Source organism: Pseudophryne corroboree, unplaced genomic scaffold (genome assembly GCF_028390025.1).
Source record: "Pseudophryne corroboree isolate aPseCor3 unplaced genomic scaffold, aPseCor3.hap2 scaffold_271, whole genome shotgun sequence".
Taxonomy (NCBI): Eukaryota; Metazoa; Chordata; class Amphibia; order Anura; family Myobatrachidae; genus Pseudophryne; species Pseudophryne corroboree.
Genome location: NW_026969372.1, coordinates 293,390 through 429,829, shown reverse-complemented (window position 1 = coordinate 429,829; position 136,440 = coordinate 293,390). Strand labels below are relative to the sequence as shown.

At 43.4% G+C, this 136,440-nt stretch overlaps 66 non-coding genes and 4 pseudogenes across 66 annotated transcripts in view; 23 read left to right on the top strand and 47 right to left on the bottom strand.

Moving 5' to 3' along the window:
• The window catches only part of LOC135013384 (U1 spliceosomal RNA), a 164-nt gene extending 117 nt beyond the window's left edge, over window positions 1–47 (top strand). The window contains exon 1 of the small nuclear RNA XR_010212062.1: window positions 1–47. This exon is cut by the window's left edge and continues 117 nt beyond it. This is a non-coding gene — a small nuclear RNA (U1 spliceosomal RNA).
• Window positions 48–199: 152 nt separating this feature from the next.
• On the top strand, window positions 200–362 carry LOC135013455 (U1 spliceosomal RNA). Its single transcript, XR_010212127.1, has one exon. It is a non-coding gene; the product is annotated as a U1 spliceosomal RNA (small nuclear RNA).
• A 674-nt stretch (window positions 363–1,036) lies between these two features.
• Window positions 1,037–1,200, top strand: LOC135013419 (U1 spliceosomal RNA). Its single transcript, XR_010212094.1, has one exon. It is a non-coding gene; the product is annotated as a U1 spliceosomal RNA (small nuclear RNA).
• A 152-nt stretch (window positions 1,201–1,352) lies between these two features.
• Window positions 1,353–1,515, top strand: LOC135013583 (U1 spliceosomal RNA). The gene has a single exon (XR_010212245.1). It is a non-coding gene; the product is annotated as a U1 spliceosomal RNA (small nuclear RNA).
• Window positions 1,516–15,687: 14,172 nt separating this feature from the next.
• LOC135013452 (U1 spliceosomal RNA) lies at window positions 15,688–15,851 on the bottom strand. Its single transcript, XR_010212124.1, has one exon. It is a non-coding gene; the product is annotated as a U1 spliceosomal RNA (small nuclear RNA).
• A 151-nt stretch (window positions 15,852–16,002) lies between these two features.
• Window positions 16,003–16,166, bottom strand: LOC135013359 (U1 spliceosomal RNA). The gene has a single exon (XR_010212038.1). It is a non-coding gene; the product is annotated as a U1 spliceosomal RNA (small nuclear RNA).
• Window positions 16,167–25,973: 9,807 nt separating this feature from the next.
• LOC135013591 (U1 spliceosomal RNA) lies at window positions 25,974–26,136 on the bottom strand. The gene has a single exon (XR_010212252.1). It is a non-coding gene; the product is annotated as a U1 spliceosomal RNA (small nuclear RNA).
• Window positions 26,137–26,288: 152 nt separating this feature from the next.
• On the bottom strand, window positions 26,289–26,452 carry LOC135013335 (U1 spliceosomal RNA). Its single transcript, XR_010212014.1, has one exon. It is a non-coding gene; the product is annotated as a U1 spliceosomal RNA (small nuclear RNA).
• A 13,225-nt stretch (window positions 26,453–39,677) lies between these two features.
• Window positions 39,678–39,841, bottom strand: LOC135013494 (U1 spliceosomal RNA). Its single transcript, XR_010212167.1, has one exon. It is a non-coding gene; the product is annotated as a U1 spliceosomal RNA (small nuclear RNA).
• A 151-nt stretch (window positions 39,842–39,992) lies between these two features.
• LOC135013358 (U1 spliceosomal RNA) lies at window positions 39,993–40,156 on the bottom strand. Its single transcript, XR_010212037.1, has one exon. It is a non-coding gene; the product is annotated as a U1 spliceosomal RNA (small nuclear RNA).
• A 674-nt stretch (window positions 40,157–40,830) lies between these two features.
• On the bottom strand, window positions 40,831–40,993 carry LOC135013488 (U1 spliceosomal RNA). Its single transcript, XR_010212161.1, has one exon. It is a non-coding gene; the product is annotated as a U1 spliceosomal RNA (small nuclear RNA).
• Window positions 40,994–41,145: 152 nt separating this feature from the next.
• LOC135013425 (U1 spliceosomal RNA) lies at window positions 41,146–41,309 on the bottom strand. The gene has a single exon (XR_010212100.1). It is a non-coding gene; the product is annotated as a U1 spliceosomal RNA (small nuclear RNA).
• Window positions 41,310–49,666: 8,357 nt separating this feature from the next.
• Window positions 49,667–49,830, bottom strand: LOC135013451 (U1 spliceosomal RNA). Its single transcript, XR_010212122.1, has one exon. It is a non-coding gene; the product is annotated as a U1 spliceosomal RNA (small nuclear RNA).
• A 150-nt stretch (window positions 49,831–49,980) lies between these two features.
• Window positions 49,981–50,144, bottom strand: LOC135013368 (U1 spliceosomal RNA). Its single transcript, XR_010212047.1, has one exon. It is a non-coding gene; the product is annotated as a U1 spliceosomal RNA (small nuclear RNA).
• Window positions 50,145–50,818: 674 nt separating this feature from the next.
• LOC135013566 (U1 spliceosomal RNA) lies at window positions 50,819–50,981 on the bottom strand. Its single transcript, XR_010212231.1, has one exon. It is a non-coding gene; the product is annotated as a U1 spliceosomal RNA (small nuclear RNA).
• A 152-nt stretch (window positions 50,982–51,133) lies between these two features.
• LOC135013334 (U1 spliceosomal RNA) lies at window positions 51,134–51,297 on the bottom strand. The gene has a single exon (XR_010212013.1). It is a non-coding gene; the product is annotated as a U1 spliceosomal RNA (small nuclear RNA).
• Window positions 51,298–80,911: 29,614 nt separating this feature from the next.
• On the top strand, window positions 80,912–81,075 carry LOC135013330 (U1 spliceosomal RNA). The gene has a single exon (XR_010212009.1). It is a non-coding gene; the product is annotated as a U1 spliceosomal RNA (small nuclear RNA).
• A 152-nt stretch (window positions 81,076–81,227) lies between these two features.
• Window positions 81,228–81,369, top strand: LOC135013444 (U1 spliceosomal RNA; annotated as a pseudogene).
• Window positions 81,370–82,061: 692 nt separating this feature from the next.
• LOC135013393 (U1 spliceosomal RNA) lies at window positions 82,062–82,225 on the top strand. The gene has a single exon (XR_010212070.1). It is a non-coding gene; the product is annotated as a U1 spliceosomal RNA (small nuclear RNA).
• Window positions 82,226–82,377: 152 nt separating this feature from the next.
• Window positions 82,378–82,540, top strand: LOC135013589 (U1 spliceosomal RNA). The gene has a single exon (XR_010212250.1). It is a non-coding gene; the product is annotated as a U1 spliceosomal RNA (small nuclear RNA).
• Window positions 82,541–83,214: 674 nt separating this feature from the next.
• Window positions 83,215–83,378, top strand: LOC135013667 (U1 spliceosomal RNA). The gene has a single exon (XR_010212318.1). It is a non-coding gene; the product is annotated as a U1 spliceosomal RNA (small nuclear RNA).
• Window positions 83,379–84,350: 972 nt separating this feature from the next.
• LOC135013664 (U1 spliceosomal RNA) lies at window positions 84,351–84,514 on the top strand. Its single transcript, XR_010212315.1, has one exon. It is a non-coding gene; the product is annotated as a U1 spliceosomal RNA (small nuclear RNA).
• Window positions 84,515–84,666: 152 nt separating this feature from the next.
• On the top strand, window positions 84,667–84,829 carry LOC135013538 (U1 spliceosomal RNA). Its single transcript, XR_010212208.1, has one exon. It is a non-coding gene; the product is annotated as a U1 spliceosomal RNA (small nuclear RNA).
• A 670-nt stretch (window positions 84,830–85,499) lies between these two features.
• Window positions 85,500–85,664, top strand: LOC135013458 (U1 spliceosomal RNA). Its single transcript, XR_010212130.1, has one exon. It is a non-coding gene; the product is annotated as a U1 spliceosomal RNA (small nuclear RNA).
• Window positions 85,665–85,816: 152 nt separating this feature from the next.
• On the top strand, window positions 85,817–85,979 carry LOC135013476 (U1 spliceosomal RNA). Its single transcript, XR_010212149.1, has one exon. It is a non-coding gene; the product is annotated as a U1 spliceosomal RNA (small nuclear RNA).
• Window positions 85,980–86,653: 674 nt separating this feature from the next.
• Window positions 86,654–86,815, top strand: LOC135013671 (U1 spliceosomal RNA). The gene has a single exon (XR_010212322.1). It is a non-coding gene; the product is annotated as a U1 spliceosomal RNA (small nuclear RNA).
• A 153-nt stretch (window positions 86,816–86,968) lies between these two features.
• LOC135013521 (U1 spliceosomal RNA) lies at window positions 86,969–87,131 on the top strand. The gene has a single exon (XR_010212191.1). It is a non-coding gene; the product is annotated as a U1 spliceosomal RNA (small nuclear RNA).
• A 674-nt stretch (window positions 87,132–87,805) lies between these two features.
• Window positions 87,806–87,969, top strand: LOC135013402 (U1 spliceosomal RNA). The gene has a single exon (XR_010212078.1). It is a non-coding gene; the product is annotated as a U1 spliceosomal RNA (small nuclear RNA).
• Window positions 87,970–88,121: 152 nt separating this feature from the next.
• On the top strand, window positions 88,122–88,284 carry LOC135013520 (U1 spliceosomal RNA). Its single transcript, XR_010212190.1, has one exon. It is a non-coding gene; the product is annotated as a U1 spliceosomal RNA (small nuclear RNA).
• A 674-nt stretch (window positions 88,285–88,958) lies between these two features.
• LOC135013400 (U1 spliceosomal RNA) lies at window positions 88,959–89,122 on the top strand. Its single transcript, XR_010212076.1, has one exon. It is a non-coding gene; the product is annotated as a U1 spliceosomal RNA (small nuclear RNA).
• A 152-nt stretch (window positions 89,123–89,274) lies between these two features.
• On the top strand, window positions 89,275–89,437 carry LOC135013519 (U1 spliceosomal RNA). The gene has a single exon (XR_010212189.1). It is a non-coding gene; the product is annotated as a U1 spliceosomal RNA (small nuclear RNA).
• A 674-nt stretch (window positions 89,438–90,111) lies between these two features.
• Window positions 90,112–90,275, top strand: LOC135013422 (U1 spliceosomal RNA). Its single transcript, XR_010212097.1, has one exon. It is a non-coding gene; the product is annotated as a U1 spliceosomal RNA (small nuclear RNA).
• A 152-nt stretch (window positions 90,276–90,427) lies between these two features.
• LOC135013526 (U1 spliceosomal RNA) lies at window positions 90,428–90,589 on the top strand. Its single transcript, XR_010212196.1, has one exon. It is a non-coding gene; the product is annotated as a U1 spliceosomal RNA (small nuclear RNA).
• Window positions 90,590–91,263: 674 nt separating this feature from the next.
• Window positions 91,264–91,427, top strand: LOC135013406 (U1 spliceosomal RNA). The gene has a single exon (XR_010212081.1). It is a non-coding gene; the product is annotated as a U1 spliceosomal RNA (small nuclear RNA).
• Window positions 91,428–91,579: 152 nt separating this feature from the next.
• LOC135013518 (U1 spliceosomal RNA) lies at window positions 91,580–91,742 on the top strand. The gene has a single exon (XR_010212188.1). It is a non-coding gene; the product is annotated as a U1 spliceosomal RNA (small nuclear RNA).
• An 828-nt stretch (window positions 91,743–92,570) lies between these two features.
• LOC135013502 (U1 spliceosomal RNA) lies at window positions 92,571–92,733 on the bottom strand. The gene has a single exon (XR_010212176.1). It is a non-coding gene; the product is annotated as a U1 spliceosomal RNA (small nuclear RNA).
• Window positions 92,734–92,885: 152 nt separating this feature from the next.
• LOC135013410 (U1 spliceosomal RNA) lies at window positions 92,886–93,049 on the bottom strand. Its single transcript, XR_010212086.1, has one exon. It is a non-coding gene; the product is annotated as a U1 spliceosomal RNA (small nuclear RNA).
• Window positions 93,050–93,723: 674 nt separating this feature from the next.
• LOC135013527 (U1 spliceosomal RNA) lies at window positions 93,724–93,886 on the bottom strand. Its single transcript, XR_010212197.1, has one exon. It is a non-coding gene; the product is annotated as a U1 spliceosomal RNA (small nuclear RNA).
• A 152-nt stretch (window positions 93,887–94,038) lies between these two features.
• Window positions 94,039–94,202, bottom strand: LOC135013354 (U1 spliceosomal RNA). Its single transcript, XR_010212033.1, has one exon. It is a non-coding gene; the product is annotated as a U1 spliceosomal RNA (small nuclear RNA).
• Window positions 94,203–94,887: 685 nt separating this feature from the next.
• LOC135013599 (U1 spliceosomal RNA) lies at window positions 94,888–95,039 on the bottom strand (annotated as a pseudogene).
• Window positions 95,040–95,191: 152 nt separating this feature from the next.
• Window positions 95,192–95,355, bottom strand: LOC135013428 (U1 spliceosomal RNA). The gene has a single exon (XR_010212103.1). It is a non-coding gene; the product is annotated as a U1 spliceosomal RNA (small nuclear RNA).
• Window positions 95,356–96,029: 674 nt separating this feature from the next.
• On the bottom strand, window positions 96,030–96,192 carry LOC135013469 (U1 spliceosomal RNA). Its single transcript, XR_010212142.1, has one exon. It is a non-coding gene; the product is annotated as a U1 spliceosomal RNA (small nuclear RNA).
• A 152-nt stretch (window positions 96,193–96,344) lies between these two features.
• LOC135013563 (U1 spliceosomal RNA) lies at window positions 96,345–96,508 on the bottom strand. The gene has a single exon (XR_010212228.1). It is a non-coding gene; the product is annotated as a U1 spliceosomal RNA (small nuclear RNA).
• Window positions 96,509–97,182: 674 nt separating this feature from the next.
• Window positions 97,183–97,345, bottom strand: LOC135013496 (U1 spliceosomal RNA). Its single transcript, XR_010212169.1, has one exon. It is a non-coding gene; the product is annotated as a U1 spliceosomal RNA (small nuclear RNA).
• Window positions 97,346–97,497: 152 nt separating this feature from the next.
• LOC135013670 (U1 spliceosomal RNA) lies at window positions 97,498–97,661 on the bottom strand. The gene has a single exon (XR_010212321.1). It is a non-coding gene; the product is annotated as a U1 spliceosomal RNA (small nuclear RNA).
• Window positions 97,662–98,335: 674 nt separating this feature from the next.
• Window positions 98,336–98,498, bottom strand: LOC135013516 (U1 spliceosomal RNA). Its single transcript, XR_010212186.1, has one exon. It is a non-coding gene; the product is annotated as a U1 spliceosomal RNA (small nuclear RNA).
• A 152-nt stretch (window positions 98,499–98,650) lies between these two features.
• LOC135013409 (U1 spliceosomal RNA) lies at window positions 98,651–98,814 on the bottom strand. Its single transcript, XR_010212084.1, has one exon. It is a non-coding gene; the product is annotated as a U1 spliceosomal RNA (small nuclear RNA).
• A 674-nt stretch (window positions 98,815–99,488) lies between these two features.
• Window positions 99,489–99,651, bottom strand: LOC135013484 (U1 spliceosomal RNA). The gene has a single exon (XR_010212157.1). It is a non-coding gene; the product is annotated as a U1 spliceosomal RNA (small nuclear RNA).
• A 152-nt stretch (window positions 99,652–99,803) lies between these two features.
• Window positions 99,804–99,967, bottom strand: LOC135013352 (U1 spliceosomal RNA). Its single transcript, XR_010212031.1, has one exon. It is a non-coding gene; the product is annotated as a U1 spliceosomal RNA (small nuclear RNA).
• A 685-nt stretch (window positions 99,968–100,652) lies between these two features.
• Window positions 100,653–100,804, bottom strand: LOC135013598 (U1 spliceosomal RNA; annotated as a pseudogene).
• Window positions 100,805–100,956: 152 nt separating this feature from the next.
• Window positions 100,957–101,120, bottom strand: LOC135013427 (U1 spliceosomal RNA). The gene has a single exon (XR_010212102.1). It is a non-coding gene; the product is annotated as a U1 spliceosomal RNA (small nuclear RNA).
• Window positions 101,121–101,794: 674 nt separating this feature from the next.
• On the bottom strand, window positions 101,795–101,957 carry LOC135013468 (U1 spliceosomal RNA). Its single transcript, XR_010212141.1, has one exon. It is a non-coding gene; the product is annotated as a U1 spliceosomal RNA (small nuclear RNA).
• Window positions 101,958–102,109: 152 nt separating this feature from the next.
• On the bottom strand, window positions 102,110–102,273 carry LOC135013551 (U1 spliceosomal RNA). The gene has a single exon (XR_010212219.1). It is a non-coding gene; the product is annotated as a U1 spliceosomal RNA (small nuclear RNA).
• Window positions 102,274–102,947: 674 nt separating this feature from the next.
• LOC135013495 (U1 spliceosomal RNA) lies at window positions 102,948–103,110 on the bottom strand. The gene has a single exon (XR_010212168.1). It is a non-coding gene; the product is annotated as a U1 spliceosomal RNA (small nuclear RNA).
• A 152-nt stretch (window positions 103,111–103,262) lies between these two features.
• Window positions 103,263–103,426, bottom strand: LOC135013669 (U1 spliceosomal RNA). Its single transcript, XR_010212320.1, has one exon. It is a non-coding gene; the product is annotated as a U1 spliceosomal RNA (small nuclear RNA).
• Window positions 103,427–104,100: 674 nt separating this feature from the next.
• Window positions 104,101–104,263, bottom strand: LOC135013446 (U1 spliceosomal RNA). The gene has a single exon (XR_010212117.1). It is a non-coding gene; the product is annotated as a U1 spliceosomal RNA (small nuclear RNA).
• Window positions 104,264–104,415: 152 nt separating this feature from the next.
• Window positions 104,416–104,579, bottom strand: LOC135013539 (U1 spliceosomal RNA). The gene has a single exon (XR_010212209.1). It is a non-coding gene; the product is annotated as a U1 spliceosomal RNA (small nuclear RNA).
• Window positions 104,580–107,298: 2,719 nt separating this feature from the next.
• LOC135013413 (U1 spliceosomal RNA) lies at window positions 107,299–107,462 on the bottom strand. The gene has a single exon (XR_010212089.1). It is a non-coding gene; the product is annotated as a U1 spliceosomal RNA (small nuclear RNA).
• A 691-nt stretch (window positions 107,463–108,153) lies between these two features.
• LOC135013546 (U1 spliceosomal RNA) lies at window positions 108,154–108,295 on the bottom strand (annotated as a pseudogene).
• Window positions 108,296–108,447: 152 nt separating this feature from the next.
• LOC135013656 (U1 spliceosomal RNA) lies at window positions 108,448–108,611 on the bottom strand. The gene has a single exon (XR_010212307.1). It is a non-coding gene; the product is annotated as a U1 spliceosomal RNA (small nuclear RNA).
• A 614-nt stretch (window positions 108,612–109,225) lies between these two features.
• On the bottom strand, window positions 109,226–109,388 carry LOC135013535 (U1 spliceosomal RNA). The gene has a single exon (XR_010212205.1). It is a non-coding gene; the product is annotated as a U1 spliceosomal RNA (small nuclear RNA).
• Window positions 109,389–109,540: 152 nt separating this feature from the next.
• LOC135013424 (U1 spliceosomal RNA) lies at window positions 109,541–109,704 on the bottom strand. Its single transcript, XR_010212099.1, has one exon. It is a non-coding gene; the product is annotated as a U1 spliceosomal RNA (small nuclear RNA).
• A 670-nt stretch (window positions 109,705–110,374) lies between these two features.
• On the bottom strand, window positions 110,375–110,537 carry LOC135013533 (U1 spliceosomal RNA). The gene has a single exon (XR_010212203.1). It is a non-coding gene; the product is annotated as a U1 spliceosomal RNA (small nuclear RNA).
• A 152-nt stretch (window positions 110,538–110,689) lies between these two features.
• Window positions 110,690–110,853, bottom strand: LOC135013440 (U1 spliceosomal RNA). The gene has a single exon (XR_010212115.1). It is a non-coding gene; the product is annotated as a U1 spliceosomal RNA (small nuclear RNA).
• A 671-nt stretch (window positions 110,854–111,524) lies between these two features.
• LOC135013561 (U1 spliceosomal RNA) lies at window positions 111,525–111,687 on the bottom strand. The gene has a single exon (XR_010212226.1). It is a non-coding gene; the product is annotated as a U1 spliceosomal RNA (small nuclear RNA).
• A 152-nt stretch (window positions 111,688–111,839) lies between these two features.
• On the bottom strand, window positions 111,840–112,003 carry LOC135013658 (U1 spliceosomal RNA). The gene has a single exon (XR_010212309.1). It is a non-coding gene; the product is annotated as a U1 spliceosomal RNA (small nuclear RNA).
• Window positions 112,004–112,674: 671 nt separating this feature from the next.
• On the bottom strand, window positions 112,675–112,837 carry LOC135013536 (U1 spliceosomal RNA). The gene has a single exon (XR_010212206.1). It is a non-coding gene; the product is annotated as a U1 spliceosomal RNA (small nuclear RNA).
• Window positions 112,838–115,370: 2,533 nt separating this feature from the next.
• On the bottom strand, window positions 115,371–115,534 carry LOC135013418 (U1 spliceosomal RNA). The gene has a single exon (XR_010212093.1). It is a non-coding gene; the product is annotated as a U1 spliceosomal RNA (small nuclear RNA).
• A 674-nt stretch (window positions 115,535–116,208) lies between these two features.
• Window positions 116,209–116,371, bottom strand: LOC135013454 (U1 spliceosomal RNA). The gene has a single exon (XR_010212126.1). It is a non-coding gene; the product is annotated as a U1 spliceosomal RNA (small nuclear RNA).
• Window positions 116,372–116,523: 152 nt separating this feature from the next.
• On the bottom strand, window positions 116,524–116,687 carry LOC135013383 (U1 spliceosomal RNA). Its single transcript, XR_010212061.1, has one exon. It is a non-coding gene; the product is annotated as a U1 spliceosomal RNA (small nuclear RNA).
• Window positions 116,688–136,440: the final 19,753 nt, after the last annotated feature.

Here is a 136,440-nt window from a genome sequence, read left to right as displayed (position 1 = left end):
ACTGCATTATTTGTGGTAGTGGTGGACTGTGTTTGTGCTTTCCTCTGGTCAGCTCTGGTAAAAGTCAGATTTCTTTGTCTCAGATCTTCCTCTAGCCTTGTTCTTCTTTCGAGAGTTCCTTTGTGCTGCCTCAGTTGGATCTCCTTCACTTGACAGGGGGGTGCCCGAGCAGCGACCCTCCCCAGCTCTAGCCCAACTCCTACTTACCTGCCAGGTGAGATACTATGATCATGAAGGTGCTTCTCCCAGGGCAAGGCTCACCCATTGCACTCTGGGTGTGCTGCCCCTGCAATTTCCCCAAATGTGGGAAACTTGACTGCATAATTTGTGTTTCCCCTGGTCGGCTCTCGTATAATTCAGATCTCTTTGTCTCAGGTCTCTCTCCAGCCTAGTTTGCTGTCTGTTTCCACTTCTATTTTCTTGAGCCCCTCCCTTCTATACCCTTGTGCACTATCCTGACTTCTCCTCCCGTCTGCTTACTTTGTGCCTTCCAATGCACAATGCAAACTACAGGTAGTGCTGCAGGGCCCACACCCTTTTACTTGCCTTACAGAGCAGCTCTGGAGCTGTTACAGTGCCCAGCTGCTGCAAGAAATCAGCTTGAATGCTTCATGGGATGGGGCATGGCCAACATGAGCCCCACACCAAAGGAGGGTGGGGGTGTTTAATGCGATCTAGGGGTCATCCAAGCAGCGCAAAAGGCCGCCATGCCCTGCACGCCCCTTTTCTCTTTTCATATGCAGATGAGGGTTGAAGCCAACTTTGACCCACTGCTTGGATAACATCGCCATATGCAAATCCATCTGCTGCAGGCCTTCCCCCAGGAATGCTTGCACTAGTTGTTGCATTTGGTTTGTTGTTTGGGGGTGCTTCAGTATTAGGCAGCCTTCTGCCCTCCCATGTTCATCTGAAAATATGTGTTCTCCCTGCAGTTGTTGTCCCCAGATGAGAGTTCCCTTGTGCTGCCTCAGTTGAATTTCCTTTACTTGACAGAGATGTGCCTGAGCAGCGGCCCTCCCCAGCCCTATCCCAAATCATACTTATTTTGCATAGGAGACACCATGGTCATGAAGATTGTTCACCCAGGGTGAGGTTCATTCATTGCATTCTGGGTATGCTGACCCCTGTGATTTCCCCAAATGTGGGAAACTCGCCTGCATTATTTGTGGTAGTGGGGGACTGTGTTTGTGTTTTCCGCTGGTCAGCTCTGGTAAAAGTCAGATTTCTTTGTCTCAGATCTTCCTCTAGCCTTGTTCTTCTTTCGAGAGTTCCATTGTGCTGCCTCAGTTGGATCTCCTTCACTTGACAGGGGGGTGCCCGAGCAGCGACCCTCCCCAGCTCTAGCCCAACTCCTATTTACCTGCCAGGTGAGATACTATGATCTTGAAGGTGCTTCTCCCAGGGCAAGGCTCACCCATTGCACTCTGGCTGTGCTGCCCCTGCGATTTCCCCAAATGTGGGAAACTTGACTGCATAATTTGTGTTTCCCCTGGTCGGCTCTCGTATAATTCAGATCTCTTTGTCTCAGGTCTCTCTCCAGCCTAGTTTGCTGTCTGTTTCCACTTCTCTATTCTTGAGCCGCTCCCTTCTATGCCCTTGCGCACTATCCTGACTTCTCCCGTCTGCTTACTTTGTGCCTTCCAACGCACAATGCGAACTACAGGTAGTGCTGCAGGGCCCACACCCTTTTATTTGCCTTACAGAGCAGCTCTGGAGCTGTTACAGTGCCCAGCTGCTGCAAGAAATCAGCTTGAATGCTTCAGGGGCTGGGGCATAGTCAACATGAGCCCCACACCGAAGGAGGGTGGAGGTGTTTAATGCGAACTAGGGGTCATCCAAGCGCCGCAAAATGCCGCCATGCCCTGCATAACCCTTTTCTCTTTTCATATGCAGATGAGGGTTCCAGCCAACTTTGGCCCACTGCTTGGATGACATCACCGTATGCAAATTCGTCTCCTGCAGACCTTCCCCCAGGAATGCTTGTACTAGTTATTGCATATGGTTTGATATTTGATGGTGCTTCAGTATTAGGCAGCCTTCCGCCCTCCCATGTTCATCTGAAAAGATGTGGTCTCCCTGCAGTTGTTGTCCCCAGACGAGAGTTCCCTTGTGCTTCCTCAGTTGAATCTCCTTAACTTGACGGGGGAGGGGCTGCCCGAGCAGCCACCCTCCCCAGCCCTATCCCAACTCATACTTATTTTGCATATGAGATCTCTATATCATGAAGATTGTTCTCACAGGGTGAGGTTCATCCATTATATTTTAAAATAGGAAGGTTCAAATTACATATTTGAATTGCATCTATGTGCTGGATTCAAATGTCCCCCCCCTTCCTTTCTCAATTGTGCCCATCAGCAGCTATTCTAAGGTTGCTGCCAATGGGTGTGACACATTAATTTCTTCTGTGGGGTACACTGGACTCCACAAGGATTCACATTGGGGTGTAGAGTAGGATCTTGATCTGAGGCACCAACCGGCTCAAAGCTTTTGACTGTTCCCAATATGCTCAGCGCATTCTCCTCTATAACCCCGCTTCCATGAACAGGGAGCTCAGTTTGTAGTTGTTGCCTTCAGTAGCAGGCCACTTAACAGGGGCCTGCCTCAAGCAGCCTATTCTTAGCTATTAATTTTGACAAGAAAAGAAGAACTTTTTTTATGAGAATCTACAAGGGCTGCAGCAGGCTAGGTCTAATAGACATCTTTACTGCAGCTTCATCACTCCCAGCGGCACTGTATACTCCCGTGCCCTGGTTGCTGGGTCACTGCAGCGGAGGCTCCGGTTTCTTCCTAAGGTCAGTCACACACAATGTAACACCCCGGTATAACAAGTGTGTAAACTATGTGGAACAGGTCAGGGATACCTTGATGGACTATTCCTCCTTCAGCAGCAGCTCTTCTCTATTCCTGGCAGAGAGGCAAGGTTTCCCCAGACACAAAGAAAGGCAGGCAGGGCTTTGTATGAAAGAATAAATGGTTTACCACATAACTCAGAAAAGGAACTGATTACAGTAGGGAAGGGAAAGATTTGATTCAAGCAACTTAAACACAGACACCATATACACTTTAAGTCATTACACAAATGGTAATATAACTAAATCTGAGATTAATACTATGTTGCTTAGTAATAGAAATCAACTTATGCAGACAATATTTAAGTCCCAGATAACATTGGTGTCACTGCAGGGAGTCTCTATGTGCACGTTGGGGCCCGGTTATGTTGTTACATAGTTATATGCAGCTATTGTCTCCTTTAGCTGTGAACAAAATATTGTAGCTCTGTGTAGTAAAGATGATTGTTTAAAACAAACTGGAGCTGCTTCCCATGTAAATCGCTGCATAGGTATAGTAAATATAGGATAATGTCCTTTGCAGTGGAGTAGGTTTCAGTATAAATATGGATTTATCTCACCCAGTCAATAGATGTTTCTGAGGCAGTTTCCCCTCAGATGTAGGCCAGTCAGCATTGGTATAAAGGCTTTATACTCTCCTGTCTCTGACACTTGCTGTGCACTCTCTTGGCTGAGAGTGTCATGGCGTTCTTACTTGTTAATTGCTGCACTTCCACTGCTGTATTTTGCACTACTGCTTACTCTCTCATGCAATTTTCAGCTTATTTGTCTCCCCTCTCTCAGCTGCTCATCTCTGCGTAATGGCGTCGCCAGCTCTTTCCTCACCATGGCTCCAACTGACTTCTCAAACTGCTGTTCAATTTTCTTTTAAATAAACTTTATTTAAAATGGCACAGGCAACTACACTGTTGTCAAAAATGTCCTTGTTGTTATGGGATATCACACGTGCCCCCCCCCCAAAACATGCGTGTCCTCACGCATTTTGGTTTTATCCCTATATAAACTTCTCACTATATCCAGTCACATTCATTAGTGAACACAGATTATGTCTGAAACATTAACATTTATCAACATTTTTAACATCAGTATCTGATAGGTATAATTCCTTTTGTGCTATAGTACATTAACACATGCTCCTGGAGCAATCGGTTGAAATCTGGACAGTATATGGTCTTGAAAAGTTTGTCTAGGAAACCTCAACCCCCCTGCCATGGATGAGTATTGAACTCTTTCTAAACTGTCTTTGGGACATGCTGTACAAAACTGCAGCTGACTATGGTGGTTTTCTGTTTTGCAAGCCCTAGTCTTCTTGCCTCCTTGTCGGTGACAAACCACCTTAGTCTGCTGTAAATACATTTTATGAGCCTCTTCCATTCCATCTTGGGATTCAGTATCACAGCTGGTTTGGGACAATGGATTCTGGAGAGAAAGAGGCAGCAAGGTTCTTCTTACAGAACAGGTTGGACAGTTTCGGCACCATCTCTTGATGTCTTCCCTCATTTCAACCCAAAAGAACTTTTTCCAGATGCTTGTTTCCATCCTTTTGCACCCAGGGTGACCTGACTTGTCGTGATATTCTTCAAGCACATAACAAGCACTTTGTCTTGGAATTACAAGTTGACTGATCCTATAATGAGTATTAGGATCCACACTACATCGAACCAACTGTCCTTTCTCTTCAAACAGCCTTTCTCGCTGTCTCAACAACTTCAGGAGTTCTGGCGAGGATTCTTGCCTTTGTCGCTTGGTCAGGTATTTCCCAATCTTCAGTAAGGCTTTGAGGTGTCTTATCATCTGACTTTTATCTTGCAGGTGGTCAAAACTGGTTCCTTGAATAGGTTGCTCACAGTTTCTAGAACTGGATGCTATATTATTCATGCCTAACATTGAAGCATTCTTTCGGATAATCTGGACACTGGAGATGGGCATTTCTATCATTATTTGGCTAGCCTTATTTTTTTCATGTTCCTCTCTTACAGATAATTCTGTTATCATTCTTCCCTTTTGTTTGGCTATCCCAGGTTGAAGGCCTTGTTTCTCCTGGAGCTTGTCAGTTTGAAACTCTCCTTGGAGTGCTGCTACGAGCTCCTCACAGCAGTTCCGCAACACATTCATGCCCACTATCACTGGAGGCAATCCATCATCTTGGGCAGTGGTGATGATGAAGCCTTGCTGTGGTAGCACTGTTCGTCCGATTTGAATTTCAGCTTCCCAGTATCCTTTGCAAGGGATGCAGTGCCCATTGCTTGCAATCGGGTTTATCAATGTGGAAGTTGACGGAAACATCTGTTCCTCAGTCCAATGCTGCTCAAACTGTGTTGCTTGTATTGTGGTCACTTGTGATCCAGTGTCTAAGAGAGCGGGCATTGAGACTCCATTGATGCAAACTTGAACCACCGGGCATTGGCTAACATAACGGGTTAACCACATGAATTTGGAGTTTAAATGATCTGGCTGCTCAAATTCTCTCTTAATTTGTCCGCTTCCTTCACAGCTTTGAAAAATGGGTCGCCTTTGGGAGGCAAAGTGGCTGGAAAAAAGTGTCTCCCTGTTTCTATGTAGGTCCCATTGGGAACTGTTCAGTGGTCTCCTCTCCTGGCACCATTCCATTTCTTCATGGAGCAGTGCCTGCTGTCTCTTCAGAATCTGCAGGTCTCTGCGCATCTCTGTCACACCACGTGTCAGTTCAGCCAGCAGACTTCGTAACTCACTAGAAGAGTCAAATATGCATGTCTTTGAACATGGCACTGTCACTCCTTTTACTGTAGGTGGGTAAGTAGCTCCTTTAAAACTTGACTCCTGGGCATCAGAATTCTCTTGATACCGTGGCATCTCTGGAATAGACTCTTGTGGAACAGCCCCTGAAGTAAGACTGGAGCCTAGAACTTTAATCGCAGCCTCTTTAAAATCCAGGAATGTGCTTCCAGGCTTCTGCAATCTCAATAGTCGCAGCTGAGTTTTTACAAATTCGCCCCTTGCAACTTCAGTGAACTGGTCCAATAACATTTTCTCTTTGTCATGCACTTCCTCAGGGTCTGCTTGCTGAACATCTCTGAGTGCTTCCTGAAAGCTGAGGGCATAGCCCGTGAGTGACTCTCCTGGTTGTTGCTTTCGAGCAAAGAAGTGCATTTTAAGTTCTGACACTGTCCTTGTGTCAAATGTGGTAGCAAGCCTGTTGAGGATCTGGTCCACAGTCTTCTTCTCTTCAGTAGGCCAGGAAGTAACCTCTCTAAGTGCAAGCCCTTTCAACTGTCCCATCAAGATCTCCACCTTTTGCTGCTCTTTCAGCGGGTACAGACGAAACAAAGACTGCAGTAGTATCCTCATCAGTTTATTTTTGTCAATTACCATTTTAATAATCGGGTAAAGAAAATTAAGTGGATTTTTGAAAGAAAACAATACTGTCAATATACTATTAAAACAAATTAAAATGGTAAAAGTTATTGTACTTTAAGTAAAAATAAAAGAGCAAAAATATCAATCCCAGTTTTGGATTACTTTAATTAACAAAAAAAAATGCATATAGCAGAGGATAGTTTCAATCTGCCTACCTCTGGGCTATGGACCCAGCATGCTTCCATTACAGTACTCTGCTGCACATGTAATTGCAAGAGATCCTGAAGCACTCACTCATCATGGGAAAGTACCAATGTGTTTCTTCATTGGTTGATGGAAGAAACATCTTACAAAAACTCTCCAGATTATTGACTATTTAAAGTTTTTCTTGGAAACGTTCTAGATGAATGCTTATCAGCCTTTGTCAGTATGTACTTTTGCAAAGTGTCGCTGTGGCGCAATCAGTTAGTGTGTAAGGCTATTAACCAAAAGGTTGGTGGTTCAATCCCACCCAGGGACGTAATTGACCTTGTTATCAGATTTTGGTGATCTTTAAGTAGACAAGTCAAAATTTCAAAAACCCCTCTTATGGTGTAGGGTACCTGGCCTTCTCTGATGTAATCAGAGTTAGATTTGATTCAGTGATTTTATAAAAACAGCTAGGAAGCACAATTTAGCAGTGGTTTGCAGAGAAAAAGAAATATGCTGGCAAAAAAATCCAATTGAGTGATTAAACAGCTCTTAATTTTCTGGCTTTACTTTTATGCTAACAAATTTGTTCTCTGAAAAGTTTCCACAAAGCCAAATATCTGATTAACATCTTTGTAGGGATGGTTTTTCACCTATTACTAAATTAAACTTGCTTCATTGGAAAGGCAGCAAGATGCATCCTCATTTCAATATCTACTGAAATAATACAGGTTGACACCAGGAAACATTAACGCCACTGCATCCTTGCTGCTTTCTCATGTGGACGTCTGTTTAATGTGAAAACAAGGTGATATCTAATTAGCACACAGGTAAGGAATTAAGAAAATCTTTATTTAAGGGTGAAGATGTTTCTCACAAAATCGTTGCCCCAATGCATCATTGAAATTCAAGCTGGAAAGATGATTTTAATATATCACTTGTACATTTTGTATTGCTCTTCTGGTGACAATGTAGTTTGTTTTTGTCAATTACCATTTTAATAATAGGGTAAAGAAAATTAAGTGGATTTTTGAAAGAAAACAATACTGTCAATATACTATTAAAACAAATTAAAATGGTAAAAGTTATTGTACTTTAAGTAAAAATAAATGCTAAAATATCAATCCCAGTTTTGGATTACTTTAATGAACAAAAAAAAATGCATATAGCAAAGGATAGTTTCAATCTGCCTACCTCTGGGTTATGGACCCAGCATGCTTCCATTACAGTACTCTGCTGCACATGTAAGTGCAAGAGATCCTGAAGCACTCACTCATCATGCGAAAGTACCAATGTGTTTCTTCATTGGTTGCTGGAAGAAACATCTTACAAAAACTCTCCAGATTATTGACTTTTTAAAGTTTTTCTAGGAAACGTTCTAGATGAATGCTTATTAGTCTTTGTCAGTATTTACTTTTTGCAAAGTGTCTCTGTGGCGCAATCGGTTAGTGTGTTCAGCTATTAATCAAAAGGTTGGTGGTTCAATCCCACCCAGGGACGTGATTGACCTTGTGATCAGATTTTGGTGATATTTAAGTAGACAAGTCAAAATTGCAAACACCCTCTTATGGTGTAGGGTACCTGGCCTTCTCTGATGTAATCAGAGTTAGATTTGATTAAGTGATTTTATAAAAAAACAGCTAGGAAGCACAATTTAGCAGTGAGTTGCAGAGAAAAAGAAAAATGCTGGCAGAAAAATCCAATTGAGTGATTAAACAGCTCTTCATTTTCTGGCTTTATTTTTATGATAACAAATTTGTTCTCTGAAAAGTGTCCACAAAGCCAAGTATCTGATTAACATCTTTGTAGGGATGGTTTTTCACCTATTACTAAATTAAACTTGCTTCATTGGAAAGGCAGCAAGATGCATCCTCATTTCAATATCTACGGAAATAATACAGGTTGACACCATGAAACATTAACGCCACTGCATCTTTGCTGTTTTCTCATGTGGAAGTCTGTTTAATGTGAAAACAAGGTGATATCTAATTAGCACACAGGTAAGGAATTAAGAAAATCTTTATTTAAGGGTGAAGATGTTTCTCACAAAATCGTTGCCCCAATGCATCATTGAAATCCAAGCTGGAAAGATGATTTTAATATATTACTTGAACATTTTATATTGCTCTTCTGGTGATAATGTAGTTTGTTTTTGTCAATTACCATTTTAATAATCGGGTAAAGAAAATTAAGTGGATTTTTGAAAGAAAACAATATTGTCAATATACTATTAAAACAAATTAAAATGGTAAAAGTTATTGTACTTTAAGTAAAAATAAAAGAGCAAAAATATCAATCCCAGTTTTGGATTACTTTAATTAACAAAAAAAAAATGCATATAGCAGAGGATAGTTTCAATCTGCCTACCTCTGGGTTATGGACCCAGCATGCTTCCATTACAGTACTCTGCTGCACATGTAAGTGCAAGAGATCCTGAAGCACTCACTCATCATGGGAAAGTACCAATGTGTTTCTTCATTGGTTGATGGAAGAAACATCTTACAAAAACTCTCCACATTATTGACTTTTTAAAATGTTTCTAGGAATCGTTCTAGATGAATGCTTATTAGCCTTTGTCAGTATTGACTTTCGCAAAGTGTTGCTGTGGTGCAATCAGTTACTGTGTAAGGCTATTAACCAAAAGGTTGGTGGTTCAATCCCACCCAGGGACGTAATTGACCTCGTTATCAGATTTTGGTGATCTTTATGTAGACAAGTCAAAATTTCGAAAACCCCTGTTATGGTGTAGGGTACCTGGCCTTCTCTGATGTAATCAGAGTTAGATTTGATTCAGTGATTTTATAAAAACAGCTAGGAAGCACAATTTAGCAGTGGGTTGCAGAGAAAAAGAAATATGCTGGCAAAAAAATCCAATTGAGTGATTAAATAGCTCTTCATTTTCTGGCTTTATTTTTATGCTAACAAATTTGTTCTCTGAAAAGTGTCCACAAAGCCAAGTATCTGATTAACATCTTTGTAGGGATGGTTTTTCACCTATTACTAAATTAAACTTGCTTCATTGGAAAGGCAACAAGATGCATCCTCATTTCAATATCTACTGAAATAATACAGGTTGACACCAGGAAACATTAACGCCACTGCATCCTTGCTGCTTTCTCATGTGGAAGTCTGTTTAATGTGAAAACAAGGTGATATCTAATTAGCACACAGGTAAGGAATTAAGAAAATCTTTATTTAAGGGTGAAGATGTTTCTCACAAAATCGTTGCCCCAATGCATCATTTAAATTCAAGCTGGAAAGATGATTTTAATATATCATTTGTACATTTTGTATTGCTCTTCTGGTGACAATGTAGTTTGTTTTTGTCAATTACCATTTTAATAATCGGGTAAAGAAAATTAATTGGATTTTTGAAAGAAAACAATACTGTCAATATACTATTAAAACAAATTAAAATGGTAAAAGTTATTGTACTTTCAGTAAAAATAAAAGAGCAAAAATATCAATCCCAGTTTTAGATTACTTTAATTAACAAAAAAAATGCATATAGCAGAGGATAGTTTCAATCTGCCTACCTCTGGGTTATGGACCCAGCATGCTTCCATTACAGTACTCTGCTGCACATGTAAGTGCAAGAGATCCTGAAGCACTCACTCATCATGGGAAAGTACCAATGTGTTTCTTCATTGGTTGATGGAAGAAACATCTTACAAAAACTCTCCACATTATTGACTTTTTAAAATGTTTCTAGGAATCGTTCTAGATGAATGCTTATTAGCCTTTGTCAGTATGGACTTTCGCAAAGTGTTGCTGTGGCGCAATCAGTTACTGTGTAAGGCTATTAACCAAAAGGTTGGTGGTTCAATCCCACCCAGGGATGTAATTGACCTTGTTATCAGATTTTGGTGATCTTTATGTAGACAAGTCAAAATTTCAAACCCCCTCTTATGGTGTAGGGTACCTGGCCTTCTCTGATGTAATCAGAGTTAGATTTGATTAAGTGATTTTATAAAAACAGCTAGGAAGCACAATTTAGCAGTGGGTTGCTGAGAAAAAGAAATATGCTGGCAAAAAAATCCAATTGAGTGATTAAACAGCTCTTCATTTTCTGGCTTTATTTTTATGCTAACAAATTTGTTCTCTGAAAAGTGTCCACAAAGCCAAGTTTCTGATTAACACCTTTGTAGGGATGGTTTTTCACCTATTACTAAATTAAACTTGCTTCATTGGAAAGGCAGCAAGATGCATCCTCATTTGAATATCTACTGAAATAATACAGGTTGACACCAGGAAACATTAACGCCACTGCATCCTTGCTGCTTTCTCATGTGGAAGTCTGTTTAATGTGAAAACAAGGTGATATCTAATTAGCACACAGGTAAGGAATTAAGAAAATCTTTATTTAAGGGTGAAGATGTTTCTCACAAAATCGTTGCCCCAATGCATCATTGAAATTCAAGCTGGAAAGATGATTTTAATATATCACTTGTACATTTTGTATTGCTCTTCTGGTGACAATGTAGTTTGTTTTTGTCAATTACCATTTTAATAATCGGGTAAAGAAAATTAAGTGGATTTTTGAAAGAAAACAATACTGTCAATATACTATTAAAACAAATGAAAATGGTAAAAGTTATTGTACTTTAAGTAAAAATAAAAGAGCAAAAATATCAATCCCAGTTTTGGATTACTTTAATTAACAAAAAAAAACGCATATAGCAGAGGATAGTTTCAATCTGCCTACCTCTGGGCTATGGACCCAGCATGCTTCCATTACAGTACTCTGCTGCACATGTAATTGCAAGAGATCCTGAAGTACTCACTCATCATGGGAAAGTACCAATGTGTTTCTTCATTGGTTGATGGAAGAAACATCTTACAAAAACTCTCCAGATTATTGACTATTTAAAGTTTTTCTAGGAAACGTTCTAGATGAATGCTTATTAGCCTTTGTCAGTATGTACTTTTGCAAAGTGTCGCTGTGGCGCAATCAGTTAGTGTGTACGGCTATTAACCAAAAGGTTGGTGGTTCAATCCCACCCAGGGATGTAATTGACCTTGTTATCAGATTTTGGTGATCTTTAAGTAGACAAGTCAAAATTTCAAAAACCCCTGTTATGGTGTAGGGTACCTGGCCTTCTCTGATGTAATCAGAGTTAGATTTGATTCAGTGATTTTATAAAAACAGCTAGGAAGCACAATTTAGCAGCGGTTTGCAGAGAAAAAGAAATATGCTGGCAAAAAAATCCAATTGAGTGATTAAACAGCTCTTCATTTTCTGGCTTTATTTTTATGCTAACAAATTTGTTCTCTGAAAAGTGTCCACAAAGCCAAGTATCTGATTAACATCTTTGTAGGGATGGTTTTTCACCTATTGCTAAATTAAACTTGCTTTATTGGAAAGGCAGCAAGATGCATCCTCATTTCAATATCTACGGAAATAATACAGGTTGACACCAGGAAACATTAACGCCACTGCATCCTTGCTGCTTTCTCATGTGGAAGTCTGTTTAATGTGAAAACAAGGTGATATCTAATTAGCACACAGGTAAGGAATTAAGAAAATCTTTATTTAAGGGTGAAGATGTTTCTCACAAAATCGTTGCCCCAATGCATCATTGAAATTCAAGCTGGAAAGATGATTTTAATATATCACTTGTACATTTTGTATTGCTCTTCTGGTGACAATGTAGTTTGTTTTTGTCAATTACCATTTTAATAATAGGGTAAAGAAAATTAAGTGGATTTTTGAAAGAAAACAATACTGTCAATATACTATTAAAACAAATTAAAATGGTAAAAGTTATTGTACTTTAAGTAAAAATAAAAGAGCAAAAATATCAATCCCAGTTTTGGATTACTTTAATTAACAAAAAAAAAAATGCATATAGCAGAGGATAGTTTCAATCTGCCTACCTCTGGGTTAAGGGGCCCAGCATGCTTCCATTGCAGTACTCTGCTGCACATGTAAGTGCAAGAGATTCTGAAGCACTCACTCATCATGGGAAAGTACCAATGTGTTTCTTTATTGGTTGATGGAAGAAACATCTTACAAAAACTCTCCAGATTATTGACTTTTTAAAGTTTTCTAGGAAACGTTCTAGATGAATGCTTATTAGCCTTTGTCATTATGGACTTTTGCAAAGTGTCTCTGTGGTGCAATCGGTTAGTGTGTTTGGTTATTAACCAAAGGGTTGGTGGTTCAATCCCACCCAGGGATGTTATTGACCTTGTCATCAGATTTTGGTGATCTTTAAATAGACAAGTCAAAATTTCAAACCCCCTCTTATGGTGTAGGGTACCTGGCCTACTCTGATGTAATCAGAGTTAGATTTGATTAAGTGATTTTATCAAAAAACAGCTAGGAAGCACAATTTAGCAGTGGTTTGCAGAGAAAATGAAATATGCTGGCAGAAAAATCCAATTGAGTGATTAAACAGCTCTTCATTTTCTGGCTTTATTTTTATGCTAACTAATTTATTCTCTGAAAAGTGTCCACAAAGCCAAGTATCGGATTAACATCTTTGTAGGGATGGTTTTTCACCTATTACTAAATTAAACTTGCTTCATTGGAAAGGCAGCAAGATGCATCCTCATTTCAATATCTACTGAAATAATACAGGTTGACACCAGGAAACATTAACGCCACTGCATCCTTGCTGCTTTCTCATGTGGAAGTCTGTTTAATGTGAAAACAAGGTGATATCTAATTAGCACACAGGTAAGGAATTAAGAAAATCTTTATTTAAGGGTAAGATGTTTCTCACAAAATCGTTGCCCCAATGCATCATTGAAATTCAAGCTGGAAAGATGATTTTAATATATCACTTGTACATTTTGTATTGCTCTTCTGGTGACAATGTAGTTTGTTTTTGTCAATTACCATTTTAATAATCGGGTAAAGAAAATTAAGTGGATTTTTGAAAGAAAACAATACTGTCTATATACTATTAAAACAAATTAAAAAGGTAAAAGTTATTGTACTTTAAGTAAAATAAAAAGAGCAAAAATATCAATCCCAGTTTTGGATTACTTTAATTAACAAAAAAAAAATGCATATAGCAGAGGATAATTTCAATCTGCCTACCTCTGGGTTATGGACCCAGCATGCTTCCATTACAGTACTCTGCTGCACATGTAAGTGCAAGAGATCCTGAAGCACTCACTCATCATGGGAAAGTACCAATGTGTTTCTTCATTGGTTGATGGAAGAAACATCTTACAAAAACTCTCCAGATTATTGACTATTTAAAGTTTTTCTAGGAAACGTTCTAGATGAATGCTTATTAGCCTTTGTCAGTATGTACTTTCACAAAGTGTCGCTGTAGCGCAATCAGTTAGTGTGTACGGCTATTAACCAAAAAGTTGGTGGTTCAATCCCACCCATGGACGTAATTGACCTTGTGATCAGATTTTGGTGATATTTAAGTAGACAAGTCAAAATTTCAAACCCTCTCTTATAGTGTAGGGTACCTGGCCTACTCTGATGTAATCAGTTAGATTTGATTAAGTGATTTTATAAAAAAAACAGCTAGGAAGCACAATTTAGCAGTGGGTTGCAGAGAAAAAGAAATATGCTGGCAGAAAAATCCAATTGAGTGATTAAACAGCTCTTCATTTTCTGGCTTTATTTTTATGCTAACAAATTTGTTCTCTGAAAAGAGTCCACAAAGCCAAGTATCTGATTAACACCTTTGTAGGGATGGTTTTTCACCTATTACTAAATTAAACATGCTTCATTGGAAAGGCAGCAAGATGCATCCTCATTTCAATATCTACTGAAATAATACAGGTTGACACCAGGAAACATTAACGCCACTGCATCCTTGCTGCTTTCTCATGTGGAAGTCTGTTTAATGTGAAAACAAGGTGATATCTAATTAGCACACAGGTAAGGAATTAAGAAAATCTTTATTTAAGGGTGAAGAGGTTTCTCACAAAATCGTTGCCCCAATGCATCATTGAAATTCAAGCTGGAAAGATGATTTTAATATATCACTTGTACATTTTGTATTGCTCTTCTGGTGACAATGTAGTTTGTTTTTGTCAATTACCATTTGAATAATAGGGTAAAGAAAATTAAGTGGATTTTTGAAAGAAAACAATACTGTCAATATACTATTAAAACAAATTAAAATAATAAAAGTTATTGTACTTTAAGTAAAAATAAAAGAGCAAAAATATCAATCCCAGTTTTGGATTACTTTAATTAACAAAAAAAAAATGCATATAGCAGAGGATAGTTTCAATCTGCCTACCTCTGGGTTATGGGCCCAGCATGCTTCCATTGCAGTACTCTGCTGCACATGTAAGTGCAAGAGATCCTGAAGCACTCACTCATCATGGGAAAGTACCAATGTGTTTCTTCATTGGTTGATGGAAGAAACATCTTACAAAAACTCTCCAGATTATTGACTTTTTAAAGTTTTTCTAGGAAACGTTCTAGATGAATGCTTATTAGCCTTTGTCAGTATATGCTTTTGCAATGTGTCTCTGTGGCGCAATCAGTTAGCGTGTTCGGTTATTAACCAAAAGGTTGGTGGTTCAATCCTACCCAGGGACGTAATTTACCTTGTTATCAGATTTTGGTGATCTTTAAGTAGACAAGTCAAAATTTCAAACCCCCTCTTATGGTGTAGGGTACCTGGCCTTCTCTGATGTAATCAGAGTTAGATTTGATTAAGTGATTTTATAAAAGAACAGCTAGGAAGCACAACTTAGCAGTGGGTTGCAGAGAAAAAGAAATACGCTTGCAGAAAAATCCAATTGAGTGATTAAACAGCTCTTCATTTTCTGGCTTTATTTTTATGCTAACAAATTTGTTCTCTGAAAAGTGTCCACAAAGCCAAGTATCTGATTAACACCTTTGTAGGGATGGTTTTTCACCTATTACTAAATTAAACTTGCTTCATTGGAAAGGCAGCAAGTGATGTCATCCAAGCAGTGGGTCAAAGTTGGCTTCATCCCTCGTCTGCTTATGAAAAGAGAAAAGGGATATGCAGGGCATGGCGGCCTTTTGCGACGCTTGGATGACCCCTAGTTCGCAATAAACACCCCCACCCTCCTTCGGTGTGGGGCTCATGTTGGCCATGCCCCAGCCCCTAAAGCATTCAAGCTGATTTCTTGCAGCAGCTGGGTACTGTAACAGCTCCAGAGCTGCTCTGTAAGGCAAGTAAAAGGGTGTGGGCCCTGCAGCACTACCTGTAGTTTGCATTGTGCATTGGAAGGCACAAAGTAAGCAGACGGGAGGAGAAGTCAGGATAGTGCACAAGGTTATAGAAGGGATGGGCTCAAGAAAAGAGAAGTGGAAACAGACAGCATACTAGGCTGGAGAGAGACCTGAGACAAAGAGATCTGAATTATACGAGAGCCGTCCAGGGGAAACACAAATTATGCAGTCAAGTTTCCCACATTTGGGGAAATCGCAAGGGGCAGCACACCCAGAGTGCAATGGGTGAGCCTTGCCCTGGGAGAAGCACCTTCATGATCATAGTATCTCACCTGGCAGGTTAGTAGGAGTTGGGCTAGAGCTGGGGAGGGTCGCTGCTCGGGCACTACCTTTCAAGTGAAGGAGATCCAACTGAGGCAGCACAAGGGAACTCTCAAAAGAAGAACAAGGCTAGAGGAAGATCTGAGACAAAGAAATCTGACTTTTACCAGAGCTGACCAGAGGAAAGCACAAACACAGTCCACCACTACCACAAATAATGCAGTCGAGTTTCCCACATTTGGGGAAATCACAGGGGTCAGCATACCCAGAATGCAATGAATGAACCTCACCCTGGGAGAACAATCTTCATGACAATAGTATCTCCTATGCAAAATAAGTATGATTTGGGATAGATGATACTGGATGTGTACACAACCGCCCACACACCAACCTTTTGTGGACAGAAGTATACACTCTCCGGCGCCAGTACCCGCTGGATCAAGGAGATTTTAGACAATGGCGGAGACTGCTGCTCCTGATACAGGGATAATTGCAATCCCTATATTGAACAAAAAAACACAAAAACTACCCACACAGGTGTGACCCTCTGTAGGAAATCAGTAGCGCTGTCCCCACCATTTATCGGAGATAATCAATAAATAATTAAAAAATGGCTAATTACTATTAAATTTTAAAACATATAAATCATATTTTATTAACATATATTGCTGCAGCAAAATTGACATACATAAAAATGCATATTGTGTATAGTGGATGCCTTTAATGTAAATGCTCCACATACACAAATGTATATACTTAATTACGTTTATTCTCTGAGGCTTGGATTTTAATAAGCTGACTTCAAAATGTCCACATAGATTAATGATAGACCAATGAGCTCGGCATTTACGGACACTGCTTGCATGAGTATGTCCTTAATTAATTAATGTCCCGAAAAAGATGTGTGCACACATATATCACTTTGAATGGATAGTTACCATGGGCGATAAGTTTTTCATTCACCTCTTTAGAACAGTCTGTTTAGGACCGTCCCAATTGGAAAGACTCCCTCTGCTGGTGCTTGTCCATTTACTGCAGAATATCTGGAGACAATATCCACGGGAATCCGTCCACAGTGCTCCGGCTCCCTCTGCTGGTGGCTAACCGCAATTGCAGGTGGACTGGCTGTTTTGTCGTAGCCAGAAGCCGGTGATCGTGTAAAACAAGCAGGAGGTGATAGTCACTGCCAGTAGGTCCTTCGAAAACGCGTTTCTCCGCCTTCCCAGTGCGTTCAGCGGCTTCCTCAGTTCGAATGACCATCATCCCAATGAACACTTTATATAGCCCCACTTATTTGAAATTCCCGCGGCCATTCGCGCATGCGCACTCAAACGTGCGTTCCAAGCCTCAGTCTCATTACAAACTTTAAATAGACTCCAGCGGCCATTTTAGCTGGTTAAAACACACGATCCAAGCCTCATTATCACACCCGGAAGTTGCATCCATCGTTCTTATTAACAATATTAGAATCAAGCCTCGTTTTAAAACATAATTATCTACAACTTCATATTCAATTATACTGAACTCTAATGCAATTTGCTCAACAAGATTACGTCACTTAGTTTAATCATAATTAATTTATCATGATTACAAGTAATCCATGTCTTATTTGACAACATCAGTACAAATATGACCGTATTTAAGAACAATATTAATACTAGTCAACACATCCTATTTTATTAGCACAGGTGATAAATATATTAAATATACTGCTCAACAGTATCATTACTCGGAAATAAAAGGGGACTAATTTTGATTATAATTTGTACTTTATAATTTATAATTTAGATCCCCACACGCCATCTTGTGGTTCAAATACATAATTACACCCCTTCGTATTGTTATACATAATCCTGTTATCTCCATCTCCTTAATCCAGCATCATAAGGAACCATATCCTATCCCACCCCCCCATATATTATATGTCAAGAATGATATTTATAAAAATCAAATATTTATATTATAAATATTAAACATTTGAACTTAGATTTTATTTAACTCAACCGTATCATTCAGACCCTGCGGGATCAAGGTTTTTAGGCTAAAGATCCAGAAAGCCTCTTTCTTACATAACCTTTTATACCTATCACCTCCTCTACTGGTTACCGCCACTTGTTCAATTGCCATGATTTGTAGATTATCACTTTTCCCTCCATTGCATTCCAAAATATGGCGGTATAGGTAGGTGTTTCCTACTTTTTTATCTATCTGTCTTTTATGCTCCATGAACCTAACGTGAAGTGCCCGAGTGGTGCGCCCCACGTACTGTGCTCCACAACCACACTGTAAGACGTAGATAACATACATGGATCTACAATTCAGAAAACTTTTTATATTGAATTTCTCTCCCGATACAGATGAGACAAATTGTGTGGTTTTCTTTTTTGTGTGTTTGCATGTTGTACAGTTTAGTCTACCACACTTATGGAACCCTAATGGCGGTTTGGGTATCCATGTATCTATTTGTCCCCCTTGGGCATCTGGAGCCATGGATTTTTCCCCAGGTCTCCTAAAAAAACTTGGAGCTAGTGCGGACTTCAGACTATCTGACTTCCGAAATATTACCTGTTCACTAAGGACTACATTGGAGTTCAACATCTCATCCAACTTGAGAATAGAAAAGTTCTTCTTAATTATCCTCTTGATCTTGTATGCACTAGTATTATACTTAGTTACAAACATTGTTGTCCTATCCGTCATTTTGTTATTTTTCTTTCTAGTATTTTTGCTGGTGGTATCCAATAAATGGTCTCTTTCCATATTTTCCACCTCCTTCCAAGCCTGGTCAAGAACAGATATTGGATACCCCTGCGTAAGAAACGCCCCATAGAGAGATTCCATTTGTTCTCTTGCTCCTTCTTTGGTGGAACAATTCCTTTTTATCCGAAGGAACTGGCCCTTCGGTATATTATCCTTCCATCGTTGTAAATGACTACTTTTGTAATGTAAATATCGGTTTTGATCTACCTCCTTAACAAAAGTATTTGTTATAATGATGTCATTTTCGATCTTAAGTGCTATATCCAAAAAAGTGACCTGTGTGGGGTGGCAGTACCCCGTAAACTTCAAACCATAATTATTGCAATTCAAACTGGCAACAAATTCTTCTGCTGATTCAGTGCTCCCCTCCCAAATGAAAAATAAATCATCAATGAAACGGCCATAAAGAACCAGGCTCGCCCCGAGATCACTGGTCCACACATGTTGTTCCTCGAACCGCCCCATAAACAGGTTGGCGAAACTCGGAGCGAACCTGGTTCCCATGGCCGTCCCCCTAGTCTGTAAATAATATCGTTTATCAAAAATAAAATAATTATGTTCGAGTATAAATCTAATACTCTCCAAAATCAACCACCGCAATTCTTCCCCTATATTAGGGTCTCTTAACAGATAAAATGCCACTGCCTCAATCCCCAACTGGTGCTCAATGTTAGAATATAATGATTCTACATCACATGTGATAAAACAATAAGTTGACTGCCATTTAATATTTTTAATTAAATTTAAAAAAATGTGTAGTGTCCTTAATGTGTGATTTTAATTTGACAACATAACCCTGTAAAAAACTGTCTATAAAAAAAGATAAATTGCTGGTCAATGAATCTACCCCCGCAATAATGGGTCTTCCCGGGGGGTTAATTAAAGTTTTATGTACTTTTGGAAGACAATAATACGTGGGAATTACCGGATTATCAGAAAACAAAAAACATTGAGTTTCTCTGGATATAGCACCTAAATCCACTGCCCTATTTAGCAAGATTTTTAATTCCTTTTGAAACTGTGCGGTGGGATTGTGGGTCAGTCTTGAATACAGGTGGACGTTGTTTAATTGTCTATTGGCCTCCGCCAAGTACATCACTGTATCCATTACCACAATCCCACCGCCTTTATCAGCTTGTTTAATAGTCAAGGAGGGATCCCCCCTCAAGATTTTAAGTGCTGATCGTTCCTTAGTACTCAAATTATCCTTTAACGATTGTTTCTCTGATTTTTGGCACATCTCCCTAAATTGTTCTAATGTTGACTTATAGAAGCTCTCAATATAGGGCCCTCTATAAGTCAGCGGGTAAAACTCAGACTTATTTTTAAATCTGTTTGTCCCATTACCATCAAATATTTTAGTATAGTCCTCCTTATTCGACTCATTCGTTGATTCATCTGCCAAGGATTCTAATATATCAACCATTAATTGGTCATCCTGATCCAATATAATGGGATTACCTTCAATACCTTTTTTCTTCATATTTTTCATCGCGAAATATCGCTTTCTACTTAGCGTTCTGATATATCTATTAAGATCAACGAATAGATCGAATAAGTTGGGTTTTTGGGCGGGAGCAAAGTTTAAGCCCTTTTCAAGCAATCTCAGTTGATCTGGACCCAACTTTTTTGAGGACAAATTAAAAACCCCTTTTCCCTTCACTTTAATTTCATGTTTTTTACTTGACCTACTCTTTCTTCCTCTCTTTCCTCTGGCTCTTGTTCTCTTTGCCTTTTTCCGGACCACCCTGTTCCTTCGTACTTTCTTTGTGGACGGTTTTGGAATCTGTGGCTGTCCTCCAAAAAATTATTTGTGCCACCATGGGTGTTCGACTGTTGCCTATTCTTCCCTCCCATATCTACCCAATCATCCCTTCCAGAGTCTCTTCTACTCCACTTGGAATATGGGGCTGGGGATTTGACACTATTTTGTTGGAATAAATTATCATGCCTATTCCTATAGGTATTTGGTTCCCAATTCCCCTCATCCTGATTCCTAAAACTCCTGGAATCTCTCCGATCAATTGGGGTTCTTGGTCCCCTGTAATGACCTAATCTATGTTCAAGATTTTGTCTGGGTCCTAATTCCCTTTTAGAGGGTTTTTGGTCATAGATGTTGTCCCTCCTTCTATTGTAAGTGTGAACCTCTCCCTTTTGATAGTCTAATTTATCCCGATTTAGTTTGTTGTTTTTTCTGAAGACTAAGGTTTTTTCAAAATCCTCCACCTTACGATTTACTCTCAGATCTCTTTCATTGAATCCTTTGTCTTCAGAAAAAGATTTCAACAAATCCTGGGTCTTTTCAATTTCCTTCTGTATCACACTAACTTTGTCTTCCCTAAATCTGACAAGCAATTTCATAAGGTTTATGGAACAATTATCTAGTAATTTATTCCATTCCTCTGAAAACTGCTTGTCCTCTTTAAACGTAGAGGTCTTTAAAATCCTCAATCCCCTGGGTATCAAACCTTGATCTAAATATTTCTGTAAGGACACCTGGTCCCACCAGTGCCTTGTTTCCTCTATACATAGATTTTCTAGTCTATTGAATAAACCATGCATATCCTCCAAATTCTCATCCCTCTCCATAATTTGTATATCTTCCCCCCCTCTTAAATACACATTGCGTCTTTCCAATCGTTCAGCTATGCACTTAAGCGCTGCCATATCAATGGTTCCCCAAGTTACCTGCTGCCCGAGATGCAATTACCTAAGACAATCAAATCAAAGAATAAATGATACTGGATGTGTACACAACCGCCCACACACCAACCTTGTGTGGACAGAAGTATACACTCTCCGGCGCCAGTACCCGCTGGATCAAGGAGATTTTAGACAATGGCGGAGACTGCTGCTCCTGATACAGGGATAATTGCAATCCCTATATTGAACAAAAAAACACAAAAACTACCCACACAGGTGTGACCCTCTGTAGGAAATCAGTAGCGCTGTCCCCACCATTTATCGGAGATAATCAATAAATAATTAAAAAATGGCTAATTACTATTAAATTTTAAAACATATAAATCATATTTTATTAACATATATTGCTGCAGCAAAATTGACATACATAAAAATGCATATTGTGTATAGTGGATGCCTTTAATGTAAATGCTCCACATACACAAATGTATATACTTAATTACGTTTATTCTCTGAGGCTTGGATTTTAATAAGCTGACTTCAAAATGTCCACATAGATTAATGATAGACCAATGAGCTCGGCATTTACGGACACTGCTTGCATGAGTATGTCCTTAATTAATTAATGTCCCGAAAAAGATGTGTGCACACATATATCACTTTGAATGGATAGTTACCATGGGCGATAAGTTTTTCATTCACCTCTTTAGAACAGTCTGTTTAGGACCGTCCCAATTGGAAAGACTCCCTCTGCTGGTGCTTGTCCATTTACTGCAGAATATCTGGAGACAATATCCACGGGAATCCGTCCACAGTGCTCCGGCTCCCTCTGCTGGTGGCTAACCGCAATTGCAGGTGGACTGGCTGTTTTGTCGTAGCCAGAAGCCGGTGATCGTGTAAAACAAGCAGGAGGTGATAGTCACTGCCAGTAGGTCCTTCGAAAACACGTTTCTCCGCCTTCCCAGTGCGTTCAGCGGCTTCCTCAGTTCGAATGACCATCATCCCAATGAACACTTTATATAGCCCCACTTATTTGAAATTCCCGCGGCCATTCGCGCATGCGCACTCAAACGTGCGTTCCAAGCCTCAGTCTCATTACAAACTTTAAATAGACTCCAGCGGCCATTTTAGCTGGTTAAAACACACGATCCAAGCCTCATTATCACACCCGGAAGTTGCATCCATCGTTCTTATTAACAATATCAGAATCAAGCCTCGTTTTAAAACATAATTATCTACAACTTCATATTCAATTATACTGAACTCTAATGCAATTTGCTCAACAAGATTACGTCACTTAGTTTAATCATAATTAATTTATCATGATTACAAGTAATCCATGTCTTATTTGACAACATCAGTACAAATATGACCGTATTTAAGAACAATATTAATACTTGTCAACACATCCTATTTTATTAGCACAGGTGATAAATATATTAAATATACTGCTCAACAGTATCATTACTCGGAAATAAAAGGGGACTAATTTTGATTATAATTTGTACTTTATAATTTATAATTTAGATCCCCACACGCCATCTTGTGGTTCAAATACATAATTACACCCCTTCGTATTGTTATACATAATCCTGTTATCTCCATCTCCTTAATCCAGCATCATAAGGAACCATATCCTATCCCACCCCCCCATATATTATATGTCAAGAATGATATTTATAAAAATCAAATATTTATATTATAAATATTAAACATTTGAACTTAGATTTTATTTAACTCAACCGTATCATTCAGACCCTGCGGGATCAAGGTTTTTAGGCTAAAGATCCAGAAAGCCTCTTTCTTACATAACCTTTTATACCTATCACCTCCTCTACTGGTTACCGCCACTTGTTCAATTGCCATGATTTGTAGATTATCACTTTTCCCTCCATTGCATTCCAAAATATGGCGGTATAGGTAGGTGTTTCCTACTTTTTTATCTATCTGTCTTTTATGCTCCATGAACCTAACGTGAAGTGCCCGAGTGGTGCGCCCCACGTACTGTGCTCCACAACCACACTGTAAGACGTAGATAACATACATGGATCTACAATTCAGAAAACTTTTTATATTGAATTTCTCTCCCGATACAGATGAGACAAATTGTGTGGTTTTCTTTTTTGTGTGTTTGCATGTTGTACAGTTTAGTCTACCACACTTATGGAACCCTAATGGCGGTTTGGGTATCCATGTATCTATTTGTCCCCCTTGGGCATCTGGAGCCATGGATTTTTCCCCAGGTCTCCTAAAAAAACTTGGAGCTAGTGCGGACTTCAGACTATCTGACTTCCGAAATATTACCTGTTCACTAAGGACTACATTGGAGTTCAACATCTCATCCAACTTGAGAATAGAAAAGTTCTTCTTAATTATCCTCTTGATCTTGTATGCACTAGTATTATACTTAGTTACAAACATTGTTGTCCTATCCGTCATTTTGTTATTTTTCTTTCTAGTATTTTTGCTGGTGGTATCCAATAAATGGTCTCTTTCCATATTTTCCACCTCCTTCCAAGCCTGGTCAAGAACAGATATTGGATACCCCTGCGTAAGAAACGCCCCATAGAGAGATTCCATTTGTTCTCTTGCTCCTTCTTTGGTGGAACAATTCCTTTTTATCCGAAGGAACTGGCCCTTCGGTATATTATCCTTCCATCGTTGTAAATGACTACTTTTGTAATGTAAATATCGGTTTTGATCTACCTCCTTAACAAAAGTATTTGTTATAATGATGTCATTTTCGATCTTAATGTAATTATGTATTTGAACCACAAGATGGCGTGTGGGGATCTAAATTATAAATTATAAAGTACAAATTATAATCAAAATTAGTCCCCTTTTATTTCCGAGTAATGATACTGTTGAGCAGTATATTTAATATATTTATCACCTGTGCTAATAAAATAGGATGTGTTGACTAGTATTAATATTGTTCTTAAATACGGTCATATTTGTACTGATGTTGTCAAATAAGACATGGATTACTTGTAATCATGATAAATTAATTATGATTAAACTAAGTGACGTAATCTTGTTGAGCAAATTGCATTAGAGTTCAGTATAATTGAATATGAAGTTGTAGATAATTATGTTTTAAAACGAGGCTTGATTCTGATATTGTTAATAAGAACGATGGATGCAACTTCCGGGTGTGATAATGAGGCTTGGATCGTGTGTTTTAACCAGCTAAAATGGCCGCTGGAGTCTATTTAAAGTTTGTAATGAGACTGAGGCTTGGAACGCACGTTTGAGTGCGCATGCGCGAATGGCCGCGGGAATTTCAAATAAGTGGGGCTATATAAAGTGTTCATTGGGATGATGGTCATTCGAACTGAGGAAGCCGCTGAACGCACTGGGAAGGCGGAGAAACGCGTTTTCGAAGGACCTACTGGCAGTGACTATCACCTCCTGCTTGTTTTACACGATCACCGGCTTCTGGCTACGACAAAACAGCCAGTCCACCTGCAATTGCGGTTAGCCACCAGCAGAGGGAGCCGGAGCACTGTGGACGGATTCCCGTGGATATTGTCTCCAGATATTCTGCAGTAAATGGACAAGCACCAGCAGAGGGAGTCTTTCCAATTGGGACGGTCCTAAACAGACTGTTCTAAAGAGGTGAATGAAAAACTTATCGCCCATGGTAACTATCCATTCAAAGTGATATATGTGTGCACACATCTTTTTCGGGACATTAATTAATTAAGGACATACTCATGCAAGCAGTGTCCGTAAATGCCGAGCTCATTGGTCTATCATTAATCTATGTGGACATTTTGAAGTCAGCTTATTAAAATCCAAGCCTCAGAGAATAAACGTAATTAAGTATATACATTTGTGTATGTGGAGCATTTACATTAAAGGCATCCACTATACACAATATGCATTTTTATGTATGTCAATTTTGCTGCAGCAATATATGTTAATAAAATATGATTTATATGTTTTAAAATTTAATAGTAATTAGCCATTTTTTAATTATTTATTGATTATCTCCGATAAATGGTGGGGACAGCGCTACTGATTTCCTACAGAGGGTCACACCTGTGTGGGTAGTTTTTGTGTTTTTTTGATTTGGGATAGGGCTGGGGAGGGCCGCTGCTCAGGCACATCTCTGTCAAGTAAAGGAGATTCAACTGAGGCAGCACAAGGGAACTCTCATCTGGGGACAACAACTGCAGGGAGAACACATATTTTCAGATGAACATGGGGTGGCAGAAGGCTGCCTAATACTGAAGCACCCCCAAACAACAAACCAAATGCAACAACTAGTGCAAGCATTCCTGGGGGATGGCCTGCAGCAGATGGATTTGAATATGGTGATGTCATCCAAGCAGTGGGTCAAAGTTGGCTTCAACCCTCGTCTGCATATGAAAAGAGAAAAGGAGCGTGCAGGGCATGGAGGCCTTTTGTGGTGCTTGGATGACCCCTAGTTCGCATTAAGCACCCCCACCCTCCTTCGGTGTGGGGCTCATGTTGGCCATTCCCCAGCCCCTGAAGCATTCAAGCTGATTTCTTGCAGCAGCTGGGCACTGTAACAGCTCCAGAGCTGCTCTGTAAAGCAAGTAAAAGGGTGTGGGCCCTGCAGCACTACCCGTAGTTTGCATTGTGCATTGGGAGGCATAAAGTAAGCAGACGGGAGGAGAAGTCAGGATAGTGCACAAGGGTATAGAAGGGAGGGGCTCAAGAAAAAAGAAGTAGAACCAGACAGCAAACTAGGCTGGAGAGAGACCTGAGACAAAGAGATCTGAATTACATGAGAGCCGACCAGGGAAAACTCAAATTATGCAGTCAAGTTTCCCACATTTGGGGAAATCGCAGGGGCAGCACACCCAGAGTGCAATGGGTGAGCCTTGCCCTGGGAGAAGCAACTTCATGATCATAGTATCTCACCTGGCAACTAAGTAGGAGTTGGGCTAGAGCTGGGGAGGGTCGCTGCTCGGGCACCCCCCTGTCAAGTGAAGGAGATCCAACTGAGGCAGCACAAGGGAACTCTCGAAAGAAGAACAAGGCTAGAGGAAGATCTGAGACAAAGAAATCTGACTTTTACCAGAGCTGACCAGAGGAAAGCACAAACACAGTCCCCCACTACCACAAATAATGCAGTCGAGTTTCCCACATTTGGGGAAATCACAGGGGTCAGCATACCCAGAATGCAATGAATGAACCTAACCCTGGGAGAACAATCTTCATGACCATGGTATCTCCTATGCAAAATAAGTATGATTTGGGATAGGGCTGGGGAGGGCCGTTGCTCAGGCACATCTCTGTCAAGTAAGTTGCATTTGATTTGTTGTTTGGGGGTGCTTCAGTATTAGGCAGCCTTCTGCCCTACCATGTTCATCTGAAAATATGTGTTCTCCCTGCAGTTGTTGTCCCCAGATGAGAGTTCCCTTGTGCTGCCTCAGTTGAATCTCCTTTTGGAGAAGACCTCAATAAGATTGTAGCTGATCTGGCTACTGCTAAAACAGCTTGCCTACCTAGTATGACTCCTACCACGCAGAAGGCTAAAAGTACTTTTCTTGGCCCTTTCATCCTCCAGGTAAAGCGTACCCAAGGTCAGGCATACCCAAAGCAAGCTCATGTTTCCAGACCTGCCAAGCCCAGACTGAAGCAATCCTGGGCTGCCCATCAGCCTGCTTCCAAAACGGACAAGCCTGCCGCATGACGGTGCAGGCCTCCCTCTGGGGGATCCCAGGGTGGGGGGCCCGACTTCTAGGTTTGGCAAAGAAAGGTATAATTCTAAGCTAGAGAATTCTGTTTGGAGCTCACCTTGTACTTTGTGAAGAAATAATCAGCATTGTGGCTGAGCAGATACATGTAGTGTGTGGCTGCAAACTGCATGGATCTGCTGCGTTGTAATGCTGATTCTTTTTTTTTGCAAAGTACCAATAGCTTCATATAATGTTCACAATTTTTATGCAGGATCAAATAGCTCAATAGGTAGGGTGTTTGATTAGAATTCAACAGGTTATAGGTTTGAATCCTGGGTATGGTAGTTTGAGATGTGTTATTTAATAAAGTATGTTGTTCTGACTGCCGGCATCCTATCACCTGGGATATCATACTAAATAAATGGAGTTGATCAAATTTATTTTTTTTTAACTAGGGACAATTTCCAGATACTTCTCTTTATAACTGAGATTGCCCCCTGGAACTTCACATCAGTTGACAACTATGCATGAGTGGGCAGTGCTTGCCCTGGATCTGTCCACCCATTTATGTGCCGCCATAAAATAAAGCATGACTAACAGTTATCCTGGGCGTACACTACACAATTATCTGTCAGGCTATCTATCCAGTCTGGATGGATGGAATGAAAATCTGGTAATGTATAGGAGCAAATGTCAATTAACCATTTGCTCCCAAACACTAGAAAAGTGGTCAAAAATGGTCATTACACAAATTGGTTAAACCCAAAATTTAACCAATTTGTTTAGGGGACCATTTTTGTCCATTTTTTAGTGTTTGAGAGTAAATCGTTGATGGTCATTTGCTCACATAGATAACCGGATTTCTATTCCAACCAGCCAGTGTTGGAGAGATGGTCTGCCAGATTACATAATGCATACCAGAGCCATAACTAGACTTTTTGGTGCCCTGTGACAGAGAATTATATGCCCTCCCCCCCATTTTTGCAATATGGACAAAAGGCGCATGCCTTGTGGGGAAGGGGCATAACAAGATTGATCTCAGAGAAAGCACATGAGATATGAAGATATATCTAGTATACTTGACACTCAATGGTTTGTGGTATTGCAGGGGTGCCCTCCTTAAATGCATATACAGTCACACATGGCATGTTTGTGTAAATGGCATATCAGCAGTCAGCACTAACTGGTGACATGCCATTTGTACAAGTAAGCCATGTGTGACTAATATATAAACATACTTTATTAAATAACACCTCAAACTATCATACCCAGGATTCAAACCTATAACCTGTTAAAATCTAATCAAACACCCTACCCATTGAGCTACTTGATCCTGCATCTATTCTAACCTCCAAAAACAGATTCAGTTGCATTTTCCAGCGTGTTTTGTTTGCGCCTTTGCAAATGTCTTACATCGACAAACTTATTTAGTACTATTTTGCAAATAGGGTTACATTGTCGCAACATTGTGTTCCCTAATTGCTTGATTTTTTAAATGCAAAAATTGATAAAGACACCTGATAATTGCTCTGTGGAGTCTTCTTTTGTGTCTACTTCTTATCTACATTTAATTCCCTACCTATAATCAAGGCATTTTTAAATGCTGGGTGCTGCCAGAACGTGAGGCCTACCTAGTCTTTAGATCTGAATTTGAATGTACTTGTGAACTAACTTAATTTCCTACTTCTAAACTCATTCCTAAATTCACTACTTACATTAATCCTGTAGTTGGGCATTTTGAGCCTTCAATTGTGGGCATTGTTTTGTGTCCAGACCAGCAGCTGGTGGTGTGCATTTGCTGGAAAGGCATCGAAGACCTCCGATATGCTGCATCTCCTGATGTGTGTCTGCCTCAAGTGGCAGTCAGCAAATGCATGCTAGACACCCCAGCATGCCCTGCCTCAGTTTTAGCATACCTTAATAGCAAAACTGTGGCAGGGCATGCTGGGATGTGTAGTTTCACAGCAGCTGGAGGGCCACAGGATGAAGACCCATGTGCTAGAACCAAACCGCAGGTACATTGAATGCTAGCAAGCTGAACGTTTAAATCCTTTTTGTTCCGCAGCATTCCAATGTGGAAGATTCCATGGAACCAGAGATTATTCCATTGAGAAGGACATGCTGCCTGGATGACTGCACTGTGCAAATTAAATCACGGAGCCAGTTGGCTTGTGGGTGGCTCTGGTTACTGGGTGGTTAGGTGGGCGGTGTGTCGGAGGTGGAGCACATGCAAATGAAGGTGTATCATCCAGCTAGTGAGAGAGAAAACTCATGCAGGAGTGTGCCTGCTTGTCAGTGAGTTATGCACCTTGCCAGACGTCAAATCTACATGGAGCAACTGGAGGGGACAAGAGCAGGTTTGGAAAATATAGACAGAAGAGCATATATGCTGGCGCATTCTCCATGATTGTGTCAGCTTATGTTTTGGTGCACTGCACTTTCCTCCACTAAGTTTTAGCCATTTTGTTTAAACGCAAGTGTAGTTGCTTCTCGCTCTTTTGGCTGTGATATTGTATTGTGGTTGAAGAGTCTGCTGGAGGGATTGTTTTCTTCATTGGCGAGAGACTGAAGATATTCCAGGATGGAAGGCTTGGGAACACTATCCGTTTTTCAGTTGTGGAAGAGTTGAAAGACCGGATTGGACTACATTCTATAGTAAAGGGTATCTTTGTATTTATTAATCCTCCGTTTATATGTGTCTGTCTTTCAATAAAGCTTTGGGCTTGTGATTCCGTCACCCTCTTACACTCCACACCCATAGCCTTATTAACTATTGTATTGTTTAAATGTATAGTGCAGTTCATGATTTATAGTGTAGGCTGACCTGTGCTGTAGTTCTTGAACTGTACTATACCGACAGCATTTGTATTGTGTTTTGGCTGTGCTGCAACACAGTACTTATGTGTGTAATGTTTATGTATGTTTTATGGCTTCTTTATGTCAATAAAGACTGCTTTTTCAATCCAATATCTGAAAACAATCAATGTTTATCTTTGATGGCAATAGAAGTGGTATGATATTTGCTGCTTTTGAAAGGCAATATCTGATATGTCCCCTATCTGGGAACCATATATTAAATGGCTTTTCAGAAAAGGGAGATGGGAGAAGAGCTTTCAGTACTTGTAGGACCGATGCACATTTCCTATTCTAGCCTCCAAACACAGATTCAGTTGCATTTTCCAGCGTGTTTTGGATGCGCCTTTGCAAATGTCTTACATCGACAAACTTATTTAGTACTATTTTGCAAATAGGGTTACATTGTTGCAACATTGTGTTCCCTAATTGCTTGATTTTTTAAATGCAACAATTGATAAAAACACCTGATAACTGCTCTGCGGAGTCTTATTTTGTGTCTTCTTCTTATCTACATTTAATTCCGTACCTCTAATCAAGGCATTTTTAAATGCTGGCGGCTGCCAGGACGTGAGGCCTACCTAGACTTTAGATCTGAATTTGAATGTACTTGTGAACTAACTTAATTTCCTACTTCTAAATTCATTCCTAAATTCACTACTTACATGAATCCTGTAGTTGGGCATTTTGGGACTTCGATTGTGGGCATTGTTTTGTGTCCAGACCAGCAGCAGGTGGTGTGCATTTGCTGGAAAGGCATCGAAGACCTCCGATATGCTGCATCTCCTGATGTGTGTCTCCCTCAAGTGGCTGTCAGCAAATGCCTGCTAGACACCCCATTCCAAGCTGATTGTGACATCACGGAACATGCATCATAGAACAGGCATGCTAAAACATGGGTCTTCAACCTGCGACCCTCCAACTGCTGTGGAACTACACATCCCAGCATGCCCTGCCTTAGTTTTAGCATACCTTATAGCAAAACTGTGGCAGGGCATGCTGGGATGTGTAGTTTCACAGCAGCTGGAGGGCCACAGGATGAAGACCCATGTGCTAGAGCCAAGCCGCAGGTACATTGAATGCTAGCAAGCTGAATATTTAAATCCTTTTTGTTCCGCAGCATTCCAATGCGGAAGATTCCATGGAACCAGAGATCCTTCCATTGAGAAGGACATGCTGCCTGGATGACTACACTGTGCAAATTAAATCACGGAGCCAGTTGGTTTGTGGGTGGCTCTGGTGACTGGGTGGTTGGGTGGGTGGTGTGTCGGAGGTGGAGCACATGCAAATGATTGTGTATCATCCAGCTAGTGAGAGTGAAAACTCATGCAGGAGTGTGCCTGCTTGTCAGTGGGTTATGCACCTTGCCAGACGTTAAATCTACATAGAGCAGCTGGAGGGGACAAGAGCAGGTTTGCAAAATATAGATAGAAGAGCATATATGCTGGCGCATTCTCCATGATTGTGTCAGCTTATGTTTTGGTGCACTGCACTTTCCTCCACTAAGTTTTAGCCATTTTTGTTAAGCTCAAGTGTAGTTGCTTCTCGGCCTTTTGGCTGTGATCTTGTATTGTGGTTGAAGGGTCTGCTGGAGGGAGGGATTGCTTTCTTCATTGGCGAAAGACCAAAGATATTCCAGGATGGAAGGCTTGGGAACACTATCCGTTTTTCAATTGTGGAAGAGTTGAAAGACCGGATTGAACTACATTCTATAGTAAAGGATGTCTTTCTATGTATTAATCCTCCCCTTATATGTGTCAGTCTTTCAATAAAGCTTCGGGCTTGTGATTCCCTCACCCTCTTACACTCCACACCCATAGCCTTATTAACTGTTGTATTATTGTACAGTTTAAATGTATAGTGCAGTTCATGATTTATAGTGTAGGCTGGCCTGTGCTGTAGTTCTTGAACTGTACTATACCGTCAGCATTTCTATTGTGTTTTGGCTGTGCCGCAACGCGGGTACTTATGTGTGTAATGTTTATGTATGTTTTTTTGCTTCTTTATGTGCATCGGTCCTACAAGTACTGAAAGCTCTTCTCCCATCTCCCTTTTCTGAAAAGCCATTTAATATATGGTTCCCAGATAGGGGACATATCAGATATTGGATTTCAAAAGCATCAAATATCATACCACTTTTATTGCCATCAAAGATAAACATTGATTGTTTTCAGATATTGGCTTGAAAAAGCAGTCTTTATTGACATAAAAAAAAACATACATAAACATTGCACACATAAATACAGTGTTGCAGCACAGCCAAAACACAATACAAATGCTGACGGTATAGTACAGTTCAAGAACTACAGCACAGGCCAGTCTACACTATAAATCATGAACTGCACTATACATTTAAACTATACAATAATACAACAGTTAATAAGGCTATGGGTGTGGAGTGTAAGAGGGTGAGGGATTCACAAAACCGAAGCTTTATTGTAACACAGACACATATAAGGGGAGGGTCAATAAATAGAAAGATATCCTTTACTATAGAATGTAGTCCAATCCGACCTCTGTGCTCTTCCACAACTGAAAAACAGATAGTGTTCCCAAGCCTTCCATCCTGGAATATCTTTGGTCTTTCGCCAATGAAGAAAACAATCCCTCCCTCCAGCAGACCCTTCAACCACGATACAAGATCACAGCCAAAAGGCCGAGAAGAAACTACACTTGAGCTTAACAAAAATGGCTAAAACTTAGTGGAGGAAAGTGCAGTGCACCAAAACATAAGCTGACACAATCATGGAGAATGCGCCAGCATATATGCTCTTCTATCTATATTTTGCAAACCTGCTCTTGTCCCCTCCAGCTGCTCTATGTAGATTTAACGTCTGGCAAGGTGCATAACCCACTGACAAGCAGGCACACTCCTGCATGAGTTTTCTCTCTCACTAGCTGGATGATACACAATCATTTGCATGCGCTCCACTTCCGACACACCACCCACCCAACCACCCAGTCACCAGAGCCACCCACAAGCCAACTGGCTCCGTGATTTAATTTGCACAGTGTAGTCATCCAGGCAGCATGTCCTTCTCAATGGAAGGATCTCTGGTTCCATGGAATCTTCCGCATTGGAATGCTGCGGAACAAAAAGGATTTAAATATTCAGCTTGCTAGCATTCAATGTACCTGCGGCTTGGCTCTAGCACATGGGTCTTCATCCTGTGGCCCTCCAGCTGCTGTGAAACTACACATCCCAGCATGCCCTGCCACAGTTTTGCTATTAAGGTATGCTAAAACTGAGGCAGGGCATGCTGGGATGTATAGTTCCACAGCAGCTGGAGGGTCGCAGGTTGAAGACCCATGTTTTAGCATGCCTGTTCTATGATGCATGTTCCATGATGTCACAATCAGCTTGGAATGGGGTGTCTAGCAGGCATTTGCTGACAGCCACTTGAGGGAGACACACATCAGGAGATGCAGCATATCGGAGGTCTTCGATGCCTTTCCAGCAAATGCACACCACCTGCTGCTGGTCTGGACACAAAACAATGCCCACAATCGAAGTCCCAAAATGCCCAACTACAGGATTCATGTAAGTAGTGAATTTAGGAATGAATTTAGAAGTAGGAAATTAAGTTAGTTCACAAGTACATTCAAATTCAGATCTAAAGACTAAACACAAAACACAAAATAAGACTCCACAGAGCAATTATCAGGTGTCTTTATCAATTGTTGCATTTAAAAAATCAAGCAATTAGGGAACACAATGTTGCGACAATGTAACCCTATTTGCAAAATAGTACTAAATAAGTTTGTCGATGTAAGACATTTGCAAAGGCGCAAACAAAACACGCTGGAAAATGCAACTGAATCTGTTTTTGGAGGTTAGAAAAGATGTAGGATCAAGTAGCTCCATGGGTAGGGTGTTTGATTAAAATTCAACAGGTTATAGGTTTGAATCCTGGGTATGATAGTTTGAGGTGTTATTTAATAAAGCATGTTTATATATTAGTCACACATGGCTTACTTGTACAAATGGCATGTCACCAGTTAGTGCTGACTGCTGATATGCCATTTGCACTAAAACAAATGAAAATGGTAAAAGTTATTGTACTTTAAGTAAAAATAAAAGAGCAAAAATATCAATCCCAGTTTTGGATTACTTGAATTAACAAAAAAAAACGCATATAGCAGAGGATAGTTTCAATCTGCTTACCTCTGGGCTATGGACCCAGCATGCTTCCATTACAGTACTCTGCTGCACATGTAATTGCAAGAGATCCTGAAGCACTCACTCATCATGGGAAAGTACCAATGTGTTTCTTCATTGGTTGATGGAAGAAACATCTTACAAAAACTCTCCAGATTATTGACTATTTAAAGTTTTTCTAGTAAACGTTCTAGATGAATGCTTATTAGCCTTTGTCAGTATGTACTTTTGCAAAGTGTCGCTGTGGCGCAATCAGTTAGTGTGTATGGCTATTAACCAAAAGGTTGGTGGTTCAATCCCACCCAGGGATGTAATTGACCTTGTTATCAGATTTTGGTGATCTTTAAGTAGACAAGTCAAAATTTCAAAAACCCCTGTTATGGTGTAGGGTACCTGGCCTTCTCTGATGTAATCAGAGTTAGATTTGATTCAGTGATTTTATAAAAACAGCTAGGAAGCACAATTTAGCAGTGGTTTGCAGAGAAAAAGAAATATGCTGGCAAAAAAATCCAATTGAGTGATTAAACAGCTCTTCATTTTCTGGCTTTATTTTTATGCTAACAAATTTGTTCTCTGAAAAGTGTCCACAAAGCCAAGTATCTGATTAACATCTTTGTAGGGATGGTTTTTCACCTATTACTAAATTAAACTTGCTTCATTGGAAAGGCAGCAAGATGCATCCTCATTTCAATATCTACTGAAATAATACAGGTTGACACCAGGAAACATTAACGCCACTGCATCCTTGCTGCTTTCTCATGTGGAAGTCTGTTTAATGTGAAAACAAGGTGATATCTAATTAGCACACAGGTAAGGAATTAAGAAAATCTTTATTTAAGGGTGAAGATGTTTCTCACAAAATCGTTGCCCCAATGCATCATTGAAATTCAAGCTGGAAAGATGATTTTAATATATCACTTGTACATTTTGTATTGCTCTTCTGGTGACAATGTAGTTTGTTTTTGTCAATTACCATTTTAATAATAGGGTAAAGAAAATTAAGTGGATTTTTGAAAGAAAACAATACTGTCAATATACTATTAAAACAAATTAAAATGGTAAAAGTTATTGTACTTTAAGTAAAAATAAAAGAGCAAAAATATCAATCCCAGTTTTGGATTACTTTAATTATCAAAAAAAAATGCATATAGCAGAGGATAGTTTCAATCTGCCTACCTCTGGGTTAAGGGGCCCAGCATGCTTCAATTGCAGTACTCTGCTGCACATGTAAGTGCAAGAGATCCTGAAGCACTCACTCATCATGGGAAAGTACCAATGCGTTTCTTCATTGGTTGATGGAAGAAACATCTTACAAAACTCTCCAGATTATTGACTTTTTAAAGTTTTCTAGGAAACGTTCTAGATGAATGCTTATTAGCCTTTGTCAGTATGTACTTTTGCAAAGTGTCTCTGTGGTGCAATCGGTTAGTGTGTTTGGTTATTAACCAAAGGGTTGGTGGTTCAATCCCACCCAGGGATGTTATTGACCTTGTCATCAGATTTTGGTGATCTTTAAGTAGACAAGTCAAAATTTCAAACCCCCTCTTATGGTGTAGGGTACCTGGCCTACTCTGATGTAATCAGAGTTAGATTTGATTAAGTGATTTTATCAAAAAACAGCTAGGAAGCACAATTTAGCAGTGGGTTGCAGAGAAAATGAAATATGCTGGCAGAAAAATCCAATTGAGTGATTAAACAGCTCTTCATTTTCTGGCTTTATTTTTATGCTAACTAATTTGTTCTCTGAAAAGTGTCCACAAAGCCAAGTATCGGATTAACATCTTTGTAGGGATGGTTTTTCACCTATTACTAAATTAAACTTGCTTCATTGGAAAGGCAGCAAGATGCATCCTCATTTCAATATCTACTGAAATAATACAGGTTGACACCAGGAAACATTAACGCCACTGCATCCTTGCTGCTTTCTCATGTGGAAGTCTGTTTAATGTGAAAACAAGGTGATATCTAATTAGCACACAGGTAAGGAATTAAGAAAATCTTTATTTAAGGGTAAGATGTTTCTCACAAAATCGTTGCCCCAATGCATCATTGAAATTCAAGCTGGAAAGATGATTTTAATATATCACTTGTACATTTTGTATTGCTCTTCTGGTGACAATGTAGTTTGTTTTTGTCAATTACCATTTTAATAATCGGGTAAAGAAAATTAAGTGGATTTTTGAAAGAAAACAATACTGTCTATATACTATTAAAACAAATTAAAAAGGTAAAAGTTATTGTACTTTAAGTAAAATAAAAAGAGCAAAAATATCAATCCCAGTTTTGGATTACTTTAATTAACAAAAAAAAATGCATATAGCAGAGGATAATTTCAATCTGCCTACCTCTGGGTTATGGACCCAGCATGCTTCCATTACAGTACTCTGCTGCACATGTAAGTGCAAGAGATCCTGAAGCACTCACTCATCATGGGAAAGTACCAATGTGTTTCTTCATTGGTTGATGGAAGAAACATCTTACAAAAACTCTCCAGATTATTGACTATTTAAAGTTTTTCTAGGAAACGTTCTAGATGAATGCTTATTAGCCTTTGTCAGTATGTACTTTTGCAAAGTGTCGCTGTAGCGCAATCAGTTAGTGTGTACGGCTATTAACCAAAAAGTTGGTGGTTCAATCCCACCCAGGGACGTAATTGACCTTGTGATCAGATTTTGGTGATATTTAAGTAGACAAGTCAAAATTTCAAACCCTCTCTTATGGTGTAGGGTACCTGGCCTACTCTGATGTAATCAGAGTTAGATTTGATTAAGTGATTTTATAAAAAAAACAGCTAGGAAGCACAATTTAGCAGTGGGTTGCAGAGAAAAAGAAATATGCTGGCAGAAAAATCCAATTGAGTGATTAAACAGCTCTTCATTTTCTGACTTTATTTTTATGCTAACAAATTTGTTCTCTGAAAAGAGTCCACAAAGACAAGTATCTGATTAACACCTTTGTAGGGATGGTTTTTCACCTATTACTAAATTAAAAATGCTTCATTGGAAAGGCAGCAAGATGCATCCTCATTTCAAGATCTACTGAAATAATACAGGTTGACACCAGGAAACATTAACGCCACTGCATCCTTGCTGCTTTCTCATGTGGAAGTCTGTTTAATGTGAAAACAAGGTGATATCTAATTAGCACACAGGTAAGGAATTAAGAAATTCTTTATTTAATGGTAAGATGTTTCTCACAAAATCGTTGCCCCAATGCATCATTGAAATTCAAGCTGGAAAGATGATTTTAATATATCACTTGTACATTTTGTATTGCTCTTCTGGTGACAATGTAGTTTGTTTTTGTCAATTACCATTTTAATAATCGGGTAAAGAAAATTAAGTGGATTTTTGAAAGAAAACAATACTGTCTATATACTATTAAAACAAATTAAAAAGGTAAAAGTTATTGTACTTTAAGTAAAATAAAAAGAGCAAAAATATCAATCCCAGTTTTGGATTACTTTAATTAACAAAAAAAAATGCATATAGCAGAGGATAATTTCAATCTGCCTACCTCTGGGCTATGGACCCAGCATGCTTCCATTACAGTACTCTGCTGCACATGTAAGTGCAAGAGATCCTGAAGCACTCACTCATCATGGGAAAGTACCAATGTGTTTCTTCATTGGTTGATGGAAGAGACATCTTACAAAAACTCTCCAGATTATTGACTATTTAAAGTTTTTCTAGGAAACGTTCTAGATGAATGCTTATTAGCCTTTGTCAGTATGTACTTTTGCAAAGTGTCGCTGTAGCGCAATCAGTTAGTGTGTACGGCTATTAACCAAAAAGTTGGTGGTTCAATCCCACCCAGGGACGTAATTGATCTTGTGATCAGATTTTGGTGATATTTAAGTAGACAAGTCAAAATTTCAAACCCTCTCTTATGGTGTAGGGTACCTGGCCTACTCTGATGTAATCAGAGTTAGATTTGATTAAGTGATTTTATAAAAAAAAACAGCTAGGAAGCACAATTTAGCAGTGGGTTGCAGAGAAAAAGAAATATGCTGGCAGAAAAATCCAATTGAGTGATTAAACAGCTCTTCATTTTCTGGCTTTATTTTTATGCTAACAAATTTGTTCTCTGAAAAGAGTCCACAAAGCCAAGTATCTGATTAACACCTTTGTAGGGATGGTTTTTCACCTATTACTAAATTAAACATGCTTCATTGGAAAGGCAGCAAGATGCATCCTCATTTCAATATCTACTGAAATAATACAGGTTGACACCAGGAAACATTAACGCCACTGCATCCTTGCTGCTTTCTCATGTGGAAGTCTGTTTAATGTGAAAACAAGGTGATATCTAATTAGCACACAGGTAAGGAATTAAGAAAATCTTTATTTAAGGGTGAAGAGGTTTCTCACAAAATCGTTGCCCCAATGCATCATTGAAATTCAAGCTGGAAAGATGATTTTAATATATCACTTGTACATTTTGTATTGCTCTTCTGGTGACAATGTAGTTTGTTTTTGTCAATTACCATTTGAATAATAGGGTAAAGAAAATTAAGTGGATTTTTGAAAGAAAACAATACTGTCAATATACTATTAAAACAAATTAAAATAATAAAAGTTATTGTACTTTAAGTAAAAATAAAAGAGCAAAAATATCAATCCCAGTTTTGGATTACTTTAATTAACAAAAAAAAATGCATATAGCAGAGGATAGTTTCAATCTGCCTACCTCTGGGTTATGGGCCCAGCATGCTTCCATTGCAGTACTCTGCTGCACATGTAAGTGCAAGAGATCCTGAAGCACTCACTCATCATGGGAAAGTACCAATGTGTTTCTTCATTGGTTGATGGAAGAAACATCTTACAAAAACTCTCCAGATTATTGACTTTTTAAAGTTTTTCTAGGAAACGTTCTAGATGAATGCTTATTAGCCTTTGTCAGTATATACTTTTGCAATGTGTCTCTGTGGCGCAATCAGTTAGCGTGTTCGGTTATTAACCAAAAGGTTGGTGGTTCAATCCTACCCAGGGACGTAATTTACCTTGTTATCAGATTTTGGTGATCTTTAAGTAGACAAGTCAAAATTTCAAACCCCCTCTTATGGTGTAGGGTACCTGGCCTTCTCTGATGTAATCAGAGTTAGATTTGATTAAGTGATTTTATAAAAGAACAGCTAGGAAGCACAACTTAGCAGTGGGTTGCAGAGAAAAAGAAATACGCTTGCAGAAAAATCCAATTGAGTGATTAAACAGCTCTTCATTTTCTGGCTTTATTTTTATGCTAACAAATTTGTTCTCTGAAAAGTGTCCACAAAGCCAAGTATCTGATTAACACCTTTGTAGGGATGGTTTTTCACCTATTACTAAATTAAACTTGCTTCATTGGAAAGGCAGCAAGTGATGTCATCCAAGCAGTGGGTCAAAGTTGGCTTCAACCCTCGTCTGCTTATGAAAAGAGAAAAGGGATATGCAGGGCATGGCGGCCTTTTGCGACGCTTGGATGACCCCTAGTTCGCATTAAACACCCCCACCCTCCTTCGGTGTGGGGCTCATGTTGGCCATGCCCCAGCCCCTGAAGCATTCAAGCTGATTTCTTGCAGCAGCTGGGTACTGTAACAGCTCCAGAGCTGCTCTGTAAGGCAAGTAAAAGGGTGTGGGCCCTGCAGCACTACCTGTAGTTTGCATTGTGCATTGGAAGGCACAAAGTAAGCAGACGGGAGGAGAAGTCAGGATAGTTCACAAGGTTATAGAAGGGAGGGGCTCAAGAAAAGAGAAGTGGAAACAGACAGCATACTAGGCTGGAGAGAGACCTGAGACAAAGAGATCTGAATTATACGAGAGCCGTCCAGGGGAAACACAAATTATGCAGTCAAGTTTCCCACATTTGGGGAAATCGCAAGGGACAGCACTCCCAGAGTGCAATGGGTGAGCCTTGCCCTGGGAGAAGCACCTTCATGATCATAGTATCTCACCTGGCAGGTTAGTAGGAGTTGGGCTAGAGCTGGGGAGGGTCGCTGCTCGGGCACTACCTTTCAAGTGAAGGAGATCCAACTGAGGCAGCACAAGGGAACTCTCAAAAGAAGAACAAGGCTAGAGGAAGATCTGAGACAAAGAAATCTGACTTTTACCAGAGCTGACCAGAGGAAAGCACAAACACAGTCCACCACTACCACAAATAATGCAGTCGAGTTTCCCACATTTGGGGAAATCACAGGGGTCAGCATACCCAGAATGCAATGAATGAACCTCACCCTGGGAGAACAATCTTCATGACAATAGTATCTCCTATGCAAAATAAGTATGATTTGGGATAGGGCTGGGGAGGGCCGCTGCTCAGGCACATCTCTGTCAAGTAAAGGAGATTCAACTGAGGCAGCACAAGGGAACTCTCATCTGGGGACAACAACTGCAGGGAGAACACATATTTTCAGATGAACATGGGGTGGCAGAAGGCTGCCTAATACTGAAGCACCCCCAAACAACAAACCAAATGCAACAACTAGTGCAAGCATTCCTGGGGGATGGCCTGCAGCAGATGGATTTGAATATGGTGATGTCATCCAAGCAGTGGGTCAAAGTTGGCTTCAACCCTCGTCTGCATATGAAAAGAGAAAAGGAGCGTGCAGGGCATGGAGGCCTTTTGTGGTGCTTGGATGACCCCTAGTTCGCATAAAGCACCCCCACCCTCCTTCGGTGTGGGGCTCATGTTGGCCATTCCCCAGCCCCTGAAGCATTCAAGCTGATTTCTTGCTGCAGCTGGGCACTGTAACAGCTCCAGAGCTGCTCTGTAAAGCAAGTAAAAGGGTGTGGGCCCTGCAGCACTACCCGTAGTTTGCATTGTGCATTGGGAGGCACAAAGTAAGCAGACGGGAGGAGAAGTCAGGATAGTGCACAAGGGTATAGAAGGGAGGGGCTCAAGAAAAAAGAAGTGGAACCAGACAGCAAACTAGGCTGGAGAGAGACCTGAGACAAAGAGATCTGAATTACATGAGAGCTGACCAGGGAAAACTCAAATTATGCAGTCAAGTTTCCCACATTTGGGGAAATCGCAGGGGCAGCACACCCAGAGTGCAATGGGTGAGCCTTGCCCTGGGAGAAGCACCTTCATGATCATAGTATCTCACCTGGCAGGTAAGTAGGAGTTGGGCTAGAGCTGGGGAGGGTCGCTGCTCGGGCACCCCCCTGTCAAGTGAAGGAGATCCAACTGAGGCAGCACAAGGGAACTCTCGAAAGAAGAACAAGGCTAGAGGAAGATCTGAAACAAAGAAATCTGACTTTTACCAGAGCTGACCAGAGGAAAGCACAAACACAGTCCCCCACTACCACAAATAATGCAGTCGAGTTTCCCACATTTGGGGAAATCACAGGGGTCAGCATACCCAGAATGCAATGAATGAACCTCACCCTGGGAGAACAATCTTCATGACCATGGTATCTCCTATGCAAAATAAGTATGATTTGGGATAGGGCTGGGGAGGGCCGTTGCTCAGGCACATCTCTGTCAAGTAAGTTGCATTTGATTTGTTGTTTGGGGGTGCTTCAGTATTAGGCAGCCTTCTGCCCTACCATGTTCATCTGAAAATATGTGTTCTCCCTGCAGTTGTTGTCCCCAGATGAGAGTTCCCTTGTGCTGCCTCAGTTGAATCTCCTTTTGGAGAAGACCTCAATAAGATTGTAGCTGATCTGGCTACTGCTAAAACAGCTTGCCTACCTAGTATGACTCCTACCACGCAGAAGGCTAAAAGTACTTTTCTTGGCCCTTTCATCCTCCAGGTAAAGCGTACCCAAGGTCAGGCATAACCAAAGCAAGCTCATGTTTCCAGACCTGCCAAGCCCAGACTGAAGCAATCCTGGGCTGCCCATCAGCCTGCTTCCAAAACGGACAAGCCTGCCGCATGACGGTGCAGGCCTCCCTCTGGGGGATCCCAGGGTGGGGGGCCCGACTTCTAGGTTTGGCAAAGAAAGGTATAATTCTAAGCTAGAGAATTCTGTTTGGAGCTCACCTTGTACTTTGTGAAGAAATAATCAGCATTGTGGCTGAGCAGATACATGTAGTGTGTGGCTGCAAACTGCATGGATCTGCTGCGTTGTAATGCTGATTCTTTTTTTTTGCAAAGTACCAATAGCTTCATATAATGTTCACAATTTTTATGCAGGATCAAATAGCTCAATAGGTAGGGTGTTTGATTAGAATTCAACAGGTTATAGGTTTGAATCCTGGGTATGGTAGTTTGAGATGTGTTATTTAATAAAGTATGTTGTTCTGACTGCCGGCATCCTATCACCTGGGATATCATACTAAATAAATGGAGTTGATAAAAAATTTTTTTTTTTTTTTAACTAGGGACAATTTCCAGATACTTCTCTTTATAACTGAGATTGCCCCCTGGAACTTCACATCAGTTGACAACTATGCATGAGTGGGCAGTGCTTGCCCTGGATCTGTCCACCCATTTATGTGCCGCCATAAAATAAAGCATGACTAACAGTTATCCTGGGCGTACACTACACAATTATCTGTCAGGCTATCTATCCAGTCTGGATGGATGGAATGAAAATCTGGTAATGTATAGGAGCAAATGTCAATTAACCATTTGCTCCCAAACACTAGAAAAGTGGTCAAAAATGGTCATTACACAAATTGGTTAAACCCAAAATTTAACCAATTTGTTTAGGGGACCATTTTTGTCCATTTTTTAGTGTTTGAGAGTAAATCGTTGATGGTCATTTGCTCACATAGATAACCGGATTTCTATTCCAACCAGCCAGTGTTGGAGAGATGGTCTGCCAGATTACATAATGCATACCAGAGCCATAACTAGACTTTTTGGTGCCCTGTGACAGAGAATTATATGCCCTCCCCCCCCATTTTTGCAATATGGACAAAAGGCGCATGCCTTGTGGGGAAGGGGCATAACAAGATTGGTCTCAGAGAAAGCACATGAGATATGAAGATATATCTAGTATACTTGACACTCAATGGTTTGTGGTATTGCAGGGGTGCCCTCCTTAAATGCATATACAGTCACACATGGCATGTTTGTGTAAATGGCATATCAGCAGTCAGCACTAACTGGTGACATGCCATTTGTACAAGTAAGCCATGTGTGACTAATATATAAACATACTTTATTAAATAACACCTCAAACTATCATACCCAGGATTCAAACCTATAACCTGTTAAATTCTAATCAAACACCCTACCCATTGAGCTACTTGATCCTGCATCTATTCTAACCTCCAATAACAGATTCAGTTGCATTTTCCAGCGTGTTTTGTTTGCGCCTTTGCAAATGTCTTACATCGACAAACTAATTTAGTACTATTTTGCAAATAGGGTTACATTGTCGCAACATTGTGTTCCCTAATTGCTTGATTTTTTAAATGCAAAAATTGATAAAGACACCTGATAATTGCTCTGTGGAGTCTTCTTTTGTGTCTACTTCTTATCTACATTTAATTCCCTACCTATAATCAAGGCATTTTTAAATGCTGGGTGCTGCCAGGACGTGAGGCCTACCTAGTCTTTAGATCTGAATTTGAATGTACTTGTGAACTAACTTAATTTCCTACTTCTAAATTCATTCCTAAATTCACTACTTACATTAATCCTGTAGTTGGGCATTTTGAGCCTTCAATTGTGGGCATTGTTTTGTGTCCAGACCAGCAGCTGGTGGTGTGCATTTGCTGGAAAGGCATCGAAGACCTCCGATATGCTGCATCTCCTGATGTGTGTCTGCCTCAAGTGGCTGTCAGCATATGCATGCTAGACACCCCATTCCAAGCTGATTGTGACATCACGGAACATGCATCATAGAACAGGCATGCTAGAACATGGGTCTTCAACCTGCGACCCTCCAGCTGCTGTGGAACTACATATCCCAGCATGCCCTGCCTCAGTTTTAGCATACCTTAATAGCAAAACTGTGGCAGGGCATGCTGGGATGTGTAGTTTCACAGCAGCTGGAGGGCCACAGGATGAAGACCCATGTGCTAGAACCAAACCGCAGGTACATTGAATGCTAGCAAGCTGAATGTTTAAATCCTTTTTGTTCCGCAGCATTCCAATGCGGAAGATTCCATGGAACCAGAGATTATTCCATTGAGAAGGACATGCTGCCTGGATGACTGCACTGTGCAAATTAAATCACGGAGCCAGTTGGCTTGTGGGTGGCTCTGGTGACTGGGTGGTTGGGTGGGCGGTGTGTCGGAGGTGGAGCACATGCAAATGAATGTGTATCATCCAGCTAGTGAGAGAGAAAACTCATGCAGGAGTGTGCCTGTTTGTCAGTGAGTTATGCACCTTGCCAGACGTCAAATCTACATGGAGCAACTGGAGGGGACAAGAGCAGGTTTGGAAAATATAGACAGAAGAGCATATATGCTGGCGCATTCTCCATGATTGTGTCAGCTTATGTTTTGGTGCACTGCACTTTCCTCCACTAAGTTTTAGCCATTTTGTTTAAACGCAAGTGTAGTTGCTTCTCGCTCTTTTGGCTGTGATATTGTATTGTGGTTGAAGAGTCTGCTGGAGGGATTGTTTTCTTCATTGGCGAGAGACTGAAGATATTCCAGGATGGAAGGCTTGGGAACACTATCCGTTTTTCAGTTGTGGAAGAGTTGAAAGACCGGATTGGACTACATTCTATAGTAAAGGGTATCTTTGTATTTATTAATCCTCCCTTTATATGTGTCTGTCTTTCAATAAAGCTTTGGGCTTGTGATTCCGTCACCCTCTTACACTCCACACCCATAGCCTTATTAACTATTGTATTGTTTAAATGTATAGTGCAGTTCATGATTTATAGTGTAGGCTGACCTGTACTGTAGTTCTTGAACTGTACTATACCGACAGCATTTGTATTGTGATTTGGCTGTGCTGCAACACAGTACTTATGTGTGTAATGTTTATATATGTTTTTTTGCTTCTTTATGTCAATAAAGACTGCTTTTTCAATCCAATATCTGAAAACAATCAATGTTTATCTTTGATGGCAATAGAAGTGGTATGATATTTGCTGCTTTTGAAAGGCAATATCTGATATGTCCCCTATCTGGGAACCATATATTAAATGGCTTTTCAGAAAAGGGAGATGGGAGAAGAGCTTTCAGTACTTGTAGGACCGATGCACATTTCCTATTCTAGCCTCCAAAAACAGATTCAGTTGCATTTTCCAGCGTGTTTTGGATGCGCCTTTGCAAATGTCTTACATCGACAAACTTATTTAGTACTATTTTGCAAATAGGGTTACATTGTTGCAACATTGTGTTCCCTAATTGCTTGATTTTTTAAATGCAACAATTGATAAAAACACCTGATAACTGCTCTGCGGAGTCTTATTTTGTGTCTACTTCTTATCTACATTTAATTCCGTACCTCTAATCAAGGCATTTTTAAATGCTGGCGGCTGCCAGGACGTGAGGCCTACCTAGACTTTAGATCTGAATTTGAATGTACTTGTGAACTAACTTAATTTCCTACTTCTAAATTCATTCCTAAATTCACTACTTACATGAATCCTGTAGTTGGGCATTTTGGGACTTCGATTGTGGGCATTGTTTTGTGTCCAGACCAGCAGCAGGTGGTGTGCATTTGCTGGAAAGGCATCGAAGACCTCCGATATGCTGCATCTCCTGATGTGTGTCTCCCTCAAGTGGCTGTCAGCAAATGCCAGCTAGACACCCCATTCCAAGCTGATTGTGACATCACGGAACATGCATCATAGAACAGGCATGCTAAAACATGGGTCTTCAACCTGCGACCCTCCAGCTGCTGTAGAATTACACATCCCAGCATGCCCTGCCTCAGTTTTAGCATACCTTATAGCAAAACTGTGGCAGGGCGTGCTGGGATGTGTAGTTTCACAGCAGCTGGAGGGCCACAGGATGAAGACCCATGTGCTAGAGCCATGTGTTCCCAAGACCCATGTGTTCCCAAGCCTTCCATCCTGGAATATCTTTGGTTTTTCGCCAATGAAGAAAACAATCCCTCCCTCCAGCAGACCCTTCAACCACGATACAAGATCACAGCCAAAAGGCCGAGAAGCAACTACACTTGAGCTTAACAAAAATGGCTAAAACTTAGTGGAGGAAAGTGCAGTGCACCAAAACATAAGCTGACACAATCATGGAGAATGCGCCAGCATATATGCTCTTCTATCTATATTTTGCAAACCTGCTCTTGTCCCCTCCAGCTGCTCTATGTAGATTTAACGTCTGGCAAGGTGCATAACCCACTGACAAGCAGGCACACTCCTGCATGAGTTTTCTCTCTCACTAGCTGGATGATACACAATCATTTGCATGCGCTCCACTTCCGACACACCACCCACCCAACCACCCAGTCACCAGAGCCACCCACAAGCCAACTGGCTCCGTGATTTAATTTGCACAGTGTAGTCATCCAGGCAGCATGTCCTTCTCAATGGAAGGATCTCTGGTTCCATGGAATCTTCCGCATTGGAATGCTGCGGAACAAAAAGGATTTAAATATTCAGCTTGCTAGCATTCAATGTACCTGCGGCTTGGCTCTAGCACATGGGTCTTCATCCTGTGGCCCTCCAGCTGCTGTGAAACTACACATCCCAGCATGCCCTGCCACAGTTTTGCTATTAAGGTATGCTAAAACTGAGGCAGGGCATGCTGGGATGTGTAGTTCCACAGCAGCTGGAGGGTCGCAGGTTGAAGACCAATGTTTTAGCATGCCTGTTCTATGATGCATGTTCCATGATGTCACAATCAGCTTGGAATGGGGTGTCTAGCAGGCATTTGCTGACAGCCACTTGAGGGAGACACACATCAGGAGATGCAGCATATCGGAGGTCTTCGATGCCTTTCCAGCAAATGCACACCACCTGCTGCTGGTCTGGACACAAAACAATGCCCACAATCGAAGTCCCAAAATGCCCAACTACAGGATTCATGTAAGTAGTGAATTTAGGAATGAATTTAGAAGTAGGAAATTAAGTTAGTTCACAAGTACATTCAAATTCAGATCTAAAGACTAAACACAAAACACAAAATAAGACTCCACAGAGCAATTATCAGGTGTCTTTATCAATTGTTGCATTTAAAAAATCAAGCAATTAGGGAACACAATGTTGCGACAATGTAACCCTATTTGCAAAATAGTACTAAATAAGTTTGTCGATGTAAGACATTTGCAAAGGCGCAAACAAAACACGCTGGAAAATGCAACTGAATCTGTTTTTGGAGGTTAGAAAAGATGCAGGATCAAGTAGCTCCATGGGTAGGGTGTTTGATTAGAATTCAACAGGTTATAGGTTTGAATCCTGGGTATGATAGTTTGAGATGTTATTTAATAAAGCATGTTTATATATTAGTCACACATTGCTTACTTGTACAAATGGCATGTCACCAGTTAGTGCTGACTGCTGATATGCCATTTGCACTAAAACAAATTAAAATGGTAAAAGTTATTGTACTTTAAGTAAAAATAAAAGCTAAAATATCAATCCCAGTTTTGGATTACTTTAATGAACAAAAAAAAAATGCATATAGCAAAGGATAGTTTCAATCTGCCTACCTCTGGGTTATGGACCCAGCATGCTTCCATTACAGTACTCTGCTGCACATGTAAGTGCAAGAGATCCTGAAGCACTCACTCATCATGGGAAAGTACCAATGTGTTTCTTCATTGGTTGATGGAAGAAACATCTTACAAAAACTCTCCACATTATTGACTTTTTAAAATGTTTCTAGGAATCGTTCTAGATGAATGCTTATTAGCCTTTGTCAGTATGGACTTTTACAAAGTGTTGCTGTGGCGCAATCAGTTACTGTGTAAGGCTATTAACCAAAAGGTTGGTGGTTCAATCCCACCCAGGGACGTAATTGACCTTGTTATCAGATTTTGGTGATCTTTATGTAGACAAGTCAAAATTTCAAACCCCCTCTTATGGTGTAGGGTACCTGGCCTTCTCTGATGTAATCAGAGTTAGATTTGATTCAGTGATTTTATAACAACAGCTAGGAAGCACAATTTAGCAGTGGGTTGCAGAGAAAAAGAAATATGCTGGCAAAAAAATCCAATTGAGTGATTAAACTGCTCTTCATTTTCTGGCTTTATTTTTATGCTAACAAATTTGTTCTCTGAAAAGTGTCCACAAAGCCAAGTTTCTGATTAACACCTTTGTAGGGATGGTTTTTAACCTATTACTAAATTAAACTTGCTTCATTGGAACGGCAGCAAGATGCATCCTCATTTCAATATCTACTGAAATAATACAGGTTGACACCAGGAAACATTAACGCCACTGCATCCTTTGTGCTTTCTCATGTGGAAGTCTGTTTAATGTGAAAACAAGGTGATATCTAATTAGCACACAGGTAAGGAATTAAGAAAATCTTTATTTAATGGTAAGATGTTTCTCACAAAATCGTTGCCCCAATGCATCATTGAAATTCAAGCTGGAAAGATGATTTTAATATATCACTTGTACATTTTGTATTGCTCTTCTGGTGACAATGTAGTTTGTTTTTGTCAATTACCATTTTAATAATCGGGTAAAGAAAATTAAGTGGATTTTTGAAAGAAAACAATACTGTCAATATACTATTAAAACAAATTAAAATGGTAAAAGTTATTGTACTTTAAGTAAAAATAAAAGAGCAAAAATATCAATCCCAGTTTTGGATTACTTTAATTAACAAAAAAAAAAATGCATATAGCAGAGGATAGTTTCAATCTGCCTACCTCTGGGTTAAGGGGCCCAGCATGCTTCCATTGCAGTACTCTGCTGCACATGTAAGTGCAAGAGATCCTGAAGCACTCACTCATCATGGGAAAGTACCAATGCGTTTCTTCATTGGTTGATGGAAGAAACATCTTACAAAAACTCTCCAGATTATTGACTTTTTAAAGTTTTCTAGGAAACGTTCTAGATGAATGCTTATTAGCCTTTGTCAGTATATACTTTTGCAAAGTGTCTCGGTGGTGCAATCGGTTAGTGTGTTTGGTTATTAACCAAAGGGTTGGTGGTTCAATCCCACCCAGGGATGTTATTGACCATGTCATCAGATTTTGGTGATCTTTAAGTAGACAAGTCAAAATTTCAAACCCCCTCTTATGGTGTAGGGTACCTGGCCTACTCTGATGTAATCAGAGTTAGATTTGATTAAGTGATTTTATAAAAGAACAGCTAGGAAGCACAACTTAGCAGTGGGTTGCAGAGAAAAAGAAATACGCTTGCAGAAAAATCCAATTGAGTGATTAAACAGCTCTTCATTTTCTGGCTTTATTTTTATGCTAACTAATTTGTTCTCTGAAAAGTGTCCACAAAGCCAAGTATCTGATTAACACCTTTGTAGGGATGGTTTTTCACCTATTACTAAATTTAAACTTGCTTCATTGGAAAGGCAGCAAGTGATGTCATCCAAGCAGTGGGTCAAAGTTGGCTTCAACCCTCGTCTGCTTATGAAAAGAGAAAAGGGATATGCAGGGCATGGCGGCCTTTTGCGACGCTTGGATGACCCCTAGTTCGCATTAAACACCCCCACCCTTCTTCGGTGTGGGGCTCATGTTGGCCATGCCCCAGCCCCTGAAGCATTCAAGCTGATTTCTTGCAGCAGCTAGGTACTGTAACAGCTCCAGAGCTGCTCTGTAAGGCAAGTAAAAGGGTGTGGGCCCTGCAGCACTACCTGTAGTTTGCATTGTGCATTGGAAGGCACAAAGTAAGCAGACGGGAGGAGAAGTCAGGATAGTGCACAAGGTTATAGAAGGGAGGGGCTCAAGAAAAGAGAAGTGGAAACAGACAGCATACTAGGCTGGAGAGAGACCTGAGACAAAGAGATCTGAATTATACGAGAGCCGTCCAGGGGAAACACAAATTATGCAGTCAAGTTTCCCACATTTGGGGAAATCGCAAGGGGCAGCACACCCAGAGTGCAATGGGTGAGCCTTGCCCTGGGAGAAGCACCTTCATGATCATAGTATCTCACCTGGCAGGTTAGTAGGAGTTGGGCTAGAGCTGGGGAGGGTCGCTGCTCGGGCACTACCTTTCAAGTGAAGGAGATCCAACTGAGGCAGCACAAGGGAACTCTCAAAAGAAGAACAAGGCTAGAGGAAGATCTGAGACAAAGAAATCTGACTTTACCAGAGCTGACCAGAGGAAAGCACAAACACAGTCCACCACTACCACAAATAATGCAGTCGAGTTTCCCACATTTGGGGAAATCACAGGGGTCAGCATACCCAGAATGCAATGAATGAACCTCACCCTGGGAAAACAATCTTCATGACAATAGTATCTCCTATGCAAAATAAGTATGATTTGGGATAGGGCTGGGGAGGGCCGCTGCTCAGGCACATCTCTGTCAAGTAAAGGAGATTCAACTGAGGCAGCACAAGGGAACTCTCATCTGGGGACAACAACTGCAGGGAGAACACATATTTTCAGATGAACATGGGGTGGCAGAAGGCTGCCTAATACTGAAGCACCCCCAAACAACAAACCAAATGCAACAACTAGTGCAAGCATTCCTGGGGGATGGCCTGCAGCAGATGGATTTGAATATGGTGATGTCATCCAAGCAGTGGGTCAAAGTTGGCTTCAACCCTCGTCTGCATATGAAAAGAGAAAAGGAGCGTGCAGGGCATGGAGGCCTTTTGTGGTGCTTGGATGACCCCTAGTTCGCATTAAGCACCCCCACCCTCCTTCGGTGTGGGGCTCATGTTGGCCATTCCCCAGCCCCTGAAGCATTCAAGCTGATTTCTTGCAGCAGCTGGGCACTGTAACAGCTCCAGAGCTGCTCTGTAAAGCAAGTAAAAGGGTGTGGGCCCTGCAGCACTACCCGTAGTTTGCATTGTGCATTGGGAGGCACAAAGTAAGCAGACGGGAGGAGAAGTCAGGATAGTGCACAAGGGTATAGAAGGGAGGGGCTCAAGAAAAAAGAAGTGGAACCAGACAGCAAACTAGGCTGGAGAGAGACCTGAGACAAAGAGATCTGAATTACATGAGAGCCGACCAGGGAAAACTCAAATTATGCAGTCAAGTTTCCCACATTTGGGGAAATCGCAGGGGCAGCACACCCAGAGTGCAATGGGTGAGCCTTGCCCTGGGAGAAGCAACTTCATGATCATAGTATCTCATCTGGCAGGTAAGTAGGAGTTGGGCTAGAGCTGGGGAGGGTCGCTGCTCGGGCACCCCCCTGTCAAGTGAAGGAGATCCAACTGAGGCAGCACAAGGGAACTCTCGAAAGAAGAACAAGGCTAGAGGAAGATCTGAGACAAAGAAATCTGAATTTTACCAGAGCTGACCAGAGGAAAGCACAAACACAGTCCCCCACTACCACAAATAATGCAGTCGAGTTTCCCACATTTGGGGAAATCACAGGGGTCAGCATACCCAGAATGCAATGAATGAACCTAACCCTGGGAGAACAATCTTCATGACCATGGTATCTCCTATGCAAAATAAGTATGATTTGGGATAGGGCTGGGGAGGGCCGTTGCTCAGGCACATCTCTGTCAAGTAAGTTGCATTTGATTTGTTGTTTGGGGGTGCTTCAGTATTAGGCAGCCTTCTGCCCTACCATGTTCATCTGAAAATATGTGTTCTCCCTGCAGTTGTTGTCCCCAGATGAGAGTTCCCTTGTGCTGCCTCAGTTGAATCTCCTTTTGGAGAAGACCTCAATAAGATTGTAGCTGATCTGGCTACTGCTAAAACAGCTTGCCTACCTAGTATGACTCCTACCACGCAGAAGGCTAAAAGTACTTTTCTTGGCCCTTTCATCCTCCAGGTAAAGCGTACCCAAGGTCAGGCATACCCAAAGCAAGCTCATGTTTCCAGACCTGCCAAGCCCAGACTGAAGCAATCCTGGGCTGCCCATCAGCCTGCTTCCAAAACGGACAAGCCTGCCGCATGACGGTGCAGGCCTCCCTCTGGGGGATCCCAGGGTGGGGGGCCCGACTTCTAGGTTTGGCAAAGAAAGGTATAATTCTAAGCTAGAGAATTCTGTTTGGAGCTCACCTTGTACTTTGTGAAGAAATAATCAGCATTGTGGCTGAGCAGATACATGTAGTGTGTGGCTGCAAACTGCATGGATCTGCTGCGTTGTAATGCTGATTCTTTTTTTTTGCAAAGTACCAATAGCTTCATATAATGTTCACAATTTTTATGCAGGATCAAATAGCTCAATAGGTAGGGTGTTTGATTAGAATTCAACAGGTTATAGGTTTGAATCCTGGGTATGGTAGTTTGAGATGTGTTATTTAATAAAGTATGTTGTTCTGACTGCCGGCATCCTATCACCTGGGATATCATACTAAATAAATGGAGTTGATCAAATTTTTTTTTTTAACTAGGGACAATTTCCAGATACTTCTCTTTATAACTGAGATTGCCCCCTGGAACTTCACATCAGTTGACAACTATGCATGAGTGGGCAGTGCTTGCCCTGGATCTGTCCACCCATTTATGTGCCGCCATAAAATAAAGCATGACTAACAGTTATCCTGGGCGTACACTACACAATTATCTGTCAGGCTATCTATCCAGTCTGGATGGATGGAATGAAAATCTGGTAATGTATAGGAGCAAATGTCAATTAACCATTTGCTCCCAAACACTAGAAAAGTGGTCAAAAATGGTCATTACACAAATTGGTTAAACCCAAAATTTAACCAATTTGTTTAGGGGACCATTTTTGTCCATTTTTTAGTGTTTGAGAGTAAATCGTTGATGGTCATTTGCTCACATAGATAACCGGATTTCTATTCCAACCAGCCAGTGTTGGAGAGATGGTCTGCCAGATTACATAATGCATACCAGAGCCATAACTAGACTTTTTGGTGCCCTGTGACAGAGAATTATATGCCCTCCCCCCCATTTTTGCAATATGGACAAAAGGCGCATGCCTTGTGGGGAAGGGGCATAACAAGATTGGTCTCAGAGAAAGCACATGAGATATGAAGATATATCTAGTATACTTGACACTCAATGGTTTGTGGTTTTGCAGGGGTGCCCTCCTTAAATGCATATACAGTCACACATGGCATGTTTGTGTAAATGGCATATCAGCAGTCAGCACTAACTGGTGACATGCCATTTGTACAAGTAAGCCATGTGTGACTAATATATAAACATACTTTATTAAATAACACCTCAAACTATCATACCCAGGATTCAAACCTATAACCTGTTAAATTCTAATCAAACACCCTACCCATTGAGCTACTTGATCCTGCATCTATTCTAACCTCCAAAAACAGATTCAGTTGCATTTTCCAGCGTGTTTTGTTTGCGCCTTTGCAAATGTCTTACATCGACAAACTTATTTAGTACTATTTTGCAAATAGGGTTACATTGTCGCAACATTGTGTTCCCTAATTGCTTGATTTTTTAAATGCAAAAATTGATAAAGACACCTGATAATTGCTCTGTGGAGTCTTCTTTTGTGTCTACTTCTTATCTACATTTAATTCCCTACCTATAATCAAGGCATTTTTAAATGCTGGGTGCTGCCAGGACGTGAGGCCTACCTAGTCTTTAGATCTGAATTTGAATGTACTTGTGAACTAACTTAATTTCCTACTTCTAAATTCATTCCTAAATTCACTACTTACATTAATCCTGTAGTTGGGCATTATGAGCCTTCAATTGTGGGCATTGTTTTGTGTCCAGACCAGCAGCTGGTGGTGTGCATTTGCTGGAAAGGCATCGAAGACCTCCGATATGCTGCATCTCCTGATGTGTGTCTGCCTCAAGTGGCTGTCAGCAAATGCATGCTAGACACCCCATTCCAAGCTGATTGTGACATCACGGAACATGCATCATAGAACAGGCATGCTAGAACATGGGTCTTCAAACCTGCGACCCTCCAGCTGCTGTGGAACTACATATCCCAGCATGCCCTGCCTCAGTTTTAGCATACCTTAAAAGCAAAACTGTAGCAGGGCATGCTGGGATGTGTAGTTTCACAGCAGCTGGAGGGCAACAGGATGAAGACCCATGTGCTAGAACCAAACCGCAGGTACATTGAATGCTAGCAAGCTGAATGTTTAAATCCTTTTTGTTCCGCAGCATTCCAATGCGGAAGATTCCATGGAACCAGAGATTATTCCATTGAGAAGGACATGCTGCCTGGATGACTGCACTGTGCAAATTAAATCACGGAGCCAGTTGGCTTGTGGGTGGCTCTGGTGACTGGGTGGTTGGGTGGGCGGTGTGTCGGAGGTGGAGCACATGCAAATGAATGTGTATCATCCAGCTAGTGAGAGAGAAAACTCATGCAGGAGTGTGCCTGCTTGTCAGTGAGTTATGCACCTTGCCAGACGTCAAATCTACATGGAGCAACTGGAGGGGACAAGAGCAGGTTTGGAAAATATAGACAGAAGAGCATATATGCTGGCGCATTCTCCATGATTGTGTCAGCTTATGTTTTGGTGCACTGCACTTTCACTAAGTTTTAGCCATTTTGTTTAAACGCAAGTGTAGTTGCTTCTCGCTCTTTTGGCTGTGATATTGTATTGTGGTTGAAGAGTCTGCTGGAGGGATTGTTTTCTTCATTGGCGAGAGACTGAAGATATTCCAGGATGGAAGGCTTGGGAACACTATCCGTTTTTCAGTTGTGGAAGAGTTGAAAGACCGGATTGGACTACATTCTATAGTAAAGGGTATCTTTGTATTTATTAATCCTCCCTTTATATGTGTCTGTCTTTCAATAAAGCTTTGGGCTTGTGATTCCGTCACCCTCTTACACTCCACACCCATAGCCTTATTAACTATTGTATTGTTTAAATGTATAGTGCAGTTCATGATTTATAGTGTAGGCTGACCTGTGCTGTAGTTCTTGAACTGTACTATACCGACAGCATTTGTATTGTGTTTTGGCTGTGCTGCAACACAGTACTTATGTGTGTAATGTTTATGTATGTTTTTTTGCTTCTTTATGTCAATAAAGACTGCTTTTTCAATCCAATATCTGAAAACAATCAATGTTTATCTTTGATGGCAATAGAAGTGGTATGATATTTGCTGCTTTTGAAAGGCAATATCTGATATGTCCCCTATCTGGGAACCATATATTAAATGGCTTTTCAGAAAAGGGAGATGGGAGAAGAGCTTTCAGTACTTGTAGGACCGATGCACATTTCCTATTCTAGCCTCCAAAAACAGATTCAGTAGCATTTTCCAGCGTGTTTTGGATGCGCCTTTGCAAATGTCTTACATCGACAAACTTATTTAGTACTATTTTGCAAATAGGGTTACATTGTTGCAACATTGTGTTCCCTAATTGCTTGATTTTTTAAATGCAACAATTGATAAAAACACCTGATAACTGCTCTGCGGAGTCTTATTTTGTGTCTACTTCTTATCTACATTTAATTCCGTACCTCTAATCAAGGCATTTTTAAATGCTGGCGGCTGCCAGGACGTGAGGCCTACCTAGACTTTAGATCTGAATTTGAATGTACTTGTGAACTAACTTAATTTCCTACTTCTAAATTCATTCCTAAATTCACTACTTACATGAATCCTGTAGTTGGGCATTTTGGGACTTCGATTGTGGGCATTGTTTTGTGTCCAGACCAGCAGCAGGTGGTGTGCATTTGCTGGAAAGGCATCGAAGACCTCCGATATGCTGCATCTCCTGATGTGTGTCTCCCTCAAGTGGCTGTCAGCAAATGCCTGCTAGACACCCCATTCCAAGCTGATTGTGACATCACGGAACATGCATCATAGAACAGGCATGCTAAAACATGGGTCTTCAACCTGCGACCCTCCAGCTGCTGTGGAACTACACATCCCAGCATGCCCTGCCTCAGTTTTAGCATACCTTATAGCAAAACTGTGGCAGGGCATGCTGGGATGTGTAGTTTCACAGCAGCTGGAGGGCCACAGGATGAAGACCCATGTGCTAGAGCCAAGCCGCAGGTACATTGAATGCTAGCAAGCTGAATATTTAAATCCTTTTTGTTCCGCAGCATTCCAATGCGGAAGATTCCATGGAACCAGAGATCCTTCCATTGAGAAGGACATGCTGCCTGGATGACTACACTGTGCAAATTAAATCACGGAGCCAGTTGGTTTGTGGGTGGCTCTGGTGACTGGGTGGTTGGGTGGGTGGTGTGTCGGAGGTGGAGCACATGCAAATGATTGTGTATCATCCAGCTAGTGAGAGTGAAAACTCATGCAGGAGTGTACCTGCTTGTCAGTGGGTTATGCACCTTGCCAGACGTTAAATCTACATAGAGCAGCTGGAGGGGACAAGAGCATGTTTGCAAAATATAGATAGAAGAGCATATATGCTGGCGCATTCTCCATGATTGTGTCAGCTTATGTTTTGGTGCACTGCACTTTCCTCCACTAAGTTTTAGCCATTTTTGTTAAGCTCAAGTGTAGTTGCTTCTCGGCCTTTTGGCTGTGATCTTGTATTGTGGTTGAAGGGTCTGCTGGAGGGAGGGATTGCTTTCTTCATTGGCGAAAGACCAAAGATATTCCAGGATGGAAGGCTTGGGAACACTATCCGTTTTTCAATTGTGGAAGAGTTGAAAGACCGGATTGGACTACATTCTATAGTAAAGGATGTCTTTCTATTTATTAATCCTCCCCTTATATGTGTCAGTCTTTCAATAAAGCTTCGGGCTTGTGATTCCCTCACCCTCTTACACTCCACACCCATAGCCTTATTAACTGTTGTATTATTGTACAGTTTAAATGTATAGTGCAGTTCATGATTTATAGTGTAGGCTGGCCTGTGCTGTAGTTCTTGAACTGTACTATACCATCAGCATTTCTATTGTGTTTTGGCTGTGCCGCAACGCGGTACTTATGTGTGTAATGTTTATGTATGTTTTTTTGCTTCTTTATGTGCATCGGTCCTACAAGTACTGAAAGCTCTTCTCCCATCTCCCTTTTCTGAAAAGCCATTTAATATATGGTTCCCAGATAGGGGACATATCAGATATTGGATTTCAAAAGCATCAAATATCATACCACTTTTATTGCCATCAAAGATAAACATTGATTGTTTTCAGATATTGGCTTGAAAAAGCAGTCTTTATTGACATAAAAAAAAACATACATAAACATTGCACACATAAATACAGTGTTGCAGCACAGCCAAAACACAATACAAATGCTGACGGTATAGTACAGTTCAAGAACTACAGCACAGGCCAGTCTACACTATAAATCATGAACTGCACTATACATTTAAACTATACAATAATACAACAGTTAATAAGGCTATGGGTGTGGAGTGTAAGAGGGTGAGGGATTCACAAAACCGAAGCTTTATTGTAACACAGACACATATAAGGGGAGGGTCAATAAATAGAAAGATATCCTTTACTATAGAATGTAGTCCAATCCGACCTCTGTGCTCTTCCACAACTGAAAAACAGATAGTGTTCCCAAGCCTTCCATCCTGGAATATCTTTGGTCTTTCGCCAATGAAGAAAACAATCCCTCCCTCCAGCAGACCCTTCAACCACGATACAAGATCACAGCCAAAAGGCCGAGAAGCAACTACACTTGAGCTTAACAAAAATGGCTAAAACTTAGTGGAGGAAAGTGCAGTGCACCAAAACATAAGCTGACACAATCATGGAGAATGCGCCAGCATATATGCTCTTCTATCTATATTTTGCAAACCTGCTCTTGTCCCCTCCAGCTGCTCTATGTAGATTTAACGTCTGGCAAGGTGCATAACCCACTGACAAGCAGGCACACTCCTGCATGAGTTTTCTCTCTCACTAGCTGGATGATACACAATCATTTGCATGCGCTCCACTTCCGACACACCACCCACCCAACCACCCAGTCACCAGAGCCACCCACAAGCCAACTGGCTCCGTGATTTAATTTGCACAGTGTAGTCATCCAGGCAGCATGTCCTTCTCAATGGAAGGATCTCTGGTTCCATGGAATCTTCCGCATTGGAATGCTGCGGAACAAAAAGGATTTAAATATTCAGCTTGCTAGCATTCAATGTACCTGCGGCTTGGCTCTAGCACATGGGTCTTCATCCTGTGGCCCTCCAGCTGCTGTGAAACTACACATCCCAGCATGCCCTGCCACAGTTTTGCTATTAAGGTATGCTAAAACTGAGGCAGGGCATGCTGGGATGTGTAGTTCCACAGCAGCTGGAGGGTCGCAGGTTGAAGACCCATGTTTTAGCATGCCTGTTCTATGATGCATGTTCCATGATGTCACAATCAGCTTGGAATGGGGTGTCTAGCAGGCATTTGCTGACAGCCACTTGAGGGAGACACACATCAGGAGATGCAGCATATCGGAGGTCTTCGATGCCTTTCCAGCAAATGCACACCACCTGCTGCTGGTCTGGACACAAAACAATGCCCACAATCGAAGTCCCAAAATGCCCAACTACAGGATTCATGTAAGTAGTGAATTTAGGAATGAATTTAGAAGTAGGAAATTAAGTTAGTTCACAAGTACATTCAAATTCAGATCTAAAGACTAAACACAAAACACAAAATAAGACTCCACAGAGCAATTATCAGGTGTCTGCATTGTTGCATTTAAAAAATCAAGCAATTAGGGAACACAATGTTGCGACAATGTAACCCTATTTGCAAAATAGTACTAAATAAGTTTGTCGATGTAAGACATTTGCAAAGGCGCAAACAAAACACGCTGGAAAATGCAACTGAATCTGTTTTTGGAGGTTAGAAAAGATGCAGGATCAAGTAGCTCCATGGGTAGGGTGTTTGATTAGAATTCAACAGGTTATAGGTTTGAATCCTGGGTATGATAGTTTGAGGTGTTATTTAATAAAGTATGTTTATATATTAGTCACACATGGCTTACTTGTACAAATGGCATGTCACCAGTTAGTGCTGACTGCTGATATGCCATTTGCACTAAAACAAATTAAAATGGTAAAAGTTATTGTACTTTAAGTAAAAATAAAAGCTAAAATATCAACCCCAGTTTTGGATTACTTTAATGAACAAAAAAAAAATGCATATAGCAAAGGATAGTTTCAATCTGCCTACCTCTGGGTTATGGGCCCAGCATGCTTCCATTGCAGTACTCTGCTGCACATGTAAGTGCAAGAGATCCTGAAGCACTCACTCATCATGCGAAAGTACCAATGTGTTTCTTCATTGGTTGCTGGAAGAAACATCTTACAAAAACTCTCCAGATTATTGACTTTTTAAAGTTTTTCTAGGAAACGTTCTAGATGAATGCTTATTAATCTTTGTCAGTATGTACTTTTCGCAAAGTGTCTCTGTGGCGCAATCGGATAGTGTGTTCAGCTATGAATCAAAAGGTTGGTGGTTCAATCCCACCCAGGGACGTAATTGACCTTGTAATCAGATTTTGGTGATATTTAAGTAGACAAGTCAAAATTGCAAACCCCCTCTTATGGTGTAGGGTACCTGGCCTTCTCTGATGTAATCAGATTTGATTAAGTGATTTTATAAAAAAACAGCTAGGAAGCACAATTTAGCAGTGGGTTGCAGAGAAAAAGAAAAATGCTGGCAGAAAAATCCAATTGAGTGATTAAACAGCTCTTCATTTTCTGGCTTTATTTTTATGATAACAAATTTGTTCTCTGAAAAGTGTCCACAAAGCCAAGTATCTGATTAACATCTTTGTAGGGATGTTTTTTCACCTATTACTAAATTAAACTTGCTTCATTGGAAAGGCAGCAAGATGCATCCTCATTTCAATATCTACGGAAATAATACAGGTTGACACCAGGAAACATTAACGCCTCTGCATCTTTGCTGTTTTCTCATGTGGAAGTCTGTTTAATGTGAAAACAAGGTGATATCTAATTAGCACACAGGTAAGGAATTAAGAAAATCTTTATTTAAGGGTGAAGATGTTTCTCACAAAATCGTTGCCCCAATGCATCATTGAAATTCAAGCTGGAAAGATGATTTTAATATATCACTTGTACATTTTGTATTGCTCTTCTGGTGACAATGTAGTTTGTTTTTGTCAATTACCATTTTAATAATAGGGTAAAGAAAATTAAGTGGATTTTTGAAAGAAAACAATACTGTCAATATACTATTAAAACAAATTAAAATGGTAAAAGTTATTGTACTTTAAGTAAAAATAAAAGCTAAAATATCAATCCCAGTTTTGGATTACTTTAATGAACAAAAAAAAAATGCATATAGCAAAGGATAGTTTCAATCTGCCTACCTCTGGGTTATGGGCCCAGCATGCTTCCATTGCAGTACTCTGCTGCACATGTAAGTGCAAGAGATCCTGAAGCACTCACTCATCATGCGAAAGTACCAATGTGTTTCTTCATTGGTTGCTGGAAGAAACATCTTACAAAAACTCTCCAGATTATTGACTTTTTAAAGTTTTTCTAGGAAACGTTCTAGATGAATGCTTATTAGTCTTTGTCAGTATGTACTTTTTGCAAAGTGTCTCTGTGGCGCAATCGGTTAGTGTGTTCAGCTATTAATCAAAAGGTTGGTGGTTCAATCCCACCCAGGGACGTAATTGACCTTGTGATCAGATTTTGGTGATATTTAAGTAGACAAGTCAAAATTGCAAACCCCCTCTTATGGTGTAGGGTACCTGGCCTTCTCTGATGTAATCAGAGTTAGATTTGTTTAAGTGATTTTATAAAAAATCAGCTAGGAAGCACAATTTAGCAGTGGGTTGCAGAGAAAAAGAAAAATGCTGGCAGAAAAATCCAATTGAGTGATTAAACAGCTCTTCATTTTCTGGATTTATTTTTATGATAACAAATTTGTTCTCTGAAAAGTGTCCACAAAGCCAAGTATCTGATTAACATCTTTGTAGGGATGGTTTTTCACCTATTACTAAATTAAACTTGCTTCATTGGAAAGGCAGCAAGATGCATCCTCATTTCAATATCTACGGAAATAATACAGGTTGACACCAGGAAACATTAACGCCACTGCATCTTTGCTGTTTTCTCATGTGGAAGTCTGTTTAATGTGAAAACAAGGTGATATCTAATTAGCACACAGGTAAGGAATTAAGAAAATCTTTATTTAAGGGTGAAGATGTTTCTCACAAAATCGTTGCCCCAATGCATCATTGAAATTCAAGCTGGAAAGATGATTTTAATATATCACTTGTACATTTTGTATTGCTCTTCTGGTGACAATGTAGTTTGTTTTTGTCAATTACCATTTTAATAATCGGGTAAAGAAAATTAATTGGATTTTTGAAAGAAAACAATACTGTCAATATACTATTAAAACAAATTAAAATGGTAAAAGTTATTGTACTTTAAGTAAAAATAAAAGAGCAAAAATATCAATCCCAGTTTTGGATTACTTTAATTAACAAAAAAAATTGCATATAGCAGAGGATAGTTTCAATCTGCCTACCTCTGGGTTATGGACCCAGCATGCTTCCATTACAGTACTCTGCTGCACATGTAAGTGCAAGAGATCCTGAAGCACTCACTCATCATGGGAAAGTACCAATGTGTTTCTTCATTGGTTGATGGAAGAAACATCTTACAAAAACTCTCCACATTATTGACTTTTTAAAATGTTTCTAGGAATCGTTCTAGATGAATGCTTATTAGCCTTTGTCAGTATGTACTTTTGCAAAGTGTCGCTGTGGCGCAATCAGTTAGTGTGTAAGGCTATTAACCAAAAGGTTGGTGGTTCAATCCCACCCAGGGACTTAATTGACCTTGTTATCAGATTTTGGTGATCTTTAAGTAGACAAGTCAAAATTTCAAACCCCCTGTTATGGTGTAGGGTACCTGGCCTTCTCTGATGTAATCAGAGTTAGATTTGATTCAGTAATTTTATAAAAACAGCTAGGAAGCACAATTTAGCAGTGGGTTGCAGAGAAAAAGAAATATGCTGGCAGAAAAATCCAATTGAGTGATTAAACAGCTCTTCATTTTCTGGCTTTATTTTTATGCTAACTAATTTGTTCTCTGAAAAGTGTCCACAAAGCCAAGTATCTGATTAACATCTTTGTAGGGATGGTTTTTCACCTATTACTAAATTAAACTTGCTTCATTGGAAAGGCAGCAAGATGCATCCTCATTTCAATATCTACTGAAATAATACAGGTTGACACCAGGAAACATTAACGCCACTGCATCCTTGCTGCTTTCTCATGTGGAAGTCTGTTTAATGTGAAAACAAGGTGATATCTAATTAGCACACAGGTAAGGAATTAAGAAAATCTTTATTTAAGGGTGAAGATGTTTCTCACAAAATCGTTGCCCCAATGCATCATTGAAATTCAAGCTGGAAAGATGATTTTAATATATCACTTGTACATTTTGTATTGCTCTTCTGGTGACAATGTAGTTTGCTTTTGTCAATTACCATTTTAATAATCGGGTAAAGAAAATTAATTGGATTTTTGAAAGAAAACAATACTGTCAATATACTATTAAAACAAATTAAAATGGTAAAAGTTATTGTACTTTAAGTAAAAATAAAAGAGCAAAAATATCAATCCCAGTTTTGGATTACTTTAATTAACAAAAAAAAATGCATATAGCAGAGGATAGTTTCAATCTGCCTACCTCTGGGTTATGGACCCAGCATGCTTCCATTACAGTACTCTGCTGCACATGTAAGTGCAAGAGATCCTGAAGCACTCACTCATCATGGGAAAGTACCAATGTGTTTCTTCATTGGTTGATGGAAGAAACATCATACAAAAACTCTCCACATTATTGACTTTTTAAAATGTTTCTAGGAATCGTTCTAGATGAATGCTTATTAGCCTTTGTCAGTATGTACTTTTGCAAAGTGTCGCTGTGGCGCAATCAGTTAGTGTGTAAGGCTATTAACCAAAAGGTTGGTGGTTCAATCCCACCCAGGGATTTAATTGACCTTGTTATCAGATTTTGGTGATCTTTAAGTAGACAAGTCAAAATTTCAAACCCCCTGTTATGGTGTAGGGTACCTGGCCTTCTCTGATGTAATCAGAGTTAGATTTGATTCAGTGATTTTATAAAAACAGCTAGGAAGCACAATTTAGCAGTGGGTTGCAGAGAAAAAGAAATATGCTGGCAGAAAAATCCAATTGAGTGATTAAACAGCTCTTCATTTTCTGGCTTTATTTTTATGCTAACTAATTTGTTCTCTGAAAAGTGTCCACAAAGCCAAGTATCTGATTAACATATTTGTAGGGATGGTTTTTCACCTATTACTAAATTAAACTTGCTTCATTGGAAAGGCAGCAAGATGCATCCTCATTTCAATATCTACTGAAATAATACAGGTTGACACCAGGAAACATTAACGCCACTGCATCCTTGCTGCTTTCTCATGTGGAAGTCTGTTTAATGTGAGAACAAGGTGATATCTAATTAGCACACAGGTAAGGAATTAAGAAAATCTTTATTTAAGGGTGAAGATGTTTCTCACAAAATCGTTGCCCCAATGCATCATTGAAATTCAAGCTGGAAAGATGATTTTAATATATCACTTGTACATTTTGTATTGCTCTTCTGGTGACAATGTAGTTTGTTTTTGTCAATTACCATTTTAATAATCGGGTAAAGAAAATTAATTGGATTTTTGAAAGAAAACAATACTGTCAATATACTATTAAAACAAATTAAAATGGTAAAAGTTATTGTACTTTAAGTAAAAATAAAAGAGCAAAAATATCAATCCCAGTTTTGGATTACTTTAATTAACAAAAAAAAATGCATATAGCAGAGGATAGTTTCAATCTGCCTACCTCTGGGTTATGGACCCAGCATGCTTCCATTACAGTACTCTGCTGCACATGTAAGTGCAAGAGATCCTGAAGCACTCACTCATCATGGGAAAGTACCAATGTGTTTCTTCATTGGTTGATGGAAGAAACATCTTACAAAAACTCTCCAGATTATTGACTATTTAAAGTTTTTCTAGGAAACGTTCTAGATGAATGCTTATTAGTCTTTGTCAGTATATACTTTTTGCAAAGTGTCTCTGTGGCGCAATCGGTTAGTGTGTTCAGCTATTAATCAAAAGGTTGGTGGTTCAATCCCACCCAGGGACGTAATTGACCTTGTGATCAGATTTTGGTGATATTTAAGTAGACAAGTCAAAATTTCGAAAACCCCTGTTATGGTGTAGGGTACCTGGCCTTCTCTGCTGTAATCAGAGTTAGATTTGATTCAGTGATTTTATAAAAACAGCTAGGAAGCACAATTTAGCAGTGGGTTGCAGAGAAAAAGAAATATGCTGGCAAAAAAATCCAATTGACTGATTAAACAGCTCTTCATTTTCTGGCTTTATTTTTATGCTAACAAATTTGTTCTCTGAAAAGTGTCCACAAAGCCAAGTATCTGATTAACATCTTTGTAGGGATGGTTTTTCACCTATTACTAAATTAAACTTGCTTCATTGGAAAGGCAGCAAGATGCATCCTCATTTCAATATCTACTGAAATAATACAGGTTGACACCAGGAAACATTAACGCCACTGCATCCTTGCTGCTTTCTCATGTGGAAGTCTGTTTAATGTGAAAACAAGGTGATATCTAATTAGCACACAGGTAAGGAATTAAGAAAATCTTTATTTAAGGGTGAAGATGTTTCTCACAAAATCGTTGCCCCAATGCATCATTGAAATTCAAGCTGGAAAGATGATTTTAATATATCACTTGTACATTTTGTATTGCTCTTCTGGTGACAATGTAGTTTGCTTTTGTCAATTACCATTTTAATAATCGGGTAAAGAAAATTAATTGGATTTTTGAAAGAAAACAATACTGTCAATATACTATTAAAACAAATTAAAATGGTAAAAGTTATTGTACTTTAAGTAAAAATAAAAGAGCAAAAATATCAATCCCAGTTTTGGATTACTTTAATTAACAAAAAAAAAATGCATATAGCAGAGGATAGTTTCAATCTGCCTACCTCTGGGTTATGGACCCAGCATGCTTCCATTACAGTACTCTGCTGCACATGTAAGTGCAAGAGATCCTGAAGCACTCACTCATCATGGGAAAGTACCAATGTGTTTCTTCATTGGTTGATGGAAGAAACATCATACAAAAACTCTCCACATTATTGACTTTTTAAAATGTTTCTAGGAATCGTTCTAGATGAATGCTTATTAGCCTTTGTCAGTATGTACTTTTGCAAAGTGTCACTGTGGCGCAATCAGTTAGTGTGTAAGGCTATTAACCAAAAGGTTGGTGGTTCAATCCCACCCAGGGACTTAATTGACATTGTTATCAGATTTTGGTGATCTTTAAGTAGACAAGTCAAAATTTCAAACCCCCTGTTATGGTGTAGGGTACCTGGCCTTCTCTGATGTAATCAGAGTTAGATTTGATTCAGTGATTTTATAAAAACAGCTAGGAAGCACAATTTAGCAGTGGGTTGCAGAGAAAAAGAAATATGCTGGCAGAAAAATCCAATTGAGTGATTAAACAGCTCTTCATTTTCTGGCTTTATTTTTATGCTAACTAATTTGTTCTCTGAAAAGTGTCCACAAAGCCAAGTATCTGATTAACATATTTGTAGGGATGGTTTTTCACCTATTACTAAATTAAACTTGCTTCATTGGAAAGGCAGCAAGATGCATCCTCATTTCAATATCTACTGAAATAATACAGGTTGACACCAGGAAACATTAACGCCACTGCATCCTTGCTGCTTTCTCATGTGGAAGTCTGTTTAATGTGAAAACAAGGTGATATCTAATTAGCACACAGGTAAGGAATTAAGAAAATCTTTATTTAAGGGTGAAGATGTTTCTCACAAAATCGTTGCCCCAATGCATCATTGAAATTCAAGCTGGAAAGATGATTTTAATATATCACTTGTACATTTTGTATTGCTCTTCTGGTGACAATGTAGTTTGTTTTTGTCAATTACCATTTTAATAATAGGGTAAAGAAAATTAAGTGGATTTTTGAAAGAAAACAATACTGTCAATATACTATTAAAACAAATTAAAATGGTAAAAGTTATTGTACTTTAAGTAAAAATAAAAGCTAAAATATCAATCCCAGTTTTGGATTACTTTAATGAACAAAAAAAAAATGCATATAGCAAAGGATAGTTTCAATCTGCCTACCTCTGGGTTATGGACCCAGCATGCTTCCATTGCAGTACTCTGCTGCACATGTAAGTGCAAGAGATCCTGAAGCACTCACTCATCATGCGAAAGTACCAATGTGTTTCTTCATTGGTTGCTGGAAGAAACATCTTACAAACACTCTCCAGATTATTGACTTTTTAAAGTTTTTCTAGGAAACGTTCTAGATGAATGCTTATTAGTCTTTGTCAGTATATACTTTTTGCAAAGTGTCTCTGTGGCGCAATCGGTTAGTGTGTTCAGCTATTAATCAAAAGGTTGGTGGTTCAATCCCACCCAGGGACGTAATTGACCTTGTGATCAGATTTTGGTGATATTTAAGTAGACAAGTCAAAATTGCAAACCCCCTCTTATGGTGTAGGGTACCTGGCCTTCTCTGATGTAATCAGAGTTAGATTTGATTAAGTGATTTTATAAAAAAAACAGCTAGGAAGCACAATTTAGCAGTGGGTTGCAGAGAAAAAGAAAAATGCTGGCAGAAAAATCCAATTGAGTGATTAAACAGCTCTTCATTTTCTGGCTTTATTTTTATGATAACAAATTTGTTCTCTGAAAAGTGTCCACAAAGCCAAGTATCTGATTAACATCTTTGTAGGGATGGTTTTTCACCTATTACTAAATTAAACTTGCTTCATTGGAAAGGCAGCAAGATGCATCCTCATTTCAATATCTACGGAAATAATACAGGTTGACACCAGGAAACATTAACGCCACTGCATCTTTGCTGTTTTCTCATGTGGAAGTCTGTTTAATGTGAAAACAAGGTGATATCTAATTAGCACACAGGTAAGGAATTAAGAAAATCTTTATTTAAGGGTGAAGATGTTTCTCACAAAATCGTTGCCCCAATGCATCATTGAAATTTAAGCTGGAAAGATGATTTTAATATATCACTTGTACATTTTGTATTGCTCTTCTGGTGACAATGTAGTTTGTTTTTGTCAATTACCATTTTAATAATCGGGTAAAGAAAATTAATTGGATTTTTGAAAGAAAACAATACTGTCAATATACTATTAAAACAAATTAAAATGGTAAAAGTTATTGTACTTTAAGTAAAAATAAAAGAGCAAAAATATCAATCCCAGTTTTGGATTACTTGAATTAACAAAAAAAAATGCATATAGCAGAGGATAGTTTCAATCTGCCTACCTCTGGGTTATGGACCCAGCATGCTTCCATTACAGTACTCTGCTGCACATGTAAGTGCAAGAGATCCTGAAGCACTCACTCATCATGGGAAAGTACCAATGTGTTTCTTCATTGGTTGATGGAAGAAACATCTTACAAAAACTCTCCAGATTATTGACTATTTAAAGTTTTTATAGGAAACGTTCTAGATGAATGCTTATTAGCCTTTGTCAGTATGTACTTTTGCAAAGTGTCGCTGTGGCGCAATCACTTAGTGTGTACGGCTATTAACCAAAAGGTTGGTGGTTCAATCCCACCCAGGGATGTAATTGACCTTGTTATCAGATTTTTTTGATCTTTAAGTAGACAAGTCAAAATTTCGAAAACCCCTGTTATGGTGTAGGGTACCTGGCCTTCTCTGATGTAATCAGAGTTAGATTTGATTCAGTGATTTTATAAAAACAGCTAGGAAGCACAATTTAGCAGTGGGTTGCAGAGAAAAAGAAATATGCTGGCAGAAAAATCCAATTGAGTGATTAAACAGCTCTTCATTTTCTGGCTTTATTTTTATGATAACAAATTTGTTCTCTGAAAAGTGTCCACAAAGCCAAGTATCTGATTAACATCTTTGTAGGGATGGTTTTTCACCTATTACTAAATTAAACTTGCTTCATTGGAAAGGCAGCAAGATGCATCCTCATTTCAATGTCTACGGAAATAATACAGGTTGACACCAGGAAACATTAACGCCACTGCATCTTTGCTGTTTTCTCATGTGGAAGTCTGTTTAATGTGAAAACAAGGTGATATCTAATTAGCACACAGGTAAGGAATTAAGAAAATCTTTATTTAAGGGTGAAGATGTTTCTCACAAAATCGTTGCCCCAATGCATCATTGAAATTCAAGCTGGAAAGATGATTTTAATATATCACTTGTACATTTTGTATTGCTCTTCTGGTGACAATGTAGTTTGTTTTTTGTCAATTACCATTTTAATAATCGGGTAAAGAAAATTAAGTGGATTTTTGAAAGAAAACAATACTGTCAATTATAAGGGCACGGTCGTGCCCTTATATTAAGGCTGAATCGAACAAACGGAATTCTCCCATAGGGAACTTCTGAGATGGGGGCATGGTGTTTGAGGGGCTACACCTCAAAACTGATAGGACGTACTGAGCTGAAATTTGGCATGGACGCGTAGAATCGTCACCCGCTGCTGCAGGCCAAATTTCAGGGCAAAATAATAAAAAATGAGGAATTGGGAGTAAGCTAAAGTTCCAACTGTCAGTTTTTTTCTGCCACTCCCTCTGTGGCTTTTTGACAACGTTTTCCTATAGAGTGAATGAAGATTTTTTTGGGAAGGCATAACTCAATATAGAGGACGAATTAAGACTTGGGGTTTGTTTTACTAGATAGAGTATGCCCCAGTGTAGTGCCTTTTGGGGTTGTGGTTTTTCAGAAAGTTATAGGGTTTTTTTAATTAAGAGAAATATGCCCCATTATAGAGATAGGGCATTTCAATTTATTGCGCCTGCGCAGTGACCGCCAGCAGGGGGTGTACAGAGAGTAGCTCTGGCAGTTGGGCACGAGGAGACAGAGCGGGAAGGAGTCACGTGGAGCTGCAGGAGGACAGCCAGCGGTTCCCGGCGTGTGAGTTCATTGAGGTCCATGAAGCGGGAGGAGATCGCCGGAGCTGCGTAGCACTGGGTGAGTTCTGTCAGGCAGCCCACCGCTGTGTACCCAGCTTCCACTTCTCCCCCGCGTGTCCGGCCACCCTCCCCTCTCGCCCGCCCGGCCACCCTCCCCTCCCGCCCGCCCGCCCGCCCGCTCGCCCGCCCGCTTGCCCGCTGTGTGCCCGGCCGCCCGCCGGACCTTCCCTGGTGGCTGCCTGCATCTCCTCCCCGCGTCTGTGGTGCGGCTGGCAGTAGGAGGCGTCTCGGGCAGCTGTGTCCGGCCACTCCTCCCTCCTCCTCCTCCCGCTGTGTCCGGCCCTCCCTCCCTGCAGTATGCGGTATTTATCAAGGTCTCTATGGTCACCAGTCACCCCCCCTTCCCCCTCTCGCCCCCCCTGCTGTGTGTCAGTCGCCCCCCCCCTTGCCCTCCCTGCTGTGTGTCCCCCCCTCCTCCCTGCAGTGTGTTCCCCCCCGCGCCCTCCCTGCTGTGTGTCCGGCCACCCTCCCCTCCTCCCGCTGTGTCCGGCCAACCACCCCCTACCTCCCGCTGTGTCCGGCCACCCCCCCCTCCCGCTGTGACCGGCCACCCCCCCCACTCCCGCTGTGTCTGGCCACCCCCCCCCCTCCCGCTGTGTCCGGCCACCCTCCCCTCCTCCCGCTGTGTCCGGCCACCCTCCCCTCCTTCCGCTGTGTCCGGCCACCCCCCCCTCCCGCTGTGTCCGGCCACCCCCCCTCCCGCTGTGTCCGTCCACCCCCCCCTCCCGCTGTGTCCGTCCACCCCCCCCTCCCGCTGTGTCCGGCCACCCCCCCCTCCTCCCGCTGTGTCCGGCCACCCCCCCTCCTCCCGCTGTGTCCGGCCACCCCCCCTCCTCCCGCTGTGTCCGTCCTCCCCCCCTCCTCCTCTCTGCTGTGTGTCCGTTCTCCCCCCGCCCTCCCTGCTGTGTGTCCGTCCCCCCCCGCCCTCCCTGCAGCGCCTGACACACGCACACACAGCGCCTGACACACACGCACACACGCAGCACCTGACACACACACACAGACGCAGCACCGGACACTCACACGGACCTGACACACATGCACACACTCACACGCAGCGCCTGACACACACAGACACGCAGCGCCTGACACACACAGACACGCAGCGCCTGACACACACACACTCACGCACCTGACACACACACTCACGCACCTGACACACACACACACACTCACGCACCTGACACACACACACTCACGCACCTGACACACGCACACTCACGCACCTGACACACGCACACGGCACGCAGCACCTGACACACACACAGCACCTGACACACACACACACACGCAGCACCTGACACACAGACATGCAGCGCCTGACACACACACGCAGACACGCAGCACCTGACACACACACGCAGACACGCAGCACCTGACACACACACACACACGCAGCACCTGACACACACACGCAGACATGCAGCACCTGACACACACACGCAGACACGCAGCACCTGACACACACACGCAGACACGCAGCACCTGACACAGACACGCAGCACCTGACACACACACACATACGCAGCACCTGACACACACACACAGCACCTGACACACACACACGCAGCACCTGACACAGACATGCAGCGCCTGACACACACACGCAGACATGCAGCACCTGACACACACATGCAGCACCTGACAGACACACACACACACACACACACACACATGCAGCACCTGACACACCCACACACACAGACATGCAGCACCTGACACACCCACACACACACGCAGCACCTGACACACATACATACATGTGGCATTTAACGCACACACGCACAGCACCTGACACACAATCATATACACTCAGAGCACCTAACACACACATACACTCGCAGCACCTCACACACACTCGTATACACACGCAGCACCTGCCACTCACACATATATACACATGTAGCACCTGCCACTCCCACATACATGAACAGCACCTAACACACACATATATACATGCAGCACCTGACACACACATACACGTGCAGCACCTGACAGTCACACACATACAAATGCGACACAAACACATACACGCTCAACACCTGACACCCACGTGACAGCTGACACATACAAATGCAGCACCTGAGATACACACATATACACGTGCAGCACCTGAGACACACACATACACGTACAGCACCTGACACACACACACATGTATGTACACGCGCGGCTCCAGGCACACACATACGTACGTACACACGCGGAATTTAAAACACACACACTTACACGTGCGGCACCTGACACACATGTACGAACACGCGTGGCTCCTGACACACACACACGCGTGGCTCCTGACACACACACACACACACACACACACACATGTACGAACACGCTCGGCTCCTGACACACACACGTATATACGTATACGCACGGCACCTGACACCTACACGTATGTACGTATACGCACGGCTCCTGACACCCACACGCATGTACACGCGCGGCTCCTGGCACACACACACACACACACGTACGTACACGCGCGGCACCTGACACACGCCTGTACGTACACACATGCACAGCACCTGACATACACACATGTAGGTACGCGCCACCTGACACACACACACACACACACACGTACACGCACGACACTTGACACACACGTACGTACACGCACGGCACTGACACGTATGTACGCGCACGGCACCTGACAATCACGTACATACTAGTGATGAGTGGGTTCGGTTCGTCGGAATCCGAACCCCCCGAACTTCACCCATTTTACACGGGTTCGAGGCAGGTTCGAACCTTCCCGCCTTGCTCGGCTAGCCCGAGCGCGCACGAACGTCATCATCCCGCTGTCGGATTCTCGCGAGATTCGGATGTCTGCATTCGTGGAAAGGGATCCCATGTGTAAACATGGGACCCCTTTCAGTCCGTCTGGTCCGGGTGTTCGGTTTGTTGTTTTGCCAAGTACGTGGATTTAATCTGGAACCTGGATCAGGTGAGTATAATTATCTTTTATTTTCAGGTACCCGTGGATTCTACTTGGAGAAGAGGACCGACTGCTTCATGTCAACATAGGTAAGTATGTGTGTGTCGGCAGGTGGGAAATAAAGTTATACTTTCACGGTGTCTGTGTCCTGTTTTTATTTGGGTATTTTTCCCCCAGTAGAACTACAGGTACCAGCGGGCCCGTTTTTCTCCTGCATGCTGGTACTTGTGGTTCTCCAAGTACCAGCTTGCGGGGGAGGCTTGCTGGGACTTGTAGTACTACTAGAAAAAACAATATTATTTAAATTTTCTCAAGGCTATCAGCCTCCCATCCGCAGCCCTTGGATGGGGGGGACAGCCTCGGGCTTCACCCCTGGCCCTTAGGTGGCTGGGGGGGGGACCCCTTGATTGAAGGGGTCCCCACTCCCCCAGGGTACCCCGGCCAGGAGTGACTAGTTGGATATTTAATGCCACGGCCGCAGGGCACTGTATAAAAGTGACCCCCGGCTGTGGCATTATCTGTCCAGCTAGTGGAGCCCGATGCTGGTGTAAAAAATACGGGGGACCCCTACTCTTTTTGTCCCCCGTATTTTTTGCACCAGCACCAGGCGCAGAGCCCGGTGCTGGTTTTAAAAATACGGGGGATCCCCTGTCCGTTTTTCCCCCGGATTTTTAGAACCAGGACCGGCTCGAAGAGCCCGAGGCTGGTTATGCTTTGGAGGGGGGACCCACGCAATTTTTTTTTCGGGTTTTTCACATTCCATTTAAAAAATAAATAATATTTTAAAAAATATATAAATAATACTTGTGCCTCCAAAAAAGACAAACCAAGTACCTAATCCCTTCTAATATAAATAGATATGCTATTACCAAAAAAAAAAACTGCATAAAAAAAAACATGTTTTTAAAATTTTTTTATTAGATTCCGCCAGCAAAGTGTGGCGGATTGAAAATGACGAATTTACTGTTTAAAAGCACTGTTGTCGAATTTACAAACTTCAATTGAATATACTTTTGTCGAATTGCCGCATTTGTACCATTGCAGAAAAGTCGAATTTGTCAAATGTCGAATTTTAAAGTCGAATTTTGAAAGCCTGTAAGAATAGGCTCCGTCCCCTTCTACCCCTGTACCTTGCTCTCTCCTGTCTGTGCTCTCTCCCGTCTGTAGGACTAGGCCCCGCCCCCTTCTTTCCCTCCTGTGACTGCTCTCTCCTGACAAGTGGACCAGGCCTGCCCCCTACACGCTGCTGGTGTCTTCATTGTTACTTGGTCTGGAGCTCCGTTGGGGAGAGAACTCACGTGAGCTCATTAAGAATGAGGAACTGGGATGTTTTAATTTTATTGTGAGTAGTGTAGTGTGGTGATGTAGTATGTTGTATGGGGGGTATAGTGTAATTATGAAGTGCAGCATATGGGAGGGCTGTAGCATAGTGATGTAGTGTGGCATATGGGGGGTGGTAGCGCATAGGCGTGCGTACAGGGGGTGCCTGGTGCGCACAGGCACTCCCTAATGTCCAGCACCGCTGCACGCCACGCTTGAGTAGCACAGTGATCGCTGAGTGTGTGATCGGTGGAGCCTAGCCTGCAGCTCATTTCCGTACCTCCCACCACCGCTGCACCCGACCCCCCTCTGCCTGCTGCTAATACTATGCTGAGTGCATTCGTCGGCGGCCTCACTGGGGGGACTGGCGTCACCTTGCAATGTGACGTGGTGATGTCCGCCCATGCTCTCCTCCCGCCCACCTGTGCTTTCCTCCTGCTGCGGTCTCTCAGTCCTAGTGTGCCGCGGCCGCCACACCACTGGCAGTGTTCCTCTAGGAGGGACTGGGAGCTGCTGGCAGACACATTCTGCTGAGACTTACTTGTCAGTGCGGGTTCCGGACGGCAGGCGGCGGGTGGGAGGGCAGACGGGGAGCAGGTGTCACAAGGAGTGTGTGGGTAACTAATTAACAATACTTCCGCTCAACGTGGCACTGCTGGTCCTTCATCTCCCATGTCTCTTCACCAGGTGGCGGGCGGCCCGGAAATTAAGTGATGTGTTGTGCAGCAGTCAGTGTGAAGTGACTGTGAGTAACACTGGTGGTGCTGATGATGCTGCTGCAGAATCTGGAAGCAATTAATTCATAAATATAATGTACTCTATCAGTGTTTCTCTGACGTCCTAGTGGATGCTGGGAACTCCGTAAGGACCATGGGGATTAGCGGCTCCGCAGGATACTGGGCACAAAAGTAAAGCTTTAGGACTACCTGGTGTGCACTGGCTCCTCCCCCTATGACAATCCTCCAAGCCTCAGTTAGATTTTTGTGCCCGGCCGAGAAGGGTGCACACTAGGGGCTCTCCTGAGCTTCTTAGTGAAAGTTTTGTTTTAGGTTTTTTATTTTCAGTGAGACCTGCTGGCAACAGGCTCACTGCATCGAGGGACTAAGGGGAGAAGAAGCGAACTCACCTGCGTGCAGAGTGGATTGGGCTTCTTAGGCTACTGGACACCATTAGCTCCAGAGGGACCGAACACAGGCCCAGCCTCGGAGCTCGGTCCCAGAGCCGCGCCGCCGGCCCCCTTACAGAGCCAGAAGCAAGAAGAGGTCCGGAAAATCGGCGGCAGAAGACATCCTGTCTTCACCAAGGTAGCGCACAGCACTGCAGCTGTGCGCCATTGCTCCTCAGCACACTTCACACTTCGGTCACTGAGGGTGCAGGGCGCTAGGGGGGGGCGCCCTGAGCAGCAATAGAAACACCTTGGCTGGCGAAAATACATCACATATAGCCCCCAGGGCTATATGGATGAATTTTAACCCCTGGCAGATTCCACAGAAAAACGTGAGAAAAGGCCGCCGAGAAGGGGGCGGAGCCTATCTCCTCAGCACACTGGCGCCATTTTCTCTCACAGCGCCGTTGGAGGGAAACTCCCTGGCTCTCCCCTGCAGTTACTACACTACAGAAAGGGGTTAAAAAAGAGAGGGGGGCACTAATTAGGCGTAGTATAACAATACAGCAGCTATAAGGGGAAAAACACTTATATAAGGTTATCCCTGTATATATATATATATATATATAGCGCTCTGGTGTGTGCTGGCATACTCTCCCTCTGTCTCCCCAAAGGGCTAGTGGGGTCCTGTCCTCTATCAGAGCATTCCCTGTGTGTGTGCTGTGTGTCGGTACGATTGTGTCGACATGTATGAGGAGGAAAATGGTGTGGAGGCGGAGCAATTGCCTGTAATGGAGTTGTCACCCCCTAGGGAGTCGACACCTGAGTGGCTGAGCTTATGGAAGGAATTACGTGACAGTGTCAGCTCTTTACAAAAGATTGATGACATGAGACAGCCGGCTACTCAGCCTGTGCCTGTCCAGGTGTCTCAAAAGCCATCAGGGGCTCTAAAACGCCCGTTACCGCAGATGGCAGATACAGACGCCGACACGGATACTGATTCCAGTGTCGACGATTAAGAGACGAATGTGACTTCCAGTAGGGCCACACGTTACATGATTGAGGCTATGGAAAATGTTTTTACACATTTCTGATAATACCAGTACCACTAAAAAGGGTATTATGTTGGGTGAGAAAAAACTGCCTGTAGTTTTTCCTGCATCTGAGGAATTAAATGAAGTGTGTGATGATGCGTGGGTTTCCCCCGATAAAAACTGTTAATTCCTAAAAAGTTATTAGCATCATACCCCTTCCCGCCAGAGGATAGGGCACATTGGGAAACACCCCCTAGGGTGAATAAAGCGCTCACACGCTTGTCTAAACAGGTGGCACTACCGTCCCCGGATACGGCCGCCCTTAAGGAACCTGCTGACAGAAAGCAGTAAAATATCCTAAAATGTATATACACTCACACGGGTGTGATACTGCGACCAGCAATCGCCTCAGCCTGGATGTGCAGTGCTGGGGTGGCTTGGTCGGATTCCCTGACTGACAATATTGATACCCTAGATAGGGACAGTATATTACTGACTATAGAGCATTTAAAAGATGCTTTCTATATATGCGTTGTGCACAGAGGGATATTTGCCGACTGGCATCAAGAGTAAGTGCGCTGTCCATTTCTGCCAGAAGAGGGTTATGGACAAGACAGTGGTCAGGTGATGCTGATTCCAAAAGGCATATGGAAGTATCGCCTTATAAAAGGGAGGAGTTATTTGGGGTAGGTCTAACAGACCTGGTGGCCACGGCAACGGCTGGGAAATCCACATTTTTACCCCAGGTAGCCTCTCAACATAAGAAGACGCCGTATTATCAGGCGCAGTCCTTTGGGCCCCATAAGGGCAAGCGGGCAAAAGGCTCCTCATTTCTGCCCCGTGGCAGAGGGAGAGGAAAAAGGCTGCAGCAAACAGCCAGTTCCCAGGAACAGAAACGGTGGGGGCCCGTCTCATAAATTTCAGCGTGCAGTGGGCTCACTCACAGGTGGACCCCTGGATCCTTCAGGTGGTATCTCAGGGGTACAAATTGGAATTTGAGACGTCTCCCCTTCGCCGTTTTCCTAAAGTCTGCTTTACCGACGTCTCCCTCCGACAGGGAGGCGGTATGGGAAGCCATTCACAAGCTGTATTCCCAGCAGGTGATAATCAAGGTACCCCTCCTACAACAGGGAAAGGGGTATTATTCCACGCTGTTTGTGGTACCGAAGCCGGACGGCTCGGTGAGACCTAATTTAAATCTGAAATCCTTGAACACTTACATACAAAGGTTCAAATTCAAGATGGAGTCACTCAGAGCGGTGATGGCAAACCGGGAAGAAGGGGATTATATGGTGTCTCTGGACATCAAGGATGCTTATCTCCATGTCCCAAATTACCCTTCTCACCAAGGGTACCTCAGGTTTGTGGTACAGAACTGTCACTATCAGTTTCAGACGCTGCCGTTTGGTTTGTCCACGGCACCCCGGGTCTTTACCAAAGTAATGGCCGAAATGATGATACTCCTTCGAAGGAAGGGAGTTTTAATTATCCCTTACTTGGACGATCTCCGGATAAGGGCAAGATCCAGGGAACAGTTGGTAGTCGGGGTAGCACTATCTCAGGTAGTGTTGCGGCAGCACGGTTGGATTCTTAATATTCCAAAATCGCAGCTGATTCCGACGACACGTCTTCTATTCCTAAGGATGATCCTGGACGCAGTCCAGAAAATAAGAATTTACTTACCGATAATTCTATTTCTCATAGTCCGTAGTGGATGCTGGGGACTCCGAAAGGACCATGGGGAATAGCGGCTCCGCAGGAGACTGGGCACAAAGTAAAAGCTTTAGGACTAGCTGGTGTGCACTGGCTCCTCCCCCTATGACCCTCCTCCAAGCCTCAGTTAGGATACTGTGCCCGGACGAGCGTACACAATAAGGAAGGATTTTGAATCCCGGGTAAGACTCATACCAGCCACACCAATCACACCGTACAACTTGTGATCTGAACCCAGTTAACAGCATGATAACAGAAGGAGCCTCTGAAAAGATGGCTCACAACAACAATAACCCGATTTTTGTAACAATAACTATGTACAAGTAATGCAGACAATCCGCACTTGGGATGGGCGCCCAGCATCCACTACAGACTATGAGAAATAGAATTATCGGTAAGTAAATTCTTATTTTCTCTAACGTCCTAGTGGATGCTGGGGACTCCGAAAGGACCATGGGGATTATACCAAAGCTCCCAACCGGGTGGGAGAGTGCGGATGACTCTGCATCACCGAATGAGAGAACTCCAGGTCCTCCTCAGCCAGGGTATCAAATTTGTAGAATTTAGCAAACATGTTTTCCCCTGACCAAGTAGCTGCTCGGCAAAGTTGTAAAGCCGAGACCCCTCGGGCAGCCGCCCAAGATGAGCCCACTTTCCGTGTGGAATGGGCTTTTAAAGATTTTGGCTGTGGCAGGCCTGCCACAGAATGTGCAAGCTGAATTGTACTACAAATCCAACGAGCAATCGTCTGCTTAGAAGCAGGAGCACCCAGCTTGCTGGGTGCATACAGGATAAACAGCGAATCAGATTTTCTGACTCCAGCCGTCCTGGAAACATATATTTTCAGGGCCCTGACTACGTCCAGCAACTTGGAATCCTCCAAGTCCCTAGTAGCCGCAGGCACCACATATGAAAAATTAGGTAAGGGCTTTTATAGGATAAAGCCGCCAATTCTGAGACACGATGTACAGAGAGCCAACGTAAAAAATAACAATGTTTATTAATAAAACATATAAAAAGATTAATTGTCAAATAACCGGTGAAAAATATATATAAATATATATAAGAACATTCTACCTTTGAGAAAGTCACGTGAACGTGACGAAACGCGTCAGGACCCGCCCCTATCCACACTCAGCTCAGGTGAAATCTTCCAGGTGTTCCTTGGTCCCCGCTGCACCCTCCTTCTACAGCATCCGACATCAGCGGCTTCAGCGCACACGCCGCCACGACCGGGTTGTGAGAGAGACGATCCATTCCTTTCCGCTGCACAGCGTATATGGGCATTGCAGGACATTGAAGCCGAGGACGCTCGGCTCTTACCAGCCCATTTTGGAAAGGTATTGAATATCAATTTCAACTGAGGGACTTTTTTATTCATTAGGATCCTACCAACACACCTGGTATTTATCAACTATCTAACAAGTGAATCACGGAACTTTTCACCCCAATAAGCTGAGTCATTACAATATACCACTAGTTCACGTCTAGTGACTGTTCTTATATATATTTGTATATATTTTTCACCGGTTATTTGACAATTAATCTTTTTATATGTTTTATTAATAAACATTGTTATTTTTTACGTTGGCTCTCTGTACATCATGTTTCGTTCCTGATATTCAGCGCAGCCGTTTGTTCTTTTTCTATGCTATCACCACAATACTACACATAGTATTCCGGCAAGCGCAGACTATCAGGAACATAAAATTGTGATTATTTAATTCTATGAAACACGTATTGGTTTTCACTTTTTATTTTGATGATTAGGCACTCGTTTGTTGCAGTTTTTTGTTTTGGTCAATTCTGAGACACGCCTGGCTGAAGCCAGGGCTAACAGCATTACCACTTTCCATGTGAGATATTTTAAGTCCACAGTGGTGAGTGGTTCAAACCAATGTGATTTTAGGAATCCCAAAACTACATTGAGATCCCAAGGTGCCACTGGAGGCACAAAAGGAGGCTGTATATGCAGTACTCCCTTGACAAACGTCTGAACTTCAGGAACAGAAGCCAGTTCTTTTTGGAAGAATATTGACAGGGCCGAAATTTGAACCTTAATGGACCCTAATTTGAAGCCCATAGACAGTCCTGTTTGCAGGAAATGCGGGAAACGACCCAGTTGAAATTCCTCTGTAGGGGCCTTCCTGGCCTCGCACCACGCAACATATTTACGCCAAATACGGTGATAATGTTGTATGGTTACATCCTTCCTGGCTTTGATCAGGGTAGGGATGACTTCATCCGGAATGCCTTTTTCCTTCAGGATCCGGCGTTCAACCGCCATGCCGTCAAACGCAGCCGCGGTAAGTCTTGGAACAGACATGGTCCCTGCTGGAGCAGGTCCTTTCTTAGAGGTAGAGGCCACGGGTCTTCCGTGAGCATCTCTTGAATTTCCGGGTACCAAGTCCTTCTTGGCCAATCCGGAGCCACGAGTATAGTCTTTACTCCTCTCCTTCTTATGATTCTCAGTACTTTTGGTATGAGAGGAAGAGGAGGGAACACATACACTGACTGGTACACCCACGGTGTTACCAGAGAGTCCACAGCTATTGCCTGAGGGTCCCTTGACCTGGCGCAATATCTGTCCAGTTTTTTGTTGAGGCGGGACGCCATCATGTCCACCCTTTGGTTTTTCCCAACGGTTCACAATCATGTGGAAGACTTCTGGGTGAAGTCCCCACTCCCCCGGGTGAAGATCGTGTCTGCTGAGGAAGTCTGCTTCCCAGTTGTCCACTCCCGGAATGAACACTGCTGACAGTGCTATCACATGATTCTCCGCCCAGCGAAGAATCCTTGCCACTTCCATCATTGCCCTCCTGCTTCTTGTGCCGCCCTGTCTGTTTACGTGGGCGACTGCCGTGATGTTGTCCGACTGGATCAACACCGGCTGACCCTGAAGCAGAGGTCTTGCCTGACTTAGGGCATTGTAAATGGCCCTTAGTTCCAGGATATTTATGTGAAGTGACGTTTCCATGCTTGACCACAAGCCCTGGAAATTTCTTCCCTGTGTGACTGCTCCCCAGCCTCTCAGGCTGGCATCCGTGGTCACCAGGACCCAATCCTGAATGCCGAATCTGCGGCCCTCTAGGAGATGAGCACTCTGTAACCACCACAGGAGAGACACCCTTGTCCTTGGAGACAGGGTTATCCGCTGATGCATTTGAAGATGCGATCCGGACCATTTGTCCAGCAGATCCCACTGAAAAGTTCTTGCGTGGAATCTGCCGAATGGAATCGCTTCGTAAGAAGCCACCATCTTTCCCAGGACCATTGTGCATTGATGTACTGACACTTGGCCTGGTCTTAGGAGGTTCCTGACTATGTCGGATAACTCCTTGGCTTTCTCCTCCGGGAGAAACACCTTTTTCTGTACTGTGTCCAGAATCATCCCTAGGAACAGCAGACGTGTCGTCGGAATCAGCTGCGATTTTGGAATATTTAGAATCCATCCGTGCTGTCGTAGTACTACTTGAGATAGTGCTACTCCGACCTCTAACTGTTCTCTGGACCTTGCCTGCTTACTTTGTGCCTAACAATGCACAATGCAAACTACAGGTAGTGCTGCAGGGCCCACACCCTTTTACTTGCCGTACAGAGCAGCTCTGGAGCTGTTACAGTGCCCAGCTGCTGTAAGAAATCAGCTTGAATGCTTCAGGGGCTGGGGCATAGCCAACATGAGCCCCACACCGAAGGAGGGTGGAGGTGTTTAATGCGAACTAGGGGTCATCCAAGCGCCGCAAAAGGCCGCCATGCCCTGCACGCCCCTTTTCTCTTTTCATATGCAGACGAGGGTTGAAGCCAACTTTGACCCACTGCTTGGATGACATCACCGTATGCAAATCCATCTGCTGCAGGCCTTCCCCCAGGAATGCTTGCACTAGTTGTTGCATTTGGTTTGTTGTTTGGGGGTGCTTCATTATTAGGCAGCCTTCTGCCCTCCCATGTTCATCTGAAAATTTGTGTTCTCCCTGCAGTTGTTGTCCCCAGATGAGAGTTCCCTTGTGCTGCCTCAGTTGAATCTCCTCTACTTGACAGAGATGTGCCTGAGCAGCGGCCCTCCCCAGCCCTATCCCAAATCATACTTATTTTGCATAGGAGATACCATGGTCATGAAGATTGTTCTCCCAGGGTGAGGCTCATTCATTGCATTCTGGGTATGCTGACCCCTGTGATTTCCCCAAATGTGGGAAACTCGACTGCATTATTTGTGGTAGTGGGGGACTGTGTTTGTGCTTTCCTCTGGTCAGCTCTGGTAAAAGTCAGATTTATTTGTCTCAGATCTTCCTCTAGCCTTGTTCTTCTTTCGAGAGTTCCCTTGTGCTGCCTCAGTTGGATCTCCTTCACTTGACAGGGGGGTACCCGAGCAGCGACCCTCCCCAGCTCTAGCCCAACTTCTACTTACCTGGCAGGTGAGATACTATGATCATGTAGGTGCTTCTCCCAGGGCAAGGCTCACCCATTGCACTCTGGGTGTGCTGCTCCTGCGATTTCCCCAAATGTGGGAAACTTGACTGCATAATTTGTGTTTCCCCTGGTCGGCTCTCATATAATTCAGATCTCTTTGTCTCAGGTCTCTCTCCAGCCTAGTTTGCTGTCTGTTTCAACTTCTCTTTTCTTGAGCCGCTCCCTTCTATGCCCTTGCGCACTATCCTGACTTCTCCCGTCTGCTTACTTTGTGCCTTCCAATGCACAATGCAAACTACAGGTAGTGCTGCAGGGCCCACACCCTTTTACTTGCCGTTCAGAGCAGCTCTGGAGCTGTTACAGTGCCCAGCTGCTGCAAGAAATCAGCTTGAATGCTTCAGGGGCTGGGGCATAGCCAACATGAGCCCCACACCGAAGGAGGGTGGAGGTGTTTAATGCGAACTAGGGGTCATCCAAGCGCCGCAAAAGGCCGCCATGCCCTGCACGCCCCTTTTCTCTTTTCATATGCAGACGAGGGTTGAAGCCAACTTTGACCCACTGCTTGGATGACATCACCATATGCAAATCCATCTGCTGCTGGCCTTCCCCCAGGAATGCTTGTACTAGTTGTTGCATTTGGTTTGTTGTTTGGGGGTGCTTCAGTATTAGGCAGCCTTCTGCCCACCCATGTTTATCTGGAAATATGTGTTCTCCCTGCAGTTGTTGTCCCCAGATGAGAGTTCCCTTGTGCTGCCTCAGTTGAATCTCCTTTACTTGACAGAGATGTGCCTGAGCAGCGGCCCTCCCCAGCCCTATCCCAAATCATACTTATTTTGCATAGGCGATACCATGGTCATGAAGATTGTTCTCCCAGGGTGAGGTTCATTCATTGCATTCTGGGTATGCTGACCCCTGTGATTTCCCCAAATGTGGGAAACACGACTGCATTATTTGTGGTAGTGGGGGACTGTGTTTGTGCTTTCCTCTGGACAGCTCTGGTAAAAGTCAGATTTATTTGTCTCAGATCTTCCTCTAGCCTTGTTCTTCTTTCGAGAGTTCCCTTGTGCTGCCTCAGTTGGATCTCTTTCACTTGACAGGGGGGTGCCAGAGCAGCGACCCTCCCCAGCTCTAGCCCAACTCCTACTTACCTGCCAGGTGAGATACTTTGATCATGAAGGTGCTTCTCCCAGGGCAAGGCTCACCCATTGCACTCTGGGTGTGGTGCCCCTGCGATTTCCCCAAATGTGGGAAGCTTGACTGCATAATTTGTGTTTCCCCTGGTCAGCTCTCGTATAATTCAGATCTCTTTGTCTCAGGTCTCTCTCCAGCCTAGTTTGCTGTCTGTTTCCACTTCTTTTTTCATGAGCCCCTCCCTTTTATACCCTTGTGCACTATCCTGACTTCTCCTCCTGTCTGCTTACTTTGTGCCTTCCAATGCACAATGCAAACTACAGGTAGTGCTGCAGGGCCCACACCCTTTTACTTGCCGTACAGAGCAGCTCTGGAGCTGTTACAGTGCCCAGCTGCTGCAAGAAATCAGCTTGAATGCTTCAGGGGCTGGGGCATAGCCAACATGAGCCCCACACCGAAGGAGGGTGGAGGTGTTTAATGTGAACTAGGGGTCATCCAAGCGCCGCAAAAGGCCGCCATGCCCTGCACGCCCCTTTTCTCTTTTCATATGCAGACGAGGGTTGAAGCCAACTTTGACCCACTGCTTGGATGACATCACCGTATGCAAATCCATCTGCTGCAGGCCTTCCCCCAGGAATGCTTGCACTAGTTGTTGCATTTGGTTTGTTGTTTGGGGGTGCTTCAGTATTAGGCAGCCTTCTGCCCTCCCATGTTCATCTGAAAATATGTGTTCTCCCTGCAGTTGTTGTCCCCAGATGAGAGTTCCCTTGTGCTGCCTCAGTTGAATCTCCTTTACTTGACAGAGATGTGCCTGAGCAGCGGCCCTCCCCAGCCCTATCCCAAATCATACTTATTTTGCATAGGAGATACCATGGTCATGAAGATTGTTCTCCCAGGGTGAGGTTCATTCATTGTATTCTGGGTATGCTGACCCCTGTGATTTCCCCAAATGTGGGAAACTCGACTGCATTATTTGTGGTAGTGGGGGACTGTGTTTGTGCTTTCCTCTGGTCAGCTCTGGTAAAAGTCAGATTTATTTGTCTCAGATCTTCCTCTAGCCTTGTTCTTCTTTCGAGAGTTCCCTTGTGCTGCCTCAGTTGGATCTCTTTCACTTGACAGGGGGGTGCCCGAGCAGCGACCCTCCCCAGCTCTAGCCCAACTCCTACTTACCTGCCAGGTGAGATACTATGATCATGAAGGTGCTTCTCCCAGGGCAAGGCTCACCCATTGCACTCTGATTTCCCCAAATGTGGGAAGCTTGACTGCATAATTTGTGTTTCCCCTGGTCGGCTCTCGTATAATTCAGATCTCTTTGTCTCAGGTCTCTCTCCAGCCTAGTTTGCTGTCTGTTTCCACTTCTTTTTTCATGAGCCCCTCCCTTTTATACCCTTGTGCACTATCCTGACTTCTCCTCCTGTCTGCTTACTTTGTGCCTTCCAATGCACAATGCAAACTACAGGTAGTGCTGCAGGGCCCACACCCTTTTACTTGCCGTACAGAGCAGCTCTGGAGCTGTTACAGTGCCCAGCTGCTGCAAGAAATCAGCTTGAATGCTTCAGGGGCTGGGGCATAGCCAACATGAGCCCCACACCGAAGGAGGGTGGAGGTGTTTAATGCGAACTAGGGGTCATCCAAGCGCCGCAAAAGGCCGCCATGCCCTGCACGCCCCTTTTCTCTTTTCATATGCAGACGAGGGTTGAAGCCAACTTTGACCCACTACTTGGATGACATCACCGTATGCAAATCCATCTGCTGCAGGCCTTCCCCCAGGAATGCTTGCACTAGTTGTTGCATTTGGTTTGTTGTTTGGGGGTGCTTCAGTATTAGGCAGCCTTCTGCCCTCCCATGTTCATCTGAAAATATGTGTTCTCCCTGCAGTTGTTGTCCCCAGATGAGAGTTCCCTTGTGCTGCCTCAGTTGAATCTCCTTTACTTGACAGAGATGTGCCTGAGCAGCGGCCCTCCCCAGCCCTATCCCAAATCATACTTATTTTGCATAGGAGATACCATGGTCATGAAGATTGTTCTCCCAGGGTGAGGTTCATTCATTGCATTCTGGGTATGCTGACCCCTGTGATTTTCCCAAATTTGGGAAACTCGACTGCATTATTTGTGGTAGTGGGGGACTGTGTTTGTGCTTTCCTCTGGTCAGCTCTGGTAAAAGTCAGATTTCTTTGTCTCAGATCTTCCTCTAGCCTTGTTCTTCTTTCGAGAGTTTCCTTGTGCTGCCTCAGTTGGATCTCCTTCACTTGACAGGGGGGTGCCCGAGCAGCGACCCTCCCAAGCTCTAGCCCAACTCCTACTTACCTGCCAGGTGAGATACTATAATCAGGAAGGTGCTTCTCCCAGGGCAAGGCTCACCCATTGCACTCTGGGTGTGCTGCTCCTGCGATTTCCCCAAATGTGGGAAACTTGACTGCATAATTTGTGTTTCCCCTGGTCGGCTCTCGTATAATTCAGATCTCTTTGTCTCAGGTCTCTCTCCAGCCTAGTTTGCTGTCTGTTTCAACTTCTCTTTTCTTGAGCCGCTCCCTTCTATGCCCTTGCGCACTATCCTGACTTCTCCCGTCTGCTTACTTTGTGCCTTCCAATGCACAATGCAAACTACAGGTAGTGCTGCAGGGCCCACACCCTTTTACTTGCCGTTCATAGCAGCTCTGGAGCTGTTACAGTGCCCAGCTGCTGCAATAAATCAGCTTGAATGCTTCAGGGGATGGGGCATGGCCAACATGAGCCCCACACCAAAGGAGGGTGGGGGTGTTTAATGCGAACTAGGGTCATCCAAGCACCGCAAAAGGCCGCCATGCCCTGCACGCCCCTTTTCTCTTTTCATATGCAGATGAGGGTTGAAGCCAACTTTGACCCACTGCTTGGATGACATCACCGTATGCAAATCCGTCTTCTGCAGAACTTCCCCCAGGAATGCTTGCACTAGTTGTTGCATTTGGTTTGTTGTTTGGGGGTGCTTCAGTATTAGGCAGCCTTCTGCCCTCCCATGTTCATCTGAAAATATGTGTTCTCCCTGCAGTTGTTGTCCCCAGATGAGAGTTCCCTTGTGCTGCCTCAGTTGAATCTCCTTTACTTGACAGAGATGTGCATGAGCAGCGGCCCTCCCCAGCCCTATCCCAAATCATACTTATTTTGCATAGGAGATACCATGGTCATGAAGATTACTCTCCCAGGGTGAGGTTCATTCATTGCATTCTGGGTATGCTGACCCCTGTGTTTTCCCCAAATGTGGGAAACGCGACTGCTTTATTTGTTGGTAGTGGGGGACTGTGTTTGTGTTTTCCTCTGGTCAGCTCTGGTAAAAGTCAAATTTCTTTGTTTCAGATCTTCCTCTAGCCTTGTTCTTCTTTCGAGAGTTTCCTTGTGCTGCCTCAGTTGGATCTCCTTCACTTGACAGGGGGGTGCCCGAGCAGCGACCCTCCCCAGCTCTAGCCCAACTCCTACTTACCTGCCAGGTGAGATACTATGATCATGAAGGTGCTTCTCCCAGGGCAAGGCTCACCCATTGCACTCTGGGTGTGCTGCCCCTGCGATTTCCCCAAATGTGGGAAACTTGACTGCATAATTTGTGTTTCCCCTGGTCAGGTCTCGTATAATTCAGATCTCTTTGTCTCAGGTCTCTCTCCAGCCTAGTTTGCTGTCTGTTTCAACTTCTCTTTTCTTGAGCCGCTCCCTTTTATACCCTTGTGCACTATCCTGACTTCTCCTCCTGTCTGCTTACTTTGTGCCTTCCAATGCGCAATGCAAACTACAGGTAGTGCTGCAGGGCCCACACCCTTTTACTTGCCTTACTGAACAGCTCTGGAGCTGTTACAGTGCCAAGCTGCTGCAAGAAATCAGCTTGAATGCTTCAGGGGATGGGGCATGGCCAACATGAGCCCCACACCGAAGGAGGGTGGAGGTGTTTAATGCGAACTAAGGGTCATCCAAGCGCCGCAAAAGGCCGCCATGCCCTGCATACCCCTTTTCTCTTTTCATATGCAGATGAGGGTTCCAGCCAACTTTGGCCCACTGCTTGGATGACATCACCGTATGCAATTCCGTCTTCTGCAGAACTTCCCCCAGGAATGCTTGTACTAGTTGTTGCATTTGGTTTGTTGTTTGGGGGTGCTTCAGTATTAGGCAGCCTTCTGCCCTCCCATGTTCATCTGAAAATATGTGTTCTCCCTGCAGTTGTTGTCCCCAGATGAGAGTTTCCTTGTGCTGCCTCAGTTGAATCTCCTTTACTTGACAGAGATGTGCATGAGCAGCGGCCCTCCCCAGCCCTATCCCAAATCATACTTATTTTGCATAGGAGATACCATGGTCATGAAGATTGTTCTCCCAGGGTGAGGTTCATTCATTGCATTTTGGGTATGCTGACCCCTGTGATTTCCCCAAATGTGGGAAACTCGACTGCATTATTTGTGGTAGTGGGGACTGTGTTTGTGCTTTCCTCTGGTCAGCTCTGGAAAAAGTCAGATTTCTTTGTCTCAGATCTTCCTCTAGCCTTGTTCTTCTTTCGAGAGTTCCCTTGTGCTGCCTCAGTTGGATCTCTTTCACTTGACAGGGGGGTGCCCGAACAGCGACTTTCCCCAGCTCTAGCCCAACTCCTACTTACCTGCCAGGTGAGATACTATGATCATGAAGGTGCTTCTCCCAGGGCAAGGCTCACCCATTGTACTCTGGGTGTGCTGCTCCTGCGATTTCCCCAAATGTGGGAAACTTGACTGCATAATTTGTGTTTCCCCTGGTCGGCTCTCGTATAATTCAGATCTCTTTGTCTCAGGTCTCTCTCCAGCCTAGTTTGCTGTCTGTTTCCACTTCTCTTTTCTTCAGCCGCTCCCTTCTATACCCTTGTGCACTATCCTGACTTCTCCTCCCGTCTGCTTACTTTGTGCCTTCCAATGCACAATGCAAACTACAGGTAGTGCTGCAGGGCCCACACCCTTTTACTTGCCTTACAGAGCAGCTCTGGAGCTGTTACAGTGCCCAGCTGCTGCAAGAAATCAGCTTGAATGCTTCAGGGGCTGGGGCATAGCCAACATGAGCCCCACACCGAAGGAGGGTGGAGGTGTTTAATGCAAACTAGGGGTCAGACAAGCGCCGCAAAAGGCCACCATGCCCTGCACGCCCCTTTTCTGTTTTCATATGCAGACGAGGGTTGAAGCCAACTTTGACCCACTGCTTGGATGACATCACCATATGCAAATCCATCTGCGGCAGGCCTTCCCCCAGGAATGCTTGCACTAGTTGTTGCATTTGGTTTGTTGTTTGGAGGTGCTTCAGTATTAGGCAGCCTTCTGCCCTCCCATGTTCATCTGAAAATATGTGTTCTCCCTGCAGTTGTTGTCCCAAGATGAGAGTTCCCTTGTGCTGCCTCAGTTGAATCTCCTTTACTTGACAGAGATGTGCATGAGCAGCGGCCCTCCCCAGCCCTATTCCAAATCATACTTATTTTGCATAGGAGATACCATGGTCATGAAGATTTTTCTCCCAGGGTGAGGTTCATTCATTGCATTTTGGGTATGCTGACCCCTGTGATTTCCCCAAATGTGGGAAACTTGACTGCATTATTTGTGGTAGTGGGAGACTGTGTTTGTGCTTTCCTCTGGTCAGCTCTGGTAAAAGTCAGATTTCTTTGTCTCAGATTTTCCTTTAGCCTTGTTCTTCTTTCGAGAGTTCCCTTGTGCTGCCTCAGTTGGATCTCCTTCACTTTACAGGGGGGTACCCGAGCAGCGACCCTCCCCAGCTCTAGCCCAACTCCTACTTACCTGCCAGGTGAGATACTATGATCATGAAGGTGCTTCTCCCAGGGCAAGGCTCACCCATTGTACTCTGGGTGTGCTGCTCCTGCGATTTCCCCAAATGTGGGAAACTTGACTGCATAATTTGTGTTTCCCCTGGTCGGCTCTCGTATAATTCAGATCTCTTTGTCTCAGGTCTCTCTCCAGCCTAGTTTGCTGTCTGTTTCCACTTATCTTTTCTTCAGCCGCTCCCTTCTATACCCTTGTGCACTATCCTGACTTCTCCTCCCGTCTGCTTACTTTGTGCCTTCCAATGCACAATGCAAACTACAGGTAGTGCTGCAGGGCCCACACCCTTTTACTTGCCTTACAGAGCAGCTCTGGAGCTGTTACAGTGCCCAGCTGCTGCAAGAAATCAGCTTGAATGCTTCAGGGGCTGGGGCATAGCCAACATGAGCCCCACACCGAAGGAGGGTGGAGGTGTTTAATGCAAACTAGGGGTCAGACAAGCGCCGCAAAAGGCCACCATGCCCTGCACGCCCCTTTTCTGTTTTCATATGCAGACGAGGGTTGAAGCCAACTTTGACCCACTGCTTGGATGACATCACCATATGCAAATCCATCTGCGGCAGGCCTTCCCCCAGGAATGCTTGCACTAGTTGTTGCATTTGGTTTGTTGTTTGGAGGTGCTTCAGTATTAGGCAGCCTTCTGCCCTCCCATGTTCATCTGAAAATATGTGTTCTCCCTGCAGTTGTTGTCCCAAGATGAGAGTTCCCTTGTGCTGCCTCAGTTGAATCTCCTTTACTTGACAGAGATGTGCATGAGCAGCGGCCCTCCCCAGCCCTATTCCAAATCATACTTATTTTGCATAGGAGATACCATGGTCATGAAGATTTTTCTCCCAGGGTGAGGTTCATTCATTGCATTTTGGGTATGCTGACCCCTGTGATTTCCCCAAATGTGGGAAACTTGACTGCATTATTTGTGGTAGTGGGAGACTGTGTTTGTGCTTTCCTCTGGTCAGCTCTGGTAAAAGTCAGATTTCTTTGTCTCAGATTTTCCTTTAGCCTTGTTCTTCTTTCGAGAGTTCCCTTGTGCTGCCTCAGTTGGATCTCCTTCACTTTACAGGGGGGTACCCGAGCAGCGACCCTCCCCAGCTCTAGCCCAACTCCTACTTACCTGCCAGGTGAGATACTATGATCATGAAGGTGCTTCTCCCAGGGCAAGGCTCACCCATTGTACTCTGGGTGTGCTGCTCCTGCGATTTCCCCAAATGTGGGAAACTTGACTGCATAATTTGTGTTTCCCCTGGTCGGCTCTCGTATAATTCAGATCTCTTTGTCTCAGGTCTCTCTCCAGCCTAGTTTGCTGTCTGTTTCCACTTCTCTTTTCTTCAGCCGCTCCCTTCTATACCCTTGTGCACTATCCTGACTTCTCCTCCCGTCTGCTTACTTTGTGCCTTCCAATGCACAATGCAAACTACAGGTAGTGCTGCAGGGCCCACACCCTTTTACTTGCCTTACAGAGCAGCTCTGGAGCTGTTACAGTGCCCAGCTGCTGCAAGAAATCAGCTTGAATGCTTCAGGGGATGGGGCATGGCCAACATGAGCCCCACACCAAAGGAAGGTGGAGGTGTTTAATGCGAACTAGGGGTCATCCAAGCACCGCAAAAAGCCGCCATGCCCTGCACGCCCCTTTTCTCTTTTCATATGCAGATGAGGGTTGAAGCCAACTTTGACCCACTGCTTGGATGACATCACCGTATGCAAATCCGTCTTCTGCAGAACTTCCCCCAGGAATGCTTGCACTAGTTGTTGCATTTGGTTTGTTGTTTGGGGGTGCTTCAGTATTAGGCAGCCTTCTGCCCTCCCATGTTCATCTGAAAATATGTGTTCTCCCTGCAGTTGTTGTCCCCAGATGAGAGTTCCCTTGTGCTGCCTCAGTTGAATCTCCTTAACTTGACAGAGATGTGCCTGAGCAGCGGCCCACCCCAGCTCTATCCCAAATCATACTTATTTTGCATAGGACATACCATGGTCATGAAGATTATTCTCCCAGGGTGAGGTTCATACATTGCATTCTGGGTATGCTGACCCCTGTGATTTCCCCAAATGTGGGAAACTCGACTGCTTTATTTGTGGTAGTGGGGGACTGTGTTTGTGTTTTCCTCTGGTCAGCTCTGGTAAAAGTCAGATTTCTTTGTTTCAGATCTTCCTCTAGCCTTGTTCTTCTTTTGAGAGTTCCCTTGTGCTTCCTCAGTTGGATCTCCTTCACTTGACAGGGGGGTGCCCGAGCAGAGACCCTCCCCAGCTCTAGCCCAACTCCTACTTACCTGCCAGGTGAGATACTATGATCATGATGGTGCTTCTCCCAGGGCAAGGCTCACCCATTGCACTCTGGGTGTGCTGCCCTGCGATTTCCCCAAATGTGGGAAACTTGACTGCATAATTTGTGTTTCCCCTGGTCGGCTCTCGTATAATTCAGATCTCTTTGTCTCAGGTCTCTCTCCAGCCTAGTTTGCTGTCTGTTTCCACTTCTCTTTTCTTCAGCCGCTCCCTTCTATAACCTTGTGCACTATCCTGACTTCTCCTCCCGTCTGCTTACTTTGTGCCTTCCAATGCACAATGCAAACTACAGGTAGTGCTGCAGGGCCCACACCCTTTTACTTGCCTTACAGAGCAGCTCTGGAGCTGTTACAGTGCCCAGCTGCTGCAAGAAATCTGCTTGAATGCTTCAGGGGATGGGGCATGGCCAACATGAGCCCCACACCAAAAGAGGGTGGAGGTGTTTAATGCGAACTAGGGGTCATCCAAGCACCGCAAAAGGCCGCCATGCCCTGCACGCCCCTTTTCTCTTTTCATATGCAGACGAGGGTTGAAGCCAACTTTGACCCACTGCTTGGATGACATCACCATATGCAAATCCATCTGCGGCAGGCCTTCCCCCAGGAATGCTTGCACTAGTTGTTGCATTTGGTTTGTTGTTTGGGGGTGCTTCAGTATTAGGCAGCCTTCTGCCCTCCCATGTTCATCTGAAAATATATGTTCTCCCTGCAGTTGTTGTCCCCAGATGAGAGTTCCCTTGTGTTGCCTCAGTTAAATCTCCTTTACTTGACAGAGATGTGCATGAGCAGCGGCCCTCCCCTGCCCTATTCCAAATCATACTTATTTTGCATAGGAGATACCATGGTCATGAAGATTTTTCTCCCAGGGTGAGGTTTATTCATTGCATTTTGGGTATGCTGACCCCTGTGATTTCCCCAAATGTGGGAAACTTGACTGCATTATTTGTGGTAGTGGGAGGCTGTGTTTGTGATTTCTTCTGGTCAGCTCTGGTAAAAGTCAGATTTCTTTGTCTCAGATTTTCCTTTAGCCTTGTTCTTCTTTCGAGAGTTCCCTTGTGCTGCCTCAGTTGGATCTCCTTCACTTTACAGGGGGGTACCCGAGCAGCGACCCTCCCCAGCTCTAGCCCAACTCCTACTTACCTGCCAGGTGAGATACTATGATCATGAAGGTGCTTCTCCCAGGGCAAGGCTCACCCATTGTACTCTGGGTGTGCTGCTCCTGCGATTTCCCCAAATGTGGGAAACTTGACTGCATAATTTGTGTTTCCCCTGGTCGGCTCTCGTATAATTCAGATCTCTTTGTCTCAGGTCTCTCTCCAGCCTAGTTTGCTGTCTGTTTCCACTTCTCTTTTCTTCAGCCGCTCCCTTCTATACCCTTGTGCACTATCCTGACTTCTCCTCCCGTCTGCTTACTTTGTGCCTTCCAATGCACAATGCAAACTACAGGTAGTGCTGCAGGGCCCACACCCTTTTACTTGCCTTACAGAGCAGCTCTGGAGCTGTTACAGTGGCCAGCTGCTGCAAGAAATCAGCTTGAATGCTTCAGGGGCTGGGGCATAGCCAACATGAGCCCCACACCGAAGGAGGGTGGAGGTGTTTAATGCAAACTAGGGGTCAGTCAAGCGCCGCAAAAGGCCACCATGCCCTGCACGCCCCTTTTCTGTTTTTATATGCAGACGAGGGTTGAAGCCACCTTTGACCCACTGCTTGGATGACATCACCATATGCAAATCCATCTGCGGCAGGCCTTCCCCCAGGAATGCTTGCACTAGTTGTTGCATTTGGTTTGTTGTTTGGGGGTGCTTCAGTATTAGGCAGCCTTCTGCTCCACCCTCCTTTGGTGTGGGGCTCATGTTGGCCATGTCCCATCCCCTGAAGCATTCAAGCAGATTTCTTGCAGCAGCTGGGCACTGTAACAGCTCCAGAGACGCTCTGTAAGGCAAGTAAAAGGGTGTGGGCCCTGCAGCACTACCTGTAGTTTGCATTGTGCATTGGAAGGCACAAAGTAAGCAGACGGGAGGAGAAGTCAGGATAGTGCACAAGGGTATAGAAGGGAGCGGCTGAAGAAAAGAGAAGTGGAAACAGACAGCAAACTAGGCTGGAGAGAGATCTGAGACAAAGAGATCTGAATTATACGAGAGCCGACCAGGGGAAACACAAATTATGCAGTCAAGTTTCCCACATTTAGGGAAATCGCAGGGGCAGCACACCCAGAGTGCAATGGGTGAGCCTTGCCCTGGGAGAAGCACCTTCATGATCATAGTATCTCACCTGGCAGGTAAGTAGGAGTTGGGCTAGAGCTAGGGAGGGTCGCTGCTTGGACACCCCCCTGTTAAGTGAAGGAGATCCAACTGAGGCAGCACAAGGGAACTCTCGAAAGAAGAACAAGGCTAAAGGAAAATCTGAAACAAAGAAATCTGACTTTTACTAGAGCTGACCAGAAGAAATCACAAACACAGCCTCCCACTACCACAAATAATGCAGTCGAGTTTCCCACATTTGGGGAAATCACAGGGGTCAGCATACCCAAAATGCAATGAATGAACCTCACCCTGGGAGAAAAATCTTCATGACCATGGTATCTCCTATGCAAAATAAGTATGATTTGGAAGAGGGCTGGGGAGGGCCGCTGCTCATGCACATCTCTGTCAAGTAAAGGAGATTCAACTGAGGCAGCACAAGGGAACTCTCATCTTGGGACAACAACTGCAGGGAGAACATATATTTTCAGATGAACATGGGAGGGCAGAAGGCTGCCTAATACTGAAGCACCCCCAAACAACAAACCAAATGCAACAACTAGTGCAAGCATTCCTGGGGGAAGGCCTGCCGCAGATGGATTTGCATATGGTGATGTCATCCAAGCAGTTGGTCAAAGTTGGCTTCAACCCTCGTCTGCATATGAAAAGAGAAAAGGGGCGTGCAGGGCATGGTGGCCTTTTGCGGCGCTTGGCTGACCCCTAGTTTGCATTAAACACCTCCACCCTCCTTTGGTGTGGGGCTCATGTTGGCTATGCCCCAGCCCCTGAAGCATTCAAGCTGAATTCTTGCAGCAGCTGGGCACTGTAACAGCTCCAGAGCTGCTCTGTAAGGCAAGTAAAAGGGTGTGGGCCCTGCAGCACTACCTGTAGTTCGCATTGTGCGTTGGAAGGCACAAAGTAAGCAGACAGGAGGAGAAGTCAGGATAGTGCGCAAGGGCATAGAAGGGAGCGGCTCAAGAAAAGAGAAGTGGAAACAGACAGCAAACTAGGCTGGAGAGAGACCTGAGACAAAGAGATCTGAATTATACGAGAGCCGACCAGGGGAAACACAAATTATGCAGTCAAGTTTCCCACATTTGGGGAAATCGCAGGAGCAGCACACCCAGAGTGCAATGGGTGAGCCTTGCCCTGGGAGAAGCACCTTCATGATCATAGTATCTCACCTGGCTGGTAAGTAGGAGTTGGGCTAGAGCTGGGGAGGGTCGCTGCTCGGGTACCCCCCTGTAAAGTGAAGGAGATCCAACTGAGGCAGCACAAGGGAACTCTCGAAAGAAGAACAAGGCTAGAGGAAAATCTGAGACAAAGAAATCTGACTTTTACCAGAGCTGACCAGAGGAAAGCACAAACACAGTCCCCCACTACCACAAATAATGCAGTCAAGTTTCCCACATTTGGGGAAATCACAGAGGTCAGCATACCCAAAATGCAATGAATGAACCTCACCCTGGGAGAACAATCTTCATGACCATGGTATCTCCTATGCAAAATAAGTATGATTTGGAATAGGGCTGGGAAGGGCCGCTGCTCATGCACATCTCTGTCAAGTAAAGGAGATTCAACTGAGGCAGCACAAGGGAACTCTCATCTGGGGACAACAACTGCAGGGAGAACACATATTTTCAGATGAACATGGGAGGGCAGAAGGCTGCCTAATACTGAAGCACCCCCAAACAACAAACCAAATGCAACAACTAGTGCAAGCATTCCTGGGGGAAGTTCTGCAGAAGATGGATTTGCATACGGTGATGTCATCCAAGCAGTGGGTCAAAGTTGGCTTCAACCCTCATCTGCATATGAAAAGAGAAAAGGGGCGTGCAGGGCATGGCGGCCTTTTGCGGTGCTTGGATGACCCCTAGTTCGCATTAAACACCTCCACCCTCCTTCGGTGTGGGGCTCATGTTGGCTATGCCCCAGCCCCTGAAGCATTCAAGCTGATTTCTTGCAGCAGCTGGGCACTGTAACAGCTCCAGAGCTGCTCTGTAAGGCAAGTAAAAGGGTGTGGGCCCTGCAGCACTACCTGTAGTTTGCATTGTGCATTGGAAGGCACAAAGTAAGCAGATGGGAGGAGAAGTCAGGATAGTGCACAAGGGTATAGAAGGGAGCGGCTGAAGAAAAGAGAAGTGGAAACAGACAGAAAACTAGGCTGGAGAGAGACCTGAGACAAAGAGATCTGAATTATACGTGAGCCGACCAGGGGAAACACAAATTATGCAGTCAAGATTCCCACATTTGGGGAAATCGCAGGAGCATCACACCCAGAGTACAATGGGTGAGCCTTGCCCTGGGAGAAGCACCTTCATGATCATAGTATCTCACCTGGCAGGTAAGTAGGAGTTGGGCTAGAGCTGGGGAGGGTCGCTGCTCGGGTACCCCCCTGTAAAGTGAAGGAGATCCAACTGAGGCAGCACAAGGGAACTCTCGAAAGAAGAACAAGGCTAAAGGAAAATCTGAGACAAAGAAATCTGACTTTTACCAGAGCTGACCAGAGGAAAGCACAAACACAGTCTCCCACTACCACAAATAATGCAGTCAAGTTTCCGACATTTGGGGAAATCACAGGGGTCAGCATACCCAAAATGCAATGAATGAACCTCACCCTGGGAGAAAAATCTTCATGACCATGGTATCTCCTATGCAAAATAAGTATGATTTGGAATAGGGCTGGGGAGGGCCGCTGCTCATGCACATCTCTGTCAAGTAAAGGAGATTCAACTGAGGCAGCACAAGGGAACTCTCATCTTGGGACAACAACTGCAGGGAGAACATATATTTTCAGATGAACATGGGAGGGCAGAAGGCTGCCTAATACTGAAGCACCCCCAAACAACAAACCAAATGCAACAACTAGTGCAAGCATTCCTGGGGGAAGGCCTGCCGCAGATGGATTTGCATATGGTGATGTCATCCAAGCAGTGGGTCAAAGTTGGCTTCAACCCTCGTCTGCATATGAAAAGAGAAAAGGGGCGTGCAGGGCATGGTGGCCTTTTGCGGCGCTTGGCTGACCCCTAGTTTGCATTAAACACCTCCACCCTCCTTTGGTGTGGGGCTCATGTTGGCTATGCCCCAGCCCCTGAAGCATTCAAGCTGATTTCTTGCAGCAGCTGGGCACTGTAACAGCTCCAGAGCTGCTCTGTAAGGCAAGTAAAAGGGTGTGGGCCCTGCAGCACTACCTGTAGTTCGCATTGTGCATTGGAAGGCACAAAGTAAGCAGACGGGAGGAGAAGTCAGGATAGTGCACAAGGGTATAGAAGGGAGCGGCTGAAGAAAAGAGAAGTGGAAACAGACAGCAAACTAGGCTGGAGAGAGACCTGAGACAAAGAGATCTGAATTATACGAGAGCCGACCAGGGGAAACACAAATTATGCAGTCAAGTTTCCCACATTTGGGGAAATCGCAGGGGCAGCACACCCAGAGTGCAATGGGTGAGCCTTGCCCTGGGAGAAGCACCTTCATGATCATAGTATCTCACCTGGCAGGTAAGTAGGAGTTGGGCTAGAGCTGGGGAGGGTCGCTGCTCGGGTTCCCCCCTGTGAAGTGAAGGAGATCCAACTGAGGCAGCACCAGGGAACTCTCGAAAGAAGAACAAGGCTAGAGGAAGATCTGAGACAAAGAAATCTGACTTTTACCAGAGCTGACCAGAGGAAAGCACAAACACAGTCCCCCACTACCACAAATAATGCAGTCGAGTTTCCCACATTTGGGAAAATCACAGGGGTCAGCATACCCAGAATGCAATGAATGAACCTCACCCTGGGAGAACAATCTTCATGACCATGGTATCTCCTATGCAAAATAAGTATGATTTGGGATAGGGCTGGTGAGGGCCGCTGCTCAGGCACATCTCTGTCAAGCAAAGGAGATTCAACTGAGGCAGCACAAGGGAACTCTCATCTGGGGACAACAACTGCAGGGAGACCACATCTTTTCAGATGAACATGGGAGGGCGGAAGGCTGCCTAATACTGAAGCACCATCAAATATCAAACCATATGCAACAACTAGTACAAGCACTCCTGGGGGAAGGTCTGCAGCAGACGGATTTGCATATGGTGATGTTATCCAAGCAGTGGGCCAAAGTTGACTGGAACCCTCATCTGCATATGAAAAGAGAAAAGGGGCATGCAGGGCATGGCGGCCTTTTGCAGTGCTTGGATGACCCCTAGTTCGCATTAAACACCCCCACCCTCCTTTGGTGTGGGGCTCATGTTGGCCATGCCCCATCCCCTGAAGCATTCAAGCTGATTTCTTGCAGCAGCTGGGCACTGTAACAGCTCCAGAGCTGCTCTGTAAGGCAAGTAAAAGGGTGTGGGCCCTGAAGCACTACCTGTAGTTTGCATTGTGCATTGGAAGGCACAAAGTAAGCAGACGGGAGGAGAAGTCAGGATAGTGCACAAGGGTATAGAAGGGAGCGGCTGAAGAAAAGAGAAGTGGAAACAGACAGCAAACTAGGCTGGAGAGAGACCTGAGACAAAGAGATCTGAATTATACGAGAGCCGACCAAGGGAAACACAAATTATGCAGTCAAGTTTCCCACATTTGGGGAAATCGCAGGGGCAGCACACCCAGAGTGCAATGGGTGAGCCTTTCCCTGGGAGAAGCACCTTCATGATCATAGTATCTCACCTGGCAGGTAAGTAGGAGTTGGGCTAGAGCTGGGGAGGGTCGCTGCTCGGGTACCCCCCTGTAAAGTGAAGGAGATCCAACTGAGGCAGCACAAGGGAACTCTCGAAAGAAGAACAAGGCTAGAGGAAAATCTGAGACAAAGAAATCTGACTTTTACCAGAGCTGACCAGAGGAAAGCACAAACACAGTCCCCCACTACCACAAATAATGCAGTCAAGTTTCCCACATTTGGGGAAATCACAGGGGTCAGCATACCCAAAATGCAATGAATGAACCTCACCCTGGGAGAACAATCTTCATGACCATGGTATCTCCTATGCAAAATAAGTATGATTTGGAATAGGGCTGGGGAGGGCCGCTGCTCATGCACATCTCTGTCAAGTAAAGGAGATTCAACTGAGGCAGCACAAGGGAACTCTCATCTGGGGACAACAACTGCAGGGAGAACACATATTTTCAGATGAACATGGGAGGGCAGAAGGCTGCCTAATACTGAAGCACCCCCAAACAACAAACCAAATGCAACAACTAGTGCAAGCATTCCTGGGGGAAGTTCTGCAGAAGACGGATTTGCATACGGTGATGTCATCCAAGCAGTGGGTCAAAGTTGGCTTCAACCCTAATCTGCATATGAAAAGAGAAAATGGGCGTGCAGGGCATGGCGGCCTTTTGCGGTGCTTGGATGACCCCTAGTTCGCATTAAACACCTCCACCCTCCTTTGGTGTGGGGCTCATGTTGGCCATGCCCCATCCCCTGAAGCATTCAAGCTGATTTCTTGCAGCAGCTGGGCACTGTAACAGCTCCAGAGCTGCTCTGTAAGGCAAGTAAAAGGGTGTGGGCCCTGCAGCACTTCCTGTAGTTTGCATTGTGCATTGGAAGGCACAAAGTAAGCAGACTGGAGGAGAAGTCAGGATAGTGCACAAGGGTATAGAAGGGAGCGGCTGAAGAAAAGAGAAGTGGAAACAGACAGCAAACTAGGCTGGAGAGAGACCTGAGACAAAGAGATCTGAATTATACGAGAGCCGACCAGGGGAAACACAAATTATGCAGTCAAGTTTCCCACATTTGGGGAAATCGCAGGAGCAGCACACCCAGAGTACAATGGGTGAGCCTTGCCCTGGGAGAAGCACCTTCATGATCATAGTATCTCACCTGGCAGGTAAGTAGGAGTTGGGCTAGAGCTGGGGAGGGTCGCTGCTCGGGTACCCCCCTGTAAAGTGAAGGAGATCCAACTGAGGCAGCACAAGGGAACTCTCGAAAGAAGAACAAGGCTAAAGGAAAATCTGAAACAAAGAAATCTGACTTTTACTAGAGCTGACCAGAAGAAATCACAAACACAGCCTCCCACTACCACAAATAATGCAGTCGAGTTTCCCACATTTGGGGAAATCACAGGGGTCAGCATACCCAAAATGCAATGAATGAACCTCACCCTGGGAGAAAAATCTTCATGACCATGGTATCTCCTATGCAAAATAAGTATGATTTGGAAGAGGGCTGGGGAGGGCCGCTGCTCATGCACATCTCTGTCAAGTAAAGGAGATTCAACTGAGGCAGCACAAGGGAACTCTCATCTTGGGACAACAACTGCAGGGAGAACATATATTTTCAGATGAACATGGGAGGGCAGAAGGCTGCCTAATACTGAAGCACCCCCAAACAACAAACCAAATGCAACAACTAGTGCAAGCATTCCTGGGGGAAGGCCTGCCGCAGATGGATTTGCATATGGTGATGTCATCCAAGCAGTTGGTCAAAGTTGGCTTCAACCCTCGTCTGCATATGAAAAGAGAAAAGGGGCGTGCAGGGCATGGTGGCCTTTTGCGGCGCTTGGCTGACCCCTAGTTTGCATTAAACACCTCCACCCTCCTTTGGTGTGGGGCTCATGTTGGCTATGCCCCAGCCCCTGAAGCATTCAAGCTGAATTCTTGCAGCAGCTGGGCACTGTAACAGCTCCAGAGCTGCTCTGTAAGGCAAGTAAAAGGGTGTGGGCCCTGCAGCACTACCTGTAGTTCGCATTGTGCGTTGGAAGGCACAAAGTAAGCAGACAGGAGGAGAAGTCAGGATAGTGCGCAAGGGCATAGAAGGGAGCGGCTCAAGAAAAGAGAAGTGGAAACAGACAGCAAACTAGGCTGGAGAGAGACCTGAGACAAAGAGATCTGAATTATACGAGAGCCGACCAGGGGAAACACAAATTATGCAGTCAAGTTTCCCACATTTGGGGAAATCGCAGGAGCAGCACACCCAGAGTGCAATGGGTGAGCCTTGCCCTGGGAGAAGCACCTTCATGATCATAGTATCTCACCTGGCAGGTAAGTAGGAGTTGGGCTAGAGCTGGGGAGGGTCGCTGCTCGGGTACCCCCCTGTAAAGTGAAGGAGATCCAACTGAGGCAGCACAAGGGAACTCTCGAAAGAAGAACAAGGCTAGAGGAAAATCTGAGACAAAGAAATCTGACTTTTACCAGAGCTGACCAGAGGAAAGCACAAACACAGTCCCCCACTACCACAAATAATGCAGTCAAGTTTCCCACATTTGGGGAAATCACAGAGGTCAGCATACCCAAAATGCAATGAATGAACCTCACCCTGGGAGAACAATCTTCATGACCATGGTATCTCCTATGCAAAATAAGTATGATTTGGAATAGGGCTGGGAAGGGCCGCTGCTCATGCACATCTCTGTCAAGTAAAGGAGATTCAACTGAGGCAGCACAAGGGAACTCTCATCTGGGGACAACAACTGCAGGGAGAACACATATTTTCAGATGAACATGGGAGGGCAGAAGGCTGCCTAATACTGAAGCACCCCCAAACAACAAACCAAATGCAACAACTAGTGCAAGCATTCCTGGGGGAAGTTCTGCAGAAGATGGATTTGCATACGGTGATGTCATCCAAGCAGTGGGTCAAAGTTGGCTTCAACCCTCATCTGCATATGAAAAGAGAAAAGGGGCGTGCAGGGCATGGCGGCCTTTTGCGGTGCTTGGATGACCCCTAGTTCGCATTAAACACCTCCACCCTCCTTCGGTGTGGGGCTCATGTTGGCTATGCCCCAGCCCCTGAAGCATTCAAGCTGATTTCTTGCAGCAGCTGGGCACTGTAACAGCTCCAGAGCTGCTCTGTAAGGCAAGTAAAAGGGTGTGGGCCCTGCAGCACTACCTGTAGTTTGCATTGTGCATTGGAAGGCACAAAGTAAGCAGATGGGAGGAGAAGTCAGGATAGTGCACAAGGGTATAGAAGGGAGCGGCTGAAGAAAAGAGAAGTGGAAACAGACAGAAAACTAGGCTGGAGAGAGACCTGAGACAAAGAGATCTGAATTATACGTGAGCCGACCAGGGGAAACACAAATTATGCAGTCAAGATTCCCACATTTGGGGAAATCGCAGGAGCATCACACCCAGAGTACAATGGGTGAGCCTTGCCCTGGGAGAAGCACCTTCATGATCATAGTATCTCACCTGGCAGGTAAGTAGGAGTTGGGCTAGAGCTGGGGAGGGTCGCTGCTCGGGTACCCCCCTGTAAAGTGAAGGAGATCCAACTGAGGCAGCACAAGGGAACTCTCGAAAGAAGAACAAGGCTAAAGGAAAATCTGAGACAAAGAAATCTGACTTTTACCAGAGCTGACCAGAGGAAAGCACAAACACAGTCTCCCACTACCACAAATAATGCAGTCAAGTTTCCGACATTTGGGGAAATCACAGGGGTCAGCATACCCAAAATGCAATGAATGAACCTCACCCTGGGAGAAAAATCTTCATGACCATGGTATCTCCTATGCAAAATAAGTATGATTTGGAATAGGGCTGGGGAGGGCCGCTGCTCATGCACATCTCTGTCAAGTAAAGGAGATTCAACTGAGGCAGCACAAGGGAACTCTCATCTTGGGACAACAACTGCAGGGAGAACATATATTTTCAGATGAACATGGGAGGGCAGAAGGCTGCCTAATACTGAAGCACCCCCAAACAACAAACCAAATGCAACAACTAGTGCAAGCATTCCTGGGGGAAGGCCTGCCGCAGATGGATTTGCATATGGTGATGTCATCCAAGCAGTGGGTCAAAGTTGGCTTCAACCCTCGTCTGCATATGAAAAGACAAAAGGGGCGTGCAGGGCATGGTGGCCTTTTGCGGCGCTTGGCTGACCCCTAGTTTGCATTAAACACCTCCACCCTCCTTTGGTGTGGGGCTCATGTTGGCTATGCCCCAGCCCCTGAAGCATTCAAGCTGATTTCTTGCAGCAGCTGGGCACTGTAACAGCTCCAGAGCTGCTCTGTAAGGCAAGTAAAAGGGTGTGGGCCCTGCAGCACTACCTGTAGTTCGCATTGTGCATTGGAAGGCACAAAGTAAGCAGACGGGAGGAGAAGTCAGGATAGTGCACAAGGGTATAGAAGGGAGCGGCTGAAGAAAAGAGAAGTGGAAACAGACAGCAAACTAGGCTGGAGAGAGACCTGAGACAAAGAGATCTGAATTATACGAGAGCCGACCAGGGGAAACACAAATTATGCAGTCAAGTTTCCCACATTTGGGGAAATCGCAGGGGCAGCACACCCAGAGTGCAATGGGTGAGCCTTGCCCTGGGAGAAGCACCTTCATGATCATAGTATCTCACCTGGCAGGTAAGTAGGAGTTGGGCTAGAGCTGGGGAGGGTCGCTGCTCGGGTTCCCCCCTGTGAAGTGAAGGAGATCCAACTGAGGCAGCACCAGGGAACTCTCGAAAGAAGAACAAGGCTAGAGGAAGATCTGAGACAAAGAAATCTGACTTTTACCAGAGCTGACCAGAGGAAAGCACAAACACAGTCCCCCACTACCACAAATAATGCAGTCGAGTTTCCCACATTTGGGAAAATCACAGGGGTCAGCATACCCAGAATGCAATGAATGAACCTCACCCTGGGAGAACAATCTTCATGACCATGGTATCTCCTATGCAAAATAAGTATGATTTGGGATAGGGCTGGTGAGGGCCGCTGCTCAGGCACATCTCTGTCAAGCAAAGGAGATTCAACTGAGGCAGCACAAGGGAACTCTCATCTGGGGACAACAACTGCAGGGAGACCACATCTTTTCAGATGAACATGGGAGGGCGGAAGGCTGCCTAATACTGAAGCACCATCAAATATCAAACCATATGCAACAACTAGTACAAGCACTCCTGGGGGAAGGTCTGCAGCAGACGGATTTGCATATGGTGATGTTATCCAAGCAGTGGGCCAAAGTTGACTGGAACCCTCATCTGCATATGAAAAGAGAAAAGGGGCATGCAGGGCATGGCGGCCTTTTGCAGTGCTTGGATGACCCCTAGTTCGCATTAAACACCCCCACCCTCCTTTGGTGTGGGGCTCATGTTGGCCATGCCCCATCCCCTGAAGCATTCAAGCTGATTTCTTGCAGCAGCTGGGCACTGTAACAGCTCCAGAGCTGCTCTGTAAGGCAAGTAAAAGGGTGTGGGCCCTGAAGCACTACCTGTAGTTTGCATTGTGCATTGGAAGGCACAAAGTAAGCAGACGGGAGGAGAAGTCAGGATAGTGCACAAGGGTATAGAAGGGAGCGGCTGAAGAAAAGAGAAGTGGAAACAGACAGCAAACTAGGCTGGAGAGAGACCTGAGACAAAGAGATCTGAATTATACGAGAGCCGACCAAGGGAAACACAAATTATGCAGTCAAGTTTCCCACATTTGGGGAAATCGCAGGGGCAGCACACCCAGAGTGCAATGGGTGAGCCTTTCCCTGGGAGAAGCACCTTCATGATCATAGTATCTCACCTGGCAGGTAAGTAGGAGTTGGGCTAGAGCTGGGGAGGGTCGCTGCTCGGGTACCCCCCTGTAAAGTGAAGGAGATCCAACTGAGGCAGCACAAGGGAACTCTCGAAAGAAGAACAAGGCTAGAGGAAAATCTGAGACAAAGAAATCTGACTTTTACCAGAGCTGACCAGAGGAAAGCACAAACACAGTCCCCCACTACCACAAATAATGCAGTCAAGTTTCCCACATTTGGGGAAATCACAGGGGTCAGCATACCCAAAATGCAATGAATGAACCTCACCCTGGGAGAACAATCTTCATGACCATGGTATCTCCTATGCAAAATAAGTATGATTTGGAATAGGGCTGGGGAGGGCCGCTGCTCATGCACATCTCTGTCAAGTAAAGGAGATTCAACTGAGGCAGCACAAGGGAACTCTCATCTGGGGACAACAACTGCAGGGAGAACACATATTTTCAGATGAACATGGGAGGGCAGAAGGCTGCCTAATACTGAAGCACCCCCAAACAACAAACCAAATGCAACAACTAGTGCAAGCATTCCTGGGGGAAGTTCTGCAGAAGACGGATTTGCATACGGTGATGTCATCCAAGCAGTGGGTCAAAGTTGGCTTCAACCCTCATCTGCATATGAAAAAAGAAAATGGGCGTGCAGGGCATGGCGGCCTTTTGCGGTGCTTGGATGACCCCTAGTTCGCATTAAACACCTCCACCCTCCTTTGGTGTGGGGCTCATGTTGGCCATGCCCCATCCCCTGAAGCATTCAAGCTGATTTCTTGCAGCAGCTGGGCACTGTAACAGCTCCAGAGCTGCTCTGTAAGGCAAGTAAAAGGGTGTGGGCCCTGCAGCACTTCCTGTAGTTTGCATTGTGCATTGGAAGGCACAAAGTAAGCAGACTGGAGGAGAAGTCAGGATAGTGCACAAGGGTATAGAAGGGAGCGGCTGAAGAAAAGAGAAGTGGAAACAGACAGCAAACTAGGCTGGAGAGAGACCTGAGACAAAGAGATCTGAATTATACGAGAGCCGACCAGGGGAAACACAAATTATGCAGTCAAGTTTCCCACATTTGGGGAAATCGCAGGGGCAGCACACCCAGAGTGCAATGGGTGAGCCTTGCCCTGGGAGAAACACCTTCATGATCATAGTATCTCACCTGGCAGGTAAGTAGGAGTTGGGCTAGAGCTGGGGAGGGTCGCTGCTCGGGTTCCCCCCTGTGAAGTGAAGGAGATCCAACTGAGGCAGCACCAGGGAACTCTCGAAAGAAGAACAAGGCTAGAGGAAGATCTGAGACAAAGAAATCTGACTTTTACCAGAGCTGACCAGAGGAAAGCACAAACACAGTCCCCCACTACCACAAATAATGCAGTCGAGTTTCCCACATTTGGGAAAATCACAGGGGTCAGCATACCCAGAATGCAATGAATGAACCTCACCCTGGGAGAACAATCTTCATGACCATGGTATCTCCTATGCAAAATAAGTATGATTTGGGATAGGGCTGGTGAGGGCCGCTGCTCAGGCACATCTCTGTCAAGTAAAGGAGATTCAACTGAGGCAGCACAAGGGAACTCTCATCTGGGGACAACAACTGCAGGGAGACCACATCTTTTCAGATGAACATGGGAGGGCGGAAGGCTGCCTAATACTGAAGCACCATCAAATATCAAACCATATGCAACAACTAGTACAAGCACTCTTGGGGGAAGGTCTGCAGCAGACGGATTTGCATATGGTGATGTTATCCAAGCAGTGGGCCAAAGTTGACTGGAACCCTCATCTGCATATGAAAAGAGAAAAGGGGCATGCAGGGCATGGCGGCCTTTTGCAGTGCTTGGATGACCCCTAGTTCGCATTAAACACCCCCACCCTCCTTTGGTGTGGGGCTCATGTTGGCCATGCCCCATCCCCTGAAGCATTCAAGCTGATTTCTTGCAGCAGCTGGGCACTGTAACAGCTCCAGAGCTGTTCTGTAAGGCAAGTAAAAGAGTGTGGGCCCTGCAGCACCACCTGTTGTTCGCATTGTGCGTTGGAAGGCACAAATTAAGCAGACGGGAGGAGAAGTCAGGATAGTGCGCAAGGGCATTCTTTTCTCTTAGTCCGGGGGCAAGGCTTCAAAATGGGGTCTGCAACGGAGGAGACACAGGGGGCGTGGTCACAGCAGCTTTTCTCTACAGTCTGCACCAGCAGGAGCCTACACCATTTTTTATGATCACGCTGAACTGCAGTGCGACTGCAATTACAGCATGGTCAAGAAGGGAGGCGTCATGCTGGGTGGCCATGCCCTGTCACTGTGCAGGAGCCAGCACCGCTCACACACTAGTCCCCGGGTGCAGCCCCCAACCCCCGGGACTCCCGGAGCAACAAAATGTAGATTCAGGCCACCAGGCCACGCCCCTACCTATGAAACCATGCCTCCTTTTTACCATTGCGCTGTTTATCTGCGCGCACTGCATTACAATCTCCCTCGCCACCTCTCTGGGTCTCACCAGTGATAGTGACACCTCTGCCATGCTTGTAGCAGCTGGTCCTAAGATCTACGCCTCAAGCCCTGAGTGTTTGCCCTTGTGACTTGTTGATCATCATAGCGAAGCAGATGCTTACAGAAAACTGCAGGGGCTTAGACTGAAAATAAAAAAATTGATGGGTATAAGGTAGAGAGGAGCGGGTTCGGTTCTCCGAGAACCGAATTCCCCACGAACTCCACGTGGTTAACACTGGTCCGAGGCAGGCTCGGTTGTTCCCGCCTGACTCGGAAAACCTGAACAAGGGAAAATGTCATCATCCCGCTGTCGGATTCTCGCGAGATTCGGATTCCATATAAAGAGCTGCGCGTTGCTGCCATTTTTACTCGTGCATTGAAGAGAGAGCGGAGAGGACGTGGCTATGTTCTCTCAGTGGAAATCTCAATATCAGTGCTCAGTATCAGTGGTTACTTATTGCTGCTCAGTAATACTAGTAGTGTGTCTCTCCTGCTCAGTGTCAGTTCTCAGTAGTATCCTCATCAGTGCTCAGTATCACTGCTCATTGTCTTGTGCTGCATTGTGGTGCTCAGCATACTACAGTACATTACTAATAGTCCAGTGCTGCATCTTGCTGCTCAGTGTCAGTTCTAGTATCCTCATCAGTGCTCACTATCACTGCTCATTGCATTGTGGTGTTCTGTATACTACAGTAACATAGTAATATAGTATATATAGAGGAGCGGGTTCGGTTCTCCGAGAACCGAATTCCCGACGAACTCCACGTGGTTTACACTGGTCCGAGGCAGGCTCGGTTGTTCCCGCCTGACTCGGAAAACCTGAACAAGGGAAAATGTCATCATCCCGCTGTCGGATTCTCGCGAGATTCGGATTCCATATAAAGAGCTGCGCGTTGCCGCCATTTTTACTCGTGCATTGAAGAGAGAGCGGAGAGGACGTGGCTATGTTCTCTCAGTGGAAATCTCCATATCAGTGCTCAGTATCAGTGGTTACTTATTGCTGCTCAGTAATACTAGTAGTGTGTCTCTCCTGCTCAGTGTCAGTTCTCAGTAGTATCCTCATCAGTGCTCAGTATCACTGCTCATTGTCTTGTGCTGCATTGTGGTGCTCAGCATACTACAGTACATTACTAATAGTCCAGTGCTGCATCTTGCTGCTCAGTGTCAGTTTTAGTATCCTCATCAGTGCTCACTATCACTGCTCATTACATTGTGGTGTTCTGTATACTACAGTAACATAGTAATATAGTAACATATAGTAACATAGTTTTTGAGGTTGAATAGAGGCAAATTGCCCATCGTGTTCAACCTGTTTTAAGTTGTGATGATTCTACATACTTGCTGAATAATGTTTTATGACTAGTTAGCTACTATAACTCATGTTACCCCCGGATTAACCATGTTGATATTTTAAGTATTATAACCTTGGATAGCTTTTTCATTCAGAAATGTATCCATTCCTTTTTTAAATCCAATTACAGAGTCCGCCATTACCACCTTCCCTGGCAGGGAATTCCACATCCTGATTGCCCTAACAGTGAAGATCATAGTATCTCACCTGGCAGGTAAGTAGGAGTTGGGCTAGAGCTGTGGAGGATTGCTGCTCGGGCACCCCCTGTCAAGTGAAGGAGATCCAACTGAGGCAGCACAAGGGAACTCTCGAAAGAAGAACAAGGCTAGAGGAAGATCTGAGACAAAGAAATCTGACTTTTACCAGAGCTGACCAGAGGAAAGCACAAACACAGTCCCCCACTACCACAAATAATGCAGTCGAGTTTCCCACATTTGGGGAAATCACAGGGGTCAGCATACCCAGAATGCAATGAATGAACCTCACCCTGGGAGAACAATCTTCATGACCATGGTATCTCCTATGCAAAATAAGTATGATTTGGGATAGGGCTGGGGAGGGCCGCTGCTCAGGCACATCTCTGTCAAGTAAAGGAGATTCAACTGAGGCAGCACAAGGGAACTCTCATCTGGGGACAACAACTGCAGGGAGAACACATATTTTCAGATGAACATGGGAGGGCAGAAGGCTGCCTAATACTGAAGCACCCCCAAAAAACAAACCAAATGCAACTACTAGTGCAAGCATTCCTGGGGGAAGGCCTGCAGCAGATGGATTTGCATATGGTGATGTCATCCAAGCAGTGGGTCAAAGTTGGCTTCAACCCTCGTCTGCATATGAAAATAAAAAAGGGGTGTGCAGGGCATGGCGGCCTTTTGCGGCGCTTGGATGACCCCTAGTTCGCATTAAACACCTCCACCCTCCTTCGGTGTGGGGCTCATGTTGGCTATGCCCAAGCCCCTGAAGCATTCAAGCTGATTTCTTGCAGCAGCTGGGCACTGTAACAGCTCCAGAGCTGCTCTGTAAAGCAAGTAAAAGGGTGTGGGCCCTGCAGCACTACCTGTATTTTGCATTGTGCGTTGGAAGGCACAAAGTAAGCAGACGGGGAAGTCAGGATAGTGCACAAGGGCATAGAAGGGAGCGGCTCAAGAAAAGAGAAGTGGAAACAGGCAGCAAACTAGGCTGGAGAGGGACCTGAGACAAAGAGATCTAAATTATATGAGAGCCGACCAGGGGAAACACAAATTATGCAGTCAAGTGTCCCACATTTGGGGAAATCGCAGGAGCAGCACACCCAGAGTGCAATGGGTGAGCCTTGCCCTGGGAGAAGCACCTTCATGATCATAGTATCTCACCTGGCAGGTAAGTAGGAGTTGGGCTAGAGCTGGGGAGGGTTGCTGCTCGGGTACCCCCCTGTCAAGTGAAGGAGATCCAACTGAGGCAGCACAAGGGAACTCTCGAAAGAAGAACAAGGCTAGAGGAAAATCTGAGACAAAGAAATCTGACTTTTACCAGAGCTGACCAGAGGAAAGCACAAACACAGTCCCCCACTACCACAAATAATGCAGTCGAGTTTCCCACATTTGGGGAAATCACAGGGGTCAGCATACCCAAAATGCAATGAATGAACCTCACCCTCGGAGAACAATCTTCATGACCATGGTATCTCCTATGCAAAATAAGTATGATTTGGGATAGGGCTGGGGAGGGCCGCTGCTCAGGCACATCTCTGTCAAGTAAAGGAGATTCAACTGAGGCAGCACAAGGGAACTCCCATCTGGGGACAACAACTGCAGGGAGAACACATATTTTCAGATGAACATGGGAGGGCAGAAGGCTGCCTAATACTGAAGCACCCCCAAACAACAAACCAAATGCAACAACTAGTACAAGCATTCCTGGGGGAAGTTCTGCAGAAGACGGATTTGCATACGGTGATGTCATCCAAGCAGTGGGCCAAAGTTGGCTGGAACCCTCATCTGCATATGAAAAGAGAAAAGGGGTATGCAGGGCATGGCGGCCTTTTGCGGCGTTGGATGACCCTTAGTTCGCATTAAACACCCCCACCCTCCTTCGGTGTGGGGCTCATGTTGGCTATGCCCCAGCCCCTGAAGCATTCAAGCTGATTTCTTGCAGCAGCTTGGCACTGTAACAGCTCCAGAGCTGCTCTGTACGGCAAGTAAAAGGGTGTGGGCCCTGCAGCACTACCTGTAGTTTGCATTGTGCATTGGAAGGCACTTAAGAAAAGAGAAGTGGAAACAGACAGCAAACTAGGCTGGAGAGAGACCTGAGACAAAGAGATCTGAAGTATACGAGAGCCGACCAGGGGAAACACAAATTATGCAGTCAAGTTTCCCACATTTGGGGAAATCGCAGGAGCAGCACACCCAGAGTGCAATGGGTGAGCCTTGCCCTGGGAGAAGCACCTACGTGATCATAGTATCTCACCTGGCAGGTAAGTAGGAGTTGGGCTAGAACTGGGGAGGGTCGCTGCTCGGGTACCCCCCTGTCAAGTGAAGGAGATCCAACTGAGGCAGCACAAGGGAATTCTCGAAAGAAGAACAAGGCTAGAGGAAGATCTGAGACAAAGAAATCTGACTTTTACCAGAGCTGACCAGAGGAAAACACAAACACAGTCCCCCACTACCACAAATAATGCTGTCGAGTTTCCCACATTTGGGGAAATCACAGGGGTCAGCATACCCAGAATGCAATGAATGAACCTCACACTGGGAGAATAATCTTCATGACCATGGTATCTCCTATGCAAAATAAGTATGATTTGGGATAGGGCTGGGGAGGGCCGCTGCTCAGGCACATCTCTGTCAATTAAAGGAGATTCAACTGAGGCAGCATAAGGGAACTCTCACTATGGACAACAACTGCAGGGAGAACACATATTTTCAGATGAACATGGGAGGGCAGAAGGCTGCCTAATACTGAAGCACCCCCAAACAACAAACCAAATGCAACAACTAGTGCAAGCATTCCTGGGGGAAGGCCTGCAGCAGATGGATTTGCATATGGTGATGTCATCCAAGCAGTGGGTCAAAGTTGGCTTCAACCCTTGTCTGCATATGAAAAGAGAAAAGGGGCGTGCAGGGCATGGCGGCCTTTTGCGGCGCTTGGATGACCCCTAGTTCGCATTAAACACCTCCACCCTCCTTCGGTGTGGGGCTCATGTTGGCTATGCCCCAGCCCCTGAAGCATTCAAGCTGATTTCTTGCAGTAGCTGGGCACTGTAACAGCTCCAGAGCTGCTCTGTACGGCAAGTAAAAGGGTGTGGGCCCTGCAGCACTACCTGTAGTTTGCATTGTGCATTGGAAGGCACAAAGTAAGCAGACGGGAGAAGTAAGGATAGTGCGCAAGGCCATAGAATGGAGCGGCTTAAGAAAAGAGAAGTGGAAACAGACAGCAAACTAGGCTGGAGAGAGACCTGAGACAAAGAGATCTGAATTATACGAGAGCCGACCAGGGGAAACACAAATTATGCAGTCAAGTTTCCCACATTTGGGGAAATCGCAGGAGCAGCACACCCAGAGTGCAATGGGTGAGCCTTGCCCTGGGAGAAGCACCTACGTGATCATAGTATCTCACCTGGCAGGTAAGTAGGAGTTGGGCTAGAGCTGGGGAGGGTCGCTGCTCGGGTACCCCCCTGTCAAGTGAAGGAGATCCAACTGAGGCAGCACAAGGGAATTCTCGAAAGAAGAACAAGGCTAGAGGAAGATCTGAGACAAAGAAATCTGACTTTTACCAGAGCTGACCAGAGGAAAACACAAACACAGTCCCCCACTACCACAAATAATGCTGTCGAGTTTCCCACATTTGGGGAAATCACAGGGGTCAGCATACCCAGAATGCAATGAATGAACCTCACACTGGGAGAATAATCTTCATGACCATGGTATTTCCTATGCAAAATAAGTATGATTTGGGATAGGGCTGGGGAGGGCCGCTGCTCAGGCACATCTCTGTCAAGTAAAGGAGATTCAACTGAGGCAGCATAAGGGAACTCTCATCTGGGGACAACAACTGCAGGGAGAACACATATTTTCAGATGAACATGGGAGGGCAGAAGGCTGCCTAATACTGAAGCACCCCCAAACAACAAACCAAATGCAACAACTAGTGCAAGCATTCCTGGGGGAAGGCCTGCAGCAGATGGATTTGCATATGGTGATGTCATCCAAGCAGTGGGTCAAAGTTGGCTTCAACCCTCGTCTGCATATGAAAAGAGAAAAGGGGCGTGCAGGGCATGGCGGCCTTTTGCGGCGCTTGGATGACCCCTAGTTCGCATTAAACACCTCCATTCTCCTTCGGTGTGGGGCTCATGTTGGCTATGCCCCAGCCCCTGAAGCATTCAAGCTGATTTCTTGCAGTAGCTGGGCACTGTAACAGCTCCAGAGCTGCTCTGTACGGCAAGTAAAAGGGTGTGGGCCCTGCAGCACTACCTGTAGTTTGCATTGTGTATTGGAAGGCACAAAGTAAGCAGACGGGAGAAGTAAGGATAGTGCGCAAGGCCATAGAATGGAGCGGCTTAAGAAAAGAGAAGTGGAAACAGACAGCAAACTAGGCTGGAGAGAGACCTGAGACAAAGAGATCTGAATTATACGAGAGCCGACCAGGGGAAACACAAATTATGCAGTCAAGTTTCCCACATTTGGGGAAATCGCAGGGGCAGCACATCCAGAGTGCAATGGGTGAGCCTTGCCCTGGGAGAAGCACCTTCATGATTATAGTATCTCACCTGGCAGGTAAGTAGAAGTTGGGCTAGAGCTGGGGAGGGTCGCTGCTCGGGCACACCCCTGTCAAGTGAAGGAGATCCAACTGAGGCAGCACAAGGGAACTCTCGAAAGAAGAACAAGGCTAGAGGAAGATCTGAAACAAATAAATCTGACTTTTACCAGAGCTGACCAGAGGAAAGCACAAACACAGTCCCCCACTACCACAAATAATGCAGTTGAGTTTCCCACATTTGGGGAAATCACAGGGGTCAGCATACCCAGAATGCAATGAATGAACCTCACCCTGGGAGAACAATCTTCAAGACCATGGTCTCTCCTATGCAAAATAAGTATGATTTGGGATAGGGCTGGGGAGGGCCGCTGCTCAGGCGCATCTCTGTCAAGTAAAGGAGATTCAACTGAGGCAGCACAAGGGAACTCTCATCTGGGGACAACAACTGCAGGGAGAACACATATTTTCAGATGAACATGGGAGGGCAGAAGGCTGCCTAATACTGAAGCACCCCCAAACAACAAACCAAATGCAACAACTAGTGCAAGCATTCCTGGGGGAAGGCCTGCAGCAGATGGATTTGCATATGGTGATGCCATCCAAGCAGTGGGTCAAAGTTGGCTTCAACCCTCGTCTGCATATGAAAAGAGAAAAGGGGCGTGCAGGGCATGGCGGCCTTTTGCGGCGCTTGGCTGACCCCTAGTTCGCATTACACACCTCCACCCTCCTTCGGTGTGGGGCTCATGTTGGCTATGCCCCAGCCCCTGAAGCATTCAAGCTGATTTCTTGCAGCAGCTGGGCACTGTAACTGCTCCAGAGCTGCTCTGTACGGCAAGTAAAAGGGTGTGGGCCCTGCAGCACTACCTGTAGTTTGCATTGTGCGTTGGAAGGCACGAAGTAAGCAGACGGGAGAAGTCAGGATAGTGCGCAAGGGCATAGAAGGGAGCGGCTCAAGAAAAGAGAAGTGGAAACAGACAGCAAACTAGGCTGGAGAGAGACCTGAGACAAAGAGATCTGAATTATACGAGAGCCGACCAAGGGAAACACAAATTATGCAGTCAAGTTTCCCACATTTGGGGAAATCGCAGGGGCAGCACAACCAGAGTGCAATGGGTGAGCCTTGCCCTGGGAGAAGCACCTTCATGATCATAGTATCTCACCTGGCAGGTAAGTAGGAGTTGGGCTAGAGCTGGGGAGGGTCGCTGCTCGGGTAACCCCCTGTCAAGTGAAAGAGATCCAACTGAGGCAGCACAAGGGAACTCTCGAAAGAAGAACAAGGCTAGAGGAAGATCTGAGATAAAGAAATCTGATTTTTACCAGAGCTGACCAGAGGAAAGCACAAACACAGTCCCCCACTACCACAAATAATGCAGTCGAGTTTCCCACATTTGGGGAAATCACAGGGGTCACAGGGGTCTTTGCAAAAGAGAGATATTGGCAAGGAAAAGCTGTCTTGTACCATTGCATTTTTCTCCCAAACGAAGGACACTAGAAAGAAAATTTTAAAGCCTCCTTTTAGGCCATCATCTACAGTAGGCTTTAAAATTTTCTTTCTAGTGTCCTTCGTTTGGGAGAAAAATGCAAAGGTACAAGACAGCTTTTCCTTGCCAATAACAGGAGGCTTTAAAATTTTCTTTCTAGTGTCCTTCGTTTGGGAGAAAAATGCAATGGTACAAGACAGCTTTTCCTTGCCAATATCTCTCTTTTGCAAAGAGCTGCGCATTGGAAAATTCAGGGCTATGTCGTGTAGATGATGGCCTAACAGGAGGCTTTAAAATTTTCTTTCTAGTGACCTTCGTTTGGGAGAAAAATGCAAAGGTACAAGACAGCTTTTCCTTGCCAATATCTCTCTTTTGCAAAGAGCTACGCATTGGAAAATTCAGGGCTATGTCGTGTAGATGATGGCCTAACAGGAGGCTTTAAAATTTTCTTTCTAGTGACCTTCGTTTGGTAGAAAAATGCAAAGGTACAAGACAGCTTTTCCTTGCCAATATCTCTCTTTTGCAAAGAGCTGCGCATTGGAAAATTCAGGGCTATGTCGTGTAGATGATGGCCTAACAGGAGGCTTTAAAATATTCTTTCTAGTGTCCTTCGTTTGGGAGAAAAATGCAATGGTACAAGACAGCTTTTCCTTGCCAATATCTCTCTTTTGCAAAGAGCTGCGCATTGGAAAATTCAGGGCTATGTCGTGTAGATGATGGCCTAACAGGAGGCTTTAAAATTTTCTTTCTAGTGACCTTCGTTTGGGAGAAAAATGCAAAGGTACAAGACAGCTTTTCCTTGCCAATATCTCTCTTTTGCAAAGAGCTGCGCATTGGAAAATTCAGGGCTATGTCGTGTAGATGATGGCCTAACAGTAGGCTTTAAAATTTTCTTTCTAGTGTCCTTCGTTTGGGAGAAAAATGCAAAGGTACAAGACAGCTTTTCCTTGCCAATATCTCTCTTTTGCAAAGAGCTGCGCATTGGAAAATTCAGGGCTATGTCGTGTAGATGATGGCCTAACAGGAGGCTTTAAAATTTTCTTTCTAGTGTCCTTCGTTTGGGAGAAAAATGCAAAGGTACAAGACAGCTTTTCCTTGCCAATATCTCTCTTTTGCAAAGAGCTACGCATTGGAAAATTCAGGGCTATGTCGTGTAGATGATGGCCTAACAGGAGGCTTTAAAATTATCTTTCTAGTGACCTTCGTTTGGGAGAAAAATGCAAAGGTACAAGACAGCTTTTCCTTGCCAATATCTCTCTTTTGCAAAGAGCTGCGCATTGGAAAATTCAGGGCTATGTCGTGTAGATGATGGCCTAACAGGAGGCTTTAAAATGTTCTTTCTAGTGTCCTTCGTTTGGGAGAAAAATGCAATGGTACAAGACAGCTTTTCCTTGCCAATATCTCTCTTTTGCAAAGAGCTGCGCATTGGAAAATTCAGGGCTATGTCGTGTAGATGATGGCCTAACAGGAGGCTTTAAAATTTTCTTTCTAGTGTCCTTCGTTTGGGAGAAAAATGCAAAGGTACAAGACAGCTTTTCCTTGCCAATATCTCTCTTTTGCAAAGAGCTACGCATTGGAAAATTCAGGGCTATGTCGTGTAGATGATGGCCTAACAGGAGGCTTTAAAATTTTCTTTCTAGTGTCCTTCGTTTGGGAGAAAAATGCAATGGTACAAGACAGCTTTTCCTTGCCAATATCTCTCTTTTGCAAAGAGCTGCGCATTGGAAAATTCAGGGCTATGTCGTGTAGATGATGGCCTAACAGGAGGCTTTAAAATTTTCTTTCTAGTGTCCTTCGTTTGGGAGAAAAATGCAAAGGTACAAGACAGCTTTTCCTTGCCAATATCTCTCTTTTGCAAAGAGCTACGCATTGGAAAATTCAGGGCTATGTCGTGTAGATGATGGCCTAACAGGAGGCTTTAAAATTTTCTTTCTAGTGACCTTCGTTTGGGAGAAAAATGCAAAGGTACAAGAAAGCTTTTCCTTGCTAATATCTCTCTTTTGCAAAGAGCTGCGCATTGGAAAATTCAGGGCTATGTCGTGTAGATGATGGCCTAACAGGAGGCTTTAAAATTTTCTTTCTAGTGTCCTTCGTTTGGGAGAAAAATGCAATGGTACAAGACAGCTTTTCCTTGCCAAAATCTCTCTTTTGCAAAGAGCTGCGCGAAAGAAGAACAAGGCTAGAGGAAGATCTGAGACAAAGAAATCTGACTTTTACCAGAGCTGACCAGCGGAAAACACAAACACAGTCCCCCACTACCACAAATAATGCAGGCGAGTTTCCCACATTTGGGGAAATCACAGGGGTCAGCATACCCAGAATGCAATGAATGAACCTCACCCTGGGTGAACAATCTTCATGACCATGGTGTCTCCTATGCAAAATAAGTATGATTTGGGATAGGGCTGGGGAGGGCCGCTGCTCAGGCACATCTCTGTCAAGTAAAGTTAATTCAACTGAGGCAGCACAAGGGAACTCTCATCTGGGGACAACAACTGCAGGGAGAACACATATTTTCAGATGAACATGGGAGGGCAGAAGGCTGCCTAATACTGAAGCACCCCCAAACATCAAACCAAATGCAACAACTAGTGCAAGCATTCCTGGGGGAAGGCCTGCAGCAGATGGATTTGCATATGGTGATGTTATCCAAGCAGTGGGTCAAAGTTGGCTTCAACCCTCATCTGCATATGAAAAGAGAAAAGGGGCGTGCAGGGCATGGCGGCCTTTTGCGCTGCTTGGATGACCCCTAGATCGCATTAAACACCCCCACCCTCCTTTGGTGTGGGGCTCATGTTGGCCATGCCCCATCCCATGAAGCATTCAAGCTGATTTCTTGCAGCAGCTGGGCACTGTAACAGCTCCAGAGCTGCTCTGTAAGGCAAGTAAAAGGGTGTGGGCCCTGCAGCACTACCTGTAGTTTGCATTGTGCATTGGAAGGCACAAAGTAAGCAGACGGGAGGAGAAGTCAGGATAGTGCACAAGGGTATAGAAGGGAGGGGCTCAAGAAAAGAGAAGTGGAAACAGACAGCAAACTAGGCTGGAGAGAGACCTGAGACAAAGAGATCTGAATTATACGAGAGCCGACCAGGGGAAACACAAATTATGCAGTCAAGTTTCCCACATTTGGGGAAATTGCAGGGGCAGCACACCCAGAGTGCAATGGGTGAGCCTTGCCCTGGGAGAAGCACCTTCATGATCATAGTATCTCACCTGGCAGGTAAGTAGGAGTTGGGCTAGAGCTGGGGAGGGTCGCTGCTCGGACACCCCCCTGTCAAGTGAAGGAGATCCAACTGAGGCAGCACAAAGGAACTCTCGAAAGAAGAACAAGGCTAGAGGAAGATCTGAGACAAAGAAATCTGACTTTTACCAGAGCTGACCAGAGGAAAGCACAAACACAGTCCACCACTACCACAAATAATGCAGTCGAGTTTCCCACATTTGGGGAAATCACAGGGGTCAGCATACCCAGAGTGCAATGAATGAACCGCACCCTGGGAGAACAATCTTCATAACAATGGTATCTCCTATGCAAAATAAGTATGATTTGGGATATGGCTGGGGAGGGCCGCTGCTCAGGCACATCTCTGTCAAGTAAAGGAGATTCAACTGAGGCAGCACAAGGGAACTCTCATCTGGGGACAACAACTGCAGGGAGAACACATATTTTCAGATGAACATGGGAGGGCAGAAGGCTGCCTAATACTGAAGCACCCCCAAACAACAAACCAAATGCAACAACTAGTGCAAGCATTCCTGGGGGAAGTTCTGCAGAAGATGGATTTGCATACGGTGATGTCATCCAAGCAGTGGGTCAAAGTTGGCTTCAACCCTCGTCTGCATATGAAAAGAGAAAAGGGGCGTGCAGGGCATGGTGGCCTTTTGCGGCACTTGGCTGACCCCTAGTTTGCATTAAACACCTCCACCCTCCTTCGGTGTGGGGCTCATGTTGGCTATGCCCCAGCCCCTGAAGCATTCAAGCTGATTTCTTGCAGCAGCTGGGCACTGTAACAGCTCCAGAGCTGCTCTGTAAGGCAAGTAAAAGGTTGTGGGCCCTGCAGCACTACCTGTAGTTCGCATTGTGCGTTGGAAGGCACAAAGTAAGCAGAAAGGAGGAGAAGTCAGGATAGTGCGCAAGGGCATAGAAGGGAGCTGCTGAAGAAAAGCTAAAATATCAATCCCAGTTTTGGATTACTTTAATGAACAAAAAAAATGCATATAGCAAAGGATAGTTTCAATCTGCCTACCTCTGGGTTATGGGCCCAGCATGCTTCCAGTGCAGTACTCTGCTGCACATGTAAGTGCAAGAGATCCTGAAGCACTCACTCATCATGCGAAAGTACCAATGTGTTTCTTCATTGGTTGCTGGAAGAAACATCTTACAAAAACTCTCCAGATTATTGACTTTTTAAAGTTTTTCTAGGAAACGTTCTAGATGAATGCTTATTAGTCTTTGTCAGTATGTACTTTTTGCAAAGTGTCTCTGTGGCGCAATCGGTTAGTGTGTTCAGCTATTAATCAAAAGGTTGGTGGTTCAATCCCACCCAGGGACGTAATTGACCTTGTGATCAGATTTTGGTAATATTTAAGTAGACAAGTCAAAATTGCAAAACCCCTCTTATGGTGTAGGGTACCTGGCCTTCTCTGATGTAATCAGAGTTAGATTTGATTAAGTGATTTTATAAAAAAAACAGCTAGGAAGCACAATTTAGCAGTGGGTTGCAGAGAAAAAGAAAAATGCTGGCAGAAAAATCCAATTGAGTGATTAAACAGCTCTTCATTTTCTGGCTTTATTTTTATGATAACAAATTTGTTCTCTGAAAAGTGTCCACAAAGCCAAGTATCTGATTAACATCTTTGTAGGGATGGTTTTTCACCTATTACTAAATTAAACTTGCTTCATTGGAAAGGCAGCAAGATGCATCCTCATTTCAATATCTACGGAAATAATACAGGTTGACACCAGGAAACATTAACGCCACTGCATCCTTGCTGCTTTCTCATGTGGAAGTCTGTTTAATGTGAAAACAAGGTGATATCTAATTAGCACACAGGTAAGGAATAAAGAAAATCTTTATTTAAGGGTGAAGATGTTTCTCACAAAATCGTTGCCCCAATGCATCATTGAAATTCAAGCTGGAAAGATGATTTTAATATATCACTTGTACATTTTGTATTGCTCTTCTGGTGACAATGTAGTTTGTTTTTGTCAATTACCATTTTAATAATCGGGTAAAGAAAATTAATTGGATTTTTGAAAGAAAACAATACTGTCAATATACTATTAAAACAAATTAAAATGGTAAAAGTTATTGTACTTTAAGTAAAAATAAAAGCTAAAATATCAATCCCAGTTTTGGATTACTTTAATGAACAAAAAAAAATGCATATAGCAAAGGATAGTTTCAATCTGCCTACCTCAGGGTTATGGGCCCAGCATGCTTCCAGTGCAGTACTCTGCTGCACATGTAAGTGCAAGAGATCCTGAAGCACTCACTCATCATGCGAAAGTACCAATGTGTTTCTTCATTGGTTGCTGGAAGAAACATCTTACAAAAACTCTCCAGATTATTGACTTTTTAAAGTTTTTCTAGGAAACGTTCTAGATGAATGCTTATTAGTCTTTGTCAGTATGTACTTTTTGCAAAGTGTCTCTGTGGCGCAATCGGTTAGTGTGTTCAGCTATTTATCAAAAGGTTGGTGGTTCAATCCCACCCAGGGACGTAATTGACCTTGTGATCAGATTTTGGTAATATTTAAGTAGACAAGTCAAAATTGCAAAACCCCTCTTATGGTGTAGGGTACCTGGCCTTATCTGATGTAATCAGAGTTAGATTTGATTAAGTGATTTTATAAAAAAAACAGCTAGGAAGCACAATTTAGCAGTGGGTTGCAGAGAAAAAGAAAAATGCTGGCAGAAAAATCCAATTGAGTGATTAAACAGCTCTTCATTTTCTGGCTTTATTTTTATGATAACAAATTTGTTCTCTGAAAAGTGTCCACAAAGCCAAGTATCTGATTAACATCTTTGTAGGGATGGTTTTTCACCTATTACTAAATTAAACTTGCTTCATTGGAAAGGCAGCAAGATGCATCCTCATTTCAATATCTACGGAAATAATACAGGTTGACACCAGGAAACATTAACGCCACTGCATCTTTGCTGTTTTCTCATGTGGAAGTCTGTTTAATGTGAAAACAAAGTGATATCTAATTAGCACACAGGTAAGGAATTAAGAAAATCTTTATTTAAGGGTGAAGATGTTTCTCACAAAATCGTTGCCCCAATGCATCATTGAAATTCAAGCTGGAAAGATGATTTTAATATATCACTTGTACATTTTGTATTGCTCTTCTGGTGACAATGTAGTTTGTTTTTGTCAATTACCATTTTAATAATCGGGTAAAGAAAATTAATTGGATTTTTGAAAGAAAACAATACTGTCAATATACTATTAAAACAAATTAAAATGGTAAAAGTTATTGTACTTTAAGTAAAAATAAAAGAGCAAAAATATCAATCCCAGTTTTGGATTACTTTAATTAACAAAAAAAATGCATATAGCAGAGGATAGTTTCAATCTGCCTACCTCTGGGTTATGGACCCAGCATGCTTTCATAACAGTACTCTGCTGCACATGTAAGTGCAAGAGATCCTGAAGCACTCACTCATCATGGGAAAGTACCAATGTGTTTCTTCATTGGTTGATGGAAGAAACATCTTACAAAAACTCTCCAGATTATTGACTATTTAAAGTTTTTATAGGAAACGTTCTAGATGAATGCTTATTAGCCTTTTTCAGTATGTACTTTTGCAAAGTGTCGCTGTGGCGCAATCAGTTAGTGTGTACAGCTATTAACCAAAAGGTTGGTGGTTCAATCCCACCCAGGGACATAATTGACCTTGTTATCAGATTTTGTTGATCTTTAAGTAGACAAGTCAAAATTTCGAAAACCCCTGTTATGGTGTAGGGTACCTGGCCTTCTCTGATGTAATCAGAGTTAGATTTGATTCAGTGATTTTATAAAAACAGCTAGGAAGCACAATTTAGCAGTGGGTTGCAGAGAAAAAGAAATATGCTGGCAAAAAAATCCAATTGAGTGATTTAACAGCTCTTCATTTTCTGGCTTTATTTTTATGCTAACAAATTTGTTCTCTGAAAAGTGTCCACAAAGCCAAGTCTCTGATTAACACCTTTGTAGGGATGGTTTTTCACCTATTACTAAATTAAACTTGCTTCATTGGAAAGGCAGCAAGATGCATCCTCATTTCAATATCTACTGAAATAATACAGGTTGACACCAGGAAACATTAACGCCACTGCATCCTTGCTGCTTTCTCATGTGGAAGTCTGTTTAATGTGAAAACAAGGTGATATCTAATTAGCACACAGGTAAGGAATTAAGAAAATCTTTATTTAAGGGTGAAGATGTTTCTCACAAAATCGTTGCCCCAATGCATCATTGAAATTCAAGCTGGAAAGATGATTTTAATATATCACTTGTACATTTTGTATTGCTCTTCTGGTGACAATGTAGTTTGTTTTTGTCAGTTACCATTTTAATAATCGGGTAAAGAAAATTAATTGGATTTTTGAAAGAAAACAATACTGTCAATATACTATTAAAACAAATTAAAATGGTAAAAGTTATTGTACTTTAAGTAAAAATAAAAGCTAAAATATCAATCCCAGTTTTGGATTACTTTAATGAACAAAAAAAATGCATATAGCAGAGGATAGTTTCAATCTACCTACCTCTGGGTTATGGACCCAGCATGCTTCCATTACAGTACTCTGCTGCACATGTAAGTGCAAAAGATCCTGAAGCACTCACTCGTCATGGGAAAGTACCAATATGTTTCTTAATTTGTTGATGGAAGTAACATCTTACAAAAACTCTCCACATTATTGACTTTTTAAAATGTTTCTAGGAATCGTTCTAGATGAATGCTTATTAGCCTTTGTCAGTATGTACTTTTGCAAAGTGTCGCTGTGGCGCAATCAGTTAGTGTGTAAGGCTATTAACCAAATGGTTGGTGGTTCAATCCCACCCAGGGACTTAATTGACCTTGTTATCAGATTTTGTTGATCTTTAAGTAGACAAGTCAAAATTTCAAACCCCCTGTTATGGTGTAGGGTACCTGGCCTTCTCTGATGTAGTTAGATTTGATAGCCCTGAATTTTCCAATGCGTAGCTCTTTGCAAAAGAGAGATATTGGCAAGGAAAAGCTGTCTTGTACCTTTGCATTTTTCTCCCAAACGAAGGACACTAGAAAGAAAATTTTAAAGCCTCCTGTTAGGCCATCATATACACGACATAGCCCTGAATTTTCCAATCCGTAGCTCTTTGCAAAAGAGAGATATTGGCAAGGAAAAGCTGTCTTGTACCTTTGCATTTTTCTCCCAAACGAAGGACACTAGAAAGAAAATTTTAAAGCCTCCTGTTAGGCCATCATCTACACGACATAGCCCTGAATTTTCCAATGCGCAGCTCTTTGCAAAAGAGATATATTGGCATTGAAAAGCTGTCTTGTACCATTGCATTTTTCTCCCAAACGAAGGACACTAGAAAGAAAATTTTAAAGCCTCCTGTTAGGCCATCATCTACACGACATAGCCCTGAATTTTCCAATGCGTAGCTCTTTGCAAAAGAGAGATATCGGCAAGGAAAAGCTGTATTGTACCTTTGCATTTTTCTCCCAAACGAAAGACACTAGAATGAAAATGTTAAAGCCTCCTGTTAGTGCTTCATCTACACGTTATAGCCCTGCATTTTCCAATGCCTATCTCTTTGCAAAAGAGAGTTATCGGCAAGGAAAAGCAGCATTGTACCTTTGCATTTTTCTCCCAAACGAAAGACACTAGAAAGAAAATTTTAAAGCCTCCTGTTAGTGCTTCATCTACACGTTATAGCCCTGCATTTTCCAATGCCTAGCTCTTTGCAAAAGAGAGATATTAGCAAGGAAAAGCAGCATTGTACTTTTGCATTTTTCTCCCAAACGAAGGACACTAGAAAGAAAATTTTAAAGCCTCCTGTTAGGCCATCATCTACACGACATAGCCCTGAATTTTCCAATGCGCAGCTCTTTGCAAAAGAGAGATATTAGCAAGGAAAAGCTGTCTTGTACCTTTGCATTTTTCTCCCAAACGAAGGTCACTAGAAAGAAAATTTTAAAGCCTCCTGTTAGGCCATCATCTACACGACATAGCCCTGAATTTTCCAATGCGTAGCTCTTTGCAAAAGAGAGATATTGGCAAGGAAAAGCTGTCTTGTACCTTTGCATTTTTCACCCAAACGAAGGACACTAGAAAGAAAATTTTAAAGCCTCCTGTTAGGCCATCATCTACACGACATAGCCCTGAATTTTCCAATGCGTAGCTCTTTGCAAAAGAGAGATATTGGCAAGGAAAAGCTGTCTTGTACCTTTGCATTTTTCTCCCAAACGAAGGACACTAGAAAGAAAATTTTAAAGCCTCCTGTTAGGCCATCATCTACACGACATAGCCCTGAATTTTCCAATCCGTAGCTCTTTGCAAAAGAGAGATATTGGCAAGGAAAAGCTGTCTTGTACCTTTGCATTTTTCTCCCAAACGAAGGACACTAGAAAGAAAATTTTAAAGCCTCCTGTTAGGCCATCATCTACACGACATAGCCCTGAATTTTCCAATGCGCAGCTCTTTGCAAAAGAGAGATATTGGCAAGGAAAAGCTGTCTTGTACCTTTGCATTTTTCTCCCAAACGAAGGTCACTAGAAAGAAAATTTTAAAGCCTCCTGTTAGGCCATCATCTACACGACATAGCCCTGAATTTTCCAATGCGTAGCTCTTTGCAAAAGAGAGATATTGGCAAGGAAAAGCTGTCTTGTACCTTTGCATTTTTCACCCAAACGAAGGACACTAGAAAGAAAATTTTAAAGCCTCCTGTTAGGCCATCATCTACACGACATAGCCCTGAATTTTCCAATGCGTAGCTCTTTGCAAAAGAGAGATATTGGCAAGGAAAAGCTGTCTTGTACCTTTGCATTTTTCTCCCAAACGAAGGACACTAGAAAGAAAATTTTAAAGCCTCCTGTTAGGCCATCATCTACACGACATAGCCCTGAATTTTCCAATCCGTAGCTCTTTGCAAAAGAGAGATATTGGCAAGGAAAAGCTGTCTTGTACCTTTGCATTTTTCTCCCAAACGAAGGACACTAGAAAGAAAATTTTAAAGCCTCCTGTTAGGCCATCATCTACACGACATAGCCCTGAATTTTCCAATGCGCAGCTCTTTGCAAAAGAGAGATATTGGCAAGGAAAAGCTGTCTTGTACCTTTGCATTTTTCTCCCAAACGAAGGTCACTAGAAAGAAAATTTTAAAGCCTCCTGTTAGGCCATCATCTACACGACATAGCCCTGAATTTTCCAATGCGTAGCTCTTTGCAAAAGAGAGATATTGGCAAGGAAAAGCTGTCTTGTACCTTTGCATTTTTCTCCCAAACGAAGGACACTAGAAAGAAAATTTTAAAGCCTCCTGTTAGGCCATCATCTACACGACATAGCCCTGGATTTTCCAATGCGCAGCTCTTTGCAAAAGAGAGATATTGGCAAGGAAAAGCTGTCTTGTACCATTGCATTTTTCTCCCAAACGAAGGACACTAGAAAGAAAATTTTAAAGCCTCCTGTTAGGCCATCATCTACACGACATAGCCCTGAATTTTCCAATGCGCAGCTCTTTGCAAAAGAGAGATATTGGCAAGGAAAAGCTGTCTTGTACCTTTGCATTTTTCTCCCAAACGAAGGTCACTAGAAAGAAAATTTTAAAGCCTCCTGTTAGGCCATCATCTACACGACATAGCCCTGAATTTTCCAATGAGTAGCTCTTTGCAAAAGAGAGATATTGGCAAGGAAAAGCTGTCTTGTACCTTTGCATTTTTCTCCCAAACGAAGGACACTAGAAAGAAAATTTTAAAGCCTCCTGTTAGGCCATCATCTACACGACATAGCCCTGAATTTTCCAATGCGCAGCTCTTTGCAAAAGAGAGATATTAGCAAGGAAAAGCTGTCTTGTACCTTTGCATTTTTCTCCCAAACGAAGGTCACTAGAAAGAAAATTTTAAAGCCTCCTGTTAGGCCATCATCTACACGACATAGCCCTGAATTTTCCAATGCGTAGCTCTTTGCAAAAGAGAGATATTGGCAAGGAAAAGCTGTCTTGTACCTTTGCATTTTTCTCCCAAACGAAGGACACTAGAAAGAAAATTTTAAAGCCTCCTGTTAGGCCATCATCTACACGACATAGCCCTGAATTTTCCAATGCGTAGCTCTTTGCAAAAGAGAGATATTGGCAAGGAAAAGCTGTCTTGTACCTTTGCATTTTTCTCCCAAACGAAGGACACTAGAAAGAAAATCTTAAAGCCTCCTGTTAGACCATCATCTACACGACATAGCCCTGAATTTTCCAATGCGCAGCTCTTTGCAAAAGAGAGATATTGGCAAGGAAAAGCTGTCTTGTACCATTGCATTTTTCTCCCAAACGAAGGACACTAGAAAGAAAATTTTAAAGCCTCCTGTTAGGCCATCATCTACACGACATAGCCCTGAATTTTCCAATGCGCAGCTCTTTGCAAAAGAGAGATATTAGCAAGGAAAAGCTGTCTTGTACCTTTGCATTTTTCTCCCAAACGAAGGTCACTAGAAAGAAAATTTTAAAGCCTCCTGTTAGGCCATCATCTACACGACATAGCCCTGAATTTTCCAATGCGTAGCTCTTTGCAAAAGAGAGATATTGGCAAGGAAAAGCTGTCTTGTACCTTTGCATTTTTCTCCCAAACGAAGGACACTAGAAAGAAAATTGTAAAGCCTCCTGTTAGGCCATCATCTACACGACATAGCCCTGAATTTTCCAATGCGTAGCTCTTTGCAAAAGAGAGATATTGGCAAGGAAAAGCTGTCTTGTACCTTTGCATTTTTCTCCCAAACGAAGGACACTAGAAAGAAAATTTTAAAGCCTCCTGTTAGGCCATCATCTACACGACATAGCCCTGAATTTTCCAATCCGTAGCTCTTTGCAAAAGAGAGATATTGGCAAGGAAAAGCTGTCTTGTACCTTTGCATTTTTCTCCCAAACGAAGGACACTAGAAAGAAAATTTTAAAGCCTCCTGTTAGGCCATCATCTACACGACATAGCCCTGAATTTTCCAATGCGCAGCTCTTTGCAAAAGAGAGATATTGGCAAGGAAAAGCTGTCTTGTACCTTTGCATTTTTCTCCCAAACGAAGGTCACTAGAAAGAAAATTTTAAAGCCTCCTGTTAGGCCATCATCTACACGACATAGCCCTGAATTTTCCAATGCGTAGCTCTTTGCAAAAGAGAGATATTGGCAAGGAAAGGCTGTCTTGTACCTTTGCATTTTTCTCCCAAACGAAGGACACTAGAAAGAAAATTTTAAAGCCTCCTGTTAGGCCATCATCTACACGACATAGCCCTGAATTTTCCAATGCGCAGCTCTTTGCAAAAGAGAGATATTGGCAAGGAAAAGCTGTCTTGTACCATTGCATTTTTCTCCCAAACGAAGGACACTAGAAAGAAAATTTTAAAGCCTCCTGTTAGGCCATCATCTACACGACATAGCCCTGAATTTTCCAATGCGCAGCTCTTTGCAAAAGAGAGATATTGGCAAGGAAAAGCTGTCTTGTACCTTTGCATTTTTCTCCCAAACGAAGGTCACTAGAAAGAAAATTGTAAAGCCTCCTGTTAGGCCATCATCTACACGACATAGCCCTGAATTTTCCAATGAGTAGCTCTTTGCAAAAGAGAGATATTGGCAAGGAAAAGCTGTCTTGTACCTTTGCATTTTTCTCCCAAACGAAGGACACTAGAAAGAAAATTTTAAAGCCTCCTGTTAGGCAATCATCTACACGACATAGCCCTGAATTTTCCAATGCGCAGCTCTTTGCAAAAGAGAGATATTAGCAAGGAAAAGCTGTCTTGTACCTTTGCATTTTTCTCCCAAACGAAGGTCACTAGAAAGAAAATTTTAAAGCCTCCTGTTAGGCCATCATCTACACGACATAGCCCTGAATTTTCCAATGCGTAGCTCTTTGCAAAAGAGAGATATTGGCAAGGAAAAGCTGTCTTGTACCTTTGCATTTTTCTCCCAAACGAAGGACACTAGAAAGAAAATTTTAAAGCCTCCTGTTAAGCCATCATCTACACGACATAGCCCTGAATTTTCCAATGCGTAGCTCTTTGCAAAAGAGAGATATTGGCAAGGAAAAGCTGTCTTGTACCTTTGCATTTTTCTCCCAAACGAAGGACACTAGAAAGAAAATTTTAAAGCCTCCTGTTAGGCCATCATCTACACGACATAGCCCTGAATTTTCCAATGCGCAGCTCTTTGCAAAAGAGAGATATTGGCAAGGAAAAGCTGTCTTGTACCATTGCATTTTTCTCCCAAACGAAGGACACTAGAAAGAAAATTTTAAAGCCTCCTGTTAGGCCATCATCTACACGACATAGCCCTGAATTTTCCAATGCGCAGCTCTTTGCAAAAGAGATATATTGGCAAGGAAAAGCTGTCTTGTACCTTTGCATTTTTCTCCCAAACGAAGGACACTAGAAAGAAAATTTTAAAGCCTCCTGTTAGGCCATCATCTACACGACATAGCCCTGAATTTTCCAATGCGTAGCTCTTTGCAAAAGAGAGATATTGGCAAGGAAAAGCTGTCTTGTACCTTTGCATTTTTCTCCCAAACGAAGGACACTAGAAAGAAAATTTTAAAGCCTCCTGTTAGGCCATCATCTACACGACATAGCCCTGAATTTTCCAATGCGCAGCTCTTTGCACAAGAGAGATATTGGCAAGGAAAAGCTGTCTTGTACCATTGCATTTTTCTCCCAAACGAAGGACACTAAAAAGAACATTTTAAAGCCTCCTGTTAGGCCATCATCTACACGACATAGCCCTGAATTTTCCAATGCGCAGCTCTTTGCAAAAGAGAGATATTGGCAAAGAAAAGCTGTCTTGTACCTTTGCATTTTTCTCCCAAACGAAGGTCACTAGAAAGAAAATTTTAAAGCCTCCTGTTAGGCCATCATCTACACGACATAGCCCTGAATTTTCCAATGCGTAGCTCTTTGCAAAAGAGAGATATTGGCAAGGAAAAGCTGTCTTGTACCTTTGCATTTTTCTCCCAAACGAAGGTCACTAGAAAGAAAATTTTAAAGCCTCCTGTTAGGCCATCATCTACACGACATAGCCCTGAATTTTCCAATGAGTAGCTCTTTGCAAAAGAGAGATATTGGCAAGGAAAAGCTGTCTTGTACCTTTGCATTTTTCTCCCAAACGAAGGACACTAGAAAGAAAATTTTAAAGCCTCCTGTTAGGCCATCATCTACACGACATAGCCCTGAATTTTCCAATGCGCAGCTCTTTGCAAAAGAGAGATATTAGCAAGGAAAAGCTGTCTTGTACCTTTGCATTTTTCTCCCAAACGAAGGTCACTAGAAAGAAAATTTTAAAGCCTCCTGTTAGGCCATCATCTACACGACATAGCCCTGAATTTTCCAATGCGTAGCTCTTTGCAAAAGAGAGATATTGGCAAGGAAAAGCTGTCTTGTACCTTTGCATTTTTCTCCCAAACGAAGGACACTAGAAAGAAAATTTTAAAGCCTCCTGTTAGGCCATCATCTACACGACATAGCCCTGAATTTTCCAATGCGTAGCTCTTTGCAAAAGAGAGATATTGGCAAGGAAAAGCTGTCTTGTACCTTTGCATTTTTCTCCCAAACGAAGGACACTAGAAAGAAAATTTTAAAGCCTCCTGTTAGGCCATCATCTACACGACATAGCCCTGAATTTTCCAATGCGCAGCTCTTTGCAAAAGAGAGATATTGGCAAGGAAAAGCTGTCTTGTACCATTGCATTTTTCTCCCAAACGAAGGACACTAGAAAGAAAATTTTAAAGCCTCCTGTTAGGCCATCATCTACACGACATAGCCCTGAATTTTCCAATGCGCAGCTCTTTGCAAAAGAGAGATATTAGCAAGGAAAAGCTGTCTTGTACCTTTGCATTTTTCTCCCAAACGAAGGTCACTAGAAAGAAAATTTTAAAGCCTCCTGTTAGGCCATCATCTACACGACATAGCCCTGAATTTTCCAATGCGTAGCTCTTTGCAAAAGAGAGATATTGGCAAGGAAAAGCTGTCTTGTACCTTTGCATTTTTCTCCCAAACGAAGGACACTAGAAAGAAAATTTTAAAGCCTCCTGTTAGGCCATCATCTACACGACATAGCCCTGAATTTTCCAATGCGTAGCTCTTTGCAAAAGAGAGATATTGGCAAGGAAAAGCTGTCTTGTACCTTTGCATTTTTCTCCCAAACGAAGGACACTAGAAAGAAAATTTTAAAGCCTCCTGTTAGGCCATCATCTACACGACATAGCCCTGAATTTTCCAATGCGCAGCTCTTTGCAAAAGAGAGATATTGGCAAGGAAAAGCTGTCTTGTACCATTGCATTTTTCTCCCAAACGAAGGTCACTAGAAAGAAAATTTTAAAGCCTCCTGTTATGCCATCATCTACACGACATAGCCCTGAATTTTCCAATGCGTAGCTCTTTGCAAAAGAGAGATATTGGCAAGGAAAAGCTGTCTTGTACCTTTGCATTTTTCTCCCAAACGAAGGACACTAGAAAGAAAATTTTAAAGCCTCCTGTTAGGCCATCATCTACACGACATAGCCCTGAATTTTCCAATGCGCAGCTCTTTGCAAAAGAGAGATATTGGCAAGGAAAAGCTGTCTTGTACCATTGCATTTTTCTCCCAAACGAAGGACACTAGAAAGAACATTTTAAAGCCTCCTGTTAGGCCATCATCTACACGACATAGCCCTGAATTTTCCAATGCGCAGCTCTTTGCAAAAGAGAGATATTGGCAAGGAAAAGCTGTCTTGTACCTTTGCATTTTTCTCCCAAACGAAGGACACTAGAAAGAAAATTTTAAAGCCTCCTGTTAGGCCATCATCTACACGACATAGCCCTGAATTTTCCAATGCGCAGCTCTTTGCAAAAGAGAGATATTGGCAAGGAAAAGCTGTCTTGTACCTTTGCATTTTTCTCCCAAACGAAGGTCACTAGAAAGAAAATTTTAAAGCCTCCTGTTAGGCCATCATCTACACGACATAGCCCTGAATTTTCCAATGCGTAGCTCTTTGCAAAAGAGAGATATTGGCAAGGAAAAGCTGTCTTGTACCTTTGCATTTTTCTCCCAAACGAAGGACACTAGAAAGAAAATTTTTAAGCCTCCTGTTAGGCCATCATCTACACGACATAGCCCTGAATTTTCCAATGCGCAGCTCTTTGCAAAAGAGATATATTGGCAAGGAAAAGCTGTCTTGTACCATTGCATTTTTCTCCCAAACGAAGGACACTAGAAAGAAAATTTTAAAGCCTCCTGTTAGGCCATCATCTACACTACATAGCCCTGAATTTTCCAATGCGTAGCTCTTTGCAAAAGAGAGATATTGGCAAGGAAAAGCTGTCTTGTACCTTTGCATTTTTCTCCCAAACGAAGGACACTAGAAAGACAATTTTAAAGCCTCCTGTTAGGCCATCATCTACACGACATAGCCCTGAATTTTCCAATGCGCAGCTCTTTGCAAAAGAGAGATATTGGCAAGGAAAAGCTGTCTTGTACCATTGCATTTTTCTCCCAAACGAAGGTCACTAGAAAGAAAATTTTAAAGCCTCCTGTTATGCCATCATCTACACGACATAGCCCTGAATTTTCCAATGCGTAGCTCTTTGCAAAAGAGAGATATTGGCAAGGAAAAGCTGTCTTGTACCTTTGCATTTTTCTCCCAAACGAAGGACACTAGAAAGAAAATTTTAAAGCCTCCTGTTAGGCCATCATCTACACGACATAGCCCTGAATTTTCCAATGCGCAGCTCTTTGCAAAAGAGAGATATTGGCAAGGAAAAGCTGTCTTGTACCATTGCATTTTTCTCCCAAACGAAGGACACTAGAAAGAACATTTTAAAGCCTCCTGTTAGGCCATCATCTACACGACATAGCCCTGAATTTTCCAATGCGCAGCTCTTTGCAAAAGAGAGATATTGGCAAGGAAAAGCTGTCTTGTACCTTTGCATTTTTCTCCCAAACGAAGGACACTAGAAAGAAAATTTTAAAGCCTCCTGTTAGGCCATCATCTACACGACATAGCCCTGAATTTTCCAATGCGCAGCTCTTTGCAAAAGAGAGATATTGGCAAGGAAAAGCTGTCTTGTACCTTTGCATTTTTCTCCCAAACGAAGGTCACTAGAAAGAAAATTTTAAAGCCTCCTGTTAGGCCATCATCTACACGACATAGCCCTGAATTTTCCAATGCGTAGCTCTTTGCAAAAGAGAGATATTGGCAAGGAAAAGCTGTCTTGTACCTTTGCATTTTTCTCCCAAACGAAGGACACTAGAAAGAAAATTTTTAAGCCTCCTGTTAGGCCATCATCTACACGACATAGCCCTGAATTTTCCAATGCGCAGCTCTTTGCAAAAGAGATATATTGGCAAGGAAAAGCTGTCTTGTACCATTGCATTTTTCTCCCAAACGAAGGACACTAGAAAGAAAATTTTAAAGCCTCCTGTTAGGCCATCATCTACACTACATAGCCCTGAATTTTCCAATGCGTAGCTCTTTGCAAAAGAGAGATATTGGCAAGGAAAAGCTGTCTTGTACCTTTGCATTTTTCTCCCAAACGAAGGACACTAGAAAGACAATTTTAAAGCCTCCTGTTAGGCCATCATCTACACGACATAGCCCTGAATTTTCCAATGCGCAGCTCTTTGCAAAAGAGAGATATTGGCAAGGAAAAGCTGTCTTGTACCATTGCATTTTTCTCCCAAACGAAGGACACTAGAAAGAACATTTTAAAGCCTCCTGTTAGGCCATCATCTACACGACATAGCCCTGAATTTTCCAATGCGCAGCTCTTTGCAAAAGAGAGATATTGGCAAGGAAAAGCTGTCTTGTACCTTTGCATTTTTCTCCCAAACGAAGGTCACTAGAAAGAAAATTTTAAAGCCTCCTGTTAGGCCATCATCTACACGACATAGCCCTGAATTTTCCAATGCGTAGCTCTTTGCAAAAGAGAGATATTGGCAAGGAAAAGCTGTCTTGTACCTTTGCATTTTTCTCCCAAACGAAGGACACTAGAAAGAAAATTTTAAAGCCTCCTGTTAGGCCATCATCTACACGACATAGCCCTGAATTTTCCAATGCGCAGCTCTTTGCAAAAGAGAGATATTGGCAAGGAAAAGCTGTCTTGTACCATTGCATTTTTCTCCCAAACGAAGGACACTAGAAAGAAAATTTTAAAGCCTCCTGTTAGGCCATCATCTACACGACATAGCCCTGAATTTTCCAATGCGTAGCTCTTTGCAAAAGAGAGATATTGGCAAGGAAAAGCTGTCTTGTACCTTTGCATTTTTCTCCCAAACGAAGGACACTAGAAAGAAAATTTTAAAGCCTCCTGTTAGGCCATCATCTACACGACATAGCCCTGAATTTTCCAATGCGCAGCTCTTTGCAAAAGAGAGATATTAGCAAGGAAAAGCTTTCTTGTACCTTTGCATTTTTCTCCCAAACGAAGGACACTAGAAAGAAAATTTTAAAGCCTCCTGTTAGGCCATCATCTACACGACATAGCCCTGAATTTTCCAATGCGCAGCTCTTTGCAAAAGAGAGATATTAGCAAGGAAAAGCTGTCTTGTACCTTTGCATTTTTCTCCCAAACGAAGGTCACTAGAAAGAAAATTTTAAAGCCTCCTGTTAGGCCATCATCTACACGACATAGCCCTGAATTTTCCAATGCGTAGCTCTTTGCAAAAGAGAGATATTGGCAAGGAAAAGCTGTCTTGTACCTTTGCATTTTTCTCCCAAACGAAGGACACTAGAAAGAAAATTTTAAAGCCTCCTGTTAGGCCATCATCTACACGACATAGCCCTGAATTTTCCAATGCGTAGCTCTTTGCAAAAGAGAGATATTGGCAAGGAAAAGCTGTCTTGTACCTTTGCATTTTTCTCCCAAACGAAGGACACTAGAAAGAAAATCTTAAAGCCTCCTGTTAGACCATCATCTACACGACATAGCCCTGAATTTTCCAATGCGCAGCTCTTTGCAAAAGAGAGATATTGGCAAGGAAAAGCTGTCTTGTACCATTGCATTTTTCTCCCAAACGAAGGACACTAGAAAGAAAATTTTAAAGCCTCCTGTTAGGCCATCATCTACACTACATAGCCCTGAATTTTCCAATGCGTAGCTCTTTGCAAAAGAGAGATATTGGCAAGGAAAAGCTGTCTTGTACCTTTGCATTTTTCTCCCAAACGAAGGACACTAGAAAGACAATTTTAAAGCCTCCTGTTAGGCCATCATCTACACGACATAGCCCTGAATTTTCCAATGCGCAGCTCTTTGCAAAAGAGAGATATTGGCAAGGAAAAGCTGTCTTGTACCATTGCATTTTTCTCCCAAACGAAGGACACTAGAAAGAACATTTTAAAGCCTCCTGTTAGGCCATCATCTACACGACATAGCCCTGAATTTTCCAATGCGCAGCTCTTTGCAAAAGAGAGATATTGGCAAGGAAAAGCTGTCTTGTACCTTTGCATTTTTCTCCCAAACGAAGGTCACTAGAAAGAAAATTTTAAAGCCTCCTGTTAGGCCATCATCTACACGACATAGCCCTGAATTTTCCAATGCGTAGCTCTTTGCAAAAGAGAGATATTGGCAAGGAAAAGCTGTCTTGTACCTTTGCATTTTTCTCCCAAACGAAGGACACTAGAAAGAAAATTTTAAAGCCTCCTGTTAGGCCATCATCTACACGACATAGCCCTGAATTTTCCAATGCGCAGCTCTTTGCAAAAGAGATATATTGGCAAGGAAAAGCTGTCTTGTACCATTGCATTTTTCTCCCAAACGAAGGACACTAGAAAGAAAATTTTAAAGCCTCCTGTTAGGCCATCATCTACACTACATAGCCCTGAATTTTCCAATGCGTAGCTCTTTGCAAAAGAGAGATATTGGCAAGGAAAAGCTGTCTTGTACCTTTGCATTTTTCTCCCAAACGAAGGACACTAGAAAGACAATTTTAAAGCCTCCTGTTAGGCCATCATCTACACGACATAGCCCTGAATTTTCCAATGCGCAGCTCTTTGCAAAAGAGAGATATTGGCAAGGAAAAGCTGTCTTGTACCATTGCATTTTTCTCCCAAACGAAGGACACTAGAAAGAACATTTTAAAGCCTCCTGTTAGGCCATCATCTACACGACATAGCCCTGAATTTTCCAATGCGCAGCTCTTTGCAAAAGAGAGATATTGGCAAGGAAAAGCTGTCTTGTACCTTTGCATTTTTCTCCCAAACGAAGGTCACTAGAAAGAAAATTTTAAAGCCTCCTGTTAGGCCATCATCTACACGACATAGCCCTGAATTTTCCAATGCGTAGCTCTTTGCAAAAGAGAGATATTGGCAAGGAAAAGCTGTCTTGTACCTTTGCATTTTTCTCCCAAACGAAGGACACTAGAAAGAAAATTTTAAAGCCTCCTGTTAGGCCATCATCTACACGACATAGCCCTGAATTTTCCAATGCGCAGCTCTTTGCAAAAGAGAGATATTGGCAAGGAAAAGCTGTCTTGTACCATTGCATTTTTCTCCCAAACGAAGGACACTAGAAAGAAAATTTTAAAGCCTCCTGTTAGGCCATCATCTACACGACATAGCCCTGAATTTTCCAATGCGTAGCTCTTTGCAAAAGAGAGATATTGGCAAGGAAAAGCTGTCTTGTACCTTTGCATTTTTCTCCCAAACGAAGGACACTAGAAAGAAAATTTTAAAGCCTCCTGTTAGGCCATCATCTACACGACATAGCCCTGAATTTTCCAATGCGCAGCTCTTTGCAAAAGAGAGATATTAGCAAGGAAAAGCTTTCTTGTACCTTTGCATTTTTCTCCCAAACGAAGGACACTAGAAAGAAAATTTTAAAGCCTCCTGTTAGGCCATCATCTACACGACATAGCCCTGAATTTTCCAATGCGCAGCTCTTTGCAAAAGAGAGATATTAGCAAGGAAAAGCTGTCTTGTACCTTTGCATTTTTCTCCCAAACGAAGGTCACTAGAAAGAAAATTTTAAAGCCTCCTGTTAGGCCATCATCTACACGACATAGCCCTGAATTTTCCAATGCGTAGCTCTTTGCAAAAGAGAGATATTGGCAAGGAAAAGCTGTCTTGTACCTTTGCATTTTTCTCCCAAACGAAGGACACTAGAAAGAAAATTTTAAAGCCTCCTGTTAGGCCATCATCTACACGACATAGCCCTGAATTTTCCAATGCGTAGCTCTTTGCAAAAGAGAGATATTGGCAAGGAAAAGCTGTCTTGTACCTTTGCATTTTTCTCCCAAACGAAGGACACTAGAAAGACAATTTTAAAGCCTCCTGTTAGGCCATCATCTACACGACATAGCCCTGAATTTTCCAATGCGCAGCTCTTTGCAAAAGAGAGATATTGGCAAGGAAAAGCTGTCTTGTACCATTGCATTTTTCTCCCAAACGAAGGACACTAGAAAGAACATTTTAAAGCCTCCTGTTAGGCCATCATCTACACGACATAGCCCTGAATTTTCCAATGCGCAGCTCTTTGCAAAAGAGAGATATTGGCAAGGAAAAGCTGTCTTGTACCTTTGCATTTTTCTCCCAAACGAAGGTCACTAGAAAGAAAATTTTAAAGCCTCCTGTTAGGCCATCATCTACACGACATAGCCCTGAATTTTCCAATGCGTAGCTCTTTGCAAAAGAGAGATATTGGCAAGGAAAAGCTGTCTTGTACCTTTGCATTTTTCTCCCAAACGAAGGACACTAGAAAGAAAATTTTAAAGCCTCCTGTTAGGCCATCATCTACACGACATAGCCCTGAATTTTCCAATGCGCAGCTCTTTGCAAAAGAGATATATTGGCAAGGAAAAGCTGTCTTGTACCATTGCATTTTTCTCCCAAACGAAGGACACTAGAAAGAAAATTTTAAAGCCTCCTGTTAGGCCATCATCTACACTACATAGCCCTGAATTTTCCAATGCGTAGCTCTTTGCAAAAGAGAGATATTGGCAAGGAAAAGCTGTCTTGTACCTTTGCATTTTTCTCCCAAACGAAGGACACTAGAAAGACAATTTTAAAGCCTCCTGTTAGGCCATCATCTACACGACATAGCCCTGAATTTTCCAATGCGCAGCTCTTTGCAAAAGAGAGATATTGGCAAGGAAAAGCTGTCTTGTACCATTGCATTTTTCTCCCAAACGAAGGACACTAGAAAGAACATTTTAAAGCCTCCTGTTAGGCCATCATCTACACGACATAGCCCTGAATTTTCCAATGCGCAGCTCTTTGCAAAAGAGAGATATTGGCAAGGAAAAGCTGTCTTGTACCTTTGCATTTTTCTCCCAAACGAAGGTCACTAGAAAGAAAATTTTAAAGCCTCCTGTTAGGCCATCATCTACACGACATAGCCCTGAATTTTCCAATGCGTAGCTCTTTGCAAAAGAGAGATATTGGCAAGGAAAAGCTGTCTTGTACCTTTGCATTTTTCTCCCAAACGAAGGACACTAGAAAGAAAATTTTAAAGCCTCCTGTTAGGCCATCATCTACACGACATAGCCCTGAATTTTCCAATGCGCAGCTCTTTGCAAAAGAGAGATATTGGCAAGGAAAAGCTGTCTTGTACCATTGCATTTTTCTCCCAAACGAAGGACACTAGAAAGAAAATTTTAAAGCCTCCTGTTAGGCCATCATCTACACGACATAGCCCTGAATTTTCCAATGCGTAGCTCTTTGCAAAAGAGAGATATTGGCAAGGAAAAGCTGTCTTGTACCTTTGCATTTTTCTCCCAAACGAAGGACACTAGAAAGAAAATTTTAAAGCCTCCTGTTAGGCCATCATCTACACGACATAGCCCTGAATTTTCCAATGCGCAGCTCTTTGCAAAAGAGAGATATTAGCAAGGAAAAGCTTTCTTGTACCTTTGCATTTTTCTCCCAAACGAAGGACACTAGAAAGAAAATTTTAAAGCCTCCTGTTAGGCCATCATCTACACGACATAGCCCTGAATTTTCCAATGCGCAGCTCTTTGCAAAAGAGAGATATTAGCAAGGAAAAGCTGTCTTGTACCTTTGCATTTTTCTCCCAAACGAAGGTCACTAGAAAGAAAATTTTAAAGCCTCCTGTTAGGCCATCATCTACACGACATAGCCCTGAATTTTCCAATGCGTAGCTCT